The sequence below is a fragment of the Prionailurus viverrinus genome, chromosome D2, assembly GCF_022837055.1.
Source record: "Prionailurus viverrinus isolate Anna chromosome D2, UM_Priviv_1.0, whole genome shotgun sequence".
NCBI lineage: Eukaryota > Metazoa > Chordata > Mammalia > Carnivora > Felidae > Prionailurus > Prionailurus viverrinus.
In genome coordinates this window covers 18,173,764-18,317,942 of record NC_062571.1, presented here as the reverse complement: position 1 = coordinate 18,317,942, position 144,179 = coordinate 18,173,764, and positions in this window count along the sequence as shown.

Genomic DNA, 144,179 nt, shown 5'->3' with positions numbered 1-144,179 from the left:
GCCAGAGCTTCTGCGGTCCCAGCCCCAAGCCCCGCGTCACCATGGTAACAATCCTTACCTCCTGTCACTTGCGGCGTATTTTTTTTCAAAGGGCCCCTGTGCCTTATTTATCCGCTTCATCTATTGTGTACCGTCTCCTTCTTGCGTGCCCCAGCTTTGTGCCTCTCACACCTCCGTTCCGATTCCTATTCTAGCACCTTCTTGTTGCCTGTACAAGGGGCCCACACCCGTCCCGGTAAAAACTAAAGACACAGGGCAAAAGCCAGGCGCTGACGGAGTTCAGGGTCCGCCCGCCTGGGAAGGAGGGGAAGGCGGGGCCGTGGAGGAGCCCTGAGCAAGATGTGGCCTGGTCGGGGTCACCCCAGAGTGGAGCAGGTGGGGGGACCCTTAAGAATGCCACCAACACCCGCTCCAGCTCACAGAAGAGGCGGGCTGGCTCGCGCCCCCCCGCGTGTGACCGTTGCATCGGGTGGCTCAGCGGTTAGGACTGCGTTTGGTGACAGTTGACGGAAGACTCAAATGGACTGTGAATCTTCTCAAATGGAAGTTGATTCTCCTCTCACGGAGGTTCAGGGGCGGATGGGGCCAGGCCGCTGTGGGGCACCGACCTCAGGGCCGAGGCATCTCCCGCCTTCAGCGCCGCGCCTCCCACTGTGGGCTCCCATTCTTCAGGTCACCTTGTGGCCCAGGTGGGCTGCTGGACCGCCGGCGCTCTCATGCACCTTCCGGGGAGAAGGGAGAGGGAGTCAGAGCAAAGGAGTTCTGCTCCGTGGTCTGTCTCTCGAGGAACCTCCCCAGGTGTCCTTCTCAACACAATTCTATTTATGTCTCGGGTCCAAGAGCTTAGTCCCTCGGCCCTAGCACACCATGGTGCTTGTGGTCTGAGGGAGCCCTGGTGGTCTCGTCCTCGCGGATCTGACGAGGTGGGGGTTTGCAGGGGACAGTCATTCCTCTCTGCGCCAATGGGGAAGGCGGGGAGGAGGCATTTCCAAAGACCTTCTACGTTACGTGCTTCTGAGGCTTGTCCTCCCAGCGATGGGCGTCTCGACGTTTCCATCTGGAATTGGGGAGGCCGTGGAAACCACAGATCTGCTGGTGCGGAGCGCTGGGGGCGGGGAGGGGGGAGACCGGCCACTGCGGATGGTCTCCTCTGCAAAGAACCTAAATGCTGTCAGTGTCTATCAGCTATCTGTCCTTCCTGGGCAGCAGGGACCCAGGCGCGCGGCAGGGCAGCGGTGACCTGAAGAATAACCACCCTCCACGCACAGGACCAGCATCCGAAAGCCGTTGGTGCACTTCTGTTTGTTGCCGGCCGGACAGCAAATCAAAGGGTCCAGACCTGCCTGAATGTGCTAGAATTCTACGTGTCCCTTCTCGGGGGCCCCGCCTGCCTGGACACGGGCACTCAGAGCCCAGGAAGGAAGCCGCGACCTCGCGGTTGAGGTTGGTGCGTGAGGCACGAATGAAAAACAGTCCCGAGAGCTGATGGACTCTGCCCGAATCTTCCATTCGGCCGAAAGGAAGTGCCCGCGACGTAGGATGTTTGACCTGAAGGGGACTTGAAGATCCTACGGTCCACACTTTTCATCTTCAGTTAAGAAGTAGGCTGGATCAAGGGCGGCGGGCCCGGAACTGCCAGGCCCCGGCCCTCCCCTGCTCATTGATGGCCGCACACGTTGTGCGTCTCTGGGACCAGACTCCAGTTGGTTTTTGTTCTCGGCCCCCGACAGGAGGCTGACTCGTGCCTCGCCGCTTCCCTTGAGCCCTGGCTTCATCAGCAGCAGCTCCACGCGAAATCTCTCTGGGAAACAACCCCTGGAAGAAATCGGAAACTCAAGTCCTGCTGATTTGGCCGACCTGACAGTGGTACCTAAATGCTAAGTATGCATTGTTAATTTCACGCCCTCCGGGGCGGGCCACACTCTCCACGAGGCGCCAAGGCTGTCGCTTCGAAAGGAGCCTTTGAGCCGAACTTGCAGCTGTGAGGCCGCAAGCTCGGCTGCCAGGCGGGGATTTGCACGGCTCCTCGTTGCCTTGGCTCCCCTTCTTCCAGCAGGAAGGTCGGCATGCGGTTTGCACAGCCGGACGAGCGGCCAGGCGACTCCTGATGGCCCGTCTGCGGGGGTGGGGTAGGGGGATGGGGGAGTGTCGCAGGCCGCTAGGTGACTGCACACGCTGGGACCTTGCCTGGGCTTCTGGTGGGAGCAATTAATTTTGGTTCTCTCAGATTCTCTTTGTCTCGCCACATAGAGTTTTTATTCATCCACGAAAGAAGAAATCCTAGTTTGCCCCTGTGTACGATGACCCAGTGGTGCCGAAAACTGCGTCGGAAATTTCCGTGTCCTTTATTCATTTTTACGACTGAATCGCTAAATGAACATCGCCTGTCTTGCTCTAAATTTCCTTTACAAAATGTAGATTTGGGATATAGTTGATGTGGGCTCTGGGAAGATACACTTGCAAGTGGGTCTTGATGGGGAAATTCCCTGAGTGTCTTTGTATATTCACTGGGTGCCTAACTCCAGGCCAAGAACCTCTCTGCCTTCATGGGGCTGCTGCACCATCAAAGCCGTGAGCCAGAAATTGATCATTTTTAGGCAGGCAGAGCATAACTGTAGCTCATCGCAGAGAGAGGCACAAGACATCCCGGGAAGGGAAAGGGGGCTGGTCACACACGTGTCGCAAGGAATCGGGAGGTGCCCCCCCCCCCCCCGAAAAGCACGGATCAGAGTTTAACCAACAAGAATGGTAGAAGGGAGTACCGGAGAGAGAAGGAGCCAGGAGAATGTGTTAGTCTGGGTTCTTCAGAGAAACAGCACCGATAGGATGTGTGTATGTATGTGGAGGGAGAGGTAGAGACTGATTTTAAGAAATTCACTTACGTGGCGGGAGGAGATGGCGAATCTGAGATCTGCAGGGTAGGGCCAACAAGGCTGGAGACCCGAGGAAAAATTGCAGTTTGGGTCTCTCTTTAGTGACGGGGGGTGGGGACCTCAGCCTTTTTCTTAAGACCTTCAGCTGATTAGATAAGGCCCACCCACATGATGTAGAGCAATCTGCTTTAGTCAAAGTCCACGGCTTTGAAGGTAGATCTTACCCAAAAGAATACTTTAACAGGAGCATCCAGAGAATGTTTGACCAACCATCTGGGCACCATGGCCCGGCCAAGCGGACACATGAAATCAACCATTACACATTTCTCACGAAGTGAGACAGTGCGGGCATTTTGGGCGGAGTGAGTGACCCATGCAGCAGAAGGGGAGGCTGGCGTGGGGGTTGGGGAGTACCAGGCCTGTGAAGGGGGTGAGGTATGCCTCACGGGGCCATGTTTGTGAGGAAGTGGAGACAGGCGGTGTGCCGTGGATTAAGGGGTTATTGGTGCTGGTTCAGGACGGACCCAGGGGAGCAGGTGGCTTAAGGAAGAAAGTCATGAAAAGTGAAGGTGGAGGCAAGTGTCAACTTAAAGAAAGAAGCTACAATCGAAGAACGTCTTCCCGAGCAGTGCTCTGGTCTTATGTCATGCACCTACCCCGAGGGTGAGGCGTAGCCTTACGATCCTTCCCATTCTTTCCCACGTCGTCGTGGGCTTTCGGTCTGAAACTTCACGAGTGCTTCCTTTCCTAGGTCTCAGTACCAAGGATCGCCATGCTTCTCTTGAACAACTCCTTGGTTTCCTCTCTGGGCCATGGTGATTAGTAACACGGAGCACGGCTGCCTCGTTGTGTTAGGTGCTCAGATCTCCAAGCTACGTGTCCAGATCTCCCGCGAGTGGCATCGCGGCACACGTGTTTTGTGTCAGATTCCTGTCTTTATCTTATTTTCCTCTTCCTCATGTTCCCTCCCCTTTTCCTCACTTACTTGTTTTCAAGCTACTTCAAATCCTCTTTGGAACACAGTGGGATGTGCGTAGATTAACAAGCAGCTGCACCTTGACAACCGAGGGAGGGAAGGGGTATGACTTCGGAGAGTCAAAGATGATTCCAAGCCTTCATTAGAGAAAGGGAAATCTGGAGGCAGGCTGGTGTGGGGATGTCTCTGAACATGAATCCTATTTCGGGAGGGGGAGTTTCACTAGACCTTGCCAATCCCAGCTGCCAAGTGGTGTCGGCTCCCGGCAAAGCCGAGCCTTCTCTGGACTCCGGAATGATGAAAGTCGAAAATGGGTTGGTTTCCATCTGAAGCTGCCCCTTCCTAGTGAGTGGTGTCCGGAATTGATCTGCCCTCCCAGAGTCCGGGTTCTTATGTAAATACTGACCGTTAGTCTCTTTAATTTTTTTTTTCAACGTTTTATTTTTTTGGGGACAGAGACAGACAGAGCATGAACGGGGGAGGGGCAGAGAGAGAGGGAGACACAGAATCGGAAACAGGCTCCAGGCTCCGAGCCATCAGCCCAGAGCCCGATGCGGGGCTCAAACTCACGGACCGCGAGATTGTGACCTGGCTGAAGTCGGACGCTTAACTGACTGCGCCACCCAGGCGCCCCCCGTTAGTCTCTTTAAACCCAGCCACCATATATGTAATGCCTGTGGCTCTTCTGCTCTAGCTTTCTGTAGTGTCCTGGTCCCCCTGAGGAGTTTCTGTCTGCCCCTTTACGCACCGACCTGGACTTTGCTTTGGGCATCCTTCACTTTATTCCAGATGATTCTGTCTGGTTTAGGACCTGGGCGGACCACGTGTTGATCTGCGACATCAGAGCTTCCTGGGCTATGAACGCAGGTCTGGAGCCGACTGGAGTTTTCTATGTTGGCTTTGATTGGGTTTCGGGTTGCCTCCTTCTCCTGAGGTGGGCACCTGCCCGAACTGGTCTGGCCAGCCCTCGCTCCATGGTTGCTGCAGAAGGGCCCTCTCTGGTTGCCTTCTTCCAAAGGTGAGCTCCCGGCATATCTTGCAGGCAGGACCAAGCTGAATGTGCTGAGTTTGAGGTCCTAAAGGCAACCCACGCAGAGATATGTGCCAGGCAGTCAAGAAATATGAAGCTGCCAAGATTAGAGAGAGTGAATATTATTGACTTAGGAGGTATCCTCATGAAAGGACTTACCTGTAGACATGGGCAAGAAACACATCATGGGGTAAGATAGAATTAAGACATGAGCAAGTGGTGAGAAAATAGGAGATTTCTGGGAAGCCCGCATTTTCAGAAATGATTTGAAGGTGAGAAGAAAGAAGAAGATGCTGTAGAAGCCCAGGGCCACGAGGCTTTTTGTCATGCTGAACCTGGAACAATCACGAAGCCTAAATTTCCACGTTCCTCCTGGGGGAGAAAGAAGCAAAGCAGTATTTCTTCCTTTGGTAAGCCTGCGTGGACATCTCTCACAAGGGCATGTGCCCTTCCAAAGTCTCCTGATCAAAGGTGCACATGTTAATATCCTTGAAGAGTCTACAGGGGGACCTAGGACAGATTTTTGACTCATCACGCACAAAAAGGATAGCTTTGAGCTTTTAGTAGTGTCCAGCCTTCTAGGGATTCGTCGTCCAAGACCAGGATAGAATATCATTTACATATTTTCTATATTCTTTTTTTTTTAACGTTTTTACTTATTTTGAGAGAGAGAGAGAGAGAGAGAGGAGAGAGCAGGGAAGGGTCAGAGAGAGAGGGAGAGAGAGAATCCCAAGAGGCTCTGTGCTGTCAGCAAAGAGCCTGACATGGGGCTCCATCTCCTAAACCATGAGATCATGACCTGAGCTGAAATCAAGACTTGGATGCTTAACTGACTGAGCCATCCAGGTACCCCTAAATATTTTGTGTATTCTTACGTTGAGTTTACTTTGTGGACCATGGCCCAGGATATTGGGGGGAAATCTGTGGCATATGGTCATTTAAAGCAGAGATCGCGGGGCGCCTGGGTGGCGCAGTCGGTTGAGCATCCGACTTCAACCAGGTCACGATCTCGCGGTCCGTGAGTTCGAGCCCCGCGTCAGGCTCTGGGCTGATGGCTCGGAGCCTGGAGCCTGTTTCCGATTCTGTGTCTCCCTCTCTCTCTGCCCCTCCCCTGTTCATGCTCTGTCTCTGTCCCAAAAATAAATTAAAAAAACGTTGAAGAAAAAAGAAATTAAAAAAATAAATAAATAAATAAAGCAGAGATCGCATCACGAAAGTAGAAATGAGCAGTTTTTGAGTGACTACACAAGCAGAGAATTTGACAATTTAAATTCCTATCCAAAAACATATGTAGTTTTATCCACTTGAGAGTAAATTACTTTTAGAGTGACAGAATATTAGCTGTAGAAGTCTCATCTGAATATAAAGTCTGGTCTATCTCTAATACTTAGAGATGTTAAGTCACAAGGAAATTGGGTTTTGATGCTGATAAATGGTCTCTCTCGTGTTCACCGATCAAATTGCAAAACAAATTTAATTCTGAGAGTCTTAGCAATGTTTTCACACTTGAGGGTTACACCGTCAAAAATACAGGTCCAGGATGCATTTTTATTTATTTATTTTTTTAAGTTTATTTATTTTGGTAGAGAGAGAGAGAGCATGCACAAGCAAGTGAGCAAGGGAGGGGCAGAGAGAGAGGGAGAAAGAGAATCAAAGCAGGCCCCACGCTGTCAGCACAGAGCCTGACACAGGGCTCGATCCCATGAACCCCAACATCATGCCCTGAGCTGCAACCAAGAGTTAGATGCTTAACTGACTGAGCCACCCAGACACCTCAGGATGAATTTTTAGAAGTTGAAAAACCAAAAACACATTTCTCTCCACGGGCCTCCTATAGCCACATGCTTTGAATCCCAGCTCTTGGTGTTCAAGGCTCCTCCTGATCTGGCCTTGCCTTTGGCTTCCTGTCCCCCACGCAGTAAGGATTGCGTGACCCACTAACATCTGCCCCTTTAGCTCTATTGGAAGAGCTTGACTATAGAATCTTTTACTCATGAACTCACCCTGCTTCGTTCTGGTTTTTTCTAGGTCCATTGTGGCTTGTATTCAGTTTCTGTCTCCCTTCATTTTCCAGTTCATCCGTGGTCATTCTCCAGGCAGCTTCAGCTGGGCATTGGCTCTTTAGCTCTGATTTTTCTCTAACAAGACACCAACGCCTAACCCAGTTCTGCTGAGCTCCAAACCTGCTAGGCTAGTGCCCTTGATCCCTGGGAGTCTGAGGAGTCTGTGTGTGTGTGTGTGTGTGTGTGTGTGTGTGAGAGAGAGAGAGAGAGAGTAAAGGTGCAGTGTTCAGAAGTTTCCCCATTAGGAATGACCACTTCTCTCTTATCTAACCAAGGTCTACTTAGGCAAGTTGGGTAACATCTAAGAGCTTCAATACTCTTATCTCTAGGGGCGCCTGGGTGGCTCAGTCGGTTAAGCGTCCGACTTCAGCTCAGGTCATGATCTCACAGTCTGTGAGTTCGAGCCCCGCGTCGGGCTCTGTGCTGACAGCTCCGAGCCTGGAGCCTGCTTTGGAGTCTGTGTCCCCCTCTCTCTCTGCCCCTCTCCGGCTCATGCTCTGTCTCTCTCTGTCTCAAAAATAAATAAAAATATTAAAAAAAATATTCTTATCTTTAGAATAAAGATAATAATAGTTATTCCCAGATGCTGTTGTGACGATTCAAATTTAAGACAGATACATCGCATTTAATAGCAGAGTCCTTGGCACACGTAAAGCGTTCAGTAAATGGATGCTCACCTCAGTCTTCGTGCTATTATGATGATCAGATTTCACCAGTCAGATTTCGGGTGATCTCTTTCTTTCCTAATATTTGGTAGCACTTAAATCTGAACCCTCAGGCTGAGTATTCCATAAGATGTTAATTTGTATTATCCTCTTTTTTAATGTTTGTTTAATTTTTTTGGAGAGGGGGTGGGTGGAGGGACAGAGAGGGAGAGAGAGAGAAGAGGGAGAGAATCCCAAGCAGGCTCCACGCAGAGCCTGATGGGGCGCTCGATCTCACAACCATGAGATTATGACCTGAAATCAAGGGTTGGACGCCTAACCGATGGGGCCACTCAGGTACCCCTGTGTTACCCTCTTGAATCCCGAACCAGATAGTAAGGAGGTCAAGAACAAGGATGATGCATCATATTTTCCTGGTGTCTCCTATAAAATTAAGCACACAGTGATTTTTGGCGGTGGAGAAGTAGAGAAGGAAAGAAGGCAAGAACACCAAGAGAGGTCTAGGAGAAGGCGCTTTTCAATGGTGCCCAATAAGAAGGATCTTCCACCAAGAGATAAGCAAACACTGGTACATCTCTGAGAAGATTTCCAAGCTGAATTCTACTGTCGATCACTCTTACCCTAAAGCTCATAAAGAGAGCAACAAATCTCTCTGTCGAAAGATGTGATGGTCATCCTTCCACACCAAACATATCACATTTCTCCTCTCCTGTCTGCCATAGACACGGATCTCAAAGAGTCGTAAAACAGAATGTAGTACTTCCTCACAAATAGATCGGGGGCCCCAGGCTAAAAAATGTTATCAATGTTCCATATGTTGCTGTGTGCAGTCACTGGGCTGAGAAGGAGGTGGACCCTCATCCAGTCTCGATATTAACAGGATTCCAGCAAGCTCTCTCTATCTTCACAAGCCCAGCTCCACCCCTTTACTTGGATTAGTCACAGGGTTTCTGCTCTGGGAACTTCTGGAAGGGTGAATTGAGAAGCGGTGGGGGCCTCTGTTGGGGTTGAAAACCTACACAGGAGCCACCACAGCCCATGCCCTTTCAGAGAAGTCCACTTTGCTTCCTTTCCACGCCATTTGTTGACTTAAATAATATTTTGCAAGCTATTACCCAGGGAAGTGAGGGTAGGACGCCATTTCCAGGAAACTCATGGGCTCTTCCAGGTGGTGGCTCATTTCGTCCCAGAAGGGACTTCTGATTAGTGCGGTTACATGGCATTTGAAAGGCATGTCAGCAGGCTCTTGATTAGCTTAGAAAGGAAGCCAAGTGCCCTTTAACCACCGACTGGTCCTAATTCTACTCATGTGTTTAAGGTGTCTTGCAGCCAATCTGATAACCAGCCCTAGTAGATTAGTGAGTACAGCTATTCTGAATATTTCTAGGACGGCTGCCATTTTCTTGCATGAGAAGGATCTGGGCCAGCGTTTGCTGCCATGTCTTCTCTGCCGGAGCCGTGATTAGTTGTACCATTGAGTTCTAAGACTCTCTTTCGGCAATTACGGTGCCTTCTATTATGAGCTTGTTGAGAGTTGGTTTGGGTAAAATTTTGCTTATTTTCTTGCTCCACAGGAAAATCACATTCTGTCCCCTTGCCCAAAGCAACTATGCTTCTAAGCCTGTTCAGGGCATCTGGCTTTTGAGATTCATGGCGACACAGACGCAATTGGACCATGTTTCTCTCATGGGCCAATCACTCCCTTTCCCGGATCCCAGCAGTGTCACGTTAAGTGGGCAACCACTGGGCTGTGCCATCCAGCAGAACAAACCGGTCCACCCGTGAGTAAACTGCTGGGATACCTCAAGGGATTTAGAAGAATTTATCGTTGTCTCGTTCTTTTGCTTAATACATAATTTCCGTAAGGGATATATAGATATCCCTACACATACAGATACACAATCTGGCAGAACCCGCTGTAAGCGTGGTGACTGCCACAGGCACACCCACGGCTCTCCTCTGAGGGCACGTCAGTGGAGACGGCTTGGAGACAAGTGATATTTCACGGAGAAGCAATCTCTCGTCGTGTTCGGTGTATGGCAGAAATAGGAACCATGGTCTCTGTCCCAGAGACGAGGAAGTGTTCCCTTACGGAACTCAAGGGCACTTATGGGGACCTTACCTGGACACCTGGTTGCCACAGACGTAGTACGCAGACAGCCAAGCGTCTGGAACAGACCCCAGCTACATCCCATATCTTGTCTCTGATGCTTTGCCCTTTGGGGTTTGTGGAAATTCCTTTGAGAAGATGTCACTTTTTCCCGATTAGTCGGCGTATTCATACAACTCTTAAAGAAAGGGGTAAAAAAAATCCTCCCGTATTTTTATATTGTTTTCATTCGTTGAGGTTTGTCTTCATCACCCGGAGTGTGTCTTATCCACCTTTGCATGCCTCATGCCTGACGTGGCTTCCATGGGTTGTCCGACGAAAATAACTGGAGGGACTCTAATCGAGATTGAAGGCTGACACATGTCAGGAAGCACCTGACAACCAGGTAACTTTCTTTTTTCTTTTTTTTTAATGTTTATTTATTATTATTGAGAGACACAGAGACACAGAGTGCGATCAGGGGAGGGGGAGAGAGAGGGAGAGAGCAGAATCTGAAGCAGGCTCCAGGCTCTGAGCGGTCAGCCCAGAGCCCGACGCGGGGCTCGAACTCACAAACTGTGAGATCATGACCTGAGCCGAAGTCTGGCGCCTAACCAACGGAGCCACCCAGGCACCCCCAACCAGGTAACTTTCTAGTCAAAACAAGGTTGGAGTTCTATGGGGGGAAGGAAGGGCACACGGGCATGTCCTGGTGATTTGGGTCAGGTAAAGAAAGGTTTTGCTCATTTATTGGTGTGAAACATGAAGTTGAAGATTGTCCCAGGTTGCACGCGTCTCGGCGTGAAAGGATTGTTCATGCGGTCCCATCCTGGTACCACTAAGAACAGCACTTCCAAGAACTGTGTTTCACAAGCGTTGCAGTTTGTTGGTTACCGAGTACTCACAGGGTGGGAAAGGTAGGGAAAAGGGGGAGAAGGGGCTAACGTTGAAGGCAACGGTAAACCCGAGAACTTTCTGTCGTGCCAGCTGAAGTCTTTTAACAGAGTAAATGCCTAGTAGATGTTTGTGGAATGGACGAAGATATGGCCGGAAAGGTCTAGGGTCCATGTCCGACATGCCCAACGCTCTCCTCATTTGACGAGTATAAATACGGTCTGACTGCGAGAGCGCAGAAACTCCCCAGGGCTCTGGACCGAGTCAGAAGAATGAGCAGAAGCTGACAGAAATGGGACGTATCTGTAGCTTAAGGAAGTGGGCATTTAATACAGGGCATCCCGGGAGCTCTCAAGAGCGAGGGTTGAGTCCCGCCCCCCACGTAGCAGCTCCCCTTCTCCACCCCTCCCATGCCCCAGGCTTCAGAAAGGTGGGTAGAAAGCAATCCTCAAACCAGAAGTTACAACTCTGGGGAAAGAAGGAACAAACCGGGTTCCAATAAGGCGTCATGTGTACCCCGGTGAAAATTCACCCTTAACGCATCAAAAAATGGGATGTTTGGATACAACTATGTTAAGAGTGAGCAAGGTGAAAAGAACACGGTCTGGGAACTCTGCAAACTTGCCCCGCCCTCCACGCACAAGTGGGAAAGAGGGACATCACACTGCATTCAAAATACAGAAGAATCGGGGTGCCTGGGTGGCTCAGCCGGTTAAGCGCCCGACTTCGGCCCAGGTCACGATCTCACGGTTCGTGGGTTCGAGCCCCGTGTCGGGCTCTGTGCTGCCAGCTCGGAGCCTGGAGCCTGCTTCCGATTCTGTGTCTCCCTCTCGCTCTGCCCCTCCCCTGCTCACGCTGTCTCTCCCTGTCTCTCAAAAATAAATAAATATTAAAAAAAAATACAGAAGAATCCAGTCTGGAAAAAAAAAATTATAATCCCTAAGTCAGCATATTCCCCCTGAGTGTTTCAAACTACAGGTGAGCTTAGTAAGAATACACACCCATTTTTATTTTTTTATTTATTATTTTTTTATTTTTTTATTTTTTCGCACCCATTTTTAAAACAAGAGCGCAGAGAGGAAATGGAACGATATCCACAGAATTCGTGAAGAATATTGGCCCCTGTTGTTCATTTAAATATAAAGACAACAGGTGGATATTCACAAGCAAAACAAATTTAGAGTATGTGACTTTCAGGAGCTTCTTGATAAACACTTCCCAGTGATAAAATTTAACTGCTTGAGAGGTGAAAAAAAATTGGGAATTTAGACGGGGCCCCTGAGCGGCTCAGTCAGTTAAGCATCTGACTCCCGATTTCGGCTCAGGTCATGCTCTCGTGGTTCATTAGACTGAGCCCCACGTCGGGCTCCACACTGAGCACGGAGCTGGTTTGGGATTCGCTCTCTCGCTCTCTCTCTCTCTCTGCCCTTTTCTTGCTCGTGCATGCCGTCATGCTCTCTCAAACTAAATACGTAAGGGTAACAAAAATTTAGAAATAGAAAAATTTTTAGAAAATGAGAGATTGTTGGCTAGCAAACAAACACTAATGCTGACTTTGTTTAACTGTAGAACTAAGATTAAGCCACTGGGGGCGGAGGATCACAATTGCACAGCAGAACATGAATGTCCAGAGCCCCCTGAAAGTCCTAATAACGCACAAAACCAATGTTGGGAGGTGGGGACAAGAGGACACTGTGGGAAGGCTTCTGAATACCTGATATCTTGTCCCTCATAGCAAGTGATCAATATTGTCTGAGACTGAAACGTGTACTTTAAAGAAAGGAATCCAGCTTTTTAAATAATTTTTGTAGCCTTTTCTTTTAAACGTGATGAGATATTTACGGAACTGACACCTTGGGAGCAGTATTTTCTAGCCAGCTCTCCACGTATCTGTTATTCTTTTCATCAAACTGTCTTTTTATATGTAGTTGACCCTTGTTTTCATTTATTTTTATTTTTTACACATTTATTTATTTTTGAGAGACTGCGACAGAGTGTGAGCAGGGGAGGGGCAGAGAGAGAGGGAGACACAGAATCCGAAGCAGGCTCCAGACTCTGAGAGGTCCACGCAGATCCTGATGCAGGGCTCGAACTCACAAACCGTGAGATCGTGACCTGAGCTGAAGTCGATGAAGTGGGGTGCTTACCTGACTGAGCCACCCAGGCGCCCCCCACGGTTGACCCTTGAATAACATGGGTGTGAAGTGTGTAGGTCCACTTACACGTAGATTTTTTTTCAATAAATAATGTATAGAACTATAAATGTACTTTCTCTTCATTATGATTTTCTTAATAACATCTGCTTTTCTCTAGGTTGCTTTATTGTAAAACACAGTACATAGTACAGATTTTATACCGCACGGGGGTAGGGACCACTAACCCCAGTGTTGTTCAAGCGTCAACTGTATAGGCAAAAAGAGATGTTTGGGGTGATGTCACCAAATGTTAACACTCATTTTTACTGGGCACTATGATTTTGAGTCATTTCTTATTTTCTTCTTCCTGCTTCTCTTTATTGCTTGAATTTTTCATAACGAGCCCATGTTTATTTTGTAAAAACAATAAAAGTATTATGTTGGCCAAAGATCAGAGGGCCACGTCATTGACACAGTTTTTCTTGTTGGTCAGATTAAGGCCTTGGGTAGCATTTCTTCTAACCACATCTTCAATTTTGGAGACGCAAAATCATAAGCAGGACTGGCCAAGGGATTTCCAATTCCCTTTTCCTAAGCTTGTGAATTTGAAAGGTATTCCCATTCAAGACAGAAGTTAAGGGGCACCTGGGCGGCTCAGTCGGTTGAGCATCTGACTTCAGCTCGGGTCACGATCTGACAGTCTGTGAGTTCAAGCCCCGCATCGGGCTCTGCGCTTACCGCTCAGAGCCCAGAGCCTGTTTCAGATTCTGTGTCTCCCTCTCTCTCTGACCGTCCCCCGTTCATGCTCTGTCTCTCTCTGTCTCAAAAATAAATAAACGTTAAAAAAATTAAAAAAAAAAAGACAGAAGTTAAGGAGAGAGAGGTGAAGGGGAAAAAAAGGAGATAAGAGGGGGGAAGCTGACACAATTGTAAGACTGCAGAGATGCTCAAGGTGTCAGACTCAGGATGCGGCACTGGAGGAACAAGATTGAAGGCGTGACCTGGGGGACACGGTAACCGCGAGACTTCCAACACGTGACCTCATGGGACTACGACCGAGGCCCTGGGGAACGTGCGATGGAAGGTGGAGCATTAATGGCGGCGAAAGGAAAGAGGCGGACACGTACTGGGAGGAATGCCAGGTGCAGAGCCCCAGAAAGTTCAGTACACAAAGGACACCGTGCCGACTCCCACCTGCTCTGGGTGCGGCCAGAGGAAGATGGGGTGCTCGAGGCTACTGACAGACAGTAGGCAAAATGGCAGTCCCTCCAAGCCAGATGCACGCAGCCATCTTAGATACAAAGGATGACAATGTAGACGCCACTAAAACCTGACACGTCTGGGGAATTAAGACCCTTGCATTGAGTCACAATGAAATCACTGGACACCAGACTGAAACTTTAATGGCCCCAGATTTATTCTGCAAGACAACATGCGGGGAAGAGAGGTGCATTTTAACCACCTTAGTTGGTGTTCCAAGTAATGCATGTAAAGTTCCAATTCTGGTCTGTTCGCCTGGGGGAGAAATGTGAATGTCGACCATAGAACAGCAGCCACTACAATGGAAGTGATCCCGGGGCTAATCTTAAGATTTGCTGCGATACAAAGGGTTGGGGGTGGGGTGGGGGGGAAGGCAAAGAAAGACCTTAATCAATTGGAGTTTAACCTTTGGTTCAATGCTTTGTGTCTTGTGGTCAGAACTGCAAGGGCTGAGGCTGCTTTATTTCGAAAGTTGTGTTGATAACTTATCAAAAACAGTTCTATCTGGGAGATCATTCGGGTGAGAGAATACTCCAGAGTAATTTCTCTTCTACTTAGCATTTAGATAGCACCAGAGAGCTGTACGGGGTTATTAATACACATCTTGTACTCTGAAAGCAATTTGCAATCTTTCTGGACAGCACCCTTATCCACAGGGTCTGAGTGGGAGTGGCCAAGGAGTCAGGCAGCTTGAACCTCCTACTTTAAAACCATCTATTTGTTCTTCTTGCTGAGGGGGGGGCCTTGTCTCCCAAATCAGCTTCCTCAGCAGCACTGTCCCCATCCATGAGGGACACCTCTGTCTTTGTCTGTGAATCCTCTGTGAGACAGGCTACTTCTTGGACAGAAACGCAGACAGAAGAAGGGGGAAACCCAAAGATACTCATGATGTGGCTCTGGACAAGATAGGGGATTGTGTTTTACTCCCCTCTGGCACCGACCTTCTTCCTGTTGAGACCACCCCTCACCCTTGCTCTGACCAAGAGACTCAGGGACTTCATGCTCCCCCCATGTTTTTCCAGACTCCCTCACATAGTAACCCTACCCTTCCCAGACAGCACCAGTTTCTTCTCCTGGGGATGGCTGATGGGTCCCTTTTCTCTCTTCCTGGAATTGGGGCCAAACCTCTAGAGCTAGAGATGAGCGGTGTTTGGTTCCCCATATTCCTGAGAGAGCTTCCAGGGGCTGCCAGCAACCCAGGTCTGTGGCAGAACTGGCTTTCCCTCACTCCAGCCCTCTCTCTCCAGGCCATAGGAGAGGCAGAGGCAGGAGAGACAGGGAAAAGACCCTGTGGCTGTGCCCTGTGCAGAATGTGGTGTTCAGTTTAAGAGATGATTCCCTTCCTTTCACTGAGCCAATTGAGGGGGCCTCTGAGAGAATTGCTCCTCAACGTTGGAGCTTCCTGTCAGAAGGGGAGACAGCAGGGTGGTTTCAACTCAGTCTATGGAGGCGCTCTAATAAAGAAAATATGACATGTCCTAAGGTGCAGTGGTTTGTAGTGTCCCTTGTCCCCAAGCACAGGGCTGAAGGCAAGCTCCCCAGGAACAGATTCCTAGCTGGGGAGGAAGACGGCGGGAGTGGGAGCAAGCCATCAGGGAGCAGGCTAGTTCAGAATTTGATGTGGGCAGGATATGTCTCCCCTGGATTGAGTGGAAACCATACAACACAGCACAGCTTGGGCTATCTTGCTATGTACTCTATACCTAGGGGCTGTTGGCTGGGTCAGGGACCCCACTCCCAGACACTCGAATATGGAGGGTCGGGAGTGGGTACTTCAGGGGATAGAATAAGTCAAGAGAGGACTGACAGTGTTCTTCAAGAAGTTCACAGCAAGGGCGCCTGGCTGGCTCAGTAGGTTAAACATCCGACTCTTGATTTCGGCTCAGGTCGCGATCTCACTGACTGTGGGATCAAGCCCCACATCGAGCTCTGGGCTGCTGGCATGGAGCCTGCTTGGGATTCCCTCTCTCCCCCACTCTGCCCCTCCCCCTTTCTCTCAAATATAAATAAATAAACATTCAAAGAAAAAAAAAGACATTCACATCAGTGGATACTGCCACACTGAGCGCCCAGGGCCAGTCAGCGTAAGCCCCAGAAAGCGGGGCTGTCCCAGAAAGGTGGTTAGAGACACTTATCTTTCCTTCATCCTTCACTGTACAACCTGAGTGGTGTTGGAATATGGATGAGAAAACCATGTGAATCGTATAACCTTTTTACTTCTTTAACCCACCACTTCTGGATCTGAAATTCAGTCATAGGACTATAAATTTTGTTTGGCTTGTTTAGATTCTGATGCGACGTTAAGTAATCTCACGTAACATCTGCTAAGTTTTAATATCTAAAATGTACACGTGAAAGTAAATCTTATGTTGATATTTTAAAAGCACTTTTCCTTTATTTGATATCTCATTGCAGAGTAATACAAATCTTCCATAGAAAACCTAGAAAGCAAGGGTAGGCTTTATTTTTTTTTTAAATGTGACTGTGGGAAGAACACTTAACAGATCTATCCTCCTAAACAGGCAAGTTCTTGTTTCTTAACAGAGTAAAATAGCAACCATTTATTTAGCTCACAATTCTGTGGGTTGGTGATTTGGGGCTGGGCTTTGCTAGGCAGTTCTCTTATTTATTTATTTATTTATTTATTTATCTATTGAGAAAATATTGGCATAATACACAATCTTATAGTTTGACATCTGTTTGCACTCCAAAGTCATCACCATCAAAATTCTAGTTGCCATCCATCACCATACAATTGACTCCTTGACCCATTTTCCTTCCCTATGCCCCTCTTCCCCTCTGGTAACCATCAGTCTGTTCTCTGCATCAACGAGTTTGTTGTTGTATTGCTTTGTTTGTTCATTCATTTTGGTTTTTTTTTTAGATTCCACATATGAGTGGAACCATATGGTGTTTGTTCTCATCTGACTTATTTCACTTAGCATAATGCCCTCAGGCTCCACCCATGTCGCAAATGGCAAGATCTCATTCTTTTTTTATGGCTGAGTAATATTTTGTTGTATGTATATATCACATCTTCCTTATCCATTCATCCGTCAATGGACACTTTGGTTGCTTCCATATATTGGCTACTATAATTAATGCTGCAATGAACGTGGATGGGGTGCATGTATCTTTTTGGTTTAGTGTTTGGTTTTCTCCAGCTAAACATCCAGAAGCAGAATAGTTAGATCATAAGGGGGTTCTATGCTTAATTTTTTGTGGAATCTCCATACTGTTTTCCACGGTGGCTGCACCAATTTATATTCCCACCAAGACTGCACGAGGGTTCCTATTTCTCCACATCCTCACCAACACTTGTTATTTCTTGACTTTTTGATAATAGCTCTTCTAACAGGTATCTCCCTGATGATTAGTGACACTGAGCATTTTTTCTCAAAGATGCTCAGACCTTTTGTGGTCTGTGGGCCATCTGTGTGTCTTCTGTGGAAAAATATTGACTCAGATGCTCTGCCCATTTTTAAAATGGGGTTCCATCCGAAAAGTTTGAACAACGTGCTGCAGGAGGAGGGGGCAACTGAGGGTGTGGGAAGCCTCACGGAGAGGGTGATACCTGAGTTGAATTGGGGCAGGGGGGCAGCCGACAGAGGGAATGGCCGTGCATGGGGTGTGGGGGTATGAGCAGCTCAGGGAGGGGGGCGGTGCCAGGATTTGGGGAAGGGAGGGAAGGAAGAAGTTTTTGCTCTAATTAGCTGTAACAGAAGGGACAGACATGGGCTTTGTAGTCAGGCTGGTTAAGGCTTGATTGTTCAGCGCTTGGTCTGTGCAAGCTGGATGGACTCAGGCAAGTTCTCCTTGCTGAGCTTTCATTGCCCATCCGTTAAAAAAAAGGGGGTCAGACCTGATTCTCCAGGCTGTGCTAAGGATCAAGTGAGGAAATCAGGCTGAGAGCACCTAATATGCCGGAGTTCCCGGGGAGCAATGGTTTCCTCCTCCTACCCTGCTCGAGAACCTGACTCTCCCAGGAGACGCACCCTGCTGAGTGCCCGCCTCCACACTCCCTCTTCAGAGGGCAACACCGTGTCACTTCTCTGCCACCCGTCTGGAGCCTGTGAAAGCGGAGAGTCCGGATGAGTGTGTCGGGGCCCGGGTGAGGTCTAAAGTTTGGAACACCACCAAGTCTGTGTTTACGTTCAGGGTGAGCCCCTCCTGCAAAGCTGCCCCACGCAGTCCCGTGAGCTCAGGACACCTGCTATAGCTCCAATGCCTGTGGTGGGAAATCTGGCAGGAGAGGCTTGACAGACAAGCTCCAGGGGCGCTTGGGTGGCTCCGTGGGTTACGTGTCCGACTTTGGCTCTCGTCCTGATCTCACGGTTCGTGAGTTCGAGCCCCACGTCAGGCTCTGTGCTGGAAGCACCAGGGAGCCTGGAGCCTGCTTCGGATTCTGTGTCTCCTTCTCTCTCTGTCCCTCCCCTGCTCACTCTCTCTCTCAAGAAAAACAAATGAACATTTAATTTTTAAAAAATATTTACTTTTGAGAAGAGACAGAGAGCATGCGAGCAGGGAAGGGTCAGAGAGAGAGGGAGACACAGAATCTGAAATAGGCTCCAGGCTCCAAGTTGTCAGCACAGAGCCTGACACGGGCTCGAACCCACACACGGTGAGATCATGGCCTGAGCCAAAGTTGGATGCCCAACCGACTGAGCCACCCAGGTACCCAAAATAGGTAAATATTAAAAAAAAAACAAACAGAACAAGCCTAACAGAACCCTTCTGTCAGAGTGTCGTGGTTGAATCGTGTCCTCTCCCCCCAATTCATATGCTGCAATCCTAGCCCCCAGTACCTCAGAATAGAATTGTGTTGGGAGCTAGGGTCTTTAAAGAGGTGATTAAGTTAAAATGAGGTCATTAGGGTGGGCCCTCATTTAATAGGACTGGTGTTCTTCTAAGAAAAGGTGATTAGACACGGACACACAGCCGGACGGCCACACGAGCACACAGGGAGAAGACGGCCATCGACACGCCAAGGAGAGAGGCCTCAGGAGGAGCCAACCCTGCTGACGCCTTGCTCTCCGACCTCCAGCTCCCAGAACCAGGAGGCGATAAATGTCTGTCGTTGAAGCCTCCCTCCCCGTGTGTGGTACTTTGTTGCAGTGCCCCCCAGGAAACACATATGCAGTGTGACAATCCTCACCCCCCATGTCCACTCCTCTTGTCACCAAAGATCGAACCGAACACATTCTGCCCGTGCTCTGGAATCCATGGTGCGTCTGCAGCTCCGCACCTGCCAGCGGAGGCGGGGCCAGTGTTCTTCTGGGGGAGAGACATTCTTTCCTGCTCACTCAAACCCTCGCGAATGACACCTTCAACAGCCACTTCAACCCACAGCTCTCCCTTCCCCGAACCCCTGTGGTCTGGGAGCCTTAGTATTTTCTCCCCGCTTCATGCGCGTTTATCTTGTGGCCTCCATGAGAAGATGGTCCTTGTGTCGTTGGAGGAGGCGGCCGCACGGTTGGGCTCTGAAGTCACATGTCAACTAACGGAAGACAAAGGTGCGAGCTGCAAAAGAAAATGGGTCTGTTTGTTTGGGGTCTCGGGGATCGCAATCCGGGAGACACAGATTCCAAGGCACTCAAAAGTGTGCTTCCGGAGAGACAAAGGAGGTTAGCGTTTCTAGAGAGGAGAGAGGGAATTTACATAAGTTGTTTTGAACCCAATGTGATTGGTGCTGGTGTAGCTACAGTTACGCTAATCTATATGTGATTGGTTGCTAGGGCTGGTGTTAGGCAGAAAGTTAATTTGTGTCCATTTTATCATATAGCAGGTGCTTTGGCTTTTAGCTGAGTTCAGCAGAAATTCCCAGGGTTCCAGACAGGAAACATGTGAATGCCCCACCTCCTCAATGTTCTCCCAGCTCCATTTTAAATAACCCTCCCGGCAATGCCAACTCCATTTTATCCTCTCCCTTGTCACGCACAAAGCTGGTTTGAACCTCACCTCCAACTTCCTGGCTATACCACCTTGAACTTTGGTCTCCTCCTCTGCAGTGCTCCAGGGAAGCCATTCTTACTTAGCCGGCCCTACCGAATGGGCCAACCAGATGAACCCAACCCTGGAATCCATGGCTCCTTTCCTAGCCCACGGTGGGATACGCCATTATTCCACACTGCAACATCCAGCGCCATGACCGGAAACACGCGTGGGCTGCCTGGCCCTGCGGTTCTGCCTCTGCTGGTCTGGACTCCCTTCTGGCCTCGGTAGTGGGTGCCCAGTCCACCGCCATTTGCGATCTCGTTCAAGAGCTTGACCCACTAAGGCTGTGCCTTCACACTGTGCAGTTACCCGGTTTCTGTCCAGCCACCGGGTCCCACAAGAGGACAGAGACAATGAGGCCTTCGTCTTACTTATGCATACCTGAAGGCATCATGTTTGGACTGCAGTAGAGTAACAGCCTCTCTATGGTTGAGGACTCTGACTTCCATGTTTTGACAAACACCATTTTTATGGGGTTAAGGCAGGACGACTCTGCCTCTGCGACTCTCAGGAAGCACTGATCGCCAAGACGTGGCTACAAATGACAAACCAAGGGGCAAACACATTGCCTGTAGGGGGCCATTGAACCCCAAACCTTATTGCTTTGCCACATAGGAGTATGGGTTTAAATAAGGTGGGTAGGTATAATTATGTCAGAGGTCATTGACGCAAACAGATTAAAAATACAGGGAAAGCATATTGGTTAAAGTAATAATAATAATAACACCTCTGGGCTTTCAAAGGGGTCAATTACAGCTACTTTTATTTGAATTCAGAAATCTTTCCTTAACCACAGCTAAATCTTTTCTCAATCTAGGACAATCTCCTGCTGCAGGAAGTTCAAAGGGCAGCTTTTTCGTGGTCGATGAAGGAGCATCACCGTGATGTCTGGTATCTAGAGGGAACAGCCCTCTGGGACGAGCCACCTAGATTGACTTCACCTACAGGCGTCAAGTCAACCAAGAGCCGGCAACTTTGGTGATGTGACATTTAAAAAAGATTTCTTCTCAGCCTTTCTCACTGCCATAATTTACTGTTGAATTCAGGGGCAGGAGCCTAATCCCTTTGGGAAATGTGCTGTGATGGCAGTGTGGGGTCGTTTCAAAGGCATGTGCAGTCTGTCCTTATACCCAGGTGCGAACTGCAATGTAACTACAAAAAGCCAAACCTGAATCTTAGCCGTGATCTTCACTGAGGAGTACAGGATAATAAAACTCACACTGTGAAATGCATAAGCAGGGTTTGACTCCACAAAAGGGCCTCTCCTGTAGCCCCACCAGCTCCTATGGGCTTCATGGTCCCGCTCACTGCGGGGTAAAAAAATTTCGACAGCAGCATCTAGATGACGTTTGTGGGGCTCGAACCGGAAAACAGCTCTGGGGACCCTCCTTAAGAAAAAGAGCAAAAAACGATCTTAACTTCACAAAATTTCCCGAAACACATGAGCATGTGAGCACTTTCTGGGGCCCCGCCCTGGGGTGTTGGAAAGGGGCTGAGGTTCTCATGCTCTTGGGAGTGCCGGTGGCCACGTGTTCCCAGACAAATCCCAGGGTCACCTTTAGCCCTTGGGCCTTGGGCCTTCTTCCTTCCCCGGGTGTCTGAGGTCTCACACCTTCATTCTTTCTCCGAGATTTAGTGTCAGATACAAAGATAAGCTATTTACTCCGGGCCTCAGTTTACTCTTCTATGAAGTGAAGGCTTAGGATGTTATCTTTATTTATTTATTTTTTTTTAATTTCTTAAGGTTTATTCATTTTTCAGAGAGAGAGTGTGAGTGGGGAGGGGCAGAGAGAGAGAGAGAGAGGGAGGCACAGAATCCAAAGCAGGCTCCAGGCCCTGAGTTGTCAGCACAGAGCCCGACGCGGGGCTCGAACTCACCAACTGCGAAATCATGACCTGAGCTGAAGTCGGACGCCCAACCGACTGAGCCACCCAGGCGCCCCCCCGCCCCCCGCCAACGTAAATTTTAGATATCCAACCAGAGGCGATTGGTAAAAGGAAAGTATCATTATTCAGTGGAATACACCAAACTCATTTAAAATGATATCCATAGATTTCCATAACATATTGCTATGTGAATAATGCAGGCTATGGAACCATATTTGTAGTAGGATTCTATTTTTGCAAAATAACATACTTTACACACACACACATACACACACACACACACAACCAGAAGCATGTATTACGACTGTTAACCGGTGATTATCTCAGTATGGTGAAGAAAGGGCCATTTTCTTATACCACTTGCCTGCCATTTGCTCCAAGACCTTGGCACAGGCAACGCCCCAGGGCACACCTTGGCCCACTCCTTGCCTGAGCCCACCCTTGCTTTGAGCTTATAATCAAATTTTCATCATCAAGTAGGTGTGCTCTTGCAAGATGCTTTCAGGCTCACGCCAGTGAATTTAGAAACAGCAGGTGCTTCCAAGCATTTACTGCAGTGACTCTAGAAGAAAGATTACTTTCTCCATTTTGTGGCTCTGATGATTCTTCAGGAAATTGAACTGAAAGTTTAATATCAAGTGGTTTTGTGAACGGCATTTTTATTGGGACTTGAGCCTTTGATTTCTGAGATGTGAAGCACGCCGTGCCACTCAGTAGGGAGCTTTCTTGGACCATTAAAGACGTGATATATGGTTCAAACGGGAGCTTGTGCGGGGACCACGCACACAGGTGATCCTCATTGTCCACTGGCCCCAGTCGCAACATCCCATGTGTAGGTGGCCCCACACAGCGTACGGAGCAGCTTCCCGAGGAACCGTCGGCTTCATCTGTGAAATTCCATTTCCGAAGAGCAACCTATAGAGCAGCTAAAAAATAGTTGTGAAATAAACCTTAGGAATAGTGATCGAAGTTATTTCCAATGCTTATGTTCTGCTACTCTGTTTCACTACCAATAATAATGTTAGGTAAAAGCTGAGCTTTTGTGTTTCAGTTCGTAGTTTGCAAACTACCTTGTAAAAACGGTTCGGTTGATGGATGATTCATATGACCATACAACTCACCCATTTAAAGCGTACAATTCAGGAGTCTTCCCCATATTCTCAGAGGCTGCGCCCATACCCACGATCTAATTTTAGGGCATTTTTTTTCACCCCACAGAAGAAACCCCATACGTATTAGCGGTCACTTCCCATTGCCCATCCCCAACCTTCATCCCCAGACTTAGGTCAGCACTAATCTTCTTTCTGTCGCTGGAGATTTGCCTATCCTGGACATTGCGTATAAACGGTCCCATGCACCATAAGGCCTTTTGTGACTGGCTTCTTTCGTGCAGCACATGTTTTTGAGGTGCTCCGTGCTGGTAGCCTGTATCCGATCTCCACTCCCTTTTATTGCTGAATAATACTCCATTGAATGAATATACCCCATTTGACTTGTCCACTCATCAGCTGATGAACATTTGAGTTGTTTCAATTTTTGGCTATTACGGATAATGCTGCTGTCAACATTCATGTACAAGTCTTTTGCGGATATATGTTTTCATTTCTCTCGGATATATACCTAGGAGCGGGATTGCTGGGTCATACGGTAACTGTGTGCTTCGTGTTTTGAGCAACTGCCAAAATGTTTCTCAAAGCGACTGCCCCATTTAACAGTCTCGTCAGCAATGTATGGATATTCCGGTCTCTCCACGTCTTCACCCAACACTTAGTATTGTCTTTTTAAAAAAAAAAAAAAATACAGCCACTGTTTCGTTTCCCACGTAACAACCAATTCTCTAGTTTTCCGACTTCAACTGGGAGTCCTACAACTCAACCCAGTTCTGACACCGTCTACCTGGAATTAGCATAGACTGAGCAGGTTTAAGGGCTCAGTCCAACAAGATGACCTCCATTTCAGACAGGAAGGGTATTAGTAGTTCTAACTCTCTAATCATGTGGTTGGTTCCTCTGGGCACCAGCCCCCATCCCGAGGCTATTTGGGGGTCTTCAAAGAGTCATCTCATCAAGCAAAAACACAGGTGTGGTCCCAAGCAGCTCGTTATGAATCACAAAAGAAACTCCCATCACTCAGGAAATTCCAAAGATTTTAGGCACCCTGTGCCAAGAACTGGGGACAAAGACCAACTATATATTTTTAATTTTACCAGCCATCCTCCTGGGTGTAAAATGATATCTATTGAGCTGTCCGTTTGTAGTTCCCTAATGACTAATGATGTTGAGTATCATTTCATATGCATGTTGGTCATTTGCATATCTCTTTTTGGAGAACTATCCATTCAGATTCTTTTTTTAATTGGGATATTTGTCTTTTTACTATTGATTTGTAATCGTTCTTTATATATTCTAGACATGCGTGCTTTATAGACTTGCAAATACTTTCTCCCAGTCTGTGTGTTGTCTTTTCATTTTCTTGACGGTTATTCTTTGCAGTACAGATTTTTAGTCTTCATAAAGTCCAATTTATCTATTGTTTCCTTTCTGTGTTTGTGCTTTTGGCATCATATCTAAGAAACTATTGCCTAACCCAAAGCCGCAAAGATTTACTCCTTTATTTTTCATCTAAGAGTTTTATGGCTTTAGCTGTTACGTTTAGGGTCGATAATCCATTTTGAGTTAGTTTCTGTGTATTGTGTGAGAAAGAGGGACAGCTTCATTCTTTTGCATGTGGATACATAGCTGTGCCTATACAGTGGAAAGTTTATTCTTTGCCATTGAATGGTCTTGGCACCCTTATCAAAACTCAATTGACCATAAATGTAAGAGTTTAGTTTCTAGACTCTCAATTTTATTCCTTTGATGTATATGATTATGTTAGTACCGCAGTCTTGGTGGTTGTAGCTTTATCGTCAAATTTGAAGGCAGATAGTGCGAGTCTCCTTGCTTAGCTCTTTTTTTCACTATTGTTTTTGCTCTTCTGGATCTCTTGCACTTCCACATACATGTCATTTTCCACAAAAAATCTAGATGGTTTTGAATCTGTAGATCAACCTTTCCGATCCATGGCCATGGCATGCCCTCTCATCTATTTAGATCATTTCTTCTAATGGTTTGTTTTCAGTGTACAAACCATTAGATTTATCCCTATTTTTTTTTCTTTTTCATGTAATTATAAATGATATTGTTTTCTTAATTTTATTTTTGAGTTACCTGTTACTAGTGTGTAGAAATACAATAGATTTCTGTATATTGATCCTGTGTCCTGAACTTGTTAATTAGCGCTAATAGTTTTTTAAAGTGGATCCTTTAGGATTGCAAGTGCTTTTACGTACATGATTTCGTTTAATCACTAGAGGAGGCTGTGACCTATGTAGGACAGACATTAGTCTCCCAATTTTACAGATGAGGGAACTGAGGCTTGGAGTGGCAAATAACTTGCCCCAGATCCCACTGTTAACAAATGGCAGAGCCTTGACTGATTCTCAGGCCAGAGTCAGAGGACAGGACAGATTGACCACAGAGTCAATTTTCTCACCATCCCAAAACTCTAGAAGAAAAACTGATAGCCTGCAAGAAAAAAGAGGTTGGGAAAATTGACAATAGCTGGTAAGAAGTGTCAACAACTTTTTTTCTGGACAGAAAATATGGCAGTTACTGACTTAAGGGAAAAGAAGGATCCTTAGCTTGAGTATCTAAGGCACAGTTTAAGAAATTAGCATATTTAGGGGCACCTGGGTGGCTCAGTTGGTTAAGCATCTGACTCTTGACTTTGGCGCCGGACACGATCTCATCGTTCGTGAGTTCGAGCCCCACGTCAGGCTCTGTGCTGACAGCTTGGAGCCTGGAGCCTGCTTCAGATTCTGTGTCTCCCTCTCTTTCTGCCCCCCCCCTTTAAGATAAACAAATATTAAAAAAAATTTTAGGAAATGAGGGTGAGGTATGGCGTGGGGATTCAATGATATTTGCACATGTGTACTTAAATCCTCACAGCTCCTCTCCCATCTGCAGTCTAGTGTCTCTCCTTCCACCTGGGGAATAGATAGTTGGTTTATACTCCAGGAAAGCTGACTGGGGACACCAGATAGAGTGTGGAGTGGCAGGGTGATATGGAGGAAACAGATAAATGGTAGAACCTCATTCAGGTCATTCTTGAATGCTGGAGCCAGACTTGCATTCTGCTACCCCTACAATCTCCAGGCAGGAGAATGGAGGAAAAGACCTCTCTCAAGATAGATGGTTGCTGACACTTGGGGTCCCCTCCACTGCAAACGTGAATTGTCACCAGCCATCTCGCATAGAGTGCCCAAGCCCTTGCACACGTATATAAATTGTGGTCAGCTTTTTGTTGTCTGGATTAATATGAATCAGTATTTGAGGGAAGTCTTCAATATCAAAGAGAGAGATCAAAGAAAATAAATAGGAAAAAGGAGCCCAGAGGAAACGCAGATAATGCAGGAGGCAGAAAACTAAAAACAAAACAAAACCTCTTAATGTCTTCAGGGAGTACGAAAGATCTCTTGGAAATTAAAACCAGGACAGGAAATACAGAAAACAAATGTAAAAGCTTCATTAGCAAGATTGGATGATAAAGTTGAGACAAAATTCCAGGGAACTGGAATTGACCAACAAAACAAAACCATGGCGAAGAGAAAAAGAGATTAGAAACACAATCTAGGAGTTTCAATGTCTGATGAAGAGAAACTATTGAGGAAGAGAGAACAGAGAAGTTGGTGAAGAGGAAATTATCAAAACCATGATATATGGGACTGAGAGAGAGAAGCTTTAAGTTGAAAGGGGACACAAAGTGCCCATAATAATGAATTTCTAAAAAAGTGTCACGTCATCATTCAGAATTACCAGGAGCAAAGAGAAAATTCTAAAAATTCCAGGTATGATGTGTGTGTGTGTGTGTGTGTGTGTGTGTGTGTGTGAGTGTGCATGTGTGTGATATATAAAGGGTTTTAAATCAGAATAGCATTGAGCTTCTTAATAGCAAAACTGAAAGATAGAAGATAATGATACAATGCCTTTAATATTCTGAGGGACAATGACTTTCAGCCACAATTCTATCCTCAGGCAAACTATTAATCAAGAGCAAGGGTAAGAGAAAGACATTTTCAGAAAACCAAAAACTCAAATATTTCACCTCCAATGTACTTTCCTTAGGAAGATATGCTTCAGCAAAAGAAGGAAATTAATCAAGAAAGAGGAAGATAGCACATAGAGAACAGATGATTCAACACAGGGAAGGGCCAAGGGATATCTCAGGCTAATATTCAGCCTCCAGACTGGCTCAGGGGATTGGATCTCTCTAGGAGGAATTCACCAGCAGGAGCCAAAACTGGAATCTCTGTATTTGAGTGTATATCAATAATGCTATTGATTTTGAATTCCTTGGCGGGGGACAAGTAACCATTGGAACATAGAAAATTTGACAAATGAAAAAAAAAAAAAACCACAAAGCAATGATTAACTCCAGGAAAAAGAAAAGATCATAGAAGAAAGGAGGTGAGATCATAACAAACTTTTTGGCTCAATAAAGAATCATATTTCATAGTCATAGTATTGTAAACACTGCTTACTGATTCAATCAATAATTGTGATATTACTGTTGGGAGATGTGTAGAAGTTGGGGTGGAAGGTGGAACAGGAGGGCTACATCCTTCTCTCCCACAGCAGGAAGCCTGCAGTGTCAAAATGGACAAATTAGGATTTAGCACTCTCTGCATATTATTTAGAAATGATGAGGTTAGAAGCAAGGGGAGAAGCTAGATGATTTGAGGACCCCCCCCTCTGCACAGAGTCCTGGGAGATGATGTAGGGCAGGACACTGATACTTTTTATAATTAGCCTTTTGGTACCATTTGACTTTTAAAACCATGTGCATATATTTACACTGAAGAAGGAGAGGGGATAGGGATTGATTTTAGGTCCCATGTCTTTCCATTGTAACACAAAATTAAACCAGCTCCCTCTTTGATGTGCAACTTTCTAAGCTTCTTCTATCAGAGTTTCTAGAGATCTGTGCCCTCTCCCCCATCAGCCATCCCCTCTGCAGGCGACATTTGACTCTTGAAATCTCGATTTCCTTCCCTCAAATCCCTGCAGGAAGCCCAACTCTAGGTTTTGTGGTTCCCATGGGCAAACTCCATTGGAACATCAAGGCTGATTTGGGCTTGTACTTTCCTAGAAGGTGTCTGCTTTCCTGATAATGAAGTTTTTCTCGCACCCCCCTTTGGCTCTCCTTGGAGAAGAGAGTTATGGCTAAGAAGTCTGAAATCAACTATTTAACACACACTCTCTCTCTCTCTCTCTCTCTCAGTGAGCCTTTATGTTTCTGCTTATGTAGCTGTGAAGAGAAGACTCCTTGCAGGACCCTGTGCACATGAGCTGGCCTCACCCTAGACTCCTGGTCTGCCAGCAAGTGATGCAGGCTGGCTGGAGGGACTGGAGGGACCAGAGGAGGTCTTAGTGGCCTATTAAATGTCTGGTTTGTTGGGCTTCAGGAAAGCCGGGTTGGATTCAGAATCAGCCTGGTGGCTTTGCCTAGATTGCTCTTCTCCAGGACAAGAGGCCTGAGCTGAGCCCCAGTGGTCACAGAGCAAAGTTGCTTTGTGTCAGGCAAAACAAACCTGCCCCATCCCCAGTCCAGCCACCTTGCCAATGCTCACATTTGAGGACTGACATCTGGGCACAGCTAGGGTTGCTTTTATTTCCTTTCTTCATGATGGCTTCCTGAAGACAGACTGACCTCTTTAGATGGTCACCCATGGCGTCTGGGCTTCTGTCTATTGAGTGGGAGTAATTTAGCTCCTCCCTCTTGGAGATTCGGAATAAAGCCTACAATGCCTCTAAGCGGTAGTTTTCTCAATGTGGTTTTTTTTTTTTAATTTTTAAACGTTTATTTATTTTTGAGACAGAGAGAGACAGAGCGCGAATGGGGGAGGGGCAGAGAGAGGGAGATACAGAATCTGAAACAGGCTCCAGGCTCTGAGCCGTCAGCACAGAGCCCGACGCGGGGCTCGAACTCACGGACCGCGAGATCGTGACCTGAGCCGAAGTCGGACGCTTAACCGACTGAGCCACCCAGGCGCCCCTCAATGTGTTTTCTTTTTTTTTTTTTCATTTTTTTTTTCAACGTTTATTTATTTTTGGGACAGAGAGAGACAGAGCATGAACGGGGGAGGGGCAGAGAGAGAGGGAGACACAGAATCGGAAACAGGCTCCAGGCTCCGAGCCATCAGCCCAGAGCCTGACGCAGGGCTCGAACTCACGGACCGCGAGATCGTGACCTGGCTGACGTCGGACGCTTAACCGACTGCGCCACCCAGGCGCCCCTCAATGTGTTTTCTTTTTAAGTGAAGCACGACTAGACATTTTTTTCTAAGAAACAGAATGGAACTTCCCTGTTACCTCCAAGAGCCCCTACCTTGCATCCATATCCATTCTTCCCTTGAAATGTACCAACTCAAATCATAAGAAACTCCTTTCCAACCTCGGGCAAAGACCAACTACATAATCATAAATGGACATTGAATAAGAAATTCTCTTATGACACAATCGAGAGGTGTCTTTATATTTGTGTTCTACTGTCCTTTAAAATTTATTCAGTGGCGGAATAAAAACTTTGGATGTCCCATGAATTTGCTGCTACTGCTTGAATAACAAAAAAAGTCCTGTGGTCACTCTAAGTCACAAACGCAGTCTCAGCTTAGAAATTAGACCAGTCAGTCCCAGGTAATGATAAAAAAGCTTCAACTTCCGTCAAACTGTTAGCTACTCCCTCTCTCCTCCAACAAGGTCCTGCAATGAACTAGCAGTTGAGAGTGAAAAGGGGGTTGGGGCAGAAGTTAGGACAAACCTTCTCTACTCTTCCAGCCCCTCCTGGGCCCCTGGAAGAAACGGGCCTGTTGCACAGGCGGCCCACACAGAGGTGGTAGGTGGGCGAGGAGGCTTCTCTTCTCTACCCCTTCCCCACCCCCACCATAGGCTCTGTTTGCCCCTTGCCCATCCCTTCCCTCTCCCGACTTCCTCCATTTGCCTCTGCTGTCCCCCCTCTGCCCCCGCCCGTCCTCACTGCTGGCTAATCCACCGGTAGGGGCCAGTCCCCACAGACAGCATGTCACATAGGTCCTCTGCACCATTTCCCATCTTCCCTCGTCACCCGGTAGGCTCAGCCCTAAACACTTCTCTAGACCAGGCGTCTGACACATCCTGCCCCAGGCCCAAATGTTTGCCGCCAGCCAGGCTTGGCATCAGAGGCACAGACTCAAGGCAAAGCCTTCTGGTTCTCTGGCACTGAGGCGGCCCCTCTTCAAAGCCCCGATTGGCGGCTCTGTGCTGGAGAGAGAGGTTTTGCAGGTGCTCGGTGCTCAGCCGCCTCCCTTCGGGCTCCCGTCAGCTGGGTAATAGACACAAGGAGAACAGCTTCCTGGGCACTTTTTGATTCAGGCTGGCTCTGAGGGCTCAGCTTGGGCCTGAAGCCAGCACGGGGCTTACTGCGATCTCTGGCCTCCTATAGAGAAAGGGAGGTGGACACTTGCCCAGCCAGTCACTAAGCCAATCAAGGCTGCTCCCCAAAAAAGCAGAGCAGAGAGCGCAGAGAGAGAGAGAGAGAGAGAGAGGAAGGCTTTTAGGCTCTGCCTGCCTCGATGGGCACCTGACTCCTACCTTCCACCAGACAAGCTGTTCTTCCCACCAGGGGAAGGAGTCCATAAGGGAGAGACCCTGAGAGGGATGGGAAATGTTACTCTCCAGGGGCTCGCTTCTCAGCACCGGGCAACTGGAGCTCTCCCTGAACTTCAGCCTCTGTCACAGGATCCGGGCACGCCTCTGGGACGTCACCTTCTGGACTGAGCTCCTGCAACCCTGACCCCCGCCCCTCTGGCTCCCAACTGTCTCTTCATCACCTGGACCCCAACTGGAGTTTATCGCCCTGACCGGTTGCTTAAGCACAAGCCACTTCCGGTTTGGAGAGACTGTGGTGTCTCTCAGCCCCGGCAGCACCTGAGCTGCCTGGAAGTCTGTTCTGGAGGCCGCCTCCATGTGGGTCCCCGGCTCCTGGGAGACCTCCCTTGAACCGGCTCTTCAGGGCTGCCGATTACCCATCGTTGCCCTGCTTCCGTCCAGCTAACCACGCCATGGAGGAGTCTGGCCAAGCTATGACAGTTCTCCTGCTCTCTTACCTCCTTTTCTCACTTCTTTGTCTTCATTGCTTCCTTTTTTAACCTCCTATGTCTGCCAGGATCACCCACAGTCCCTCTGGGCTGGAAGAGAGAGGGAGGAAAGGGGTGGGGGTAGGTCTGTGGAAGAGGTAGGCAGCTGATCTGAATCCAGCAGGTTATCACTGAGCACCTGCCGTGGGTGAGACATTGCACAAGCTCTCGTGGGAGATGCAAAGGAGACCCTGCTTTAAGCAGATCATGCTCTAAAAACATGTAGGATGCACGTGACCCCACGAACAGCACTCTCTCTGACACCTGGCGTCCAGCTCATGATGTCTATACCTTCACTACATACTAAAAAGCAGGATTAACCCAGGGTCCTCCTATTTTACCAGGGTCCTCTCAGAGTCAGGGATTCCTGAGCATGGGTCCGCTGCCCATCCCAGCCACAGCAGCGGTGTGGATCAGTCCTATCCACACTGCATGCTGAGTCTCCGGTTCAGTTTTGAAGTCGGCCAGCTGCCCATTTTCTAACGCAGGATGCCCGGGGCTCAGGTTGTCTTTGACATTTACTGTCCTTGTTCCCACGTGGCTCTACCCACGGCCAGACATTCCCCTCCGAAAGTCCTGCAAAGCTGAGCATTTGCCCTCCGGGCAGCAGCCACAGGGCACCTTCTCTGCTGTCGTTTCGCGTTGGAGGGACCAGCAGAGCATCATTTCTGCAGCGACAAAGCACAAGAGAGGCGATTTCAACCCTTGAAATTTTCCTCGCTGGCTCAGCTGCGATGTTATTGACTTCAAGAATGGCATGGTCATTGCTATTTATTTGGTATGAATAATAATAACGGTGGTAAGGAGGGCATGCATCCGCCCTCTAGACAGTTTCCTTTGGCAGCCAGAGGGGGAAGCAGGAAAATGGACAGAATGAGATAATGGGTACAGAGGTGCTTTGTAAGCTGTAAATCAGTATATACATCGAGGGTTATTGTAGCAAAGGGTATTCTATATCTTTTCTTGTTTACCTTTTCTCTCTTGGCTCGGGGAAGATGAATTTTTATTGTATGAATGATCTCAAAGCTTGTCAGATGCAACAACTCTCACCAGGTGGCTGGCAGGGTAGGAAATAAACGCAAGATGTAGCGTATATCAGGCACTCAATAATAGCGTGTGTTGCGGGAATAAATGGAGAAAACAGGTGCTTCCTGAGAAGCACAGGCAAGGGCTTGAAAGCCTTATAACCCTCGCCCTCGCCAGGCAAATACCCCCCGGACGAATCCCGGCCGGGCGGAAGATGCCGTGGGACCAGCCTCCTGGTCGCTGACCTGGGTGCCAGACCTCTTCACCGGCCCGGACCTGAGCTTCAGAGACTGGACCCCAATCGTTCTGGTGCTCGCCGCCCCTCTGGCCCTCGTCCCTGGGCTTCTGGGCGAGAACTAAGTTTTTCAGTACAAAGATTTCAATTTAGCTCTCCGAAATCTCATAAAGATAACTGGTTTTAGAAACGAACAACTCCTCAAAGGAGAGTTTGCAACCCCAAGGTGGCTTACGGCGTTATTATTACCTGCTGGCGTTTACTGAGCTCGTCGCATTGGGCACCCGAACATGCTGTGTCGCATAAATCTTCCCAATGCCTCCAAAGGTGGGGGCGCTATTTTATACTTTTTCACTGTCTTTGGCTACTTGCCACAATTTCAACACCGGGAAAACTAAAGCTGGTCGCCATGCCCCAAATCCCACAGCCCGAGAGCGACAGAGCCCGCGATGAACTTGGGCCCTGGAGCCCAAGGGGGTGCCCTGCGGCCTTCCATGTGGCAGAAGGCTTTGCCCCGCACACGTCACGCTGTCCCTGGGGCAAGGCGCTCGGCTCTGGGCTATATACGTTCAGGGAATCGGAGATCAGGAGAGTGAGGGAGAACCGAAGTCGGGGAGTTCCCGTAGAGGCATCGGCTTCACCCGGAGCAGGTTTCTCCATTGTTGGCATTTTTGACATCTCGGGCTGGACTCCTCTTTGTTATGGGGCCGGTCCTCTGCATTGCAGGGTGTTTAAGCAGCATCCCGGGACTCTGCTCGGTACAGGCAAGCAGCATACTCTTCCCCAGCTGTGATGATAAAAAAAAAAAAAAAAAGATCTCCAGACATGTCGGGTGTCCTCTGGGGGGTGCTGAGAACCACTGAGTTAGAGAAAGGAAGGCTCCGGAGAATACACCGTCACTGAACCTTAAAAGGCTAGAGCTTCAAGTGGGGCACCTGGGTGGCTCCGTTTAAGAGGCGGACTCTTGATTTCAGCTCAGCTCGCGATCTCACAGTTCAGTTCATGAGTCCGAGCCACCCTCGCTCTGCACTGACAGTGTGGAGCCTGCTTGGGTTTCTCTCTCTCCTCTCTCTCTCTCTGCCCCTCCCCCCGATCTTTCTCTCTCTCTCTCAAAATAAATACATAAAATAAACTTAAAAAAAAAAAACAAAACTAAAAAGCTATCCCAAGGTATGTGACCGCGACAAGGACCCTAAGAAGTCACGTGGGCTCAGAAGCGGTGGGTCTTCTGCACATCGGTGCATGGAAGTAGCCGGAAGGAAGAGGGAAGCCTGCAAGGACAGTCACCATGGCGGCAGACCTGGGACATTTAATTAGCTGAACAATTTGTGTCCAGTTTGGGCTATCAGATAATGAGGGGATTCGTCTTAGTGTTTCTTTTTGTCTCCGGCTATTTGGATAGATTTGGGCAAGCCTATTTTCTTATTTGCCCTTTTTATTCAATGCACATTTATTCCGTATGTATTGTGTCTGTCATTATGTTGAATGGGATGATTTCTTTCCATCCCCAGGGCCTGGTACACAATCGATGCTCCATAAGAGTTTGTTGAACATAACCTTGAATTGATTAAGGGGGAAAATTGCCTGTGAAAACGAGGTCTTCTTGGAAATGGGTTCCTTATGGCCCTCTGGCCCGCGCAGGCACTATTTATCAGTGGGCGGACCGCTCTCTGGTGACATGAGACGCTCTACTCATCTGCGTACTGATGGATCCATAATGAAAAATGCATTGTAGATGGGTTTTTGTTGACTACCTCATTCACTTCCCTACATTTCGCGTTTCCTCCTCACAGTGCTTCCTGGTGGGGCAGAGGTTAGTGGAAACAGATCCCGAGGAAGGTTTGCCAAATTGGCTATGGGAATGGGGGCGGGGATGGGAGCAGGGACAATACAATGTGGGGCTTTTCTGAGGTCGGGAGGGAATGATGGGAGCAGAGTGTGGCCTTGGGAATGGGCCCTCCCGTGAGACCACGCTGAAAGAGGCTCCAGAAGGAAGCCAGGAGCCCAGAGAGCAGAAGTAAAATCACGTTAGCAGGGCTGGGTGAGGGACAAATCAGAATCTATTTGTACTGCCCGTGTTACCTAACATATTAATATATTTTTCCTAGTTATAAAAATTATGCACGATCACTGTAGGGAAAAATAGAAAAGAAAGCAAACACTAGTGATAACGGCTGCTAACATATGACCGCGTTTCTTTGTGGCCTTTTTTCTTTTGATTTTTTAAAATGTTTATTTATTTTTGACAGAGAGAGACAGAGCGCGAGCGGGGAAGGGGCAGAGAGAGAGGGAGGCACAGAATCCGAAGCGGGCTCCAGGCTCCGAGCTGTCAGCACAGAGCCCGACTTTGGGACTCGAACTCATGAACCGCGAGATCATGGCCTGAGCCGAAGTCAGACGCTTAACCGACTGAGCCACCCAGGCGCCCCTTTGTGGCCTTTTCGGTACAAGTATGACTTCACATAGTATTGTGAACGTTTTCCCATGTCATCACTTCATGCGGCTGCAAAACATTGTGTTTGGTATTTTATCATGGCCTATTTAACCTTGTGCTTATTTTCCAGGTTTTCTCAATTAAAAAGAATACTATACTTTGAAAAAACCATCTTGCGAAAGGTCAATATGAGGTCACGGAGATTCTGGCTCTAAATAGGGTGTGCTTCTAGGATTTGAGGACAAGAGGGCAATGAATGACATCATCAGCTGCAGAAAATCCCCTACCGTCACAGATGTTTTAAGAGCGTCCCTGTCGAGGCCCGAGGTGTTTCCTACCAGGGGGCCTCAGCGGGGCACAGAGGGCAGGGTTCCACTTTGCTGCACGCAAATAGGCTTCCAGAAGGTGTGCAACAAAGGGCTTTGCTTCCAAGCTGCCACGGTGGAGATTTGTTAAATCTTATCAACATTCGGGAGGGCGATTGGGTAACTGAGTCGGGGAAGTGTCAGAGGGTGATAAATGGTGAATGCACTTCTGGTGCTGTGTTGGAAGAGGACGCCCTCATTGGCTGACAGGAGCGATCTTGGCCCCTTGGCAGATCTCTCGCTGTACTGGTTTGGGTGTAAAAAGCCTATTTGGTCTTTGTCCCTGGTTCCTGGCACAGAGCTCCTAAAACCCTTAGAGTTCTCCGACTGATAAGAATATCTTTTGTTACTTAGGACAAGCCCCTTTCAAGGACACCTGAGTTTATGCTAATGAGGTGAGTCTTGGCCCAGGTTGTGGAGACCCTACATAGCTTCCAGATGGGGGCTGGTCCCAGAAGAACCAACCACGTGATTACCGGGTTAGACTAATCTGCACTCAGCCCAATCCCAGTTCCTGGGAGACAGGCTGGACGTGGAGTTTGGTCACTTGGCCAGTGATTTGATCAATCATACCTACCTGGTGGAATTTTAATAGAAACACTGAACCAATGAAGCTAAAAGAGCTTCCTGGTTGGTGAATACATTGATGTGCTGGGAGGGTGGCACAGTGCCTGCCACCCCCCAACCTTACCCTGGCTCGATGTGGGGCTCGAACTCACAGACTGAGAGATCATGACCTGAGCCGAAGTCGGACACTCAACCGACTGAGCCACCCAGGCACCCCAGGATTCTGCATTCTTAACAAGATCCACTAATGGTTACTAATGGTTACGGTCTATGGACCACAAAGAACCATGACCTTTAAGCAAATGAGAAAATTGGATGTTTCCCCATACTTGCAGTCTCCATATACATGCAATAACCATACTTATGATCTTCTATAACCTAATCGATTTTACTGACTCTAAATAAAGTTGTAGCCATCAAACTTTTGAGTGTGACTTAATGGCTATGCGTTTGCAATTTTTTTTCATGTAAAGAAATTATAGGGGCGCCTGGGTGGCTCAGTCAGTTGAGCATCCGACTTCAGCTCAGGTCGTGATCTCACGGTTTGTGAGTTTGAGCCCCGCGTCCGGCTCTGTGCTGACAGCTCAGAGCCTGAAGCCTGCTTCGGATTCTGTGTCTCCCTCTCTCTCTGCCCCTCCCCGTCATCTCTCTCTCTCAAAAATACATAAACATCAAAAAAAATTTTTTAAAGAACTTTATAAAGTGGACAACATTTTTTGTCAGACCGTTCCTTTCTTTTCTTTTCTTTTTTTAATTGGAGGATGTGACTTGAACTCCTAGGAGGAGGCTATGTTGCCAAAGGTGTTTCCTGCCCGGTGCCCCAAATCTCAAGGACTGGAGTATCCTCTTACTGGGACCACCTTTATGGGCCTCACCTTCCCTGTTCAGGACATCCGAACGAGGGGTCAGGAGAGTACCTTTCAAACAAAATGCAGAGTGCTTTTGGGGGCTGTACCTCTTGTAAATGGTACAAAGCCTCCTGTCTGTCCATTTTGCATTTAGAAGGACTTCACAGGGCATCGGCTGGCTCTAATCCCTGTTTTCCCTGAAGGAAGGAGATCATTGGAAGCAGGTGAAGGCAGAATTATAACGAGCCCAAGTCAGATTGCTGCTGGGATTTAATGCATGAGGAGCTTTTGTTTTCCTCTTCAAATCTTCTTGAATTCCTCCCAGATACTTGAGGCTTCTGCTTCTGATCCACCAGCTTCCCGAAGCAGGTGCCAAATGGTTTGCTGGGATAGCCTATTATCAGAGCAAAACAAACACCTTCTGCCTCTAGCCTGGTTGTTTCGGTGCGTTATCAGGAGTTTATGAGATTGATTGGGCTTCAGAGAGACGCATTTCGCTCCATTCCTCGCCTACTTAGCCCGTATTCTATAAATCAAATGACTCGTTTTCTCCCGAGAGCCTTCAAGATTGCTAACTGGCTACCCTTCTGGGGGGTCAGTTGGGGGTAATTTTCTTTATTTTATAAAAGATGACAGCGTGGGATGACTTCCCTGAAGAAATGAGAATAACCCGGTCTTCTATCACCGGTGGCAGTCAAGCCAGGGGTCTTTTCTCTGTGGACCCAATACTGGAGGCATGTCCCCTCCATACAAAGGACTAGGCGCTCAGAATAACTACAGAGTGAGTTTATGACACAGAGAGAGGGCTTGTCCTCAAGAACCCTTCACTGTCCCTGCTTCACAGTCCCCAGAGAGGCATTGAGTTTGTATTTGCTGTCCCCATTTCCTGCTATGATTATGTTTTCCAAGGCCTCTCAAATCCTCTGTGTCTCTCCTCTACCACCTTTGTCCTCACTCCTCGGCAGAGTGACGAATGGCATCTTTCCAGTGTGTTCTTCCACAAATAGAAACACAGCGATGACACCTGGAAAGAGTCCATGGGCACTCAGTGGTGTTTAGCTCTTGGCTTCTTGGATTGGGCACTGTGTTATGCCTTTCATTTAGGGAGTTATCCCATCATGTTTCACCCTTCAGAGAACGAGTCCAGGGTGCTCAGCCCATCTGGGGCTGAGGGTTCCACCTGCCAGTCTGCTCACTCCCTGGAACTTGATTTCTCAGGGGCCCCAAACAAAGGCAAGGAGGAAGACAAAAAAACCCCCCTAAGGAATGGGGGAGAAGGAGACCAGACGACCCAGAATAAGAGAGAAAAGCCAAAATTGGGAAGGGAAAAAATAGAAACTCGAGATTAAGAGGAGACTCCCAAGTGAGAACACGAACAAAGAATTCTAAATTAAATTCTACTTCTTCTACTCTAAGTATAGGCAATACGTTGCACGGACGGTCCTTTGCTTCGCATGGTTCGATACGAACGAACGTCCGTGCGTGCAGTTTAGGGAAACCAGGCCAGTCCCTCAATAACACAGTTCCTCTTCCAGCTACCACACGAATCCATTTCGAGTGACTGTATAAAGTAGCTCTTTCCCACGAACTACTAAGTAAATGACAGAAGCGCATCACGACTGGTGACCAACCATGCCACGTCTATGGAAGTCTGCGGGCGGCCGGTCACCATGCATCCGTTATTCACCTCTTCCATTTATACACAGCAGAAGGGCGGCCACACTGCCTCCTCGTCACCCAACGATAAACCCATGCGCCATTTTACCAAAAGGGGTAGTTGAAAGAGGGAATTGGCTAACAAATAGGAAAGCAGAGCAGCAAAAAGTAACCACGCCGGAAATGAAGTTGAAGACTGCAGTGGAAAATTAGAAGATCTGGGCATGACGGCAGCAGGCTGACATTAGAAGGGCAGGCATCAGGTCTGTGACATACAACCACACGGGAAAAGCCCAGTGAATGTCAAGAACAAGGAAGCGACACCAGCGGAAACTTCACGTTGAAGGAACTCTCAGAGAGATTTCGCGACCTTGAAAGCACAAAGGATAACCTTTTGGAAGCCGATCCAAACTTAGAAAGGAAGATGACACTTTGCCAAGGCATCAAAAAGATGCTCTCTCGGCTCAGTAAGTACATGACTCACGGTGTCCCATAGAAATGGTGTAATACGTGGCTGTTCAAACTCCTCTCCCTAAGTTGGTTACAAAGAAATAAAACACTGTGTCAGCGTTTCTAATGTTTTAAGTTACAGTGTGCTAAATAAATACTAGGTTTTTTTTTTTTACCAGCTTTTCATTTCCCCCAGGCGAGCTTTTAATGTTTTGACAAGCTTTTTTTTTTTTTAAAGTTACTAAACAATCATGACACTCTCGTTGGTCATTAAGCTCATTTGCAGTTTTGGCTGCAATGACCAGTTTCAGGGAGCATGGCCATTTGTTGTTCAGGCCAGCTTTGCCGCTCAAAGTGGGGACTGCCTGTATAGACTTGGATCCCAGGTTATATATATATATATATATGTGTGTGTGTGTATATATATATGTATATATATATATGTATATGTATATATATATATGTATATGTATATATATATGTATATATATATATATATACACATATATATATATAGGAAGCAAAGCTAATCATCACAATTGTAATTTTTAAATTATAAGTAATACGATCCTGGGTTTTACAGGGGAAAAAGCATGTGCGAGTCTGTGTGTGTGTGTGTGTGTGTGTGTGAGAGAGAAGCTGGCAGGTGGCTTCCCCATCTGCCGAGGGCTGGATGACGTTAGCATGAGTCCCTTAATCCTCTCTCCGAGATGGCTGCCCATTCCTGGGGTGCAGACTGGAGCAGGCTCTTAACATCCTTCAGATCTTTGCTTCTGAGGCTCTGTCTTTGTCAAGGGCTGCCTCAGCCACTGTTTACTGACGGGGCCCCGGAGCCCTTCTGTCATTACCACAACACAGCAGTCGTTCGCACCAGGTTTTTGGAATTCAACAAACTTGACAGAGGATTTGGAGGGGTCGTGAAGAAGTCACACAGTGTGCAGGCTTGGGACCCTTCTGCTACTCCTTCTCTTTGTTTCACTGTCCCTCTCCCTGCTCCTCTCTGGGAGCCGTGCCTTCCCTGCCCTGGGATATTTATGGCAGCTGCCCCTTGGTCTCCCAGGGGTGGGCTGGGCGGGCTGGGACTGTCCTAACTGCTATCTACTTCAAGTACCTATCCCAGGATCTTTCCTCGCAGGGCCAATTAGGTACCAGCCGGTTACTAAAGTTTTATATATATACACACATATATGGTGTACATGGAAAGAAGGGAATTATATACACAAAAGTGTTAACCCGCACTGGCTACGTCTGGGTGGTGGGGATTACAAATGATTTCTTATTTTCTTCCTTTTTCTTTTCTCCAGTGAATGCGGGTGATACAATGTGTACAATGTAAATATATTCTATTTTAATGGAAATAAAATTATTAAAACAGGCCGAGAGTAAGCCTTGACAAAGGCGAGGACGCGAGGGGCTCAGAGGAGGAAGGAATGTGTTTGGCAGGGGGCAGAGAGATCCGGGGGCAAGCTCAGGAGACAGAGAGGAGCGGGGGGAGGGGGAACGCAGAATGGGGGCATCGGGAGGGAGACGAGGGCACAAAGAAACGGGGAAAGAATCAGATCACCCCTTTAAGGTAACATAATTTCGCTCCATTGTGCCCCTGCGTTATGGGGCGGGCTAACAATTACAATGGTAATTATAACAATTTTAGGCTCTTCTTCTGCACACGGTAGTTTCATTATCCTCCAACATAATGTTCCTAACACCCTGCTACTACAAAAGAGGAAATCGAATTGATGCAGTCTTGAATTTAGCTGTATTTTATACTTGGCTCTGACACCATGCCGTTTTCAAATTGCCCGCATACATTAACGGGAGAAATTTCCTTGCCCCGCCCTGCTGCAGTCCGTTCAATACTGTCGTCGTTTTATAAAGGACCAATCAGTGGCGACCGAAAGGAGCGATGTGTGTTCCCAAGGACACAGTAGACCTGCCCAGTGTCCCATCACACCCCATCTCACTCTGGAGCTTTTCTTTTCCTTGTGGCGGAGCTCAGTGGGACCTGAAACACAGAAGCGGTTGTCGCTAGGGTCGGGCATGACTCCAGGATCTGGGATTCAGAAATGGCAGAGGTTTGTTGAAGGGAAGGCAGCCAGCAATGGAGTATGGTGACGGCGGAGGACTGATGGGCGGGTTAGGCTACACCTCTCCAGCCCCACAATGAGCTAAAGGGCAGAGTAGACGGTGAGCAGCAGGGGTGACAGGAGAGCCTTGGGACCCCTTGGGGGCTCTGCTCAGAGCCGTTCCACATTTCGTCTTCCCATTTGTCCTTCCCATTCAAAGCTATGGACCAAAACACACAATAAATCTTCCCTTCCTTGGTACCCTCTTTTCTTTCCTCATTACATTCTTTAGAAGAGGGATCCACACTTACTGACTTGCTGGCCTCCCCTGTCACTCACCCCTCAAACTGTTCCAGTCTGGATTCAGCCCCCACCACACGGTTCACTAGTGAAATTGCTCTCACCGAAGTCAGTGCTGATGTTCTGTTTTCAAACTTTCTTCCCACCTCGTCTCCTTGAGGTCGCTGACGTTACTTTATCTTCTCCCTTCAAACCTCTTCTCCTTCAGCTCTCCCTAGCTCTTGATTTAATGGCTGTCCCAACCCCAGGTTGCCTGAGCTATAAACTCTGGCGATGCCTTCAACTCCTTTTTTTTTGGCCAATATTAGAAATATCTATAGCATCCATCGTCTTTGCTCACCCCCGGTGCTACTTCCTTGGTTTAACCTCACACATCCTTCCTCTGAGCTTCTATCCTCTGATTAAGCCACTATTTTTAGCTATGAATTATTATTGATTTCCAAGGTAATTGCATTGCGGTCAGGAACTGTGGTTTTGGATGACGATTCTTTGAACTTTGTTCGGTGATGTTTTATGGTCTAGTATGTGATCCGTTCTTATGAATGTTCCATATCTACATGGAAAAGCCTGTGTATTCGTGAGTTGTTGGGTGCCGCGTTCCATGGGTCTCCAGCAGATCAAACTTGTTCAGATATTCTACACATCCTTATTGATTTTCTGTCCACGGACAGAGGTATGTTAAAGCGTCCTACCCTGATGGTGTATTTGTCAACCTTTCTTTGTAGTTCTATCAATTTTTACCCTGTGTATTTTCCAACGATGTTAGGAAGGACATATGAGTCTGAATCTACTAAAGCTTCTAGTGAACTACATTTTTTATCTCTTTATCTTTGATAATACTTTTCTCCTGAAAGTCTAATATAAATGTCATTATGCCAGCTTTCTTTTGGTTGATAGTTACCTGACAGATCTTTCTCCATTTTTTTTTCGCTTTCCTCCTTTCTGTAAGAGGTCGTAAATAGGAGGAGTGTGCCTGGGTTCAAGCCACCACTCTGATGCTCAAGTTCCGTGACCACGGGCAAGCTGTTTGACTTCTTTGTGACTTCGTTTTCTTAAAACAGCGCCTGTCCCATTGGGCTCCTGTGAGGAGTAAATCCATTAATATCTCAAGGGCACTCAGGACAGTGCTTGGCACACAGTACTCCCTGTTTTATCTTTCCTGTCTGCCCATCTCCCCGCCCCCCCCCCCCCCAATCCCTCACCTTTCTTGCCTTCTGTTGGATTGGTTGTATTTCCCCCCCTTTAACAGTTTGGAAGTCGTACATTTTAGTTCTATTATTTTAGTGGTTATCCTAGATATTTTCACGTCTATATTCAACCTAACAGACTCCTCTAGGACACTAAAAGGAAACTATAAAACACATAACACCCTGTAACATCAATCATACCCCTCCAGGATTATGCTATGTTTTTGTCCGGGATTGGGTTCCAGCTTGAGTTTTTTTTTTTTTTTTTCCAACGTTTATTTATTTTTGGGACAGAGAGAGACAGAGCATGAACGGGGGAGGGGCAGAGAGAGAGGGAGACACAGAATCCGAAACAGGCTCCAGGCTCTGAGCCATCAGCCCAGAGCCCGACGCGGGGCTCGAACTCACGGACCGAGAGATCGTGACCTGGCTGAAGTCGGACGCTTAACCGACTGCGCCACCCAGGCGCCCCATTGAGCTTTTTTTTTTAACTTCACAGATTAAGCACCATTGCTATTGGTTTATACAGTTAATAATTATTTGGATTCCTCCCCCCCACATCTGTCATTCCTTTTTGTACGTGAGAGCTTTTGGGGGGATTATTTCTCCTACTTCTAAACTATACATATCCTTTTTAGGAATTTCCTTTAATGAGAATCTGTTCCGTCAGCTCTGGTTTGTCTGAAAATGTTTTTACTTTGCCTTTCTTCTTGAAAGACCGGCAGGAGTCAATGCTCCCTGAGTATTTATGTTTCTCTTTCTTCTGCCCTCCCCACCCCCAAATCCATTCTCCTTTGCAATTGGGTGGGGCTCTGTGACCTGTTCTGGCCAATGGACTCTGAAGAGAGGTCACATGCGTCGTTTCTGGGCTGAGGCATTGAGAATGTCCGGCATGACTCTGTTTTTTTTTTTTCCTCCCCTTCTTTGATGGGTCTGCAAGCCATGTGCTGAGATGGTGGAGCCACAAGATATAGGAAGCCTTGGTTCATGAGTCCTTGGATAGTGGGAAGTTGCCTCAGAGGGTCACTTGGTTCATAGGATATTTGGGGTAAGCTTGAAACAAACCTTAGTGTAGTAAGACACTGACATTCACCTTCATTTGTTACTAGCTTATTTAGTCTTGTAAAACAGATATTTTCTCTTAGGGGCATTGAAAGTATTGTTCTTTCATTTTCTAGATACCATTACTGTTGATTCCATTGAATTATTACTCTCTTGTCAGTAATATATCTTCCTGTCCAGCAACTTTCAATATCTTTGGAGCAGTAGGAGGGCATGTTTTAGGGTTTTGTGGTCTGTCTGGGTGTGCATTTCTTTTTATTTATTCTGTTTGAGAACCCTTGGTGTCACTGAATCTGAGGAATCTGAGGATTGGTATCTTTCATCAGTTCGGGAAAAGTTTTGGTCATTATTTCCAAAAATAGTGGTTTTTCTCCACTATTTCTGTGATGTCCTTTTGATATTCTAAAAAGGTGTATTTTGGATCTTCTTTACCCTTATTTATCTTGATACTTCCTTTTCATATTTTTCATCTTTGTTTCTCTCTCTCTCTCTCTGTTTTTTTTTTTTTTAGTGTGATATTTCGGGATTTTTTTAATCTTTATTTTTGGGAGAGAGAGAGAGTGAGTGGGAGGGGCAGAGAAAGAGGATCTGAAGTGGGCTCTGTGCTGACAGCAGTGAGCCTGATGTGGGCTCAAACTCACGAACTGCAAGATCATGACCTGAGCCAAAGTTGGACACTCAACTATGTTTATTGCAGCATTATTTACAATAGCCAATCTATGGAAGCGGCCCAAGTGTCCATTGACGGATGAATGGATAAAGAACATGTGGTACATATACAAACCTTGCCATTTGCAAAAACACGGATAGATCTATAGAGTATAATGCTAAGTAAAATAAGTCAGTCAACTAATAAGACCCTCAGCTAATGGCCCCTTAGTGTGATATTTCTTAATATTTATCTTCCAGTTCACTAATTCTCTCTTTGGCTGTATCTGATCCGCTATTTAACTCATTCACTGAGTTTGTAATATCAATTCTATTTTTCCTTTCTACAAGTTCTGTTTGGTCCTTTCAGGATCTGCCTAATGATTTTCTAGCCTTTTGTTCTGTGGTTCTGTAGTTTTCTGATATTCCCTTTTATTTCTTTACATGTAATCACCTTAGTTTTCTGCACCTGATGATCGTCCTACTTGTTTTTGCAGCGCTTATTATATAGCTTGTGGCTTCTGCTGATTCTCTTGCAGTAGCTTGTTTCCTCATATATTTAGTGGCTTAAATGTTTTTTCTCCCCAAATTATTTTAAATTCTAAATTTAAAAGATTGCTTAAAGAATTAGCACTGGTTTATGAAATAAATGAGATAACGTATGTGAAAGTTCTCTATAAAGTGTATATCACTATATAAACCCAAGGTGTACTTCTAAAAGTATTATTTAAAACCATGCAATCCGGGATGCCTGGTGAGTCAGTCAGTTAGGCATCTGACTCCTGATTTTGGCTCAGGTCAGGATCTTGAGGTTCATGGGATAGAGCCCCATGTCAGCATGAAACCCACTTGGGATTCTCTCTCTCTCTCCCTCTGTCTCTGCCCCTCCCACCCTCGAAATAAATAAATAAATATTAAAAAAATAAAAATAACAAATAAAAAATGTGATCATACCTGTCTTGCCTTAATCCAATGTAATTAAGTTTTCATTAGAAATGGAGTAGGGTTGGGGCGCCTGGGTGGCTCAGTCAGTTAAGTGTCTGACTTCAGCTCGGCTCACGATCTCAAGGTCTGTGAGTGCCAGCCCCGCGTCAGGCTCCGTGCTGACAGCTCAGAGCCTGGAGCCTGCTTCGGATTCTCTGTCTCCCTCTTTCTCTGCCCCTACACCACTCGTGCTCTGCCTCTCTCTCTCTCTTTCTCTCAAAAATAAATAAACATTAAAAAAAAAGAAATGGAGTAGGGTAGAAACTTCAACTGTAGACTTCCATGCAACTCACTGAACTGAAAACTTTGTTCATCTTTAGTGTCTAGGTCTTTGATTTTATTTATTTATTTATGTATGTATTTATTTATTTATGTATTATGAGTATGAGCTTTTCCATTTTGTTGTTTTGATTAGTCACTCTTAGTAAATAGAACCTCATTGCATTCTTTTGTTATTGAAGTATAATTAGCATACAGTGTTATATTCTAAACTAAAAGGCAAACCAACGGAATGGGAGAAGATACTGCAAATGACACTTCCAATGAGGGGTTGGGATCCAAAATGGAAAATAACTGATACAACTCAGCATCCCCCAGACAAATAACCCAATTAAAACATGAGCAGAAGGCATGAACAGACATTTCTCCAAAGGAGACATACAGATGGTCAACAGACACATGAAAAGATGCTCAACATCACTCATCATCAGGGAAATGCAAATCAAAACCACAATGAGATATCACCCACCACCTGTCGGAGTGGCGAAAATCATAAACACAGGAAAAAAACAAGTGTTGGTGAGGATGTGGAGAAAAAGGAACCCTCTTGAACTGCTGATGGGAATGCAAACTGGTTCAGGCACAGTGGAAAACAGGATGGAGATTCCTCAAAAAGTTAAGAATAGAACTGCCCTATGATCCAGTAATGGCTCTATTGTGCAATTTACCCAAAAAATACAAAAGCACTGTTTCAAAGGGGTACATGCATCCCTATGTTTATTGTAGTATCATTTACAATAGCCAAATTATGGGAGTGGTCCAAGTGTCCATTGATAGACGAGCGGATAAAGAAGATGTGGTGTATATACAATGCAATATTACTCAGCCATAAAAAAAAGAGTGAAACTTTGCCATTTGCAACAACATGTATAGATCCAGAGAGCGTAATACTAAGTGAAAGAAGTCAGTCAGAGACAGACAAATACCATACGATTTCACTCAGATGTGGAATTTAAGACCCAGAACAAATGAACAAAGGAAAAAAGAGAGAGAGAGAAACCAAGAATCAGACTCTTAACTGTAGAGAACAAATTGATGATCATCAGAGGGGAGGTGGGGGGGGATGGGTAAACAGGTGAAGGAGATTCAGATGAGCACTGAATTATGTAGAGAATTGCTGTATCACTATACTGTATACCCAAAACTAATATAACCCTCCATTTTGACCACACTGGAATTAAAATTAAAAATTTAATAGAAAACATACAGTGTTATGTTAGTTTCAGGTGCACAATATGATGATTCAACAATTTTACACACTGCTCGTCACAGCAAGCGTATTCTCAATCACCTTTCTTCATTTCACCCATCCCTCACCCCCCTCCCCTCTGGCAGCCATCAGTCTGTTCTCTGTATTTAAGAGTCTGTTTTTTGTTTGTTCATTTGTTTGTTGGTTTTCATTTAGTGACTTGTGACTGCGAGCTCAAGTCCCTTGAACCTCTTAGACGTGTGTTCTCCAGGAAGAACGTGTACTTCCTTCTGCCAGGATCTGGGGGAAGGATCGGTCCGGGATCACTTTAAGTAGGTATTTTTCTTGTGAGCTTTGAGGCCATTCGTACAATGGAAACTTAGACTCCAAACCTGTGAGTGTGGGCTAGGAGCTAGGAATTTTGGGGAGATACATATTTTATGTTTTTCTACTTATCTCAGAACCAAAGGCAGACCATTATCTCTTCCACATTCCTCTGCAGGATGGGTTTTTTTTCCCCCAGTTCACCTGCGAGAGCCCTCACCCTCAGAAATGAGGGCCCCTGACCTGACCTCCCAGTGAGATCAGACATCTGGCTGTGTCCCCTTTCCCTCTACACATAAGCTGTTGACTCTCCTCTTGGTCACCAGGGATAAAGAAATACAGATTCCGATGCTCCCAGATGTGTGTTTCCCAGATGTGTGTTTATGTCATACTCTCAGCCACGTGTTCAAAATGATGTTTTAAATATTTCCCCCATCATCTTTAGGTGTTTTGTACAGAAGATACTTTAGAAAATGGAAGTTTCCAAACACAGTCTATGTGTTGGGCTCACTCCAGGCTATGGGGATCCAGGAAACAAAATAAGACAGCAATCCCTGCTCTCATGGAACTTGCCTGCTAATGCAGAAAGGCTAGAAAAATCAAGCGCATACAGGAGATCGAAGAATGCCAGGAATGGGGATTGATTTGAAAGAGGTTGGTTAGGGGCGCCTGGGTGGCTCAGTTGATTGAGCGTCTGACTCTTGATTTTGGCTAGGGCTGTGATCTCACAGTTTGTGGGTTTGAGCCCCCACTGGGGAGGAATGACAGGGAGGAGCCTGCTTAGGATTCTCTCTCTCTCTCTCTCTCTGCCCCTTCCTCGATCGCACTCTCTCTTTCTCTCAAAATAAATAAAATAAATAAATTTTAAAAAAAGAAAGAGGCTGGTTACAGGAGGCCTTGCTGAGAATGTCAACTGAGCAAACACCTGAGGAGGTGAAAGCCTCTCCAGGCACAGGGAACCCGACAATCTACTCCTTAAAAACTCTGGTTGGTAACATTGAAACTCATTAGCGTGAGCCTCTACCTGAAGTTAGAGACTTTTCCAGGAAAAGATGTCCTAGACGTTGTGAAAGGCTGTCTCTGCCCTGGGAGGTCCCCACAGAGAGGCTCTCGGCATCCTGTATCATGTATTTCCTCGGTCCCCAGGCGTGACAGCAAGTACTAAGCTCCCCAGTGTCACCGCTTCCTTTTCCTGCCCTGCTGTCTCCCTGCTCCTCGCACACAGATTTTCTTTCCTTATCCACAGGTTCTTCCGCCACGTGAGCCAGAGCCTCGTGGTGAGTGTTTAAAGAATCAAATCCATCATGAATATGATAGGAAGGAAAACAGGGACCTTCACCCTGATGGATGATGAGTGGGCGGAATTTCTTAAGGTGCTTCACTGAAAAACACAGCCTTGCCCCCTGCACGGAACCCCCTAGCTTCCCCTAAACACGTCTTCAAATAGAGTTGACTACGTTCATACCTTCCTCCCCATAAGAGGAGCCCCCTGCTCCCCTCAGGAGCTCTCTGTGAGGATTGAAGAAACAGCTTGTACTAGCGGCCTTGGGGCTCAGGGGCAGCGAAGCCACCCAGCCCTCTGTGGACAGGCCCGGGTCAGGCTCACCCCAGTGCCTGCGGTTCCCTTCCTTCAGACCAGCCCCCTTCTTCCCTTGGCTCAGTTGGGTGCTGCGTTGCCAGCGGAAAGAAACAGCTATGCTGCTTCAGAGTCTCTTCAGGGAGAGACCAGGAAGATTTTCTTCACCCACCTTTCTCAAGTCTTGTCGAACTGACAAGAAGCATCAGCCAAGCGACGCGTGTCCTTCCGTCCCAAGGGTTCCAGTGGTCGTGTGTCGATGGGGAACAGGGGAAGAAAGGGCGGCCCCTTCTTTGCCTTCATCGCCCATGTCACCCTAGCCAACTATTCCACCCCAACGTGCTTGGGCCTGGGGGTCCGGCCTACCATGCGGTCAAAGTTTATGTGTAGAACTTTGGGTTCACTTTAAAGTTCATGGGACGTTTGCGTTCCACTCGAGAGACACCTGTGTGTTTTGCTTTACTAACAGCTTTTCCCCTCAAACGTGTCAGGTGGAAATGACGCTCCAGATGGCCTGTCCAGCTCACCACCTCCTGACTCCTGGGGGACGTGTGTCCCGTCTGAGAAGCACAGGTGGTGGAGAACCCAGGTCTAAGAGTCAGGGGGCCTGGAGCCTACCTCCGACTCTGCCTCACTTGGCAGAGCCCCCGGCCTCAGGCCTTACTTTGCCCATCCATCAAATGGGAACACTGGGCCAGGTGGTCTCCCCCATCCCCTCTAGCTTGAGGATCCCAGCCCCTCCCACCCTGTGCCGCATCGGGCTGCATCCTCGTTGGGGAAGAACCTTCCCTCGGAAGCAAACATTTTCTGTCTGTTTTCAGCTCAGCAACAGCATTTTTAGTGAAGTCAGTGGGAAATAGGTTTCGTTGCTTCTCCATGGAGACCAGGAAAAATAATACTCTCTTCCTGTTTTTAAAAAGTCTCCGGTTCTGGCCACCCCGGCCGACGCATCGAGTGACACGACCCCAGGCTTCACGTTAGGCTGGACCACCAGCCTCTTTGGGATCGAAAGGCACGAGGCCACAACCTGGGTGGCGATCCCCTTCTTCTGAAACGTAGCGAGTCAATTACTCATGCTCTGCTAACCTCTTGCCCCTTGGGAGGCAGCAGCGAGACTCGAGGATTTGTTATCGGAGGATTTGTTATTCCAACTCCCCAGGTTGGAAGAGGCTTGGCAGGGCTTGGTAGGCCGGAGCGCGTCCCTCGGCTCCCTGGCGGGGAGACCCTCTCACTTAGCACAGGAATGAAAGTCGCATCATCGAATCCCCTTGATATAATGAGATCCCATCGGCGGGAGCCCGAGCAAACTGTTAAGTGCTGTGTGAGCACAAAGCAGCAACACCTGCCAGGTGTCACCTTAGCAGGACTGAGCCACTAATCGTGGCAAGTGGAGCTGCAGGTAAGTTTGAGCTGGGCGGTGAAATTCCACATAAAGAATATCATGAAGCCGGGTACCACGTCGGAGCGCTGGCGAAAAAGACTGCACGTGAATACAGTCTTTCGGTTAACGTGTGAGTCACGGGCAATCCTTGTCTGCCCGTGTGCGTGTGAGCCTGGACTTATGTGGTTTTCATGGGTATGGGTTTCTGATTGGGTGAGCCAGGGTACGTGCCCTGATCTCGCCATACGTCCTGGTTATAAGGGGAGTCTGGGATCCTTCAGGGTAAAGGAGCAGCAGAATTCAGCAGCAGGACGGGAGGCAGTGGTCAAGGAGTTGGAGGAACAGCTGGACGGCACAGGTGTCCTTGGCCAAAGCAGTGGGACAGAGCAAGGCTGGGTATCAGAGCGTGAGGTTAACCCGTCAACAGTGGTCCAGGTAAGCTTACTACCAGGGCACCGTGCTGTGGGGGGGCCATGAGAGGCCACTGTCCTCCTTCCTTCCAGGCTGTCTCTGGCTTCGGTGGTTTGGGGCTCCGGGAAGGGCCAGCAGTGAACAAGACGGGCCCTGTGGGGTACTGGGCATGGGACCAAAGGTATCCCAAGGGCGGTACCCAGTGGCAACTCTGGAAAATGGGTCAATAGACAAGGTCAATGGAAGGGTATGTCTGGGTTTAGTGGCAAAGGCCAGGGCTGAAGCAACAGAACAGGAAGGGGAGAACCCAGCGTGGGAGGAACGAATGTTCGGGTTGTGGAGAGACTCCCTATGATCTGGAGTGAAGCCAGCGGACGGAAGCTTCCATGAGAGCTTTGGGTCTGGGTGGAGAGGAAGCCATTGGGGCTATTGAGCTCTTTTCGATACTTCCAAAGGGAGGCAGATCATGAGTCACTGCAGGGTGAATCCAGAGCCCTGGGGTTTCCAGAAAGCCTCACTCTGGAGCCCGGGAACGTGGGATGCAGGAACTGGCCTCCTGCAAGAGGGGTTGAAGAGCTGGGCTGGGCACCCAGCCCCAGTCCAGCCATGAATGGTGACTGGGGTGGATGCGAGGCCACAGTCGCAGAGAGTTTGGGCTTCCAGAGAGGGCAACCGGGAAATCCAGAACGAAGTCAAGGAGTGTTACGGACTGAATGTTTATGTGCCCATCCTTACCACCCACCGCCCCAGATTCACAGGCTGAAGTACAAATCCCCCAAGTGACGGTCCAGCACTGTTTACCTACCAGCTTCCCTCCCTCCCCTCAGAACTTTGGCCGGGCTAGGCCGTCCATCCACCCCAGTGCTGCTGTCCCCGTCAAGGGGACACCTCCTTCCTATCTTGGCTCAAGTGTTCCTCCCACAAGCCAACCTCTTCGGCCCTCAGAGAGCCTCTTATCTTGAGGCCCTGTACTTCTCCTCACGGCCCCTAACATGGCGGTCGCCAAATAACAAGCTGGGTGCCTGACATGTGACTTTCCACGAGAGTGTGGGTCAGCCCCACCCAGGCATCTGCCATCCACTGCTGTGTCCGAGGACTCACGCCCTGCACGTACTGGTGAGTCCTCACTCGGCCAAATCAATGAACAAACGAGCATTGCCGATACATGGAAGAGTACTACTCAGCAACGAGTAGGAACATACTTCTGACACGCACCACAACGGGGATGGGGGAAAGAAGCCGGACGCAAGAGTTCTCATGATACGAATTCATTCAGAGAAATTCTAGAAATCTCAAATGAACCTCTAGTGACAGAGTCAGATCGGTGGCCGCCTGAGGTAGGGGGATAAAGACAGCGGACGATGCCAGGGCAGGAGGGAACGTTTGGCAATGATACAGTTCGGTCTGTGCCTTCGCTCCTCAAAGTAAGCAAAGGGGTGTCAAAGCTCATCAGATTATATCCTTCCAGCGAATACAGCGCATTGTGTGTAAATTCCACCGAATAGAGTTGGCTCCTTTTTAGGTGGAAAGATGTTACCAAATCTCCTGATTAATGCCAACGATACGCTCGCTGCCTCTGTCGTGACTAGACCCGGAACTACACCCAGACCAGCTACACTGGTCCAACAATGGCCGCCATTATACGGCACCTCGACTTGGTGCCATGGGTTGAGACTGGCCCCTCCCGGGATTGTAGTCCTCCTCTACTTGCAACCCTCATCCACCCTCTGCCCTGGCATCTCTGTTTGGGTAGGTCATGCCCAGCCTCGGGGCCAGAGCCGACCGGACCAAGATGGACCCAGAAAGAACCAGACGGGTCCTCTTCTGTGCGAATTTGTTCCGGGAGATGCAGATCCTGCTGTGTGTCTCAGGGTGGGCTGGCGAGGCCAGGTCTCTGTGGGGCGGTTGGAAGCCCGCGGAAGCCAAAACACAGAGACAGCATGGGGAGGTGAGAAGAGGAGTGGGCGCCAGGCCCCGGAGCTCTGTGAGGAGAGGGCAGTGGTTCCCAAGCTTCCTTCTGTGAATTAGCATCCGCCTCGGCAAGAGTGGTCTAGGAGGTTGTAAACGGGTAAAGTGCCAACCACGACGGGGGTGTGTTCCCGAAAGAGTTCACCTCGTAGGGTGCCCTCTAGCCCAGTTTAAATGAAACAGTATATGTCAAGTGCACGGTATCCCATAGATACCCATTATACTTATGCCAAAAAATTTTTAAAAGGTGCAGCTGAGGCTTAGGTGCAGCGCCCAGGAGAGCCGCACGGATTCTGGCAAGAATTGAGGTGATTTAGTAGTAAATCACAAGTAGTTCGTCTTGATGCGAAAGCCAAAAGGTAATTGTCCGATTAAGGGACTGCCCCATGTGTTGACAGAAGGAAACATCTTGCTGCCATTTCACTCTTCTAGGGATGTGTTGTGAAGGCTCGCTTTAAGTGACTAAATCACGTAACGGACAGTATCTTCAAAGTGGTGTCCCAAAGGATTCCGGCCACGGTCGGACGTCCGCTTCTCATAGCAACTCTTGGATAAAGGGCTAAGCTCCACAGGGAAACCTTCTTTTCTTAGAAGGACATAAGCACAAATTGAAAGGTAAACGTACAGGGGCCCCTGGGGGGGCTCAGGCGGTTGAGTGTCCAACTGTTGATTTTGGCTCCGGTCACGAGCCCAGATTGGGGGATTGAGCCCCTCGTTGGTCTGTGCGCTGGGTGTGGAGCCTGCTTGGGATTGGACCGGCTGCCACTCATCCTTCCCCAAGACAGGGGTCCCCTCGCTCAGCCTGAGCAAAGCCTGCATGCTCCGGCTCATCCGTGGTGGCCTGGAGAAGGGCACTTTGATTGGGCTAGTTAGTTCAGAGCCCAGGGAGCAGAGAGCAGCTGTCAGGTCATGGTAACCCCCCCAGCACAGCAGCTCTTCTGGGTCAAAGGCAGGCCTGGCCCGCCCTTGGCCCCTGGGCTTACTTGGCCTCTCACTGCACCTGCCAGTGACTACTGTCCTGCGGGGCCGTAATACAGATGTGGTGCTGGGACCCCATTCCTAGGGAGTTTGATTGAATTGGCCTGAGGAGGAAGAGACTTACTACCAGGAGATTTCAATGTGCGGCCAGGGTTGAGAACCGTGCAAGGGATGAAGGCGTCACCACCTCCCCCATCCCCCTGGAGGTGCCCGGTCTTCCCACCAACAATTCGAGAGCTGGATAGTGGGGAAGAAATACTGTAAAGTTAGAATTAATTTTGTCTTTTTTTTTTTCCCGGGAGAGACAATAACTGTGCTTTTGGTGACAAGTTCTTTTCTTCTTTAGACTTAAGTATTATATTTATAACATCAATCTATCCATTCACTCACTCGCTTACCCACCCATTCACCCATCCACCCATCCACAGAGCCTTCCATTCACCTACGCACCCACCTGTTTATTTGTCCACCCACCCATCCACCTACCTACTCACCCATTCACCCACCCAACCTTCCTTCCTTTCTTCCTTCCCCCCTTCCTTCTTCCTCCTTTCCTTCCTCCCTCCCTTCCTTCTTCCTGTTTTCCTTTCCTTTCCTCCTTCTTTCCTTCTTCCTTCCTTCCTTCCTCCCTCCCTCCCTTTCTTCTTCTTCTTCTTCTTCTTCTTCTTCTTCTTCTTCCTCCTTCCTTCCTTGTCCCTTCCTTCCTTCCTTTCTTCCTTCCCCCTTCCTTCCTTCTCCCCTTCCTTCTTCCTCCTTTCCTTCCTCCCTTCTTCCTTCCTTCCTCCCTCCCTTCCTTCTTCCTCTTTTCCTTTCCTTTCCTCCTTCTTTTCTCCTTCCTTCCTTCCTCCCTCCCTCCCTTTCTTCTTCTTCTTCTTCTTCTTCTTCTTCTTCTTTCTCCTTCCTTCCTTGTCCCTTCCTTCCTTCCTTTCTTCCTTCCCCCTTCCTTCCTTCCCCCCTTCCTTCCTCCTCCTTTCCTTCCTCCCTTCTTCCTTCCTTCCTCCCTCCCTTCCTTCTTCCTCTTTTCCTTTCCTTTCCTCCTTCTTTTCTCCTTCCTTCCTTCTTCCCTCCCTCCTTCCCTTTCTTCTTCTTCTTCTTCCTTCCTCCTTCCTTCCTTGTCCCTTCCTTCCTTCCTTCTTTCCTTCCCTTCCATGTCACCCATATAAACTGCATTCAAAACTGTGCCTGGGGTGAAGGAAGAAGAGAAGACTGGGCAGAACCTGGGACAGGGGTCTAGAGGTCTTGTATTTCTCTTCGTTCTACATCTTCCAGCCAGTTGGCTTATTTTTTATTTATTTATTTATTTTATTTTTGAGAGAGACAGAGACAGAGAGAAAGGGGTGAAGGGCAGAGGGAGAGGAAAAGAGAGAATCTCAAGAATCTCAGCATAGAGTCCTATGCAGGGGTTGAGCTTGCGACCATGAGATCATGACCCAAGCCGAAATCAAGAGTCAGACGCTTAACCAACCAACTGAGCCACCCAGGTGCCCTAGACAAGTCCTTTAATAAAGCTGGGGCACAGGCCACCTAATAAATGAGAGCATTGGATTAAAAGTCTCAAAGGACCTATATTTTCAGAGGTTTATGGATATATAAATCTCATACCCGGCCATCAAAAAATTTGCAATGTGACGGGGCACCTGGGTGGTTCAGCCAGTTAGCATCAGACTCTTGCTTTCAGCTCAGGTCATGATCTCACGGTTCATGGGACCCAGCCCCGCGTCGGGCTCTGCGCTGACAACGTGGAGCCTGCTTGGGATTCTCTTCTCTGCTCGCTCTCTCTCTCTCTCTTACTCTCTCATAATAAATAAATAAACATTAAAAAAATTGCTTTTCAGTTTGCAGGGTGGTTGGAGATACAAGGCACATAAACATATCAAAAAGTAGAACATGAAGGACCACACGCACCTCCCTTAAGATAGAGACTCAGGGCAGAGTCCCTGCTGGCATGGTGACTCCTCTCCTCCACGTTCTGGAAGTGCTTTCATGCACAAGGTCCCTGATCCCACAGAGAGGGCACAGCAGAGGGCATGATTTGAGCTGTTTATGCAGCGGTGGTTATAAGCTTGCGATGTTAATAAAAACTCCCCCCCCCCCCAAAATAACAAAATTAAAATAAAAATAAAAACTCTCCCAAATCTGGAAATAAGGCCAGGGGATGATTGTGTGTGTTCCCAGTGTCACCTGAAAGTTTTGTTTCCTAGGCTGACCCAAAGATTTTCTACATTTCTAGGAGGATGGGCTATTGCTCGACTTTGACATTTACTGTGAACTAAGGGCTCAGATTCTGCAACGTCCCACGTTACACTGTACGTGTTTGTCCCGCAGAGATGCCAGCGATCCCCGTCCAGTGAGATGAGAGAGAACCAGGATTTGTTGCTCGAGGACATTAACCAGATTTGTCTCAAACATTAAAAATCTGTTTTAGTGTGTCTTTCCCAATGGACTATATAAATCCCAGTGCTTCAGATGCCATTTGAATCAGCATTTCTGGCTTTCGGCTCTCACCTTAACTGATGAGCCGAATAACATTGTGGGGGCCTGTTCGTTCTATCTCGCTTGACAGCCATGTTTTTAACCTCTTTCAAGATTTCTCTTGGATAGCACTGATTCATCCCGTCTCCCCACCAGTCCTCTGCTGAGGTGAGTGTGCAGGGGAAGGACCCAGCTGAGGGATGCGGAGGGACCCTGCAAGCTGTTATGTCTGGGCTGAGCCCACAGAGGGCTCCGCAGCCAATGACCTCACAGCTGAGCCACCAGTGCCCTCCATGATTCCCGCTCCAGCGCGCCAAAGGGCCCTGTTTGTGCAGGAAACCTGGTGGGAGAAAGTAACTCAGATTCAGCACACCTGGTCTCTCTTAGAAGCATGGCTTAGTGCTGAAAATCAAGCAAAGATAGGGACCTGGAAGACTTAGGCTATCTGCGACAAGCTGGGCTCCTCCCTTGTTCTTCAACCTGAGTCGCCCTCAGCCCCCCAAAGACTCTGAGGGCTTATCACCAGGAGGCAGGGGAAGCCCTGGGAATGTCCATTCCTGTCCAACCTGGTTCTCAGGAGGTTGAAAGGCACATCCTGAAAGGGGCCAGGGTGGGCATTTTGAGTTCATTTAGCTTAGTTCTTTTTTTTTTTAATTTTTTTTAAACATCTATTCGTTTTTTGAGAGAGAGAGAGAGAGAGAGAGAGAGCAAGTGAGCATGAGTTCTGGGAGGGTCAGAGAGAGAGGGGAGACAGAATCCAAAGCAGGCTTCAGGCTCTGAGCTGTCAGCATAGAGCCTGACACGGGGCTCGAACTCATAGTCCGCGAGATCATGACCCAAGCTGAAGTCGGACGCTTAACCAACTGAGCCACCCAGGCACCCCCCTCCCCCATCATTTAACTTAGTTCTTAATGGAGTCTCAACCGGAAGTCCAAAGCCCACGATAGGGCAATTAAAGGCTTCCCTCCACTGACTGACTTATCCATTGATTTCGCCGCGAGGCAACAAAAGCAGTTAGTTCGAGACGGTGGAAGTCAAACTTGATGGGGGTGAATTGGCTAGCAAGAGGTTTTACTGGGTTTGGGTCACTTGTCCTGGTAAATCTACTCCTGAGAAGCTTTGCTAAGGAAACTACCAGGGGTGAGGACAACGACTTTTGTATCAAGGTAGCCACTGAAGTGTTAATTATTACAAAAATTGGGATCAGTGACAGAGAACTACTTAAATAAGGGGGACAGGGCCTTAAAGTGAAGTGACATGGGCTATTCCCATTTTAAAAAAATTTAATAACAAGAGACATACCCTCCTAAAAAAAGCCCATCGGAAATATCTATATATGAGACGACCCCAGTCTCCTAAAAGGAGTTTCAATGTGCACAGAAGAATGAATGGAAAAGAGCTGTAAGAGGCTGAATCTGCACGGCCAGAAGGCAGGGGATCTTCGCTTTCTCGTGTCCTCTCTGAGTCTCTAGCAGGAGCGCATGTTCAATTTAGAACAAAAACGAACACTCTGGATAAAAGGTCTTTGTTTTAAAGTCTCGAATAGCTCACGAATGCTCGGTTTTGAAATATCACCTGCAGCAGGCCCTCCCTCCATGTCTGCTGCCTGTTGTGTTCAGCGTGCGTCAGGCAGAAGTGGGGCTAGTTGGCGGAATTCTTATAAAGCCAGCCTGGCCGTGTCTGGCGACCCTCTGTCAGGGTGTGTTGGCCACTGGTGGTGACTTAAATCCCTAGCGGCGAGCAGTGATGTCACATGTATATGGACATGTACGTATACAGAGGGACAGTAAAGCCCGAGTGCCCTCCTCTAAGCTTCTGTCCGTCCCCGTGTCTCATCAGTGTCCCCAGGCAGTGCTTTCCCTCAGCTCTTGGTCCGTTCCCATCTCCGCCTACACTAAGGCATGATTGTGTTTCCAGATATTTCCTTTGGTCCACCGATCTGCCCTGGGCTGCCGTCCCTTACCACTCAGGCCCAAGGCAGAAATCTGCAGAGAAGGCGATCTGACTTCACCATGCCCAACAATTTGTACTGCACAAGCAAACGAAACAGCTCACTCGAGTCCGCGGTATCTGGGCTAGGGTTTCTTTATGGCTTTCCCCAAGATCAGTGGTTGGAGACTTCCCCAGTCAGGTTGTTTTCTAGAACCAAGGAACAAGTCGCATCTAAAATCTTTTGTTTGTTTGTTTGTTTATTTATTTGTGAGAGACAGAGGCAGAGTGCGAGTGGGGGAGGGACAGAGAGAGAGGGAGACACAGAATCCGAAGCGGGCTCCAGGCTCTGAGCTGTCAGTTCGGAGCCCGACACGGGGCTCGAACCTACGAACTGCAAGGTCATGACCTCAGCCGAAGTCAGACGTGCAACCGACTGAGCCACCCAGGCGTCCCGGAACGATCTGCATCTAAAATGCATTCGGGTCTCTGTAACAGAGGAGCCAGAGCCAAAGAAAAGATCGAAAGAATATAACGCTACTTAAGCAGTTACTGGGCACCAGGCTAAATACTTCATAAAATTACTTCATTGTATCAGGTAATGAAGGAACATGGTCTTCATTTCCCAGGCGAGCTGAGGTTCGGTAACTTGCCCAAAGTTCTACATTAGCAGGTGGCAGAGCAGCATTTTACCTTCCCTTCCTCCCCTGGCCAGCTCTGGGGCTGCCTCTGGGGCGGGAGACCATTTACCTTCGCCACCAGGAGCTCCCCAAGCACAGTCGAGCTCTTCCGAGGTTAGCAACAGCCATGAAGATCCCGAAGAGAAAAGAGTGTTCCCCTCACAACGCTCATCTCTGTGTCTCTGCCTGGGCTTCTGGAAAGACGTGAGGTCTTTTGGGACCCAAGGGAGCAGGGAGAGGAAGGTGCATGGACAGGAGAGAGGGAATGCCACCCACGGATATGCTGTCCCCCTGGCCACAGCGTGGCTAATGCTGTGACCTCTGGGACCACCCACGGAAGCTCCAGAAATGCCTCAGAACTGCCTGCTGGGGATTGTAACGCCCTGTGTGTCTGTGTGTGTTGAGGGGGTTCCCTGGGCCATTTCACTCAGCCTGAAGCAGACCTGATCGGGCTGCCGGGACAGGGCCATGGGAACCTGAGGACAGATGGTTGGAGAAAGTGGTGGGGCCTGGAAGATTCTGAGTGGCATCTACAGCTGGTGGGCAAAGCCTACTTGCCTAGGTACAAGGCCCTGCTGTGGAATCTCTCTTTTCTGGAACGTGTATACTCACTCCCTTTGGAGAAAACCGTCTTCCTAACTCCCAGGGATAGGGTCTCACTCTCTGTCACCAGCAGGCCGGTCACCTCCTCCATCACCCAAAGCCGGGTTGTTTGGCCTCAGTTAACGCCCCGTGTGGGATATCGGGAGCAGTCTGGGACGGATACGCAGCGGGGGTCACTCTAGGCCCCAGGCCTTGGTTCTTGATTTATGTGACAGCATATTCAACTCCCCCCAAACACACAGTTAATTCCTTCCCACTAACAGCAGCAAAGGCTGTGGAGAGATGACCCTGCCCGCCTCACCCCTTCACACCGGCTTCACCAGACCCAGCGCCCTGCTTCTCAGTCTAAAATGTCCGCTTCCGCTTAACGGCCACTTGCTCACGCAGGTGAATCTTCCAGAACGAGGGCACCGCAGCTCCTAAATAACGCTCCAGGCCCTACCTCTCTCACCTGCCAGCCGCTCCGAGAAGCTTCTGCGGGCTGCGTCCGCGATTCGACCCGCTGGCATTTTAGCCGGAACTTCTGATCCACTTACAACGTGGAACGCTTTCTTCTGGATTGAGCGATGGAACCCAGCTATGAGGTAAACTTGGCATCAATCTCAATTTTCGTATCTGTGGGATTCGATCTGAGGCTCTGGTTATGCCAGCACCATCCATGGGGCCCCGGTGACACTTGCTCCTTCGTGTCACCGTCAGCTGTGAGTCCAGGGCAGCCTCCCCCAGGGCGGGCGAGGTGGTGCGGGAGGTGGGGGGTGGGGGTGGGGTGCAGGTTGTCACAAATTCCGGAAGCTCCCGGAGACGACTGGGATTCCTCACCCCTGCCTTCCCCTCCCCGGTGGGGTGGTCTCCCCCTCAGAGGCGCCAAGTGGGGTGAGGCAGACCACCCTCGGCAGACCACGGTCCCGCCGGTCACACACTGGGCGCTGGGTTGACTACGAGAAGGTGACCAGAACGTTTCCAGCCGGGCCTTCCTCCTCCCTCTGGAAGCTGGAACAAGGAAGCGGTTCCTTCTTCCTCTTCAAATGCATAACGGTAATCGGTAATCGCTGACGCCCATTGGCTGCTTACGTGTGACAGCTCTGTTCTGAGACTTCTCAGGCGTGACCCCTGTCATGGCTTCCGGTTGACAGGCGAGCGATCGGAAGGCTGGACCAGGCCCAGGGGCTTGGCTGCGGGATCCAGCAAAGAAAGGGCAGAGTGGGAGCCCCAGAGCCCAGCCCCAAGGCCATTTCCCTCCCACCCTCAAGAGCTGTCCTCAGAAAGCCTTCTTGGGGCCCCAGTCGTTTGCTCTAAGACAGGACAGTGCTGTTGAGGGGCTGGGCCTCTCGGGGCTAAGCTGGGCCTGGCTGAGAGCAGCAGGTAGAGCCGGGGGCAGCCGAGAGCGGACTGAGACCGTGAGGAGGAGACAAGGAAAGGTGTGAGCACCGGAGGGCAGGGCTTCTCATCCCCTGCTTTTCAATTTTCACTTTTCGTGGTGATGAAATACACATCACGTACGCGTTACCGCCTAGCCCGTATGGAAGAGTCTCAGTCCGGTGACATGAAGCACATTCAGCTTCCTTTGTAAGGCTGAATAATATCCCATTGTGCGGACGGGTGACATTTCATTCAGCCATGCCTCCACTGGGGAGCACAGGGGTCGCCTCTCCTCTAGCCAGCGTGAAGAGGGCTGCTGCGAACACAGGTATACAAATATCTCCTTTCGATTCTTTTGGGCGTATGCCCAGAAGTGGAATTGCGGGATTGTAAGGTAATCGTATGTTTAATTTTTTTGAGGAACCTCCATGCTGTTTTCTGTAGCGGCCGCACCGTTTTATGTTCCTGCCAACAGTGCGCTCGGGTTCCAATTTCTCCACGTCCGGGACTTGTTATTTACTGTGTTGTTTTCTTTTCTATAGAAGCCATCATAATGGGTACAAGTTTGTGTCTCATAATTTTTAAGCCCCTTAATACAGTACATGGCTTACGTTTGCACGGCAACTTATATTTTCGTATAATATTTTCTTTCTTTTTTGTATTAAAAAAATTTTTTTTAACTTTTATTTATTTTTAAGAGACAGAGACAGAGCAGGAGCAGGAGAGGGGCAGGGAGAGAGAGGGAGATGCTGAACTGGAAGCAGGCTCCAGGCTCAGCTCTCAGCACAGAGCCTGAAGTGGGGCTTGAACTCACGAAATGTGAGATCATGACCCGAGCCGAAGTCAGACGCTTAACCGACTGAGCCACCCAGGGGCCCCTCTTTTTTTTTTTTTTTTTTTTCATTTTAGAGAGAGAGCATGAGCAGGGGAGAGGGGCAGAGGAAGAGACAGAGAGAATCTTTTTTTTAATCTTTATTTATTTAGAGAGAGAAAGAAAGAGAGAGAGACAGAGAGTGAGTGCAGGTGGGGGAGGGACAGAGACAGACAGAATCCCAAGCAGGCTATGAGCTGTCAGCACAGAGCCCAATGCGGGGCTCAAACCCACGAACTTCAAGATCATGACCTGAGCTGAAGTTGGACCTTTAACTGACTGAGCCACCAGGCACCCTGAGAGAGAGAGAGAGAGAGAGAGAGAGAGAGAGGAGAGAGAGAGAAAGAGAGAGAGACAGAGAGAGAGAGAGAGAGAGAATCTTAAGCAGACTCCACACCCAGTGCGGAGCGCATTATGGGGCTCGATCCCACGACCCTGGGATCATGACCTAAGCCAAAATCAAGAGTTGGACGTTCAACCAACTGAGCCACCCAGGCGGCCACCGGCTTATATTTTCAAATGACAAATTAATTGCCTCCAGTTTCCACTACTCTACATATGAAGTTGTGAGGAAGATGTGAATTCTCACCTCACTGACGAGGAAACCAGGCTCAGAGAGATGAAATGATCTGTCCAACAGGGCAAGACTTGTAAGTGGCAATAGCGAGATGAGCACCCAGTGCTCCGGCCATCTGGCAGGGCCGGGAGGAAGGACCTCCACCGTGCCAGGGGGGGTTCGGCCCCGGGGAACCGGGAGTAGTGTCCTCCCCTTCCCAGTGGGGAAACAGAAAAGGAGGTTGAGAGGTGTTGGTTTGCAAACTGGTCCCTGAGCACGAAGGGCGAGGAAAGACCAAAGACACAGCCGGCGTTCCAGATGGGCAGGTGGCGGGATTAATGCCCAAGGGGACTTCCTTACGAGGCCTGTCTTGGGCGCCACGAGACAAGTAGGTCTCCGCACCTGCCTGCCAGAGACTTAAAGGTTTATATAGAAGTCTCAATGGGGTTCAGTCACCGATACTGTCCAGATGGTCTTAACAACACCTTGCTCTCTCAAGGCTGCGTCCTTGGAACAGCTCCCACCGTGGGAACGGATAAGCAGAGAGGGTCATTCCAAGGATCAGAGAGGGGGTGAGGAGGCTCTGACCGCCTAGGTCCAGCTCTCTCGCATCAAGGGGTCATCGTGTCCCCTCAATGACCTCTTCCAACAAGAGGGGTTCCGTGTATCCCATGAGGCCGCGCAGCCTGGGAGGGTAGAGTCCGCCCACTCCTTTCCAGCCCTGCCCCTGGAGCACATCCCGCTTTCCTCCCCAGCTCGGATCTGTCTCCGGTTTGACTCTTGAAAATCAAGGCGGATAAAGGAAACCAAGGGGCACTAACTGGACAGCAGTACCAAACGGTCAGGGTGGGGCATACCTGGGTCAGGCATATCTGGCTTCTATTAGCTTCTATTAGCCATCTGCCTCGGAGACAAGGAGTCGAACTTCTGAGTCTTGTTTCCCCCATGTTCGGGCCAGGGATGGCAATCGCTAGCCTCACAGGTTGTCCAGAGAATTCATTATATGGCGCCCAGCACAGGCCTGGCTCGTGGCCAGGGCCCAGCAAACATGACTTCCCTCCCCCTCCCCTAAGGGGCCGAGCGGCCCCTGGCCGCATCTGCCCCGAACCCCAGAGAAGCAGCCGTCCTGTTTCCTGTGATCCCGGCCAGGAAAGGAGGAGAAGGGAGCACAGCGCGCGGGCTCCTGAGAGGGGTGATTCAGGGGGGCGGGCAGCAATGCTCTTGAGTGTCGCTGGGCACGCCACCATCAGTCAGCCTCAAGCAAGTGCGGGGACCCTATAAATCGCTGCAGGAGTGACATTGCAGAGGGTTCTACCTTGCACACTCTGCAAAGGACGCCGGATGGCCCGGGAAAGTTTATTTATACTCCAGGCAGGCATAGAATTTATATTATTGGAAATAGAGGTTTTATGTGTTTGTACATATCTATCCGGGTCTGGGCCTATAAATAAAACTTACAGTTACCTGCCGGGGGTCCAATCCCCCAGCTCAGTCGGCATCCAATCTGTATGGCGGTTGTTAACAGGGTCCGGGAACCAACCGCGGGCCCCTCTGAAATATCATTCTTGTCGGTGCCAGGCCTTTAGAGCAGAGTGAGATCTCTTTACCATGGAATTATGGCGTTCATATTAGCACGCCCGCTAAGAAATTCTTATGCTGGCAGTGTGCACTTCCCTGAAGTGTTTCCTGGAAATTAGATTTCGGGAGAACAAAATAGCAGAGGGCTCAGAGGCTGCAGGAGGCGGGGATCCCTCTTTGTTCCTCATTCGCCCAGTAATTAATTTCTTCCCCGGCGCAATTTGAAGGAAAAGATTGTGTTCATTAATTTATCGTCCACCTGTTCCCGAGGATTATTTTGATCGCTTTTTAACAGGAGACTCTGCATCCAGTAGGGAGATTTAACAGCGGCCCCAGAGCTGGCATCTGAGTGCATCGAACTGTGTTAACACTGAGCGGTTTTCACCAAACAAAAACAAGTAGGCTCGGGTGACTTTCACAGCAAGGACTTGAGTGACGAGCGCCTCTCGGTGCAGAATCCCAAAGGCATTCCGCCTGCCTCGCCCTGCGTCGTGCATTGTAGGAAGCTATTGCTACGTGTTCCCGTCTCCCACGCCTCCCTTACCCCGCTCTCCCACCCAAGGCACCCGGGTCATAAACGTCTACAACGTATCTGCAGAGAAACCGGGTCGAAATTAAGCACAAGTACAGAAAGCCCACAAATACTTTCTGTGGCAAATCTGATTACGTGTAACAAATGTGGAGGATTTGAAACTACCAAATGAAATCTCACCCATCGCCTCAAATTCAACTGTTTGTTATTTTTTATTTAGACACGGAATTACAGCTTGATAGCATTCAGCAAATTATATTTAACCCTCATTTAGATTCAATCTGAATCAATTTAATGAAATGTGAATACTCTTCTAGATTTACGGAGAGAATAAAGGGAAATTTAAACCAGAAAGAGAGGCAATTGATGTTTTTTCTGTACCCAGTAGACGGAATATCAAACTCTTGTGCCGTTACTAGGGCTGTTTTCCTCAGCGATAATGGAGGGGGAAAAAGCACAGAATTCCAGGAAAACACAGTTTGGGATTCAGGAGATCCGTCCATCTAGCCATTGAGTTATTTATCCGACAAATATCTATGGAGCCGAGTATTGGGCCAGCCCCTGGAGATCAAGGGTAAGCAGACCGTACTCCCTCTTCCTGCAGCTTAGTCTGACGGGAGAAGCTGATATTAATTGAGTTATCATGGCAGATTTGAGGCTATAACTCCGCTCCAGGCTGCGTGAGGGAGGTTTGCCCTAACCTGTCAATAAGATACTCAGCAGAGTCCAGGAGAAGGAATGATGTTACTGGAGGAAAAGGGATGGGGAAGAGTGCTTCGGGAAGAAAACAAGCATGTGCAAAGTTCCTGTGGCCAGAGGGGACGTGGAAACATGAAAAGCTTACAGAAAGTCAGTGTGACCGAGGTGAAGGGCAAAGACGAATACAGCGTATGAACAGCCCGCAGAGGCGAGGGAGGTGGGTGGGATCGGACCGAGTAGGGACCTATAAGCTCAGGTCCCTGATTGGGTCACGCTTTGATTAGGTCAACTGGCTAATTAGATTCTGACCTCAGGCCTCTTGTAATGTGAAGCAAGGTTCTCTGGACTTGAACTCTGGCTCTGTGAGGCAGTGTTTGAGAGAATTGGGGCAGGTCCTTTTAACCCGTCTGGGCCTCAGTGTCCTCATCTGCGAAATGGGGTAACAATACTCCTCTTCAGAAGGCTGGTGTTGAGGGTCAAATGGGTTTATGCATCTAAGGGACTTCGAACACTGCTTAGAAGACACTACATAGTGATACTGCTTTTGGTTGTCTTTTGTTGTTGTCTTTAACACAGGTGGCTCTTACTAGATAAACTCTGAGTGCTTTTCAACCCCGAGCCTTCAGGTTTCCCCAAATCTTTTCTGAGATGTTCATGGTAACCCTCACTTTTGAGAAATGCCGGGAGCAACAGTTTGACTTGCCGAGTACGGGGCTGTGTTCTCCCCACACGGGCCTCGGGGAGGCCCCAGCATGGGATAGACTGACCCGGGGGAAGCATGTGCAGGGAGAGGGCTGGCGGGCCGCCTCGGTTCAGGAGGAAGTGATGTTGAAGTGGAGAGATTCAGGGTGGGGGCGGGGCAGATGCTGGTGAAGACTCCCATGGGACAAGGGCACAGGGCCGGACCACTGGATCCGGGGACCCTGCCGCGCACGGCGCCTGGGGACTTGGGAGAAGGAGCCTGAGTTCCACGTGAAGGAGATCATCCCAATCCAGTGATGTCACTGGGACCAGACCCCTACCGCCATCTGTCAGGTAGTGCTCATTGGCCATTGACCGGCCCCATCAGGGTGCCCACTGCAGACAACCCCTGAGAGAGCAGCTTTGGGGGTGGGGGCAGGGGGGACGTGAATGCGGATCGTGCCGTCAAGCAGCGGCCGTGGGTTGAGGCGGAGGCCGAGGCGGAGGCTCATCCTCGTGGCTGAGAAGTAGGAGCCCGTGGAAAGGCGGGGAAGAGAACAAGAGAGCCAAAGAGATGAATAGTGCCCGGTGAGGACCCGAGAGCCCGCCGACCACTGTGGGCAGCCCCAGCCCCTCCTCACACCCCCGTGCCTTGCTCGCCAGAGCTCTGAAGCTTTGGTGTGCACCTGCTCTCATGACTTCTGCCTTGAAGCAAACCCCCGACCAACAGGACTAGAAAATGGAAACATGGCTTATGAGCCAGCACGCTGGGAAAGGAGGTGCAGGTGTGGTCCCATAAGTCTGACCATCAGCAAACAGTTATTGAATATGACAATGCTGTTGTATGTTACTTTTTTCATGTTTATTATTTTATTATGATTTTTGAGAGAGAGAGAGAGAGAGAGAGAGAGAGAGAGAATGTGAGTGGGGGAGGGGTAGAGACACACACACACACACACACACACACACAGAATCCAAAGCAGGCTCCAGGCTCTGAGCTGTCAGCACAGAGCGCAACGCGGGGCTCGACCTCTGAACGGCGAGATCATGACCTGAGCCGAAGTCAGACGCTTAACCGACTGAACCACCCAGGGGCCCCAGCAATGCTGGTTTTTTTTTTTTTTTTAAGATTATTTATTTAGAGAGAGAGAGAGAGTGTGTGTGTGTGTGCGTGCAGGGCTGGGAGGAGGGGCAGGGAGAGAGGGAGAGAGAGAGAGAGACAGAATCCCAAGCAGGCTCTGCACTAGCAACACGGAGCCCCATGTGGGGCTCGAACTCCCAAACAGTGAGATCATGACGTGAGCTGAAATCAGGAGTCGGAGGCTTACCTGACTGAGCCACCCAGGCGCCCCCGCAAGGCTGTTTTTTATTGCGACACCCTGGAAGGTTGACGTGAAAATAAAACACCAGAGGGAATCCAGATTCCTGGGCTCCTGCCTCGCGCTACCGCAGTGGAATCTACGCTTCCCCTCTGCTTGTCGGTGATTCTTAGACCACCTACCATTTGGGACCCAGTGATCACGTGATGTAAGACACTGGTGGTGGAACAAGAAGGGCCCTGGCCCCCAACTGGGGAAACCGTCTGGCACAGAGAGAGAACGAACCACCCCGTAGGCTCGGAAAACCGGGGAGGGCGTGGCAGCGATAACGGTTATTTGTGATTTGCTCTAAGGGCCACTGCCGGTGGACAGCAGGTGCCTGTGGCGGGGCACGGCGCCCAGGGGACCAAGTGGCGGAGGGGTCCACAAGCATGGCTTTCGGACCGGGAAGGAATTCAGGGAACAGAAAGGGGAGTACATTAGGGCAGAGGTGGGAATGAGAGCGGCTTGTTCAAGGAATAGAAAAATAGCTCAGCCTGGCCGGTTAGAGGGTTTGCGCAGGCTCATGAAAGTGGGGACAAGGTCGGGAAGTGATCTCGGGCTACGTTGTGACAGGCTTTGAAGCCCAGAGGAAGGAGCCGCTGCATTCATTTCTGCAGGCCCTGGTGCGTTCACTCTGGGCTGGTGCAGGGCTGGGTGTCGGGGACATAAGTCCAGATAAGGCAGGCTCTTCCCTCCCTGAGCCCGCAGTCCAGTGGTGGAGACGGACATTTGCATGAGCAAGCAGGGCTCTGAGCGAGCGTGCAGGAGCAGAGGAGCCTGGGAGACCAGGGTGCAAGACTGAGTCATTGACCCTCTGCTGACCTGGGGGGCCTCCCAGGCAGGGGAAAATTCCTTGCCTGAGAGTTTCCAAATGGAAAGTTCTATGCAGTTGTAACTTGCGGGCAATGGGTTGGGTCCACCGCGGGGGGGTTCTGGGCAAAAGAGGGATATGATGAAAGTAGCATTTCAGAAATAGTAAAGGGGGCGCCTGGATTCCGCGGCCGAGCGTCCCACGTCGGCTCCGGTCATGATTTCATGGTTTGTGGGTTCGAGCCCCGCGTCGGGCCCTGTGCTGACAGCTCGGAGCCTGGCGCCCGCTTCGGATTCTGTGCCTCCCTCTCTCTCTGCCCCTCCCCTGCTTGTGCTCTCTAAATAAATAAATAAATAAGCATAAAAAAAATTTTTTTTAATAAAAATAGTAGGGGCGCCTGGGTGGCTCAGTCGGTTATATCCAACTTTGGCTCAGGTCATGATCTCAGGGTTCATGGGTTCAAGCCCCGCGTCAGGCTCTGTGCTGACAGCTCGGAGCCTGGAGCCCACTCCGGATTCTGTGTCTCCCCCTCTCTCTCTGCCCCTTCCCTGCTTGTGCTCTGTCTCTGTCTCTCTCTGTCTCTCTCAAATAAATACATAAACAAACATTTAAAAAATAAAAATAGTAAAAACTGGCCACGAGACGTTAAAGGGAACATAGCCTGGTTCCCAGCTCCCCCTTAGTGATCCACAATCTCTCTATTGTGCGCAGATTATCCAAGATCTCCTCCCCTGTGAGGGTACATCTCTCACCCTCTATCTTTCCCTTTATCCCCTTGCAGGCTAAAGCACTTGAAAACAAGGCATCTGTTCTCGAGGGCCAACCGGGCAGCCTCCCAGAGCAAGTCCCTTCCCTGGCTGGGGTCCGCAGGGGGCGGGGGGGAGCAGACGGGGTGGGGGGGGAAAGAGCTGGAAAACCATCCATGAAGCTGCTTCACCTGCGGGGGAAGGTGCAGAGTGTGGGAGGAAAGTCAGGTTCACTCGCCTGGCCTCAGCCTTTCTTATTGATCACGTCTAGCTTAATTACTTTTCTAGGCATTCAGGAAACCAGAAAAATGGCTCATGGTTTACTGATGTCAAAGCCTAGGACTTCAAGGGTTGGCTTCAAGGACAAAGAGAAGCAACTTGGGTGGATTTTTTTTTTTTTTTCCCCCACCATGGCAACACGACCTTGGCTATGTTACTTAGACTCTCAGGAAATAATCACATCTGTCCCCTTTCATTGCCATGCACAAAAAATAAGGCATCAAGGGTATATGAAGGCGCTGACGCTTCTCTATTCTCCAAGGGTTGGTAAGTCAGGCGTCATGGCTTTGTGGGGTCCCAGGTGGAGAGCCCAGTGTAGGAGCGGGGGAGGGAGGTGGGTTTTGACTGTCCGCTAAATCGAAGTGGGAATGAAGTTTCGATTATCTGCTGCTCTGGAAGGTGTCATCATTTTACCCCAAGAAGAGCCCGAGTGGACGTCACAAACCTTTAAGGCACCGCTGCCCAACTGACTAATGGCCACCAGAGACCTGGTTCTGACCAAGAGTCTCCTAAAGGCCCAGGTTCTATGCCTCGTTTTGCCCACAGGGAGAATGGGTTTGTGATGCCCCAGCCATATAGTTTCGGAGACTTCGGGTCAGACCTAGAACGGCAGTGTGAGGACAGAGTAGAGGCTCCCTGTGCCCACACGGAATCCCCCACCTCACCTGGGCTCCTCGCACCCAGTGACCTGCCAGCCTGAGAGCTGGAGGCAGACTCGGCTTCCCCACCAAGCCCAGGCTCCCAGAGAGCACACGGGGCTCGGCAGTGGGAGCCAGGAGCCCTGGGTTCCGGTCTGGGCGCTGACACTTCTCAGTCCCGGAATAAATTCGATGACCCCTCAGACCTTGCCATCTGGCTAATGCTGACCAACCTTCCAAGCCTCCCAGAGAAGTCTGTTTCTTGGCCCCCCCACGGCCAGTGACCTATCGTAGCACCTTCCCGGTGTAGGGAGACCCACCGCGCTGGGTCTCTTACCTTCCTGGCCCCCTGGTGACCTCCGACGGGGCATGGGGCACTCCCTTCACCTTTATAACCCCAGCATCTCTGTTGGTGACAGAACAGACTTCAAGTCCTTCCCCTTGTTGCTGCAATCCAAACTACGCACTGAGTTCTTGAAACAGCAAGAGCTTGACAAGGTAAGCGACCTAGATGGTAGCAATGCAGTGAGACAGGGACAGGCGAGGCACGGCCAACAAGCACTTGGCAAAGGCCATTGTCCTGTGCTGGGCGCTGCGGCCCGAGCCTTGTAGAAAGGCACTGGTCTCCTACTGGGCTGCCGTGACCAAGTGCCACAGGCTGGGGGCGCTGAAACAACAGAGCATTATTGTCTGGAGGTCCTGGAGGCTGAACGTCCAAGATCAAGGTGTTGGCCGGGTTCCATCCTTGGAGGGCTGTGGGGGAAGCGTCCGTCCCAGGCCTTGTACGCGGCTTGATCTTCACACGGCCTCCTTCCCATGTGTATGTCTGGTTCCAAATTCACCTTTTTGTAAGGATGCCAGACCTATTGGCATTGGGCTCACCCTAATGACCCCGTCTTGATGACCTCTGTAAAGACCTTGTCTCCAAATGCTATGGTCTGAATATTTGGGCCCCCCCACCCCGTATGTTGAAATCCCACCCTCTGAAAGTGACGGTATTAAGAGGTGGGGCCTTTGGGAAGTGCTCAGGTCATGAGGATGGGCTCTCATGATGGGATTGATGCTCTTATCGAAGAGAACCCACAGCTCCCTCACCCCTCTGCCATGGGAGGACACAGTGAGAAGGCGCTGGTTAGGAGCCAAGAGGAGGGTCCCCACCGGTAGGTGACCACACTGACACCCTGATTGTGGACCTCCAGCCTCCAGGACTGTGAAGAATAAATTTCCATTGTTCATAAGCCACCCAGTCTGTGCAAATTTGTTATGTAGCCCGAGCTGACTAAGACACCGGATAAGGTCACATTCTGAGGCGGTAGGGCTTCAACATAGGAACTGGGGGGCGGGGGGGGGGCGCAATTCAAGCCACAACAGAGGGTTCTATGAGAAGGGTTACATATCAAGCCAATGTCAGCCCTTAACGCCACTCAGAGATTAGCCAAGTCTCCTCGGAGGTTGGAGCGAATCATTTCCAGGAAGGGCAAAAGAAAGGCCTGCCCAAAGATTGGGCCCTGGTAGAACCCTGTGGGGTACAGGTGGCTCCGAGGAGCCAGGGGACAGCACAAGATCTCTGGTGGAAAGGGGCCTGGGTAGGAAGGGGATGCTGGAATCATCCCATGAGGCCTGCCCTCCCCTGGCCAAGCTCCAGGCAGGATGGACGGGAGCTTGTCCCCGTGGAGTCACACATCCCGGAAGGCTTGGGTTGATGGATGCTCGGTGGTCGTTTCATCCAGGAGTCCCCGGGCCTGGCTGTACGTGTAGGATCACCTCAGAAGATTTGTTTAAATGTCACGGCCCAGGTTCCACGCCAAGCCAATCAGACTGGAATGTCTGGCTGGGCATCTGTAGCTTTCTGAATCTCCCTGCTCTGCTCCTGTTCCTCAGTTGAGAGCAGAGACTTGGCTTGGGCGAGTGCCGGGCACAACACACACACGTCACACACGTATACGTACACGACACACGTGCGTGCACATGGGCACGCGCATGCAACTTCCTCCCGTTGGGCCACGCGTGGAGTTTGTGTAGAAGACAGAGCTTGACCAACTGAGTAACGGTGGGTTTCCAGTCTCGGTTCTGTCACCGCTTGTGTCCTTCCGTGATGCCCTTGACAGCCCCGGGCTTCCATTTCCTCCTGGGGGGAGAGGACGGGGCTCAACCCAGTGGACTAGAGAGGGGGTACGGTCCTTGCAGCCCCGGGCTTCTGAGGCTGCACGTCGGAGAGTGCAATGCATGTGCTGGCAGTCCTTTGCCTGAAGCCGACTCACATCCGCCTTCCAGACCGTTCCAGAACCTTCCAGACCCTCCCGTGCCTCCCCGGAGCCCATTTCCAGTGCTCCAACGGGCAGGTGCACAAGGCAAAGACTTCCTGGGAGGCCTGTGGTTTTCTTGAAGGGCGGGGTGTCCCTAAAGCCTATTTCTTGGCTTGGACCACAGATTCAACTGAAAGCCACCAGCTAGAACCGGTGATGGAGTGGGAAGGCTTCCCGGCATCGGGTGGGGTCACCCTCCCTGGGCCCCAAGAAACCAGATCGAGTGGTGCTCTTGTGTTGGCTCCCCTCAGGAAACTAGATCCTTGGGGGGAGCCGGAGGCCGAGCTCTGACTTGACGGCAATACCCCCTTTCACCTAACGCCACGCGGAGAGTCCGGCTCTCCCGCGTGAATTCAGCTATCGAGAGCGTTCTCCGCTAGCTGCTCACTTCTGTGAACGTTTACCAGCCCTGCCTGCCAGCCGTCCCCACGCGCGTATTTCCCTCGGACGGCAGGAACTGTTCTCCAAGCCAGCGTCGCGCGGACGGAATGCCGCGGTCGGGACGCCTTCTCGTAGGACAGATGTGCAAATGCCACACGGTTTCAGCGACGAGAACTTCCTGGGGACACACGGGAGGCAAAGTGCTGCCCAAGCGGATGCGTTCGTCGTGTTACCCGAGGGATGGGACGGTCTACTCCGGGGAGCCTGGAGCAAGGTGGTTTTGTATCCCTTGACCTTGTTCCTCACCACCCTGGCAGATATGGAACGCATGCCCTCACTGTTCTAGAACCACCAAATGCCGGTTATGCCTCCCTGTCATTCTTTAAGCACACCGTGCGAGGCAACGAGGGGAGGGAGTGTGAATCAGCGTGGTCTGCTCGTGGAGCTCGGTCTAGTGACAGCAGCAGGGCGAGTGGGTCGCGTGACGTAAGGGGAAGTGAAAACGGCCATGGGACAACTGTCTGGAAGTGGTGACAGCCCGGAGGAGCGGGGCCGTGACGTCGCACGCAGGAATCGGGAAGGTGGAGCACAGCACCCCCGTGGGGGCTGGCCGTGACCTTCTGGGGGTGCGAGGAATGCCGCGTCTCACCTTTGGAGGCCGTGGGCTGCGCGGAAGGTCTGCTCCCCGGGCGAGTAGGGCAGGCCAGGCCCCGGCAGGAAGTGACCCGTGCCAAGGGACTCCTAGGCCCCACCACGTGCGCTCTCCTCAGTGGCACGGCCTCCCCCCCCCCCCAGGCGTCCAGGGAGCCCATGTGTCTCAGGGTCCACTCTCCTCGCCATCAGAATCCGTGCTGACTGGAGCTGAGAAGTGCCGGCCAGCTAAGGTGGGTGGGAGCAGTTGCTCCTCAGACAGCCACTTCTGGAAGGTTTGCTTCTAGAAAGATCCGAGGCACTCAGGAAGCAGGATGGACACCGCAGTCCTCGCCTGGCTCCCCGGGAGTTGCCCTGCGTACAAACAGCAGTTCCACCTCGGGCGTGTGACGCTCCAGGTCTCTCCCAGGTGACCGAGGGAAACGCTGAGGAAACTCCCGTGTTCCTGGCGCCCACTCTGACTTGGGTTCTTTCGTGAACATCATCTCTTCAGTCAGCGATTCGTTGACTTGTTCTTTCACTTGCTCACGTACTTGTTCGCTCGTCCGCTTAGTACATTTTGGCTGACAGCTGCTCTGTGCGTGAGGCACTGTTGTCAGCGTTCTACCCCGAGACTCTTGCGTGGAACATCTCGTCCCTTCTACACCCGCTAACGTCTCCTCGGCATCCGCAGCCCACTTGCTCCAGGTGGCCACCGCCTCCAGAGAGCGTTGAATAACCAAACAAAACTTCCCCCTCTCACTGGGCTGATATCCTGGCGGGGAGAGGCAGCCAATAAGTAATAAATGAGAAAAATGGAGAGCGCCTGGTTTGCTCTTGAAGGAACCAGTGTGCCCGGAGGGGAGATGAGGCCAAGAGGCCACAGGTCCGTCAGGTCACTGTTAAGAACATAGGCGCGTACTTGCAGTGAGCTGGGACCCACTGGAGGGCATCACATCTCAGCAGGATGGCTCCCCTGCTGCGTTCAGACGAGACCGGGTGCTGTGGGGAGAGTGGGTGGGCAAGGGCAGGAGTGGGGAGACCACTTAGCAGGCTCCTGCCACGACCCAGGTGAGAGATGGGGGCTGGCTTGCTTCGAAAGGCGGTGGTCAGATCCTGGATGTACGTGGAAGGGGGAGCCGACTGCATTTGCACTCGGACCCGATGTGGGGAGGGACAGCGAGACCCAGGACCCCAGATGTGGAGAGTGAGTTCATAGCTTTCGCCTGAGCATCTGCAAGTGTCCAGTTGTCGTCAGCTGAGAAAGGGACGCCTACCCGAGTTGCTACTTTGGGGAGGGAATGTCAGGATCGTGGTTGCGTGAGGTCCGACGTGACCAGCAGCTACCCAAAGGGAGACGGGGGAGCAGGCAGTTTGATCGATGGGTCTGGAGGTCAGGGAAGAGGTCTGGGCAGGAGATGAGTAAATAGTCAGCAGCATGGGGACAGTACCAGAAACCATGATCCCATAGGAGGTCATCTAGTGAGTGAGGCTTGAGAGAAAGGTCTGGGTCCGGGGCTCTGCGACACCTCGGGTCTGGGGAAGGGGTTGAACCAGCAAAAACAGTCTGAGCAAGAAGGGCGAGAGAAAGAGAAGGACATCCGAGCCTGTGACATCGTTGGAGCCGCGCGAAGGGGGCGCCTTAAGAAACACCACATGCCGCTAAGTGTCCGAGAGAGGCATGGTCTGAGCGCTGACCTAGAGCCTTGGCAATGTGGGCCATTGCAACCTTGGAGTGGTGAGGACAGAGGCCTGGTTGGGGTGAGTTCAAGAGCGTGGGACGCCGTGGACGTTGACACCTCTTTGGGGTAGTTTGAAGGGGCAAAATGGAGCAGGAGCTGGAGGAGGAAGTGGGATCGGGAACGGGTTCCCGGGATGAAGCGAAATCACAGTGACTTTGCAGGGCCCGCTCTGCTGGTGTCCTGGTCGATGAGGAAGGACTCTGTGATGGGCTTTAAGACAAGATCTCGGGCCCGCCAGAGAGGAGGAGGTGGGACCCCAACCCAGGTCTGCCCCGCTCAGCTTTGTTCTGTCCACTGTATCTTGCCGGATTTTTTTTAATTTTTTTTTTAACGTTTTTATTTATTTTTGAGACAGAGAGAGACAGAGCATGAACGGGGGAGGGTCAGAGAGACAGGGAGACACAGAATCTGAAACAGGCTCCAGGCTCTGAGCTGTCAGCACAGAGCCTGACGCGGGGCTTGAACTCACAGACCGCGAGATCATGACCTGAGCCGAAGTCGGCCGCTTAACCCACTGAGCCACCCAGGCACCCCCTGCCGGATTTTTAAAAAAATCTTATTGTAGACCCAGAAATTCCACTCCGAGGCACACAATCTAGAGAAATGCACGTTTACGTGCACGAAGAAATATCTAAAAGAGTGTTCACTGTGACAGTCTTCATCTCAGAGCCCTAAACTGAAAACAATTCGAATCTCCATCAGTAGTAAAATGGATAAAGAGATTGTGATATATTCTTTTTGTTTAATTTTTTTTTTTTTTTTTTTTTTTTTAAGAGAGACAGAGCACGAACGGGGGAGGGGCAGAGAGAGAGGGAGACACAGAATTGGAAGCAGGCTCCAGGCTCTGAGCCATCAGCCTAGAGTCCGACGCGGGGCTCGAACTCACGGACCGTGAGATCGTGACCTGAGCTGAAGTCGGACGCTTAACCGACTGAGCCACCCAGGCGCCCCTGTTTAATTTTTTTTAAATGTTTATTTATTTTTGAGAGAGAGACAGAGCATGAGTGGGGGAGGAGCAGAGAGAGAGGGAGACACAGAATCCGAAGCAGGCTCCGGGTTCTGAGCTGTCAGCACAGAGCTCGACGCGGGGCTCGAACCCACGAACCGTGAGATCGTGACCTGAGCTGAAGTCGGACGCTTAACCGACTGAGCCGCCCAGGCGCCCCTATGATGTTTTTAATGTCATAGACTTTTTAGTTAAAAATAAGAGGAAAAAAAAAACCCTTCTTGTAACCAGAATCCCTGGAGCTATCTCCGAAGCTCTTTCTGCCTTAAAAGACCCCTCTCTTCTACATCTGTTGAAAGTTCTCCTCCTCTGGAAAGTTCCTCTGGACCGGCACTTTGGTGCCAGGTGCTCACATCCATCAAGCCCTGCAGAGCTGCTGTGGGTCCCAGCCCACCTGTGTGTACCCCATGTGTGTGTATCCTACGTGTGCCCAAGTCATTTTCTGCACAGCTGAGCCTAGATGGGGAGCTCCTGGAAGACAGAAAATAGCTTACTACATCTCCCCGAGATATACACCACAATCTCCGTCCCTTCTCTTCCCTCCTACACACACACACACACACACACACACACACACACCTCCTTCACACACTATACACAGATGTTTAAAGCGTGTCTTGGGCTTTAAAACAGAAATCTGCATTCAGAACCTCTCCCTCCATGAGAAAAGGCCAAGAAAAGCGGTTTAAGACCCACACACAGGATTGGGGGGCGGGGAGGGGGGGGTCGTTGGTTGTCTCGCACTTCTCATTGGATTCTTGGAGTACAAAGTCGAGAATGGAAAAGGCAGCCCTTTGCGAGCATATGCTTTGTGCCCTTTCTAGTTCAAGATCAGATGAATCGTTGATCTTGCTTTTTGCCTCTTTCTCTCTTGTAATTTTTCGCTTTTGAGCAATAAACAATGAGGGGTTTGCCCTGACAGCAACTTCTCGCGTTTTTATTAGTCAGAAGTTGTTCTGAGGTCAGAACAGCGTAAACCGTAAAGTCCAGTCTACAAAAGAGAGCGTACTCCCATTTCGCGGGCGGCAAGTCTGGGGAGTGGGGAAGGTGATGGGTGATCTTGCTGGTGACTTGAGGTTAGGGGATGTACCCTGATGTCAAACAAAAAGCCAGATGTGGGCCGGAAAACTGCCGGCACAGAGGTCCCTCACACTTCTCCTAGATTCATTCAAACGCTTCAGGCTTTTAAGGGAGGGAAGCAAAAATCCGTGGAGATCGATCCTTGCTCTTTTCCCAGCCTCGCTTCTTCCCTAGGACTTCTGTTTCCCACTTGCAATTCTTCCTACGTCCGTGTGATTAACTTTCTAGCCAATTTAATATTTCAGCTGAAATTATCGGGAACGTAATTTGGTTTCAATTTTAAAAGGCTACACGTAGACCTGATCCTTTCTAGAAGGTACTTGTAATGTGAAATTAAGGACAAGACTCCGGCTTTAAGGCAACTGTTAAAGGAATAAGTAATGGAAAGTTGCCTTTCACATCTCACTCATTTTAGACACATTCTAATTAACTCCGCCGGAAAAAATAATTGGCTTAGATCGGGTCGATCTGATTGAGGATCTAAATAACCTCGCTTGAGTGGTATTTATATTTCAGCTTCTGGTCTTGGGTGAAGTTAATATGTGGATTGAATGCTAATTGCACGCTACGTGGGGACAGAAATAACACCAAGGCCCATCGAGTGATCTCTATTTGCTCCCTAATCTTGTAAATAGGTGCATAGAGAGTCTTTCAAAAGTTCCTTTAATGTGAGTGGTTTCTCAAAGTTCCTTTTAAGTTGGTTGTTTGGAGCTCGCATTATTTCCCTAAAGAAGTAATATGCTTAGTGCTTAACTTCACTGGTCATAGCAATAATAATGGCAAAATCCATCTAAGCTCTAATGCAGCTAAAATAAAGTATTTAAAGAACCAGCCAGAGCCACTGGTCCCGGGTGGCAGATGCCATCTAGTTTAGGAGAGAGGAAGACAATAAGAGGATGCCTCTTATCCCAGGTCCTGGGGCAGACACCACCCCGTCCGTGTCCAGAGAGAGACGCATCCAGAGCGATGACCAGGGCAGGTGCTCACCTGGACAGGTTGGCAAGTCCAGAAGCAGATGGCCATCAGCTTTGGACGGATGACCCAGCTCAGCAGACTCCCATGGTTGCCAGGGGTTGAGAGAGGCTCATATCAGAAGAGTCAGCAAAGGGATTGAGATGAAACCCAGGCAGGAAGACTGGTAGTTGAGTTGGCATCTAAGAACTGACTCTGAACCTGGGAAAAGTCTGAGGCCAACTCTAACAAATAAAAGAGAATCAAAACCCCACGGTGGGTTTCAGATTGAGGGTCAGAGAGGGCTGAGGATGTGGTTGGGTGGAGAGTGGGTAGAGGGGACAGGGTAGAAGGAACAGGGGCAGGAAACGAGATGGTTTCATTACAACCCTTCCTTCCCCATGTGAAACTTTTCCTTTCCTACTCTTTCAGGGAACCATGTCTGAAGCAGCATTTTGAAATCAAAGGCACTTGTCTCTGGCCATCTGCACTTCTCGCCCTCCTCTCCATAGACTCTGGGTGACAGGACCCTCATCTGAGACACCCTCAGCTCCTTGCTGCAACATCTGACTCATGTCTGCCCACACTCGTACTCAGACGACCTCTCTCCGCCCTCCCTTCCCTGCTGGCCAAGGTTCCAGGCTCTCACTGCGAATGAAACTACCACGCTTGAGGAAAGGACTTACATACACTGCGAAAGAAACCCTTCCAGAAGGGTCTGCATCCCGGAAGGAGGCTTGTTAGCGAAGAGGAATCTCCAAAAGGTGGGTTCCAGGCCATGCAAAGTGAAGGCAGTGGAGGAGAGGGTGCGGAGAGGGGAGAAGAGGAAGGTTTTTAGGCAGGGAGGATTGACCTGCCCAAGAGTCTGTCCGTAGCCGTGCCCCTCTGAGTGGGTGCTGTTGCTCAAGTTTTCCTTCCTCCAATTCTGAGCCACGGGTTTCCGAAAAGCTCTGGATTTTCACTGGATATTCTACTTCTATAACAAGGACTAGATTATACTGGAGAAGGGGTGACAGGGACATGATAATGGTAACCCCCTAAAATCTACTGAGTACCTTCTCAGTACTCCTAGATGCCAGGAATTGTTCTAAGTATTATATATATATATATACTGAATATTTTTCTTTATGTTACTAAAGACCTCAGAGAAGACACCCTGTTGCCCCGTGGTTGGATATTTATTTAAGGGCTTTTTTTTTAATTTATTTTTTATTTTTTAACATTTATTTATTTTTGAGACAGAGACAGAGCATGAATGGGGGAGGGGCAGAGAGAGAGGGAGACGCAGAATCGGAAGCAGGCTCCAGGCTCTGAGCCATCAGCCCAGAGCGCGACGCGGGGCTCGAACTCGCGGACCGCGAGATCGTGACCTGAGCTGAAGTCGGACGCTTAACCGACTGAGCCACCCAGGCGCCCCTAAGGGCTTTTTTTTTTTAAGAGAGGGAGAGAGAGTTTGAGTGGAGGAGAAGCGTAGTGGGAGAGAGAGAGAGAGAGAGAGAGAGAGAGAGCAAGAGAATCCCAAGTAGGCTCCACGCCCCTGGGATCATGACCCAAGCAGACATCAAGAGTTGAACGCTCAACCGACTGAGCCATGAAGGCGCCCCAAGGGCTCCTTTTTTATGACTACATATTTTTATTTTGTTTTATCGATGCATCAGTCCCCCATTGTTGGTATTTAGGTTATTTCCAATTTTCATTGTCTATTTATAAGAATGCTTCTTCCATTTAACCAGTTAACATTTAACCTGCTATGTAGAAATTTTGTCATCCAGTTCCTAGTTTGCCTTTTAACTTTATCGTGGGTTTGCATTGAGGAGTTTGTTTTTAATGTATTTTTTCTTTTTAGCTTTGGTCCCCCGTCACCATTTCCCCTGCCCGCCATCTCCCACCTCTGGCGACCGCCATTCTGTGCTTTATATCTGCGAACTGGGTTTTGCCTTTCTCTGTCGGACTCGTTTCATTTAGTATAACGCCCTTGAGGTCCATTCAAGCCATCACAAATGGCAAGATTTGTTTTTAATGGCTGAAGAGTATTCCATTGTGTATTCCATTGACCCTTAAATAACGATGATTTGAACACAGAGCCACTTATACATGGATTTTTTTACAGTATGGTAGTATAGACATATCATCTCTTTCTTATGAGTTTGTAATAGCATTTTTCTTTTCTCTGGCTTCCTTTATTTTAACAATATAGTATATAATACATATAACATACAAAATATGTGTCAGTCAACTGTTATTGGTAAGGCTTCTGGTCAACAGGAGGCTATTTGTGGTTACGTTTTGGGGGAGTCAAGAGTTATACACAGATTTATGACTACACAGGGGGCTGGTGTCCCTAACCCCTGCATTGTTCAAGGGTCAAATGTGTATATCACAATGTCTACAATCATCTATCGTGGACACTTAGGTTGCTTCTGTAGCTTGGCTATTGCTTAAATAATGCTGCCGTGAGCATGGCAGAGGGGTGGGGATGCAGATATCTTTTCAAGTTAGCATTGTCATTTTCTTTGAACAAAGACCCAGGAGTGTAATTGCTGGATCATATGGTATTTCTATTGTGAATTTTTTGAGAAACCACCATCATGTTTTCTCTAGTGGCCATGCCTATTTGCATTTCCACCAAGAGAGCACCAAAGTTCTTTTTTCTCCACCTCCTTGCTAACCCTTGTTATTTCTTATCTTTTTGATCATGCCCATTCTAACATGTGCGAGGTGATAACCTCATTGAGGTTTTTTATATGCATTTCCAGGATGATTAATAGTGTCGAGTACCTTTCAAGTACCTCTTGGCCATCTGTTATGTGTTCTTTGGAAAAATATCTATTCAGATCTTCTGCCCATTTTTACTTTATTGTTTTTATCTTCTATATAGATAGAGAGCATGCACACATGCGAACATGGGAGAGGGGCAGAGGGAGAGAGTGAGAATCTTAAGCAGACTCTCAACCCCATGACCCTGAGACCATGACCTGAGCCCAAATCAAGAGTTGGTCGCTCAGCCAACTGAGCCACTCAGGCACCTCTCTGCCCATTTTAAAATCAGATTGTGTGGGTTTTTTTGTTTTTGTTTTTTAACTTTTTTTTTTTTTGGCTATTGAGTTGTATCGGTTCTTTATACATTTTGGATATTAGCTCCATATAGTTGAGAAAACTATGATTTGCAAATATTTTCTCAGTCATAGGTTACCTTTGTGTTTTGTTAATGGTTTCCTTCGCTGTGCCAAAGCTTTTTAGTTTGATATGGTGCCATTTGTTTACTTTTGCTTTGGTTTTTTTTGCTTTTGGTATCAGATTTAAAAAGTCATGTGAATAAGCTTGGCACCTATGTTTTCTTCTGGGAAGTTTATGGTTTCAGGTATTTGTCATTATTTTAAGTAAATTTTTGTGTGTGGTGTGAGATAGCAGTTGAGTTACATTTTTTTTTTTTTTTTTTTGCACAGGGCTGTCCAATTTTCCCAAGGCCCTTTATTGAAGAGACTGTCTTTTCCCCGTTGTATATTCTTAGCTCCTCTGTTGCAAATTAACTGACCATATACGCAAGGGTTTATTTCCGAGCTCTCTATTCTGTTCCACCGATCTATGTGTCTGTTTGTTTTCATGCCAATACCATACTGTCTTGATGACTACGTCTCTGAAACATAGTTTGAAGTCAAGGAGCACGATGCTTCTAGCCTGGTTTTTCTTTCTCACGATTTCTTTGGCTCTTTGGAGTCTTTTATGCTCCCACAGCCATTTTAGGATTGTTTGGTCTTTGTTTTTGTGAAAAATCCCATTGGCGCCTTGATGGGGCTTGCGCTGAATCTGTACGTTTTGGTAGGTAGTATGGACATTTTAACACGCTTCATTCTTCCAGTCCATGAGCACAGAATATCTTTTCATTTGCTTGTGTTGTCCTGGGTTTCTTTCATTAATGTCTTGTCCTTTTCAACATATAGGTCTTTCACCTTCTTAGTTAAATTTATTCCTAGCTTTTTTATTCTTTCTGAGCCAATTGTCAACGGGATTGTTTTCTCCACTTCTCTTTCCTATACTTCAGCGTATAGAACTGCAACCGATCTTAGGGCATTGATTTTGTATCCTGCAACGTTACCGAACTTGCTTATCGGTTCTAACAGTTTTCTGATGAACTGTCCAGGGTTTTCTGTATAATAGCATTTCATCTGTGAAGAGCGACAGGAGTTTTTATTGTGAATGCTGCATTTTGTCAGAGGCTGTTTCTGCACCTATGGAGACGATCATGTGATTTTGATCCTCTGCTTTTGCTAACGTGGTGTATCACACGGCCTGATTTAGGGGATGTTGAACCATCCCTGCAATAAATCCCACGTGATCATAGAAGCGATCCTTTCAGTGGATTGTAAAATTAAGCGGGGTAGTATTTTGCTGAGGATTTTTGCAGCTATTTTCATCAGGGATGTTGGCCTGTAATTTTCTTTTCTGTGGCATCATTGTTTGGTTTTCATATCAGGGTACTGCTGGCATCATAAAATGAATTTGGAAGGTTTTCCTCCTGTTCTATTTTTTGGAAGAGTTTGAGATGGATAAGTATTAATTTTCTTTGAACGTTTGGTAGAATTCACCGGTGAAGCCATCTGGCCCTGGACTTTTGTTTGTTGGCAGGTTTTTGATTACTGATGACTGATCTCCTTACTGGTAATTGGTCTGTTCAGATCTTTGTTTAAATGTTTATTTATTTTTGACACAGAAAGAGAGACAGAGCATGAGCAGGGAAGGGGCAGAGAGAGAGGGAGACGCAGAATCGGAAGCAGGCTCCAGGCTTTGAGCTGTCAGCACAGAGCCCAACGCGGGGCTTGAACTCACAGACTGTGAGATCGTGACCTGAGCCAAAGTCGGACGCTCAACCGACTGAGCCACCCAGGCGCCCCTTTTTTTGTGTATTTCTATTGTATCAGTTGTAAATCTCTTTCGTTTCCTATTTTATTTTAAATATTTTAATGCCTTGCATCTTTTAAGCCTCAGCAGCCCATCTTTCCTCATATCGCAGCAAGGAATCCTGTGGCAAAGGAGGCAATTTGGACACGACCATGTTCCTAAAGCATGGCAGGGCCAGGAGTGGAACGCAGCAGAGCTGTGTCAGGATTTGACCCAAAGCCTGTGCCTCTGAGTATGTCTGTCTGATGTCTATACAACTAGAGCAAGGCAGCTCGCGGCACGGTGCTCGGCGGCTGGCAGCTTTTCCAGGCAGACTCGTCTGTGTTTTCCAGCCAAGGTGGACTAGAAGTTGCACTAAGGAAATGAGGATGAAATAGAAGGGGGTATCAGTAAAGGGAAAAACAGGGAGAGGAGCAGGTGGCAGAAACGAGTCAGCTCAGACCTTAAGTTGCCGGGTTAATGAAGTCAAGCCAAAGTGAGTTAAGTCAATGAGGTTGGGCAGAAAGGTGAAAAGAGTGGGTCAGGGAGTAGTGAGGAAAAAAGACAAGATTTCTACCTGAACAGAGCTTGGAAGATGAACTGGGGAAAGCCTGGGGAAAGACATGCGGATGGGATTAAGGTCATAACTTGTCTAGCATCAGGATCGGAGTGTAGGTGAGGTGTGATGGAATGAAGAGCTTAGGAGGGCAGGAGAATGGAGAGGGGGCAGGACTGAGTGGCACACACCTTTCTGGAAAGGTAAGTTTTCTTCAAAGAGAAGAATCATACGTTCGTAGCGGCCGAGCTTGCGAAAGACCGGTCGTTATCGCGCGAGCCGTCGTTCCTACAGTATAACTGCGCTGCGACCCTGCCGTGTGCCTGGCACCGCCGAAGATTCTTTACATGCTTTATTTGAATTCTCAAAACCCTTCAAGATGGATGCCGATACTTCCAATTTACCAGTAGAGGGAATTAAGGCCCAGAATGGTGAGGTCACCTGCCCAAGGACATGGGGTTAGGAAATCACAGAGTGGGACTCTGAAGTCAAGGCTAGCTTGCTGCATTAGTCAAGGCGCAGGGCAAGGTGCTGTAACAAAGACGCCCAAAGAACAGTGCATTATGCGAGGCGGAAACTTCTTTCTTTCTCATGTAATAGACTGCAAGTCAGGCACCCAGGAAAGTGGGGTGGCTGTGCTCTGTAATGTCGTTTCAGAGACATTCTATCAAACGTTCAAAGAAAATTAATACTTATCCTTCTCAAACTGTAGTGGTTGTTACTGCAGATCATTGTGCGAACATGAACGGACCCATCACCGCTGGAGGCTCAACCCAGAGCCCGTATCTGACTTGCACAGGCAGGGCCTGAGCCAGGAAGGGTAGAGATGGGGAAGACTGATGGGTGCCCACCATCCCGGACTGTACTGCTCTCGATTCTCAGAGTTGTCCTTTCCAACATGTTCTTCTGTCTCTCTAGGACCTAGGAACCATTGACTGTTCAAGCCCACAAAAGAAACGTAAACTCAAAATGCCAGAGCTGAGATGTGACGGGACTGAATATCGCCTGGTCCAGCTTCTAGTCCCCAGAGGAAGCACAAGGAGAGTCTGCTCCCTGGGATCACACAGAGGATAGTCAGCAGGTGGTCTGCCCATGCTCCGTCTACCCACAATCCACCCTCCCAGGAATAGGAATGAGGAAGCCCCACACCCTCTGAGCTCAGGATATCCGTGATCCACATTAAACCAATCCTGGCCTTCCCACTCTCCTCCGTTACCCATGCCGTGGAGAGGGGGTAAAGGCAGCCTTCTCAGCACTTCAGTCCAGACTGTGGCGGGTCCTGTTTTCATTCTTAGGTGGACGTGTGGCCCATTTTTTCTCTCCAGTGCCTCGGAACACCCCACAGCGACGTGGAGTCACTTGCCTTAAAATATCCTGGACGATGGGAAAGGACAATTCTTTTCCAGGCGTAGGCTGGGTGGGTTTAGATGTGGGATGGCCTTGGCCTTGGGTGGCTGACAGCAGAGCATGGGGACATGTCTGTCCTCACCCTCCCAGCCATTGACTAGCCCATGTTCAAGCTTAGGATTGAACTCATCTCTTGACTCAGATCAAAACCTTCAAGTCACTGCTTTTAATGTAATCCGGTTCCCAACTTCAGGCTCAGTGATGTGCTCAGGCTTCCCTTCGATGTTTGTGTGCCTTCTGTGTAGACCTGGGCTCTCTCCAAGAAGTCAGGGGGAGCTAGGGAGGAGGGAACCAGCCCTCCTTAGTCCCTAGAACCATGGCCAGCCCTTGGGTGGTGCAACCCTTCTCCTCTGCGTCTCCTCTGCCTGGAATGCTCATCACTTCCTCTGAGTTGAGAACGACGACTAACATTAACACCGTGCTTACTAAGTACATCTAGCCCTGTAGTGCTCACGTGCTGTTATTGTAGTGCTGTCCGTCTGTCCGTCTGTCTAGGAGGGAGAACACTGTACGAGCACTTGGCATCGTTCAGTTCTCAATCCTTATAGCACACTAGGAGCTGGTTCCATTATGATTCCCACTTTACAGATGAGAAAACTGAGGCACCTGCCAGATGGTTATTGTCAGATCGTACAGATCCACTTGCACACTTTACTCCCGCCGTGTCGGATCCAGGTCTATATGGATGACGTCGACAGGCTTCCAAATTCTGTGGTTTTCGGTTGTGTTTAGCCAGTGAGGAGAATGAAGGGGCGGGGTGGAGAGAGTGAGATTGTACACTTGCCCCCCCCCGGCTCTCTCCCTGCGAGGTGGCCGGGGCCGCGTGTGTCTCCCAGCCTGAGGACGCTGCCGCTTTCAGGGCTCTCTCTTCTCCTGGACTCCCTCTTCTCATTCCTTCTGGCCTCAGGTGGTGGCAGTTCCTGGGTTCCTGCACAAGCCCCCAGGGGCTCCGGAGACTCTGCCCTGAGGAACAGATCCCTTTGTAACCAGCCCCCTCCAATTATTTACTTTCCCTCTCTCTGAACTCCATTTAATTAAATCACAAAACAACACAAAAGAAGCTGTATTCCTGGCGAGTGGATGCGGTCTTCCTTCGAAAAGTGCTGAGCACACCAAAAGCTTGCAAGCTTCTTGTGTTTGCCGTTTGGTCAAGCTTGCTTGCTTTTTTACGAGCAGCCAGCGATTGAACGCCAACCGCGGGAAATTAAAGATTCGTCTTGGTTTAAAAAAAAGGTGGTTAGCCACCTGCACCAAATGCAAGTTTACGCCAGGTCCGAGAATTTTGTAAGTGAAGACCCCCATCTAGAAGAAGTTTCACCCTTTAGTTTCCCAGGGAGCTGGGCAGGGAGAGTTCGAGCAAACAGAGTGAGGCAGGCTACACAGGACTGAAGGGGGTGCGGCGACAGGGTTGGGGAGATTTTTGCAAACACAGCCATCCCCAAACAGGATAGCTCCCAAGTAACCCGGCTCCCCATCCCCACCCCAACACCAAGACAAGGGAAGGCTGAGGGATACTAGGTTTGATAGCATTTATTTAACGTGAAAAGGATCAGACAGTCTCAGTAGACCACAGGTTGACAGAGGTGGTGGTTCTTCGAGACAAAAAGCGTGAAAACTGTGAATTTTCACCCAAAGTTGCATAGCTTGGGCAAAGCCAGGACTCATACTAGGACCTGCCTGCTGTAGAACCCGTGTTCGTTTCTTTATACTATAGCTTCTGAAACCCGAGGAATTGATAAAAACATACAGATTCTCAGACCCCAGTCCTGACTTACTGAATCAGAAAATTCAGAGGGAGTAGCTTAGGAATCGATACTTTTAGAAGAGCACCACAGTGATACGGTCTAAATAATCCAGGGATCCGGGGAGTGTGTGGGCGAAACGAGAGTGGTTGAGTTAATCATGACCGCAGCTGAGTGATGCGCTCATGGGGGTTGATTTTCCTTTTCTCTTTGCTTTTGTGCGTGTTTTAATTATTCCACAATGAACCCTTAAGAAAAGAGAAAACAGAGGGGCGCCTGGGTGGCGCAGTCGGTTAAGGGTCCGACTTCAGCCAGGTCACGATCTCGCGGTCCGGGAGTTCAAGCCCCGCGTCAGGCTCTGGGCTGATGGCTCAGAGCCTGGAGCCTGTTTCCGATTCTGTGTCTCCCTCTCTCTCTGCCCCTCCCCCGTTCATGCTCTGTCTCTCTCTGTCCCAAAAATAAATAAACGTTGAAAAAAAAAATTAAAAAAAAAAAAAGAGAAAACAGAAAGAATTAGCAAGAAATCTATAAATCAACCAGATTTATAGATAAATGTATAAATACATTTATAAATAAATCTATAAATTTATAGATTTATAGATCAAATGAGACTCCCTTGTTTGATATTCCACGCTGGGGGGCCTTGCCAATTTATGAACGGGTACGGAGGGAGGGACTGAAGTCAAATGTGTCATCTAAAAAGGACACAAGTCTTATCTGCTCCCCAGTCGGTAGAGCTGTCAACGATTAAACATCACGGAATGCGGACTCAAAGGGCCAAATGACACTTGCAAGGTCCAGTCTCCCCCCCCCCCCCGGGGGGGTCCTGACATCATTGCCATAAACCACGCCCAGCAAGAAGGTAGTCAGTTTGGGGTAGGATTTGCTCTTTTCCCGGCCTTGCAAAAATAACCAGAGAAAGGAAACTTCCAAGACCCAGGCAAATTGGGTGTTTTCTCTGGCTCAGCAAAATCAGCCCCATCCACGGGACCGCAGTTAAGAGAGTCGGTGCTGTAGTATCGCCGGGGACAAGCCGGCCTGGGATGGGCAAGTGGCCCACAGAGCCTCTGCCCTGCATGCCTGGCACCTGGGGAAGATGTGCGCGTGTCTGCCCTCCCACACCGTCTCCAGTGGGGGCGGGCAGCCGCGACAGGGTGCTTAAGCGTGCTAACTCCGGGTCGCTCAGACCTAGGACCTCAGCCCGCGTCGGTCACTGCTGTGGGTGAGTTGCCAGACCTTTGGGAGCCCCGGTTTTCTCATCTGCAAAATGACAATAACAATAGGGCAAGTTCCATGGCTTGTGAGGAGGTGACCCCCGTGCGGCACGTTAGCAGCGAGCCCCAGGCCCGAGGAGGGTGAATTTTTCCTCTTGCTGAGCCCCAGTTGTCTGTTCTTCCTGCCTCCCTGGAGCAGAAGCTGTGGGTGCTCTGCCTGCACCCTCCGCTTTAGGGGTGCTCCAGCCGACTTCCAGCTGTGTCTCATGGCCCGAGGCCTTTCTCTGCAGCCACAGAAGGTCACTTGGGCCCCAGGTGAGGCACGACAGGACCAGTCCTCAAACCCTGCACGGAAATACCACAGCCCCCTCCCACCTGCCATAGTCTTATTTACTGGGTCTCTCAGGCAGCTCGCTCATAGGGACCACAGACCTCACCTGTTTCTCCTCCTGCCTGATCGGTGGTTGTCACCGTGCGCCATCAACAGCCACTTTGCGGAGAGCTGTGGCGCCGGTGCAGTGAACACCTCCCCAAGCGCGAGAGCCTAAGAGGGACCCGCTGTGGCCCTGGAGGCCAAAGCTTCCCCGCCGCCACCCATGGGGGTGGCTGGCCGATAACACACCCTTTATTTGTCCCCCCACCTCCCAGATAAACCACTTGCACTCAAACCCTTGCTTTGGGATCAGATCTGGGGAGTCCAAACGAAGACACTTGGTATTACTAGGTCCGGACAGCAGATCCTGTGTCTTGGGTCATTTATTTGTTAGTAGATGGCGACGAGGACCCGGGTCTTGGCGGGGGGGGGGGGGGGGGGGGTGATACCCCCTGGCATGCTGAAGACCCCCTTCTGTGAATACCCGGGACGCGTGCTGGTTATTTGGCACCTGCAGCCGTGTCCCCAGGGGGGAGGTGACCTTCTGTGCCCTGTGATGCTGCAGCTGGGACTCTCAACATTCCATTTCCACGCCGCCTGGGTGGCATTAGGCTCTGGGGCGCCGTGGGACGCTGGAGGGAAACAGGGGGCTGGACGAGGAAGAGGGGACTTGCTGCTTCCCATCGCTGCCAGGGTCGCTCAGCGATGATTCTTCATTCTGGAGATGAAGTCGGTTCCAAGAGCTACAGGTGGTTCCAGTTGATGGTTTGTCCCGTAACCCGTTTCATGACCCCCCCTCAGTAGGGGTGCCCCCTGCCCAGACAAAACCCTTCCCCATGATCCCCCCGTCTTGGGGTCTTCGTCGCTTCCTGCAATTACTACCTCGGCGACACCACAGTGAGGGTGGCCAACAGGTCCGGTTTGCCTGGGGCTACGGGGTTTCCCAGAAACCCAGAGGACAGCAAGACAATGGCAGACCCAAGTCAGAAAACCATTGACGAGGGCACCAGATTGGAAGCCAGAAGCCCTCTGTGGTAGCACATAAAAGGACTGTCGCCGGCCGGGGCCGGATGGCACATCCCGCTGTACACGTGGCTTTGGACCTGATAAAACGCTTGGTGAGGTGTGACGTTACGACCCCAGCAAGTAGCCGGTGCCAAAGTCAAGGCGCCGTAAAGAAGAGCGGGACCCGGCAGCCCAGAATGGGTCGTCTGGCTACGTGTGCTCCAGACCCCTCAATCCTCAGGTTACCTGGCCCTCTTGGTGCTTTCGTAGCCTCCCCTTGTCCCAAGGTGACATGGAGGTCTCACCCGAAGCCGGTGCTTTGTAAGATGATACTTGCCCTCACGGCTTCCTCGGCCAGGGGTGGTAAACTTTCTCTGTAAAGGGACAGACAGCAAATATCTTAGGCTTTGCAGGCCTCGCAACCCCTCTCATGACTACTCAACTCGTGCACTGCATCCAGAAAGCACGGGTGTCCGGGTGGCTCAGTCGGTTAAGCGTGATCTCGGCTCCGGTCAAGATCTCACAGTTTGTGGGTTCGAGCCATGCTTCGTTGACGCCCCTCCCCCACCCGTGTGGACAAGCCCTTGCGCGCGCGCTCTCAAAATAAATAAATCAACGTAAACACAAAACAAAACAAAAAAGCCGCCTCGCCAATATGTAGATGAATGGGTATGGCTGGAGTCCTAACAACACTTTATTTGCAAAAACAGGCCGTGTTTGACCTGTGGACCACAGTTTGCCCGTCCCTGTGGAAGACCAATAATTAGCCCTAGCACATCTCCGCACGGCAGACGCGAAAAATGCCTCCCGTCTTCAGAAAGGGCCCCGGAACCCAGCTAACATGCACCCTCGTGATTCAGGGGGTCCCATCTGGGAATGAATCTTGAGATAACTGACGTGAAAGAAAACAGAAGGCTGGAGAAGGGAGACTTCACTGACATGTGGGCACTCTCCCATGACTCAGGATTTAGCACCCTGGCAAGGACCCTTAGCGCCCCCCTAATCTGCTACTGACATAGTGCCCCGCAGCGTGGTGATAAAGGATGGCCTCAACCAAATGAGACATTAATGCCAGAACGGCCTTGGGAGCAGAAGGGGGAGAATGCTCAGTGAGGCAGGCATACAAAAATAGATTCTGTAAAATCAGAGAGTCTGCCTCGCCTTCTCTGTCTGCCCCTCCCCTGCTCATGGGCTCGCTCGCTCTCTCTCCCTCGAAGAGAAACTTTTTTTTTTTTTTTAAAGAAAAGCACAGCACGGTTGGCAGGGCTAACCCATCAGAGGTGACGTGGACAAATGACCGTAATAGCAGAAGAGTTCCAGTGGCAACCTGGACCCTTATCTGCAAGAGTCAGGGGGGCGTGACTAACAGACCGTGGTGTTCTTAGTGGTGAGATTGCGGCATGTTGCTTGAACTGTGTAACCAAAGACGAAGGGCAGGTGAGGGAAAGACTGATGTCAGCTGCTGCAATGGAAAACCATGATGCGTTGCCCGGTTTCCAGACCCGAGCCTGTTGTCAGACCCAGAGCGACTTGCCGAAGGGGAGCCTGGGTGTCCTTGAGGAATGCCCTTGCAGCATCACGGCAAAGCATATAGTGATTATCTCCTTCATCTGTCACTGAAAAAACTTATGGCGATTTCTCCTGAGGAAAAGGAATGACTCAGATCTTTAAAGAGCTGTGGCTAGAAGATCTGGGCTAAAACTTAAAATGCCATCCCAACCCTCCCCCTGATGTGGAGAACTTCTAGCTCCAAATCCGTCTCATAGTGAGTTCAACGGATTCACACCCCACCTCGTGTTCATTTGTCTGTTCCCTGCATGTGTCGCTGGAAAGGACGCACGTGAGAGCTGGAAGGACACTGTTGCGGAGTAAGAGCCACAGTGGTAAGAAAAACCCAAGTGGAAACTCTCGAAACTTCCTCATGCTGGCGAAGATAGGAAATCAGAAGAAATGTCTCATTCTGGGTTAGAAGGTCGCCTAAAAACTTAACGATGGCAAACAAACAAACACCAAAAAAACTTAAAGAAGGCAGCGGGCAGGGCCCCTGGGTGGCTGAGTTGGCTAAGCGTCTGACTTCAGCTCAGGCCATGATCTCACCGTTCCCCAATTTGAGCCCCACGTCAGGCTCTGTGCTGACAGCTCAGAGTCTGGAACCTGTTTCAGATTCTGTCTCTCTCTCTCTCTGCCCCTCTCCCACTCTTTCTCTCTCTCTCTCTGTAAAAAATAAATAAGCATTAAAAAAAAATTTAAAGTAAATAAATAAACGTTAAATAAATAAATGAAATTGGGTTTGTAAATTTAATATATATTTTTTCCTCTGTGAGGTACTTCAATTGTCCGATAGATAAACCAAGCCTTTCCAGGGTCTTTAGTCAATTTTCATAAGTCTAATTAATTGTAATTTATAAACAAGATGACTCTAGGTCCTTTTAAGTGTTCTTACACTCTATATAAATTTAGTAAATCTAGAATGTATTATGCTAAGCAAAATAAATTAGTCAGGGAAAGACAAATATGATTTCACTCATAGGTGGAATTTGAGGAACAAAACAGATGAACATAGGGGAAGGGAGGGAAGAATAAAGTAAGACAAAAACAGAGAGGGAGACAAACCAGAAGAGACTCTTAAATACTGAGCTGAGAACAAACTGAGGGTTGGGGGAGGGGAGGTGGGTGGGGGGGATGGGCTACATGTGTGATGGGCATTAAGGAGGGCACTTGTTGGGATGAGCACTGGGTGTCATATGTAAGTGATGAATCACTAAATTCTATTCCTGAAACCAATACTACATTACATGTGAAGTAATTTGAATTTACATTTTAAAAAATCACAAATTTATTTTATTTTATTTTTTTAATGTTTATTTATTTTTGGGAGAGAAAGGGGGGAGCAGAGAGAGAAGGAGACACAGAATCCCAAGCAGACTCCAGGCTCTGAGCTGTCAGCACAGAGCCCAACATGGGACTCGAACCCATGAACTGTGAGATCATGACCTGAGCTAAATAAAGTCTGATTCTTAACCGACTGAGCCGCCCAGGTGCCCCCCAAAAATCACAAATGTAGATCACTTAATTTTAATATGGAATCACAACACTGGCCTATTACTTGCATAAGCCAAAATCTCTTAAGTACTGTAGGAACTTAAATACTAAATATGAGTTGAATACTTACGTCAAGAATTGTGAAGAGTCTGAAATTTAGCCTACTTCCAAAATAATCAGTTTGGTGGCTGCTGGCAAAGGATAGGAGCCTTCTGAGTCAGAGACAAAGGACTTAGTTACTCATAGCAATAGTAGAATCTCAGCATTTATACCGGTTTCTGAGTCCCAGTCCCCAAGGGTGGTGTGAAACAGGCCAAGTGACACCTGCATCCACAATGGATTATGGGAGAGGAGCCCTGAGCTTAGGGCGCCCAGATCTTTTCTAATGGACAGTAAGTCTGCTTCATTTTTGCTGTGGAGGATGGCGCTCTCTTTATTGTACTGGACAGTAAATAAACCTGCCCTTTGCTCTGGAGGAACTCTGTCTCTGTTTTCCAAAGCTGTTCACCACATATCCTTGAAAAGATAGTGCAGAAGAAAGGCAGTCATGCATCTGCTCACAAGATGTGCAGAAACAGGAGAAACCCATGGAAAATGCTCTCTCAACACCTTACCCACAAAATAGTCTCACTGTAGGTTGATTCTCTTAAGCATTTCTAAGTTTAAATCTAGATCTTTCTGTGATTGAAAGATGTTTCCCTGCTAGGGGATCAATCCAGACAACTTTTGGGTTATTTTCTCATACAATTTTTGTGGTTGCCTCCCAGTTAACTGGGGAATTTTTAATGACCAGTAGATCTCTGGCTGGAATATGGCTTGGGTGCTTGTTGGTGACCTTGACTGCCAAGTGAATCCTGGCTTCAGAGTCATTGTGTCAATAGTCTCCAAACAGGGTGGTCTCCACATGTATTTCACCTATACTTGTGTTACATGACCTCATTCTGCTGACTTGTGACACAGCGGTCAGCCCTCCAGCCAATTGTTGCTCCCTCTGGTTGGATTTCGCGTATCTATTTACATCTTTATTCTTGTCATGCTATTCTTGTCTTTTACTTTTTTAAAAATGTTTATTTATTTATTTTGCTAGAAGAGAGGCAGAGAGCGAGGGAGAGAGAATCCCAAGCAGGCTCCTTGCTCAGCACAGAGCCCAACACGGGGCTTGATCTCAGGGACAGTGAAATCATGACCTGAGCAGAAATCAAGAGTCGGATGCTTGACCGACTGAGCCACCGAGGTGTCCCTATTCCTATCTTTTAGACCACAGACCTCAGAGATATGCTTGACTCCACTGTCTTCACATTTAAGAAGAGCATTTTGTTTAGTTCTTTGACAGGCTAGGAAAGGGTATCTTCTCATCTGATCCTCTCTTTCCTGTTCTGGAAAGTGCCAAAGTGTGCCACTTGGGCAAAGGGAAAGAGGAAACCCTTCCTGTGGAGGTCCCTCAGAGATGTAACAGTTAAGGCAGCAGCCCCTTGCTGTGGCCAGGAGTTGAAGATTTCACCCTTTTCAGAAGAGGTCCCGCCCCCTGGCTGAAGCTCCCCCTTCAACTGCTCTGTCAGTGAAAGTCCTGCTCCTCCCCAGGAGGACCACTTGCCAGGGGGGCTGAGTCCTGAGTGCTCACCTGTATGGCACAGAGGGCAGCAACTAGGGAGAGAGGAGGGCTCTGGCGACACCTTGAGCCAGCCCATAAATTCCCCCTTCCTTCCACCGACAGATCATTAATCTCCTGGAACAGAAGCTGAGTACTAATTGGTCTAATAATGGGAAATGGGTCAGAGAGAAGGGCCTCCATGGTGGAATGGAGATGAGTTTTTTAGGTACATAGTTTTGATAGGCATGTGAGAAGGAATTACAGCCCTACGGCAACCTCTGGTTTGCCCAGCTTGAGATAACTAAAGTTTCTCTCCATTTCAAATTCTAAATTAATTATAGCCTGAGTGCGCTATTGCATTCAGCCCTCATCGTCCATTCAGTTTGAAGGCCATTACCAGCCGCCGAGCCTCCCAGCTCCTACAACCGGCGGCGGTCTGTCCATACTCTGCACTCCCAGAGTAAAACTTGAGCTGGTGTCTCATTTCCCTCTCCTAATAGCAAAGTAAAGCCCAAAGAAAAGGGGCCCTGTTGGTGGCAGGATAGCGTCCTGGCATAGCTTATGGATAGATGGCACCTGGCAGGGTCTCACATCGCCGGGGGAGCAGCAGGAGAAGGGGCAGCCCAAGCTGGGTTCTTTATGGGGGGGGGCACTCCATCTGAGCCTGGGCACCAGGGCATGTCCACTAACCCTGAGAAGTTTGCTTGTTTTCACAGTTATTTTTTGGCCGGAACGCACGGCAGCCAAGATGCTCTTACTTGTGCTTTGTGATGTTGTGATAAGGGCTCCAGGATTCCCAGAGACTGATCCCACTGACGAGGAGCCAGGAGACCCGAGTTCTAGTCCCGTCTCCGCCACTCGCTGCCACCATCACTGAATAAGTCCCTCGATGTGTTAGTTATCTAACTCATAAGCAAGTGTAATTGTACCTGCCACGCCATATCCCAGGCTTATTGCTGGGCTTGGTTATTTCATCACATGAAATAATGGAATACCAGATGTGAATGTGCTCTGCGAAGCACTGTGTTCCTCATTCTAAATGAGAGTCCAAGGGACCCACTTCAATTCTCAGCACAGGACAGCTCTTCTGATCACTCAGAGACTGAGAACAAGCTCCCCAGGTTCCTGGTTTGAATCTCTATCCAAGAGATAGAAAGCTCAGCCACCGTGTTCCACCTGGAAGGATCTTGGGATGTGGCTCTCAGCTGGAAAAAAGTGGGGGGACCTGTCTGCCTGACTGCGGGAACTTAGGGGAGCCACCTAAGTGGCCGGGTTTACCGAGGGCTAGGGTGCAGAGAGAAAGGAGGCAGGAAGAAGAGAGGGCAGCGAAGGACAGAGAGATATAGTGTGGGCTCTGTCCTCAAGCCAGATCCGGAATCCCAGCACTTCCTTCCCCCTGCTACCTCGCACACCTGTCACCTGAAGGGGCTCCTCCACAGGTCTCCCTGCTTCTGCCTGACGGCCTTCAACACGGAAGTCAGATTCCGCCACAGCACCCAAAGCCCTCAGCAGCTCTGGATTCCCCTCAGAGCAAGAGCCCAGTCTCCAGGGAAGCCCACGAAGCTCCCCCTTCTCAGCCCCTGCTTCTGGTCGCTCCCAGTCACCCTCGCCATGTGGGCTTCTGGCCTGTTTCAGACTGCTGTTTTGCACCAACCATAGTTCTGCTTGGACCCCTCTTTCCTGGATTTCCCCAGTAATTCCCAGTGACTTTTCTCACCTCACTTGAGTCTGTGCCCATTTACGTTTTTCACCATGAGACTTAGAACCACCACAGGCCACCCAGCGCCCTCCCGAACTCTTCGTCCCTCTTAGCCTGGGTTGTCCTTCCGGTGGTCCTTCTCACCTTCAATACCACGTAACTTATTTCGTACGCTTTCTGTTTATTCCGCCTCCTCCCTCCCCCGACCAGAATGTAAACCCCAGGAGCGCAGAGGTTTTTGTCTGCTTCCTTTCACCGACGTATCCCAGGGGCCTAGAACACCGCCTGGCCCATGTCAAGTATTCAATAAATATTTGTAAGAAGATGAGTAATTCCGTGGGAGGAAAGGGAGGAGACCGTCTCAAGAAAGAGAAAGAATTCAACAATGTCAACACTTCCAAATGCTTCAGAGAGGTCAAGGCGAGAGCCGGAATTCTTGGCAAACACACTCCCGTCTGTTTGGACTGGAAACAGAGTACCAGGCAGGATTACAAGATGAATGAATGGGACTTAAGCACAGGAAAAATAAGTGTCAACAACGCCTTCAAGAAATGCAGGGCAGGGGGCGGAGGGGGGGAAGGCTGTAAATCATTTCGATGCTAACTTGAGGGCCCCACATCAAGAAAAAGAAATGCTTTCTGTCGTTTTAAACCGTTTTCTGGTTCTGAAATTAATGTGCGCCCATTTTAGAAGGATTTGGAAATTGTCAAAGACCCAAAGACGGAGATGAACGTCTCGCCCCATCCCACCACCCAGAGAAAACCCCAGCTGACCGTTCCCTATGCTTGTTCTCTAGGTCCAGGTATTTATGACAGTTCTGTTGCTTGTTAGAGTGCTTCCTCAAAACTCAGGGGCGTCTGGGTGGCTCAGTCGGTCAAGCGTCCAACTTTAGCTCAGGTCATGATCTCACGGTTCGTGAGTTCGAGCCTGGCGCGGAGCTCCGCGCTGACAGCTCGGAGTCTGCCTCAGCCCCTTTGTCCCCACCTCTCTCTGCCCCTCCCCCACTCACGTGCACGCATGCTCTCTCTCTCTCTCTCTCTAAAAAATAAACATAACAAAACTTTTTAAATCACACAGCTAGGCGTGATATGGCTACTTTGTATTTGCATGTCCGTTTTGTAGCTTTGTATTCATTTCATGTTGTAGCAGGAAGTTTTCTTCATACCTTCATAGGTTTTTGTATGATGTAAATTTGGGGGGGCGCAAATGACTTTGTTCAATAACATATATAGCCAATTCTCTCCTTGGACCTTTATGTTTTACCCATTTCTTTATTATCATAAGCCACACTTAGAGCATGATGTTTCTTTTCCTTTCCTTTCCTTTCCTTCCCTTCCTCTCCTCTCCTCTCTTCTCCTCTCCTTTCCTTTCTTATTTTTTTCTTTTTGGAAAGAGAAAGAGAAAATCCAGAGAGGAGAAGTTGAAGAAATAAAAGAAAATGGAAATAACTCGTGGCAAAATGTCTTGAGGAATCTGGACAAGATGAAAGGCAAGGCGAGGGAGCACATAAGACTGGACCTTGAGGGGTCAGCCTGTCACCGCCCACAGCCCCTGTCAGTACCAGCATCACTGCAGTGGGCACACGAGAGTGTGCCACACTGTGTACAACACGAGCCCATGGCATCCCCCGTGGTCCAGGCTCCAGAAGACCCTGAAAGGCTAGCGGGGAGCACAGAGCCCCAGCCTCACCAAGGCAGGTTCGGGCCTCGGCCCCTGTGTTCCTACCACGTTACCCAGCTGAGTCTGACGCTCGCCAGAGTTTGAAAACCCGTCAAGCCTCTTCGGACTTCCGGTCAACGTGAAATATGGGGCACAGAAAAATGAGTTAGATGACAGGCTGAGGAATCAGACGCATCCAGAAAGCGTAGCATCCATCACAGAGGACATCCTAAATGGTCTCTTCCACCGGGCAGTGCCCGGGCAAGGGTTGGGGAGGGCGGCTTAAGACTTAACAACATTTCAGATATACAAGAACCAAACGCAAAGTTTGAATTCTGTCTTGTTCGAATTCTGTCTCAAGCAAAGCAATTTGGGGAGGGCCAACGCGGGGAATTTGAATGCGGAGGGGTATAAGACATTACTAAGGAATCACTGTTCATTTGGCTTGCTGTCCTATGGTATTATCACTGGGCCAGAAAATGCCTTTATATTTTAGAGTCACGTGCCAAAGTTTTGAAAGTAAATGTGACATGTGCCTCTTCGTAATATTTCAGCAAGGCAAAAGTGAGCAAACAAATGTGGACGGTGTTAACGGATAGATCTGGGTCACAGACACAGGGGGACTCGTTTTAATATCGTAGCTGGTTTTCTGTATATTTGAAAAATTGTCACAATAAAACGCTAACGAGACACGTGGGAGATCAGCTGTAGCAAGTTGGAGAGACCATCATTCCTCAGAAACTGGCCTGTACGGAGAGAGAGGTGATAGAGATTTTTCGGGTGGAGGAAGTTTGAGGAAACTCAAGTTGAGTAGCCCAGCTATCACGTAGGCAGAGAGGGAGAAGTGCAGTGACGAGGCAGGGGGATTGCCTTGAAGGGAAGGGAATCACGACTGAATCACCTCACGGAGCTTGCCGGATGCCTGGAGAAGTCCTTGGGGATGCGGGATTCTGAGGGGGCTGAGGCTGATCAGGCTTGTGTGTCTGCCTGTGTGTGTGGCTGAGGGTGTGCAGAGGGGGGTGTTGGTGAGTAGTTTCAATACCTCTCATACTGAAAAAAGCTGAGTTTTATGCCTTTCAAATCTCGCTGGCCCACACTTTCCGAGGGCGGAGAGACCCAACGTTGATCTAGCAAAGATTTAGCGAGCACTTTATTCTAGGCTACACCTCGGCCCCATCAACCTTTGTGGGTTTTCTGGTCAGCAGGAGGGGCAGGCTTAGAACTGTCCATCACAACGCATTTCTTACTATCAAAGTTATATCGCGGTGGATTTCTATTCATAATTTTTAAGAAGTTATGTCTTCTTTTTTAATGCTTACTTATTTTGAGAGAGAGAGCGCGCGTGCGCGAGCCAGTGGAGGAAGGGCAGAGAGCGGGGAGAGAGAGAATCCCTAGCAGGCTCTGTGCTCTCAGCACAGAGCCCGACCTGGGGGTTGATCTCACAAACGGTGATATCATGACCTGAGCCCAAATCAAACGTCTGACGCTTAACCGATGGAGCCATCCAGGCATCCAGAGTTGTATCCATATTTATCTTAAACGTTTTTAGGGCAAAGCCTTCTCTGAAACCCGATAAAAGTTATTTCTTTTTTTCTCCTGAGAAAAGATGTACAGATGCCCATATGTGGGAATCTGCGTAAGAGTTCAAGAAAGGGGCTCCTGGGTGGATCAGTCGGTTAAGTTGGCCAACTCTCGATTTTGGCTCAGGTCACTCTGCTGTGATTGAGCCCCGAGTTGGGCTCAGCACTGATAGTGCAGAGCCTGCTTGGGATTTTCTCTCTGCCTCTCTCTCCTCCCCGCTCTCTCTCTCGCTCTCTCTCTCTCTCTCTCAAAATAAATAAATACACATTAAAAAAAAAAGTGCAGGAAATTCACAAACTCCCAGAAGCCAACTGGTGAATCTTTGGGGCTCTCTGGGGTAAAGGTTTTCACAGACATGTTGTGGGAAGAGACAAGGAGGTAATAGGCTTGTCCTGGAGACTGAGGAAGCCTCTAGAAGTGCCAGCTGAGCCAGGCCTTGGAGAGCAGCCAGGACTTATATCCTTGACCCAGCTGGGGACCTGGGCCTGTGGACGGGAACCCAGAAAAGGAGGCCTAGGGAATGAGAGCCGGTGAGTCTAACTGGCCTCCGTGCCTGCATTCACCCCTTCACTGACAGCCTCAGTCAGTCTGGGGGTGCGCGGGGCTCACATGATGCAGGTAAGTGATGTGAGGAGGGGTTGGCTCTGGAGACCATCGGAGTCCCTGATGGAAGTGCATGTTTGCCATAATCTGGCCAGATCTCCTGGCAGAGAGAAGACGGGCTTCGGACACGGAGGGAGAGGTGTCTCTCCGTGGGAGGGGTGCCTGCTGTTTAAGCACATCTGTTTTGATTTGGCTCCCAGGGTGTGGATTCATTTAACAGATGCAGCCTTTCAGTGGGTTCAGCTTTTTATATCCCCATCAGGCACCGATTTAGGGAGGCTCGGCTGATTCTCTGCGCTTGTTTGGCTTTGAGGAATGGAAAATGTGGTTCTTTCAACATCCCTCCCTTCAAGCAGGTGGCTGGAGGGGGGCGGGGCGCGGGATGGCCACAGCCTCATGAATAGCTGCTGGTCTTTTCCCATCTTTGTTCCTCTTCCTCATTACTCCGCTGACAGGCTCAGGCCCCCGGGGAGGAGTGAGAATGTTGGAACATTTCAGTGGCTCTGCTTCGGGCCCATCAGCATCCAATAAGCCAGTGACTCCATCTGGCTGTACTTCAGCCGCCATAGGATGGGCTGCTGGCAACGGGACTGCGGGGCAGACCCGTTCGTGTGAAAGATTGAAAGCGACAACTGTCAGATATTTCTTTCTCTTTTCAGCAAGCAAATCTCGCATGCGTGTGTGCATGTGCGTGCACTCAGGGAAGTACATACGCTCCTTAAGGTTGGACTTCTGATCTTCCTATTTTAAACAAAAAGGTCCAGGAAATTTCTGATTGTTGGTATTGATAAACGATTACAGAGATCATGCCCATACACCTGCCACACTTTACAATTTTTAAAAATTTTTCAAAATTTATTTGTTTTTTAATTTACATCCAAGTTAGTTAGCATAGAGGGCAACAGTGATTTCAGGAGTAGATTCCTTAGTGCCCTTTACCCATTTGGCCCATCCCCCTTCCCACCACCCCTCCAGTAACCCTCTGTTTGTTCTCCATATTTAAGAGTCTCTTATGTTTTGTCCCCCTCCCTGTTTTTTATATTATTTTTGCTTCCCTTCCTTATGTTCATCTGTTCTGTGTCTTAAAATCCTCATATGAGTGAAGTCATATGATATTTGTCTTTCTCTCACTAATTTTGCTTAGCATAATACCTTCCAGTTCCATCCACATAGTCGCAAATGGCAAGATTTCATTCTTTTTGATTGCCGAGTAATACTCCATTGTGTGTGTGTGTGTGTGTGTGTGTGTGTGTGTGTATCTCACATTTGCTTCATCCATTCATCCATCAATGGACATTTGGGCTCTTCCCATACTTTGGTTATTGTTGATAGTGCTGCTATAAACATTGGGGTGCATGTGTCCCTTCGAAACAGCACATTTGAATCCCTTGGATAAACACCTAGTAGTGCAATTGCTGGGACGTAGGGTAGTTCTATTTTTAATGATTTCAGGAAACTCCATACTGTTTTCCACAGTGGCTGCACCAGTTGGCATTCACACCAGCAGTGCAAAAGAGATCCTCTTTCTCCGCATTTTCATCAATATCTGTTGTTGCCTCAGTTGTTAACGTTAGCCATTCTGACAGGTGTGAGGTGGTAAGTCATTGTGGTTTTGATTTGTATCTCCCTGATAATGAGTGATGTTGAGCATTTTTTCATGTGTCGGTTGGCCATCTGGATGTCTTCTTTGGAAAAGTGTCTATTCATGTCTTTTGCCCATTTCTTCACTGGATTATTTGTTTTTTGGGTGTTGAGCTTGATAAGTTCTTTACAGATTTTGAATACTAACTAACCCTTTATCTGATATGTCATTGCAAATATCTTCTCCCATTCCGTTGGTTGCCTTTTAGTTTTGCTGATTGTTTCCTTCACTGTGCAGAAGCCTTTTATTTTGGTGAGGTCCCAGTAGTTCATTCTTGCTTTTGTTTCCCTTGCCTCCGGAGACGTGTTGAGTAAGAAGTTTCTGTGGCTGAGGTCAAAGAGGTTGTTGCCTGTTTTCTCCTCGAGGATTTTGATGGCTTCCTGTCTTACATTTAGGTCTTTCATCCATTTTGAGTTTATTTTTGTGTAGGGTGTAAGAAAGTGGTCCACGTTCATTTTTCTGCGTGTTGCTGTCCAGTTTTCCCAGCACCATTTGCTGAAGAGAATGTCCTTACTCCACTGGATAGTCTTTCCTGCTTTGTTAAAGATTAGTCGGCCATATGTTTGTGGGTTGCACTTTATAATTTTTAAAGTACGTTCCCAACTATGACTTTATAATGGTCCTGAGAAGCAGGCACAACCACCAGCATTGTAATAATCCTGTTTTGCAGATGAGCAAACTGAAATCCTCGGATATAATTTACCATTACCACACTACCAAGAAACAGTACATACCATTCCAGAACTCTCCTTTTGCAATCTAAGTCACATATTTTGCGGAAAGTTTCATCGTTGGCTACCTGCAGTTCAGATACTTGGTCTTCAAAGTTGGAAAGTCACTACACAAACTCCTTGATTTTTCACTTGGTCTGGAAATAAAAGAGAGTGACATTTTAAGCTGTATCCTCTGGTTAATCAAGGAAAGAATATTAATAGTCAATTTTTTGAGCTTTTACTATATGACAGACACTAATCTAGAATCATTGTGTTAATTAACATACTCATTTAGCCCTTGTAGCAACCCTGTTATGTATGTTTTACAAATGATGAAAGAGACGTCTAAAGAAGCTATTTAATGTCCACAAACACACATTCAGTAAGAGTCTAGACTTGAACCAGGCAGTGTGAGCTTAGAGTCCACGAGTGCTCAGTAGTTGGGGTCATCAGATAAACGAGTAATAATTCAGAAGAATAAGAATGAGAGTAATCTATTCTACTCAGGCCCTGGAGACTGGGTCAAAGCATTTGCAGAGATAGACTTTTATCTCCAATGGTGACACAGGGAAACTTGGAGAAACTTTTCCACTGGGAACCATCACAAATGCTGGAAAAATGGGTATGCATGATTTGAAGGCAATGGAGAGCTACCAGAGCAGTGAAAAATTACTTGGTTAACATCCAAATGCAAAGAACGCAGAGAAATGAGCAAGGGATTCAAGACCCCTTTTGCACAGGGAACATTTGTAGTTCCAGGAGAGGAGGCTCAATTGACCAGGGGCTAGGAGGACAAATTCAAGCTTCGGCTCACCAAAAGAAGTAGCCATAGTAAATCCCTTAGGATTTGAGTGTGGTTGCATCCTACAAATAAGGGTGAACTAGAAGCAGATCAGTTCTTCTAGACTCTCAAGCCCAACTTTGGATTATCCCAACCTAGGCTTGAATTAAATTCATCTGAGATTGATGGTGCCCTTAACTAACTGCCAGAAACAGACATGAGCCTCCTTAGAAAAAGATAACATCCAGAGCCTCAAATTGCTTCCAAAATTTTTCATAAAAATTTCAGACATATAAGTTAAAAAGTAACATGAATTCAAATAGAGGGGCCAACACAATTTTTTTTAAAACCAAGAGAAACTACAGATAATAGCAGCAGACCCACAGGTGTTCCAGATAATGAAGTTACCTAACATGAATTTTATTTTATTTCATTTTATTTTATTTTATTTTATTTCATTTTAATTTTTTAAATAAAAACTTAATTTTTTAGAGAAGTTTTAGGTCTACAACAAAATCGAGAGGCCTCCCCCCATCATCTGCATCTCCCGCCAGAGGGTACATTTGTCTAACATGAATTTTAAACTAACTATTTTTAATATGTTCAAGAAAAGACAAGATTGGGAATTTGGCAGAGAGCTGAAAGCTATTTAAAAACTAACTATATGGAACATTCTAGAATAGAAAAATACAATAACTGAAACTAAATACCAAGAGGGTGGATTTAGAGATACATTAGAACTTAAGAGAGGATTAGTGAACTTGAATAAAGCTTAGAAGAAAATATTCAGAATATTTTCCTGGAAACACAGAAGAAAGAACAATTCAGAAAAAGGATAGGAGACATCGTGGATACAGTGAAGATGACTAAAAAAATGTGTGATTGAAGTTCTAGAAGAGGAGAGAGAGAATGACGCTGAAGCAATAATAAAGCTAACAGATGATTTTCTCAAAGGAAACACAGAATCCAGAAGAACAATGAGGCGTTATCATCCAAGTGCTGGAAGAAAATAACTACCAGCCTAGATCCTTATACCCAGCAAAAAAATTCATCATGAATAAAAGTAAAATAAGCACATTTTCAGATAATCAAAAACTAGAGGATTTGTCATCAGCAGACCTGAACTAAAAAACAAAAAACAAACAAAAAAAAAAACCTGTTGTTCAGGTATTAAAAAAAAAAAAAAAAAATGAAACCACATGGAAACCCAGACCCAGGAATGAAAGCAGAAAAACATAAAGGGCAACTCTGTAGGTAAATCTAAATAAATATTGACCATAAAAATTAGTGTGAGATTTTTTTTAATATTGAAAATTAAAATATATAAACCAATAGCATGTGATTTAGGAGGTAGGTAAATTAAGTTAAGGTATTCTAAGGGGGCCTGGATGGCTCAGCTGGTTAAGCATCCAACTCTTCACTTCAGCTCAGGTCATGATCTTGTTGGGCATGGACCCTGCTTGAGATTCTCTCTCCCTCCCCCTCTGTCCCTAGTATAAATCAAGACTGCACATTATAATTTATAAGATAAAAACATTTTGAAGTAAACTAATAAAATACAGAAATGTGATCTTTAAAAAATCTATCCAAAGGAAAAGACAGAAAGAAAATGGAACAAAAATAGAAATGCAAAATACGCGTGGGGCTCTGTGCTGACAGCTCAGAGCCCGGAGGCGGCTTCCGATTCTGTGTCTCCCTCTCTCTGGCCCTCCCCTATTGATGCTCTGTCTCTCTCTGTCTCAAAAATAAATAAACATTAAAAAAAAATTTTTGTTTTAAAGGGGCGCCTGGGTAGCTCAGTCGGTTAAGCATCCGACTTCAGCTCAGGTCATCATCTCACGGTCGGTGAGTTTGAGCCCCGTGTCGGGCTCTGTGCTGACAGCTCGGAGCCCAGAGCCAGCTTCAGATTCCGTGTCTCCCTCTCTTTGACCCTCCCCCATTCATGATCTGTCTCTCTCTGTCTCAAAAATAAATAAACATTTAAAAAAATTGGAAATGCAAAATAAAAACCAATTTGCTAATAGATTTATATTAGATGTAAATAGTTTTAATATTCTAATTAAAAGACAAGGATGTTGAAGACTAGATTAAAAAACCAAACCAAACATGTTGTGTACGAATGGAAATTTAAATATACACATATTTAAATGCACACATATACATATATGTATATTTAAATATACACACATTTACATATATTTAAATATACATATATACATATATACATATATATAGAAAAGTTGAAAGTAAAAGAATGAAAAATACATATTTGATTTCAAATATAGGTATATATATTTATATATAATATATATCCCAACAGAAAAACTGATGTAGCTATATTAATACCAGACAAATTATATTTTAAAGCATAAGATAAGATATAAAGGGGGTCACTTCACAATAATAAAAGAGTTAATTCACTAGGAAGATGTAACAATTTAAAATTGAATATGACAAATAGCCTCAAAATATATAAAGCAAAATTTCCCCGAACTACAAGGAGATAGACAACTTCACAATCATAATGGAAGATTTTTCAGTCAGCTCGCTCAGTGATTGGTAGAACAAATGAACAAAAAGATTAGTAAAAACATAGAATTGGCCAAAACAAGAAATAAACAACCTAATTATTATTTGTATATGTGTATATATATACAAATATGTATATATATGTATATATATACATACAAATATGTATATATACATGTATGTATATATACATATATACATACATATACATAATATGTGTATATATACATACAAATATGTATATATATGTATATATATACATATATGTGTATATGTGTATATATGTAATATAATTCACTCACAAATAACTGTACAATATAATATTTTTCAAAATTTACCATGTGCTAGATTATACGGAAGTGTCAACAAATTTAAAAGGCTTTAAATCATACAAAGTATATTCTCTGATTACAAATTAATTAAGCTAGAAATAAATAACAAAAAGATAAAAAGAAAATTTCCATTAGTTTGGAAAAGTATAAATATACTTCTAAGTAACCCATGGGTCAAAGAAGAAATTGCAATGGAAATAGGTGAATTGAATGATATTCATATTAATAAAATAGAGAAATATTCAATTAATTAAAATACTCAAATTAATAAAATAGAGAAAATATATAAAATAGAGCTGACCAATAAATAAATAAATAAATAAATAAATAAAAATAGAGTTCACCAAAGCTGAGGGTTGGTTCTTTCAAAACTCTACTAAAACTGAACAAGTTAAAAAACAGAGAAACTCAAGGAATATCGGGAATGTAAAAAGGTAGAAAAATACTAAGCCTAAGTCGTTAAAGACTGTCCCCTCAAATAACAGAATATTATTGAAAGCTGAAGGCCAAAATTTGAGAATTTAGAGGAAATGAGAAAATTAATAGGAAAACAAAATTTACTAAAGATGAAGTAGAAAATTTGAATGTTCTCTATATACTAAAGAAATTGATTTTGTAAATGAAAGTCTTCCCGTCGGAGAGCTATTTTCAGTTTCATATGTAGAAAGCCATAGGAGAATGTCACTCCTACTATAGCAATGAGAAAACCCAGGTAATCTGGAAAACTACAACTTTCTTGAGCCCATCAGAGACTCAGCTTTCCAGGCAATCAGGTCGAACGAATTTGAAGTGATGAGCCCCTTTAAGGAGAGATGGTCAAACAAACTGCTTTACCTTTGGCAGGTGGTCACCATTAAAGTGAGTCAGGAGAAAGCAGATTTCATTTTAGCAAATTCATAGAGGCCATGTGTGGACTATAATGTTGATCCAAAATCACTTGGAGCTCTACACCTAGGAGGAGTCTGCACTCACTCTCACGCTTTTATCCATGGGCCTCCACTGAGTCCACAGAAGGAATACTGGGACCGGGGAGAAGACCAGAGACAGCTCCCCTTAGTGCCACAATCATACCAGAAGTAGTCAGTGGCCACTGAGAGACTCACACAAAACCGTGTCGTCTTCTCAGACTCTTTTCTCATAAGAAGAAAGAGCCTTAAGTCATCGGGGAACTCCCATACCCAGAGTCCAGGCAGAGACTCACTGCGTATAAGGGAGGAATAGAAACACAACCTATCACTGGAAGAAAAGCAGAAAGCTCACACACCACTCAGTCTCAGCCACACCACAGCTTCAAGGGACAGCTTGGGATGGAGTGCATAGCGGCAACAATGAGAAACCTCCACTCTCCAGACCAGGTGCACAGGACCTGCCAAAGACAGGAGCTGGATGAGGAGACCTAAGAATCCCTCTTGCCTTCACCATGAGCCTCACACGAAGTTACAAGAAATGGCAGTCTACTTCTAGGGAAGAAACAAGAGAAATCGTCTTCTGTGGTGCAGGCATACTGGGACCACTGAAAGCTAAGAAAAAAGCAGAAACATTGAGAAAAGTCCACTAGCATCACAGACACTGAAAAATGAAAAAAGAACCCTCAGCTGCCCCTGAAGGAAATTAAAGTCTGTGGTGCCCTAAAGTGACTAGAACAACAACTGAGCTAAACAATGGACTAGACAAATACACACACGCACACACAATGATGAACTGACAGGAAAAGAGCTGTGTCCACTTCCGTGCATAAATATAATTTATTTTCATCTCTACTGTTTTTCTAAATACAATATTCATCATTGCATGAAAAATCAGAAAACATACAAAAGCCAAGCAAACAAAACCCCATTGTTAAGAGGTAAACCAATCAATAGAAGTAGACTAAGAAATGACCTAAGACTTTATAATAACTATGATTGATAAGTAATCTACTGGAAAAAGTGGACAACATGCATGAGCAATGGAGAATTTTAACAGAGAGGTGAAAATGATTTTTACAAATAGTCAAATGGAAGTACTAGGAATAAAAAAAAAGAGCATGACATCAAAGATGAATTCCTTTCACAGGTTGAAAAGGGAACTGGAAATTGTTGAGGAAAGAATAAGTGAACCTGAAGACAGGTCAGCAGAAATGGTTAAACCAGGAAAAAGAGTGGGGCACCTGGGTGGCTTAGTTAGTTGAGTGCCCAACTCTTGATTTTGGCTCAGGTAGTGATCCTGGTGTTGTGGGATCAAGTCCCACATCAGGGTCTGCAGTGAGCATGGAGCCTACTTGGGATTCTCTCTATCCTGTGTGCTCTCTCTCTTTCTCTCTCAAAACAAAAACAAAACAAAAACCAAGACACAGAGAAAAATATGAAACAAAACAAAACAAAACAAAACAAGTCCAGAACATCAAGAGCTGTGGGACAATATCAAATGGAATTTAAATATATTATTGGAGTTCTCAGAGAGAAGAAAGAGGAAGAGACATAAATAGCTGAAGAGAAAATGACTGAGAACTTTAGATTTTAACTTAAAAACAGTAATAAAAAAGCAAAGCACGTATACAAGAAATTCAGACTCCCAAATAGGAACACACACACACACACACACACACACACGTCGATTTCTGAAAACCAAAGATAAAGAGTAATCTTAAAAGCAGCTAGAGGAAAAATAACTTTAAATACAGTGGAACAAAGGTATGAATATCAAGCATACTTTTTGGCAGAAAGAAGGCAAATCAGAAGATAGTGGTGTCACATCCTTATAGTACTGAAAGAAAAAGCAAAAGGTCAACTCAGAACTCTGTATCCAGTGAAAAAAAATTTTCAAATATGAAGGCAAAACAAGTTGTTTTTTTTCAGACGACAAAAGCTGAGAGAATTCATTGCCAGGAGACTCACCCAACAAGAGATATTAAAGGAAGTTTGAGACAGCAAAACAATACTAGGTGGAAATGAAGAGCTTTATCATACAAAGAGATGTAGAGCTGTAAAAATATTAAAATTAAGGGGCTCCTGGTTGGCTCAGTCGGTTAAGCGTCTGACTTCGGCTCAGGTCATGATCTCACAGTTCGTGGGTTTGAGCCCCGTGTTGGGCTCTGTGCTGACAGCTCAGAGCCTGGGGCCTGCTTCAGATTCTGTCTCTCCTCTCTCTGTTCCTCCCCCACTCATACTCTGTCTCTCTCTCCCCTTCAAAAATAAATAAAAACACTAAAAAAATTAAAAAAAAATAGTAACACTAAAGATAAATATAAACAATTGTTCTTTTTTTTTTTTAATTTTTTTTTCAACGTTTATTTTTTATTTTTGGGACAGAGAGAGACAGAGCATGAACGGGGGAGGGGCAGAGAGAGAGGGAGACACAGAATCGGAAGCAGGCTCCAGGCTCCAAGCCATCAGCCCAGAGCCCGACGCGGGGCTCGAACTCACGGACTGCGAGATCGTGACCTGGCTGAAGTCGGACGCTCAACCGACTGCGCCACCCAGGCGCCCCCAATTGTTCTTTTTTTAAAAAAAATGTTTAATGTTTATTTTTTGAGAGAGAGAGAGAGAGAGAGACAGAGTGTGAGCAGGGGAGGGGCAGAGAGAGAGGGAGACACAGAATCCGAAGCAGGCTCCAGGATCCGAGCTGTCACCACAGAGCCCGACACGGGGCTCGAACCCACAAGCTGTGAGATCATGACCCGAGCCAAAGTCCGACGTTTAACTGACTGAGCCACCCAGGAGCCTCTAAAACAATTGTTCTTATTTTGTATTATTGGTTTGTAAGAAAATTGACTCTCTAACCAAAAGAATAGGGATGAATTTTGGAGCTTAAAGTGTATGTAGAAGTAAAACGTATGACAAAAATAGCTCAAAGGATGGGAGGGAGAAAATGGAAATCCAGTGTCGCAAAGTTATTTCACTATACCTAACGTGGCCTTATATTGTTGAAAGCAGACTCTGACAATTAATGAGTATGTGGGAATCTGTAGACTAAGAATGAAATAAATTATCAAAGAAGAATAACTAATAAGCCAAGAGTGGACACAAAATGGAATTATACAATATAAATTTCATACAAAAAAAAAGGGCAGGAAAGCAAGGAAAAAGGGGACAAAAGATAGATGAGGCGATATGAATGATATAGTTGATTTAAATCCAACCATATCAGTCATTGCATTAAATGTAGACTAAATACAACAAAATTAAAGGCAGAAATGGTCTACTTGGGTGAAAAAGCAAGACCCAGCGACACTCTCTACGAGAAACCAATTAAAAATAAATAAATTTGGGGCGCCTGGGTGGCTCAGTCGGTTAAGCGGCCAACTGGCTCGGGTCATGATCTCGCGGTCCGCGAGTTCGAGCCCCACGTCGGGCTCTGGGCTGATGGCTCAGAGCCTGGAGCCTGCTTCCGATTCTGTGTCTCCCTCTCTCTGACCCTCCCCCGTTCATACTCTGTCTCTCTCTCCATCTCAAAAATAAATAAACGTTAAAAAATAAATAAATAAATAAATAAATAAATAAATAAATAAATTTGTACGTTAAAAGTAAAAAGATGCAAAAAAGGTGTGCGAGGCAAACACTAATCAAAAAATTGGAAGGGACTACTAATTGGAAGGGGCTATGAATATCAGACAAATTGGATCTCAGAACAATAAACATAAGCACAGATAAGGATATTACATAATGAAAGAGGAAACAGTTGATCAAAAAGACATAATCCTAACTGTGTATGCATGTAATACAGTTTTTCAATGTATGAAGGAGAATCTGATAGAAGTGAAAATCATATTTGGAGACTTTAACACTCCTCTTTACATAATTAAAAGAACAAATAAGCATAAGTGACATTTATAGAATGTTCAGCCCGACAACGGCAGAGCACACATTCTCTTCAAATGTATGGATGAATTATTTTCAAGCGTGTGGATTCTTTTCAAATGTATGCATGCAACATTCACCACGATGGATTATGTTCTGTGCCATGAAACAAATCCCCAAAATTTTTTAAACGTGGAAATTTAATAAGTATCTTCTTTGGCGCCAAGACTAAACAAGACATCAGTAACAGAAATGTATCTGAGAACCCCCGAATATTTTGAAATGAAACAACGTAGTACTACTAAACAACACAGGAGTCAAAGGAGATCTCAGGGGGAATAAGAAAAATTTGAATAGAATGAAAATAAAAACCAAACAGATCAAAACTTATGGGAGCCAGCTAAAGCCTTGCTAAAGGGGAAATATACAACATTATATTAGAAACGGTAAAAGGGGACATTTGGGTGGTTCAGTTAGTTGATCATCTGACTCCTGATTTCAGCTTAGGTCATGATCCCAGAGCTGTGGGATCAAGCCCCACATAGGGCTCCAAGCTCAATGTGGAGCCTGCTTAAAATCCTCTCTCTCTCTCTCTCTCTCTCCCCCTCTACTCTTCTCCCAGCTCGTGCATGCTCTCTCAAAGAAAACAAAAAGGGAAAAAATCATAGGAAAACGTTTCGATCAAATCAAAAAGATTTCAAATCAAGTTTCTACCTTAAGAAATTGGGAAAAGGAGAGCAAATTACTCAAGTATGCAGAAGGAAGGAAATAATAAAAGCAATGACAGAAATAAGGGAATTTGAAAACAAAAGAACAATAGTGAAAATTAATGAAACTAAAACTTGATTCTTTGGAAAAAATAATATTGCTAAATCTCTGGGCAGATTGATCAGGAGGAAAAGATATGTATAGTGAAGACACAAATTACCAATATCAGGAATGAAAGAGAACATAACTACAGATCCAGCAGATAGCACATGGTTAATAAGGGGGAAATGGAAAGCTGTGGGCAATGGGTCTGTAGTTTCAATTATGCAAGTGGAGTAAGTTCTAGAGATGTGCTGTACAAGGTTGTGTATATGGTTAACAACACTGTATTACACACTTACAATTTGTCAAGAGGGTAAATCTCATGTTGTGTTCTTATCCCAATAAGAAAATATATAAATATTATGTAAAACTGTATGAACATAAATTCAACAACTTAGATGAAATGAACAAATTCCTTTGTAAACACCAGATGACCAGAACTCAACCAAGAAAAAGTAAACATCCTGAATAGCCCTATAGCTAGTAAAGAAAATGCATTCATATTTAAAACTTTCCATTATGAAAGTTCCACATCCAAACTGCTGCACTGGTAAATTCTACCAATTAAGACAGAAATAATACCAATTCCACATAAAGTCTTCTAGAAAAAAGGTAAAGAAGAACAGGGAATGCTCCCCAATTTATTCTATGAGGCCAGCATAACCTTGATCCCAGAACCAGATAAAGATAGTATGAGAAAAGAAAACTACAGAGTAATCATTTTTGCATGATGAAAATGCATGCAAAAGTATCAGATGTTAACAAATTGAATTATACAGTATATTACAAAAGACTATGTTAGTTTTATTCTAAGAATGCTTGATTGGCTCAACATTTAAAAATCAATCATTACAGGGGCACCTGGGTGGCCCTGATCGGTTGGCACATGATCAGTTTAATAGATGCAGAAAATGCATTTGACAAAATTTAACTTACATCATGATAAAAACTCTCAATAAAGCCAGGAACAGAACAGAACGTCTTCAACCTGACAAAGGGCATCTAGAAGAAATCTGCAGCTAACCTCATATTTAATGATGAAAGACTGAGTGCTTTACTCCTAAGATTGAACAAGAAAAGGATGTCCGCTGTCATCGATTATATACAAGAGGCCTTTGCCACTGCAACAAGCCAAGGAAGTGAAACAAAAGGTGTCAGAAAGGGAGATATAAACCTATCTTTAATCACAGATGAAAGACTCCTCAAAGAAAATTGCAAAGAATCTACAAAAAAACTAGAATTAATAAGTGTATTAGCAAGATTATAAGAGTAAAATAATCAATAGAGAAATCAATTTTTTATGTGTAGACTAACAATGAGCCATTGGAAATTGAAATTATAGAATACCATTTATAATAACATTAAAATATATAATATTTAGGGATAAGTGCAACAGGACATGTGCAAAACTTGGATCTGTAAGTTACAAAACGTTGCTGATGGAAATGAAAGAAGATCTAAACAAATGTGTACCATATTAATGGATAAGAAAACAATAGTATTAGGATGTCAGTTCTCCTCGAATTGATCTACAGATTCAATGAAAAGTCAATCAAATTCCCAACTGGCCTTTTTTTTTTTCTTCTTTTGCAGGTGTTTGTAAAAATTATTTGATATACAGAAGTCTTGAAAAAGAACAAAGAGTCTGCAATATCTAATTTCAAAATTTACTGTGAAGCTATAGTAATCAAGAGTGTGGTTTTAGCAAAAGGGTTAGACATACAGAAATAGTGTGTGAAAATAGATCCACACTTGTATATACAATTGAATTTGACAGAGTGACAAAGTAACTCAATGGAGAAATGATAGGCTTTTGCACATACTTTAAGATGCAACTGAACACTTAAAATAGATACAAAAATTAACTCAAAATCATACTAACTGGAAAAGCTAAAACTATAAAATTTCTAGAAGAAACTATAGGAACACCTTTGTCACTTGAGTTAAGCAAAGCATTTTTAGATAAGGGATAAAAGAAGTTATAAGTTATAAGCAATAAAAGTTAACTACCTCAAAATTAAAAGTTTTTACTGTTTAAAGAATGAGCCATTGACTAGAAGAAAATATTTCTATAACACATATGTGGTAAAAGATTGTACCCAAAATGACTCTCCCAATTCAGTTATCTCTTTTTTTTTAATGTTTATTTATTTTTGAGAGACAGAGAGAGAGAGGCTAGCAGAGGAGTAGAGTGAGGGAGACAGAAGATCCAAAGCAGGCTCTGATTGACAGCAGAGAGCCTGATGCAGGGCTCGAACCCACGAACCATGAGATCATGACCTGAGCCAAAATCAGACGCTCAACCGACTGAGCCACCCAGGCGCCCCACTCCCAATTCAATTCTAAGAAGGCAACCCCATAAACACTGAGCAAAAGATTTTAATAGACACTTCAATAGAGAAGTTATGTGTGTGGACAATAAGCACGGGAAAATGTGTTCAGGGTTACTTTTCATTAGAAAAGGTGTATATTAAAGTCCCCTGAATTAAAATGGCTGCTTTTTTCACTTACAATATCAAATATTGGTGAAGATGCTGGTGATAATGCAAAATGGTGGGAGAGCCACTCTGGAAAAGTTTGGTCGTCCCTTGTCACGTTAAACGTGCATTTGCCATATGATTCAACAGTCCCCTCTCCAGGAGTTACCCTCCTAGCTCTTTACTCCTAGGTGTGTCCCCATAAAGACCCGCAAGTGAATATTTTCAGGCACCTTTTCATAATAGCCCACCCAGGGTCTATATATCGCTGAATGGATAACCAAATTGTGGTCCTTCATTTACTTGACTGTAGCAACACTTGAGCAATAAAAGGAACAAAGTCCTGGAATACAGCAGCTAGATGACTCTCCCAGGAGTTATGCTCAATGCAAGAAGCCAGATGGTCTCACGGAAGAACTCAATGGTCTCATGGCTACGGCATTCCAGAAAAAGCAAAATGGTGGGGACAGAAGACTGAGCAACGGTTGCCTAGGACAGGGATTGAGGGTTAAGGGAACTTTCTGGCATGGCAGGAGTGTTCTACGCGCTGAGTCTGGTGGTGTTTTCACAAATGTATACAGTTGTGAAAACTCCCTGAGGTGTATACTTCAAAACAATGAATTTTACTCTTTGTAAATTATACCTCAAGAAAAAAACACATTACTTAAATAAAAACTTAAATAAAAATTAAATTTAAAAAATGTCTTCTTTCTTTATATATTAAATAGTATTTATTGTCAAATTGGTTTCCATACAACACCCAGTGCTCATCCCAACAGGTGCCCTCCTCAATACCCATCACCCATCCTCCCCTCCTTCCGACTCCCCATCAACCCTCAGTTTGTTCTCAGTATTTAAGAGTCTCTTAGGGTTTTTTTCATGAGAAAATTACAGTCCCAGATGGCTTCACGGTCAAGTTATACCAAGTATGTAAGTAAAAATGATGTCTATCTCAAAAGAATAAAAATTCTTGCAAAAAATATAAAAGGAGAGAACTTCTTAATATGCTTTATAAGGCCAGTGTGACCTTGATTCTGAAACCCACAAAAACAGTATAAAAAAAGGGGCGCCTGGGTGGCGCAGTCGGTTAAGCGTCCGACTTCAGCCAGGTCATGATCTCACGGTCCGTGAGTTTGAGCCCCGCATCGGGCTCTGGGCTGATGGCTCAGAGCCTGGAGCCTGTTTCCGGTTCTGTGTCTCCCTCTCTCTCTGCCCCTCCCCCGTTCATGCTCTGTCTCTCTCTGTCCCAAAAATAAATAAAAAACGTTGAAAAAAAAAATTAAAAAAAAAACAGTATAAAAAAGGAAACTTATATAGACCAATCTTATGAATTGCCCAACAATTCTAAATAAAATATTAGCAAACCAAATCCATCAAAATATTTAAAAATATGGCATTACTAAACTGGGTTATTCCAAGAATACAAGGCAAGCTTTACATTTGTAAATTGATCAGTGTAATTCATTGCATAGAATAAAGAAGAAAAATTGTACAGTGACCTCAACAGAGACATAAAATGCACTTGATAACATCCTATATCCATTTATAATTTTAAAAGCTTCTTAGGAAAACCAACAAAAGAAGGCAAATTTAATAATCTGTCAAGATTTTTTTTAAGTTTATTTATTTATTGTGAGAGAGATAGAGAGACAGAGTTTATTTATTTATTGTGCGAGTAAGGAGACGCAGAGAGAGAGAGGGAGAGAATCCCAAGCAGGCTCCACATTGCCAGCACAGAGCTCGACTGGGGCTCAAACCCATGGAGCTGTGAGAAGCCAAGGGTGGGACACTTAACCTACTGAGCCACCCCAGTGCCCTAAGATATATGTTTCGAAACCTACAGCAAACATTATACTTAACAGTGAAATATTAAAAGCTTTCCTTTTGAGGTCAGGATAAGGATGTCTGTTATCACCACCACTATTTAACATTTTATTTGTGGTTCAAGCCAATCCAATAAAGCAATGAAAACAAATATAAGGTGTTAAAGATCGGAAGGCAGAAATTACAAGTGTCTTTTTTTTCAAATACCATAATTATGTATACAGAAAGAAATTAAAACTATAGATAATAATCTATAGTTTTTCTTCTTCTGCAATAAATTGCTAAATACAAGGTCGATACAGAAAATACAATAATAATTGCATTCCTATAGAGCAGCAATAAACATAAAATAAATTTTAAAATAGATACCTATATCCAATAGCATATTAAATCAAACAGAAGCAAATCTAATACAAGATAATTCAAGGCAATAAAACAATACTGAGAGACACTAAGGAAGACCTAAATAAATGTAGGAACGTATTATGATTCTGGATTGAAATACATCCAGAGAAAGAAAGAGACGAGGGGAATGGAGAAAACCTGGTAAAGATTATCCTCAAATTGGTTGATAGATGGCGTAAAATCTTGACAAGAATCCCCACAGATTTGGGTGGCTGTGTATTTGTGTGGAAATTGACAAGCTGACTCTAAAATTCACAGGGAAATGCAATTGCCAAGACATTCTCTCTTTTTTTAATGTTTATTTATTTTTGAGAGAGACAGAACTTGAAGTGGGGGAGGGGCAGAGAGAGAGGGAGACACAGAATCTGAAGAGGCTCCAGGCTCCGAGCTGTCAGCACAGAGCCTGATGCGGGGCTCAAACTCACGAACCGCGAGATCATGACCTGAGCCGAAGTTGGACGCTTAACCGACTGAGCCACCCAGGTACCCCGCCAAGGCATTCTTAAAAAGCACAATATGCAAGACTTACTCTGCAAGGTGTTAAGACTGATTGGAAAGCTAGACTGAGCGGCATTCGTGCAAGAAGAGACAAACCAATAGAGCAGAACAGAGTCTAGAAACAGACCCAGGAATACATGTGTTTAGAAGTAGCATTGCAGAACAATAGGAAGTAACAGATTGTTAATAAATGGTGCGGCATCAGTTAGGGATTCGGATGAGGAAAAAACAAAACGAGACCTTTCCTACTGCCTCACACCATATACAGAAATAAATTCCTAGTGGGCTATAGATTTAAATGTGGAAGGTGAAACAATAAAGCTTCATGAACATACGCAGGAGAATTTCTTTGTGAGCCTGAAATGGGTAAGGACTTTTTTTTAAACAAGGCGCAGAAACCCGCGGACCATAAGGAAAAGGTTGGCAGGTGACACTACAATAGAATTAAGTGGGGGCTGGCCATCAACTTAAGTGTGAGTATAGTGTGAGGAATTGTATTTTTTTTAATGTTTATTTATTTGGAGAGAGAGAAGAGAGAGCAAGAGGACGATTGAGGGAGAGGCAGAGAGAGAGGCTCTGCACTGTCAGCACAGAGCCCCACATGGAGCTCGATCTCATGAACTGTGAGTTCATGACCTGAGCCCAAATCGAGAGTCAGGCACTCAACCAACTGAGCCACCCAGGTGCGCCATAATGTGAGGAATTGTTAATATAATCTGTACCATCCTTACGTAGGCAAAGTAAAGATGAAGACTCTTGACTCTTTTTTTGTTGTTTTTGGCAGTGTCTGTATTTTGGAGCCCACAAGGACACTCAAAGTTAAGTAAAAAAAACCTTCCCAGACTTGAAGGACCAAAAAGGAATGAAAGGAGGTAAGGATTTTAAGACATGTATGTCATGTGGGTAACTCTACTTTCCATGGCTTTCTGTGATCAAACTGAACTGTCTGCCTTTCCATACACCCTCTCCTCATCAAACTTGCTCAAGTTCTCTGCCCCATGGTAGCAGGCCATCGGTCTCCTAAGATGGCAAACATTTTAATGAGCAACCTGAAAAGAAGTTTGTGATCCAGAAGGGGAAAGTTGTCGGTTACAAGTGAAGACACCAGGGCAAGCTCTTGGTGTCCCACTTTGGTCACACCCCATGGAGCTCAAGTGCCAAGTCATTGAAGTCGTATAGTACAAGTGACATGTTGACTCGAGCCAAGAGTTAGATCAATGGAGTCATTACGTAAGCAACATTTTGAACACAAGAGAGGATGCAGAGACGTTAACAGTGAAGATCTGGAATTTTCTCTAAGAGCTAACTTCAGAGAACATGAATGGAATATTGATGCTACCTTGACAGATAAAATTTCCAGATGATTTACCCCCCCAGCACATAAGTTTTTTTCTTCTCCTCCTTTCTCACTATCTCTATCTTCCCTTTCTCTCTCTTTTACATTCTCTCTCTCATTTTCTCCCTATCTTTCTATTTCTTGATCCCCAATTCTTCCCCAATTCTGTATTTCTAGCTCTTTCTCTTTAGAGTAATCATTTTCTAACTCTTTTGATTCTTTCTCTTTGTCTACTTACCTTTCTTCTTTTAGCTTTCCTTCACTTCTTCTCTCTTACTAGCGCTTTCTTTGTGGCTGTCTGCTTTTTTTCCCCTTACCCCCCTTCTCCTGTTTTACAGGGCAATAGGCAGGTCATATCAAAGCTGCCATCCACTTTGGTCTCACTCTGCTCACCTCTGCAGACGCATGAGCCTATAAAACCTCCCACAATTCCCTTTGGATCCTTTCTGAAAGACATGGCAATGGGTAGATGGAGATGGGTGGGCAGGGTGACATCAGTTTCCAGGAGAACTGGCATCATCCAGCAAACAACAGAGATTTTATTGTCAGACTGTAAACCGCCCCTGGTATTTTGTGGCTGGTAAATTTTGTGCATAAGAGTGATGAGCTCATGCAGGTTTATTGACTTTTGAACTACCGCATCCCTATGACACATGCTCCAAACAGAATGTGTGAGACGAGGCAAGAGGGAAAGAATGAAAGCTTTTGACGTGGCTTTAAAGCCCTGGCCAGGGCAAGCTGGCAGCCGTGTAGATCTATTTGTCTACCTGTCAAGTTCCAAATCATAATCCAAGTTGCTTCACTGTACTCTTTTCCCACACATTCATCCACCTTTCTCTTGTCGACAGAAAAATAAACAGCACAGAATCCAATCACGGTGTGGTTCATTAAAACATTTTTAAAAATCACTGAAGCAATTAGCCAAGAAGAGAACTTTTGAGTTAATGGCATGCCTGGACGATTTATAAGTTGGCCAAGTCTTGATTAAATTAATTAATCAGGAGTTAACTGTTTTAGCTGCCAGCCCTGGCGTGGATAATTGCTGCTGTCTTGTGAAATCGTTGACAGCTCGCTCTGAGAGTCAGATAGTATGTACCACCTTGCTCAGAGACCCGCCCTGCCCATTAGAATAAGGTGCTCTCAAAAATGGTACAGGGGGCGCCCGGGTGGCTGAGTCAGTGAAGCGTCCAGCTCTTCATTTTGGTTCAGGTCATGATCCCCGGGTTATGGGATTGAGCCCTGAGTTGGGCTCAGCAGAGCCTGCTTGGGATTCTCTCTCTCTCCTTCTCTCTGTGCCCCTCTCCCACTTGCGCTCGCCCTCTCCTGCACTCTCTCTGCCTCTCTCTCTCTCAAAATAAATATACAGACATTAAAAGAAATGGGTATGGAAAGCATCCATGTTAGGGCAGAGTAAGCCATGAGAATAGTAAGGTATCACCAGGATAGGATGAGGCTTAGGATAGATAAGTAGGGTCCACAGAGCAGAAATGGTAGGATACAGGAAAGGCAGAACAAGGAAGGAAAGAAGGAAAAACTAACAACAATGAGGGCTGCCATTTTTATGAGCGCTGTGCACCTGGTGTTTTCCAGATGTCCCCTCAATCGCAGATCTCAGAGGGCCCAAAGAGTGACGATTACTATTTCTATTCTCCAGAAGAGGAAACCTATTTCCCTAGCAGTTAAGGGGGGCACGTATCCCATGCCAGGTACTTCGTGTGTCTTATCTCTTTGAATCACCACCACCACCTTTGAAGATTTTACAGATGGGCAAATGGAATAACTTGGGAGTTGTTGAAGAATTCGCCTAGCATCAGAGAGCTGGACAATGACAGAGCCTGGCTGAACACATCTGCTCATCACCACACACAGTCCGCCTTGCGTTCCTGGGAATGTAGAGTGGAGACCAGTGGGGAGAAAGCCTCACCAACCTCACAGTCTACAAGCACCAGCCCTGATTCGTAGCCACAAAATTGTTGCTCAAAACCAGGCTTTATCATTGGCTTACAGCAGTGGCAAATTTTGATGCAGATAAACCTAAGTTTAAATTCTGCTTCTAGAATTTTCTGCCTCTCTGGCTTTGTCACTCAAATTCCCCAAACTTCAGTTTCCTCCAGAGGGTGGCTTGCAGACCGTGGTAGGAATTAAGAGGTGGGATAGAGTGTCTGGCCCATAGTAGGTTCTCAACCAAGGGCTCGTTTTATTACTCTAACTAGCGTCACAGGATGAATTGTGTGTATCCTCCAAATTTCTTATTTTGAAGTCCTAACACCCAGTACTTCAGAGTGTGATTGTATTTGGAGATCGGGTCTTTAAAGGTAAGCTAAAATGAGGCTCTTACGATGGACCCTGATCCTATCTGGCTGGTGCTTTTATAAGAAGGGATTAAGGCACAGACACACACAGATGGAAGACAACGTGAAGACACAGGGAGAAAATGGCGGTCTACGTGCCATGGGGAGGGCTCTGAAGGACCCTTACCTGCCAACATGTTAGTCTTGGACTTCCAGCCTCCAGAAGCGTGAGGAATAAATGTCTATATTGAAGCCCCCCTCCCCCCCCCCCCCGCCCCGGTCTGTAAAGCTTTGTCATAGCAGTCGGAGCCAACTAAGACACCGAGCAAAACAGAATCTGGGAAGACACCCACTTTCCTCAGTACCTTTTCAGTTATTACTTCTGTCATAGAAGCCTCCAGAGAGGGCTAGTCTCACCCCACATAAGAGCAGCTCTCCCGGCCCTTGGTTACTCCCTGGCTGGCCCCCTTGTTGATTGACTTCTTCCCCAGCACACAGGCTCCATGAAGGAGAACCTTGTTGGTATTTCCAGAGCTACTCGAATGGCCCAAGGAAGGCATTTACCAAATGAATGGACTAATTAGTTCATTAGCTAATTAATCTCTTCCAAGTATTCAGACAAATAAATGTAAACCATGATCCTACCTCTCAGAGAGGGTGTTGAGGATGTGGCTTCTATTAGTGAAGCCACTTTCTGGTTCCTAGAAGTAAAATACCTGTCACCCGGTATTTTCTGGAATGTCCCCAAATACAAGAGCTGTCATGTCTGTGAAATGCGTCTTCTCTCCAGACACTATTGGGCTCTGAACTTCCTGTTCCAATTTGTCTCCTTCTAAGAATGATCCCCATGAGACCAAAGTATGACCATGAATGACATTTTCACGTCACCCCCTGCCCCCGGGAGGATCCACAGGCCACCTTGGTTGTCCCGTAAGGGCTGGTGAACAGCATTCATTCAGAATGCAAACCTCTTAAAGGAAAATATAGGAGACTGCTCCTGAGAATATAAGAAATAAGATTTTTAAATATATATTTTGTCTTAATCTATTAAGAAGTGAGGTAATATAATTCAGAATTTCTCCTTATTTTAAGAAAAATATAGGTGGTCCATAAGGAAAGAAGAAACATTTTAAATGTATTATAAGATCTTATAAATAGGAATTTTTCCTTCTTTTTTTTTTTAAGTTTATTTATTTATTTTGAGAGAGCCAGAGACAACATGTGTAGGGGAGAGGCAGAGAGGGAGTGAGAATCCCAAGCAGACTCTGCCAGCGCAGAGCCCAATGTGGGGCTCGAACTCACAAAACGGAGAGATCATGACCTGAGCCAAAACTGCGTTGGGCGCTTAACCGACTGAGCCACCCACGTGTCTCTTTTCTTTTAAGAAAAATATGGGAGGTGGGGCACCTGGATGGCTCAGTCAGTTGAGTGTCCGACTTCGGCTCAGGTCATGATCTCACGGTTCGTGAGTTCGAGCCCCGCGTCGGGCTCTGTGCTGAAAGCTCAGATCCTGGAGGCTGCTTCAGATTCTGCGTGCCTCTGCCTCTCTCCCTCTCTCTCTCAAAAATAAGTCAACATCAAAAATTTTATTATAAAAAAAAGAAAAATATAGGAGGTTGTCCATAAGGATGCAAGAGATATTTTAAAGTATACTATGAGATCATATAAGTCATGGCAGAGAGGAGATTGTTCTATTTAACTCAGTTCTAGGGTGATACATATTCCTTCCCAGGGGGTCGGGGTTATTAGCACTTACTAGAAGAGATAATCAAGTACGAAAAAAGTATTTACCCTTATATACTCGCCACCTACCTCAGCACCCAGCTCACTGGAAGGCTCCCTACAAGGTCTGCCGAGTTGAATGAAATACAGCAAATGTGAAAGCTGCCCGGATAGAAGAAGTTTTCTGGAACCCTTTCAAGGTGAAAGAGTAAAGGAAGTGGTCGTGGGGGGCAAAATACTGGCAAATGGAAAGGAGACCAAAAGGAAACACCGCCCCCCCCCCCCCCCCAGACTCCAGCCAGTGGTAAATATTTCATTTGGCTCGCATGGTATAGCCTGAGGATTTTAAGGCCTCCTTTATCTGGTGCTTTATTGTGCTTTAGTGGAATCTTACAGCTCATACCCTAAATTACGTGTATGGGAAATTTCATAGATGTTAGATTTCATTTGCCGCGTGATTTGGCTCTGATAAAAAAGGAAAATAGAGAAGTAAGAGAACAAGAACTTTATTAGCTGCAGTGGTAAATGAATAATACATTTATAGGGCCGTGCCCCGCCCCTCCCCCCCCCCCCCCCCCCCGCCCAGGTGTTATTATAGATGCTATACGACATCTATAAAAATACGTGCTACAAAGACCAAAAAAGCGATCTAATGAGGCCACCTTCCTTCATAAAACTGTAAAGATAGGTGCGGTGCTGCAGGAGAGGACAGGATCATTTGCAAATATGGGTAAAAATGGCTGTAGCTGATAGATTTTTTCCCCCCTGGTGTGTGTGTGTGTGTGTGTGTGTGTGTGGTGTACAGTGTATATGTGTGTGCATATCTGAACGTCCATGAGTGTGGATATTTGTATGACGGGAGAGACCAGGGTCGGGGGAGGGTCTTGTGCGTGCTCAGATTTTCAGATCTTCCAAGTGTGATCATCGAGGAGCTGGGGGAGAGAGAATCAGAGTGCCGTGGGGAAGGACGCCCTGCCCCTGACAGAGGCCACCCCGGAGCCTTCGAGTCTGGTTGCAGGGGGACACACGTACCCATGCGAGGCTCCCGCTGTCCTTGCCTGACAAGAGCCATTTTTGACTTGACTAGCGGATGTCAATGGGATTCCAAATTGTGATTACTTTTCAGAAAAAGCAACATGAAAATATGTGTCAATATGTGTCGAGAGCCTTAAAAACGTTACATCCATTCTAGTCATTTCCCTCCTAGGTAATCTAAAGTAGGAAAATCAACCCAAAACATAAGCCACTATTTCTATAGGAGATTTTGACCAGAAAATCAGTTATTTTTTTTTCAACATTTTTTTTTAAATTTATTTTTGGGACAGAGAGAGACAGAGCATGAACGGGGGAGGGGCAGAGAGAGAGGGAGACACAGAATCGGAAACAGGCTCCAGGCTCCCGGCCATCAGCCCAGAGCCTGACGCGGGGCTCGAACTCCCGGACCGCGAGATCGTGACCTGGCTGAAGTCGGACGCTTAACCGACTGCGCCACCCAGGCGCCCCCAGAAAATCAGTTATTAAATAGAAAAGGTATGAGCAACTTAAATTTCCCATATGAGAACAATGAGAGTACAGCCACTGTATGAAACATCGTGGGTCCCCAAAAAGGGTATTTATAAAGAACTTTAACAAACGTGAAATTTTCAACGAGGCAGTTTGATTTATTTAAGAAGGATGATTTTTAAAACTGTCATAGGATGACAAGTATAGAAAAATGCAAAGAAAAAATCTAAAAGGAAAGAGCCAAAATGTGAGCAGTGATGGTCTCTGATTGATGAGATACTAACATTTATTTTCCTGCTTTTTCAAATCTTCCCATACATTCCTCATTTACCACAATGAGCTTGGGTAATTTTGCAATCTGACAAAAATGAAAATGAAGTGGGCAAGCATTCACGGACAGCTTGTTCTCAAAGAGAGTTCCTCTTTGGCTTTATGCAAAAGATCTATGTCATCAGGATTGGAACTTTCTCCAATGGGGAGATTGCAATTTTCTGTTCATTCCCTTATCTCCAGTGCCTTAAAAAAACACCCAGAAGGTGTACGCAACAAAAATCATGCATCTCAATAAATCATCACAAAGCAAGCAGCAATCTAATCTACTCCAGGTCAAGAAAATGAACAGCACAGCACCCCAGAATCACCCCTGCCCTTTCCCGATCATTGAATTCTCTTTCCAGATCTAACCTTTTCTCCCAACTTCCTTTTTCTTAATGATTTTTTTACATCCCGACTTGTAACACCGTTTTTATATCTCCTATTTATTACACTGTCTGAATAGTATCATGCGTGCTTACTCTCTTGGACACGACTTCTTCTCCTCAGCGCTGTGCTTGTGAGATCTCTCCATGTTGCATGTAGCTGTGGCTTGTTTAGTTTTACTGCTACACTCGGAAAACATTTTGTGATAGCAATATTCATCCATTCTGTTGTCTATTGGTTTACTCTACTGATGTGCATTTGGCTGTTTCCAGTTTTTGGCTTTTGTAAATATAATGCTGCTGGGATCATTTTTGTGCAATCTCTTGCTATACCTATGCATTTGTATTGGTATAGAACTAGGAGTGGAAATTCCAGGTTAAAGGCTATGCGCGTATTTAACTTCTATAGATAATGATGATTTGTTTTCCAAAATTGTACCAATTTATACTCTCACTAACAGTAGATAGGGATGCCTGATGGTCCACATCCTCATCAACATTTAGTGTTATCTCTTTTTAATTTTAGCAATTCTGGAGGGTGATTGGAAGTATATTATTGTACATTTCAATTGCATTTCCTTGATTACCATTGAGGTTGAAGATATGTTTATCGACCATTTGGATATCCGCTCTTGTGATTTACCCATTCAAGTCATTTTTTTTTTTTTGCATTGGGTTATATGTCCTTTTGTTATTAATGTACAGAAATCGTTCGTGTCTATGGACATGAGCCCCTTATTGGTTGTGTAAGTGCTGAAATATCTTTTCACATTCTGTAACTTGCATTTTGTGTCTTTTTATGGTGTCTTCTAACGAACAGAAGTTCTTAAATGTAATGGAATCCAATTTATCAATCTCTTCCTTTATAACTAGTGTTTTTAGTGTCTTCTTTAAGTACGCTTTTCTTACTGAACTCGTGAAAATATCCTCATAGGTTTCCTAAAAGCTTTTATTTTTTTTGTCTTTCATGTTTAAAGCTACCATCAAAATGGAATTAATTTTTATTTATGTTTTACGGAAGTGTCATTTTTCTAAACAGATATTGAATGGTCTTGGCGTCATTTATTTTTAGTTTTTAGGGTTTTTTTTTTAAGTTTTTATTTAAATTCCTGTTAGTTAACAAATAGTGTAATACTAATTTCAGGTGTACAATTTAGTGAGTCAACACTTACATACGACACTCCTTGCTCCTCACAGGTGCCCTCCTTAATCCCTATCACCTATGTCACACGTCCCCCCCGATTCCCCTCCCCTCTGGTAACCATCAGATTGTTCTCTATAGTGAAGAGTCTGTTTCTTGCTTTGTCTCTCTTTTTTTCCCCATTTTGCTCATTTGGTTCATGTCCTAAATTCCACATATGAGTGATATCATATGGCATTTGTCTTTCTCTGCCTGACTTATTTCAGTTGGCATAATGCTCCATCTATGTCATTGCAAATGGCAAGATTCAGCCTTTTTTATGGCCGAATAATATTCCATTGTGTATATACACCACTTCTTTATCCATTCATCAGTCCCATTTATTAAAGACACCGCCCTGTTCCATTCCTCTGAGGTGCAAAAATTGTCATACATCAAGGTTCCATACGTAAGTTGGTTGGTTTCTGGGTTCTCTTTCCATTGGACACTCTCTTAATTACCATAGCTTTATAATAAGGCTTGACTTTGTTTTTTTGTTTGTTTGTTTGTTTTTTTCAACAAATATTTATTTATTATTATTTTTTTTAATATATGAAATTTATTGTCAAATTGGTTTCCATACCACACCCAGTGCTCATCCCAAAAGGTGCCCTCCTCAATACCCATCACCCACCCTCCCCTCCCTCCCACCCCCCATCAACCCTCAGTTTGTTCTCAGTTTTTAACAGTCTCTTATGCTTTGGCTCTCTCCCACTCTAACCTCTTTTTTTTTTTTTCCTTCCCCTCCCCCATGGGTTTCTGTTAAGTTTCTCAGGATCCACATAAGAGTGAAACCATATGGTATCTGTCTTTCTCTGTATGGCTTATTTCACTTAGCATCACACTCTCCAGTTCCATCCACGTTGCTACAAAAGGCCAGATTTCATTCTTTCTCATTGCCACGTAGTATTCCATTGTGTATATAAACCACAATTTCTTTATCCATTCATCAGTTGATGGACATTTAGGCTCTTTCCATCATTTGGCTATTGTTGAGAGTGCTGCTATAAACATTGGGGTACAAGTGCCCCTATGCATCAGTACTCCTGTATCCCTTGGATAAATTCCTAGCAGTGCTATTGCTGGGTCATAGGGTAGGTCTATTTTTAATTTTCTGAGGAACCTCCACACTGCTTTCCAGAGCGGCTGCACCAATTTGCATTCCCACCAACAGTGCAAGAGGGTTCCCGTTTCTCCACATCCTCTCCAGTATCTATAATCTCTTGATTTGTTCATTTTGGCCACTCTGACTGGCGTGAGGTGATATCTGAGTGTGGTTTTGATTTGTATTTCCCTGATGAGGAGCGACGTTGAACATCTTTTCATGTGCCTGTTGGCCATCCGGATGTCTTCTTTAGAGAAGTGTCTATTCATGTTTTCTGCCCATCTCTTCACTGGGTTATTTGTTTTTCGGGTGTGGAGTTTGGTGAGCTCTTTATAGATTTTGGATACTAGCCCTTTGTCCGATATGTCATTTGCAAATATCTTTTCCCATTCCGTTGGTTGCCTTTTAGTTTTGTTGGTTGTTTCCTTTGCTGTGCAGAAGCTTTTTATCTTCATAAGGTCCCAGTAATTCACTTTGCTTTTAATTCCCTTGCCTTTGGGGATGTGTCGAGTAAGAGATGGCTACGGCTGAGGTCAGAGAGGTCTTTTCCTGCTTTCTCCTCTAAGGTTTTGATGGTTTCCTGTCTCACATTCAGGTCCTTTATCCTTTTTGAGTTTATTTTTGTGAATGGTGTGAGACAGTGGTCTAGTTTCAACCTTCTGCATGTTGCCGTCCAGTTCTCCCAGCACCATTTGTTAAAGAGACTGTCTTTTTTCCATTGGATGTTCTTTCCTGCTTTGTCAAAGATGAGTTGGAATAAGGCTTGACTTTGATAGAACAAGTCCATCTACCTTATTCTTGGCTCTTTGAGCATTTATATACATATTAGATTAATCATAACAAGTTCTGGGGTGGGAGTACATAACTGTTGAGATTTTGATTGGTATTGCATTGACTCTACTAATCTATCTGGGGAGGATTTACATCTTTACAATGTTAATTTTTCCAATCCATTGACTTTGTATTGTGTTTATTTCGTTAATTTCTTTTAATAACATCTCATAGTTTTCTTCATAGAAAATTTACACAACTTTTCTTAGATCTATTCCCGTGTGTTTCATACTTTTGGCCTTATTTTTGAATGGTTTCTTTTCATAAATTTCACTTTCTTTTTGTTCGTGACATATGAAAGTAGTAGATTTTGTTTATTGACCATGTATCCAGAAAAACTCACTTATTAAACTCGCTTACTCGTTCAAATGATTTATTTATAATTTAAAATTCTTATGTAGGGACGACTGGGTGGCTCAGTCGGTTAAGCGTCCGACTTCAGCTCAGGTCACGATCTCGCGGTCCGTGAGTTCGAGCCCCGCGTCGGCCTCTGGGCTGATGGCTCAGAGCCTGGAGCCTGCTTCGGATTCTGTGTCTCCCTCTCTCTCTGCCCCTTCCCCATTCATGCTCTGTCTCTCTCTGTCTCAAAAATAAATAAACGTTAAAAAAATACAAAATAAAATAAAATAAAATAAAATAAAATAAAATAAAATAAAATTCATATCATGTGTCAAACTCACAGACCATGAGATCATGACCTGAGGCGAAGTCAGATGCTTAACCGACTGAGCCACCCAGGCGCCCCTGAAGAAAAATTTTTTCTCTAACCTTAACTGGCTAAGAGGTTTTGTCATGAGCAAGTGTTGAATTTTAACAAATATTTTTCATTTATTGAGAAGAGCACATAAGTTGTCGCTTTTGTTGTTTCAATTTTGCCAACTTTATCGATGGATTTTCAAAGGGTTAAACAGACCATGCATTCTTATAATAAACCCATTTGGGTCATAATGTGTTATCCTTCTCCGATATATGGATTTAGTTTGCTATTATTCTTGTTAAGGGTTTTACATCAAGACCATACAAGACTCCTAAAATGTGTTGGGAAGTAATCCCTTATTTTGTATTAACTAAGAGAAGTTATGTTAGATTGAGAATTTGTGAAAGAGTCGGATAGAACTCACTAACTTAGCCATGTGGGCTTGAAATTTTCTTCCAGATGCCCCTCATATGCACCCATTCAGTCACTAGTCTCTCCCTGAGGGTAATGACTCCCGATTTCTAGCACCATCCGTGAGTTTTGGCTTTTTAATCTTTACGTAAATGGAATCAAATAGTGTACATGTAGTCTTTTGTGTCTAGGTACTTTTGTTCAACATTTTGTTCGTGAAACTCATTCATATGTTTGGGATTACACGTAGTTCACATATTGTCATTGTTGTTTAGGATTCCATTGAGTGAATATATCATGATTGGCTTATTCATTCTACTTCTGGTATGCATTTGAGTAGTTTTCAGTTTGACGCTATTCCACAAAGTGCTCCACTGAGCATTCCCTTCTCTTCAATTTTTTTTTTCTTTTGGAAGAGTTTGAAAAAATATTAGCTGTAATTCTTCTTTAAGTGTTTGGTAGGATTCACCAGGGAAACCATCTGGTCCTGGGCTTTTCTTTTTTGGAAAGTTTTTGGTTCTTGATTCAACCTCCTTATTCATTTTCGGTCCATTCAGATTTCCTATTTCTTCATGATTCAGTCTTAGTAGATTGTATGTTTCTAGGAATTTTTCCATTTCTTCCAGGTTTTTTTAAATCTTTATTTATTTTTGAGAGAGAGACAGAGAGAGACAGAGAGAGAGCAGGAGAGGAACAGAGAGAGAGGGAGACACAGAATTGGAAGCAGGCTCTAGGCTCTGAGCTGTCAGCATAGAGCCCAAAATGGGGCTCAAAATCATGAACCGTGAGTTCATGACCTGAGCCAAAGTTGGACGTTCAACCACTTAACCAACTAAGCCCCCCAGGAACCCCTCTTCCAGGTTTTTTAATGTTTTGGTGAGTAATTATTCATAGGAGTCTCTTATGGATCCTTTTGTATTTCTGTGGTATCAACTATGACTCTTCTTTCATTTTTCTGGTTTTATTAATTTGAGGCTTTCTCTCTTTTTTTAGTCTAGCTAAAGTTTTGTCAATTTTGTTGACTTCTTCTAAAATATAGCTCTTAGTTTGATCTTTTCAAATTTCTTGTCTCTAGTTTACTTATTGCTGATCTAATCTTTATCATTTCCTTCTTCTCACTGACTTTGGGCTGAGTTTGTTTTTGTTTTTCTGTTCCTTGAGGTGTAGAGTTGTTTATTCAAAATCTTTGTGTGTGTGGGTGTGTGTGTGTGTGTTAATGTAAGCATTTACTGCAATAAACTTTCCTGTTAGAACTGCTTTTGTGGCATTTCATAAATTTTGGTAGACCATGTTTGCATTTTCATCTGTTTCAAGATATTTTTGATTTCCCATTCAATTCCCTTTGACCCAGGACTGTGTTGTTTAATTTCCACATATTAGTACATTTTCCAGTTTTCCTCCTCTTATCGATTTCTAGTTGCATGCCTTTGTGATCAAGAAGGATACTTGGTATGATTTCCATCTTCTTAGATTTCCAGATTTGTTTTGTGAACTAACACAGGATCTATCCTGGAGGATATTTTGGGTGTGCTTGAGAAAAATGTGTATTCTGCTGCTGTTGGATGCACTGTTATTTACGTGCCTGTTAGATCCATTTGGTCTAAAGTATACTTCAAGTCCAATGTTCCTCATTGATTTTCCGTCTGGATGATCTATCCACTGTTGACAGTGCAGTATTGAAGTTTCTTACTGTTATCATAGTGTTGTCTATTTCTCCCTTCAGACCTGTTAGTATTTGCTTAATATATATAGACACTCCAATAATTAGTGCGTGTGTATTTACAACTGTTATATCCTCTTAGTGAATTAACCACTTTGTCATTATATAATCACCTTCTCTCTCTCTCTCTCTCTCTCTCTCGTCACAGTTTTTGACCAAAGTCTATTTTGTATAGCGCCCCCTGCTCTCTTTTGGTTCCGTTTGCATGGAATATCTTTTTCCATCCCTTCGTTTTGAGTCTATTTGCCTCCTTCAAGCTGAAATGAATCTCTTGGAGGCAGCATATAGTTGGACCCTGGGGTTTTTCTGTTCATTTTTTCAGCCAGCCACTCTCCTTCTTTTGATTGAAGAATTTAATCTATTTACATTTAAAGTAAATTGATTGATAGGTAAGAAGTTACTAATTCTATCTTACTGCGTTCTGGATGTTTTGTAGTTCTTTTTTTCCTTTCTTCCTCTTTTGTTGTCTTCCTTTGTGAATGTGTGGTTTTCTGGAACGGTACACTTTTCTTTCCTTCTCTATATCTTTTGTGTATCTACTATAGACTATTGCTCTGTGGCTACCGCGAGACTTACATAAAATATCTTGTATATATAACAGTCCATTTTAACCTGATGACATTTTTAACTTTCATCACTTCCTGTTTCACTCTGCTTCCCAACATTTTCCTTTTTCGTGCCCTAATTTTCATGTTTTTATGTTGTGTGTCCATTAACAATTATTGTAGCTACTTTAATACTTTTGTCCTTTAACCATTATATTAAAGTTGAGTGTTTAACACACCACCCCATCCCAGTATTAGAGTGCTCTGAATTTGACTATACACTTAACTGCAGTGGCGTGTTTTGTATTTTCATACGTTTTTATGTTAAGAATTCACATCCTATCGGGGCGCCTGCGTGGCTCAATCAGTTAAGCGTCTGACTTCGGCTCAGGTCATGATCTCACGGTTCGTGGGTTCGAGCCCCGCATCGGCCTCTGTGCTGACAGCTCAGAGCCTGGAGCCTGCTTCGGATTCTGTGTCTCCCTCTGTCTCTGCCCCTCCCCCACTCACACTCTGTCTCCCTCTGTCTCAAAAATAAATAAAAAAAAAAGAATTAACATCCTGTCATTTCAGCCTGTGGAACTCCTTCTAGCATTCCTTGTAAGGCACGTCTAGTGGTGATGAGCTCCCTCAGGTTTCATTTATCTGGGAACATCTTTACCTCCTTTATTTCTGAAAAAAAAAAAATTATTAGGTAAAATATTCTTGGTCGGCAGTTGAATATATGAGCTCGGTCAGTCCTGGCCTGTAAGGGTTGCTGCTAAGAAATCCACTGATAGCCCTATGGGAGTTCCTTTGCAGGTGAGGATATTTTTCCTTTTTCTGCCCTTAAAATTCTCTCTTTGTCTTTGATTTTAAACAGTTGTATTATGCTGTATCCTGAAGAAGATCATTTTGAGTTGAAAATTTGGGGAAACCTATAAGCTTCATGAACTTGGATGTCCAAATCTCTCCATGGATTTGGGGAGTGCTTAGCCACTATTTCTTTAAATAAGTTTTCTGCCCCCCTTCTCCTTCTCTTCCCTGTAACTCCCATGAAGTGTATATTTAGTTTCTTTTAGTTCTGTCCCACGGTCCATGTGGGGGATACGTGGATAACTTCACATGACCTGCCTTCATATATTCTTTTGCTTGATCAAGTCTGCGGTTGATGTTCTCTATTCAACTGTTCATTTCATTCATTGTGTCTTCCACGCCAGAATTTCTGTTTGGTTCTTTTTTTATGATTTCTATCTCTCTGTCAAACTTCTCATTTAGCTCATGCATGGAAAGAGGCAGTCATCTCCTCCAGTCTTTATTGACGGGCCTCTTCAGTGCATCCAATGCCGGTGGTGGTGGTGTTTTCTCTAAAAGTGTGCTGGGACGGTGTGGAACTCTCAGACTTCCACAAATGCACCCTTGTCTGTGGATGACTGTCTGTGGCTGTTCTCTCAGGGGAAGACAATAAAAAACTCTTGCCATTTTGACAGCAGCCTGACGATTCCAGTGGCTTCGGGTCTTTGAGTGCTGCTTTTGCACGCTTCTCTGTTCTACTTTTGGACATCTAGTGGGATTTTTCTCTCTAGTCTCTGTGTGACCCTTCTATCCTGGTTTCCCGGGTTATTCCTCGGGAATTGTTATTATGTATCACTCTCTTGAGCCTTTCCCCATGTTTAATAAAGTATTCTTATTAATTATATTAAAATGAGGCAGGACATATTTGACAAGTCTCTATACTTCAGCTTCTGCCGTGGACTTTAATAATGTGAGAGGTTCATGTGAAATTAAAAGAATTCTCACTTTATTGGGTGATTAAATCTGAAACAGGAATAGAAACAACCTATCTAGTTTCTTGATCCTTTTCCAAATGGGATTCAATAAACTCCCTCCCATTGCAAGGGGGGGGCTTTTGGTGGCCAAAAGGAAAAAAAAAAGTGTGCTCAGTACCAAGGAGCTAAGGACAGCTAACGGTTCAGCTAACTCTTCTCTAGAGGTGATGGCAGGGGTAATTGATGTCTCTATTCTAGTTGGTTGGTTATTTGGTGTATCAACTAGCTGGGCCGTTTCCCATGCCATGGCCTGTCAGGCCTCTGCCAGCGGGTTCAGTGGGAAGGGAGAAATTATTCATCAGACATATGTGATGCCTGTGTGGGACACAGACTGAACGGCCCTGCCTTGAAGCAAAAAGAGCATAATCTAATGCCTTTGCTACTGTGGTTTTGTCTCATTGCGTGGTTTAAGTTTAGAACTGCTCATTTTATTTTATTTTTTTGGTAGCGCTTTTTTATTTTCTCATGAACCTTTTTTGTCGGGAATGAGCTAAGACAATACAAAGTATATGTTTAGTAAAAAATTAAGTAGCAGGGTACCTGGGTGGCTCAGTCGGTTGAGCGCCCAACTCTTGGTTTCAGCTCAGGTCAGGATCTCGCGGTTTGTGAGTTTCAGCCCTACGTCGGGCTCCGTGCTGACAGTGCAGAGCTGGCCTGGGATGCACTCACTCTCTTTCTCTCTCTCTCTCTCTCTTTCTCAAAATAAATAAATAAACTTAAAAAAAAATTGAGAAGCAAATTTCTAGTTCTCAAGCCAGTTGATGATAAACATATAACTTATACAAAATGTTTTTCAGTATCTAATATCCACCATAGCTGCTGTATCACCAGCCACATGGAACTCAGGAGACTAAACCAGCTGCTAAAACATTGGGATATACTTTGAAAGTTAATTATTACTTTAAGAAGACTGCGTTCCAACATTGCAGTTTTGATATGGACAGGAGCAGAAGTGATTTTACATATCACTCTAGGAAGCAAGACTTTCATTTAGATCAAATAGCTAGGCTTCTAAATGAATCTTACTTATTCACAATTCTAAATCTTTTTGCTCATATTTAAAAAGTAAAATAAAAAAATAAAAAATAAAAAGTAAAATGATATGGTTTCTGTTGCTTTGGCAGAAAAGAACCGTTGCAAACAGGTAAGTGATACCAGTATTATAACAGTGTCATCAGATTCTCCAAACAGAAAATAATTGAAACAAATCTCAGTGATGATTTTTTTTCATACACTTCAGAGCATCAAAGCTGAGCTTTGAGAAGCTCACTTGGTCAATGATGAAACATTTGACATTTTTGTAAACACCGTTGTAAATTCAGTGAAAAAGTTCGACATTAAAAAGAAAATCATTTATTTGTGAGGTGATACACAGGTACAAATTTTGATGAAGCATAGCGTTTTCCTAGAAAACTATCTTTGTACTAATTAGGGAGCCCAAAGAAACCGTACCGGGCCCTAGTTGTGGCTCACACATATTTCATAATTATATTTATAAAAGCTATGGTATTCTAATCAAATAAAAGAGACGGTTTTCAAAATTTTAAAATAATATTATATAGAGTAACTAAATTGCAAGTTTCAACCGTACAAAACTAATGTGGACAAAAAATTTCTTCAGTGGGGGACGCCTGGCTGGCTCAGTTGATATATCATGTGATTCTTGATCTTGGGGCTGTGAGTTCAAGCCCCACGTTGGGTGGAGAGATTACTTAAAAGTAAAATATATTTTAAAAAATCCTTGAGCGGAGCAGTATGAATTTTCTGTACTGGCTATAACGAATCAGATATTATAAATATTTAAACCTTTGAAGAATTCATTTGTAAATTCATCTGAGTGCTCAGCAATGATATTAAAGTCTTTTGTAAATCTTCTAAATTTGAAGTGAGTTTTGTTTTGTTTTTTTTCAAAATCTCTTGGAAATCTTTATTCCCAGAAATCAATGCATGGAATGCCAGAAGCTTCTTTTAGAGCTTCTGATACTTTCAGAGAATTGCATTTATTCAAAACAAGACTTGCAAATAAGAAGACAAATTTATCTCTCCAGAAGCAAAAGAGGCCCTAAATAAATTAAAAGATAACAGCTCAAGGAGTGTACAAGAGTTAGTTTTGAAATTGCATATTTGAGCTGTGGAATATTTGGAGTCTTGATGGAGCTCTTATTTTTAACGAGATAAGTTTTATTTTCCTGGAATGGAATGAAATTGAGAAAGGCTGTGATTTTTGTAGCATCAGAGTTTGGCAAAACTTAAAAGAAATTGGCAAATTTGGTACTCTGAAAAATGGCTGAAAAGCGCCTATGTGACGATTTGGGCGACACATTTGCATATTCAAGGCAGAAGTGATTGGAATTGAGAATATCCAGTAGGGAGCAGAGCATGACCTGAGTTTCCAGTGTACCTTTGCACCCGTAGAAAGAGTCTTTTCCTAAATAAAAATGTTATAGTCTTCAGAAAAGTATCAAAGGTGCCAATAATTTCAAGTTGACTTACCTTCAGACGCGAGCTTTGAGACTCAAGAGTTCTGTGAAAAAACATTTGAGAGGGTAAGACCACGCTGAAAGAAAGACCAAAACAAAACAAACAAACAAACAAACAAAAAACCACGCTTACTCGTCAGAAAAGAGTGAAACAGAATGAGGGCTACATATGGTCAAGAAACTGACGAAAGTATGTGACTATGTGCCATGAACCACAAGTCTGCTTATGTTATTTTTAATGTTCAGATCAATATCAAGAAGCGCCTCCCAAATTTTGCTTCCATATACACGGATATGTATCATTTTTACCTTTTAGGAAGAAGTTTCTTGCAAAGGAGTTTTTAAAATCGAACCGTATTGTAGATCCATCACGGTAAAAAACCGGGATTTTCAGTCAGTAATTTCAATCATGGTAACTTACTCTCAAAGTCGTACGGAGTGGGGGCGCCTGCGTGGCTCAGTGGGTTCGGCAACAGGCTCTTGATTTCAACTCAGGTCATGATTTCACTGTTGGTGGGTTTGAGCCCCATGGCACCCATTCATTCATGCATTCATTCATTCATTCATTCGACAAATCACTCTCCGTGTTCTGGGTGCGTAAGGCACTTAGAAGGATGAGACAGGCCCCTACCCTTGAGAAACTCACTCCGTGGGCATGTTTCCGGGGAAACAATGGGTTTTTCCCAGCGCCCTGAAATATACAGTCCTCTGCCTCCAGGGAAGTTAGTCCAGTGGACCGCGGGACAAGTGAGGCTAAAGAATACTGCACCTGTCCCCCAGATCGCTTACCTACAGAGAAAAAAAGAAAAACAAAATGACAGATAGACCCTCAACCTTACTTTTAGTCCCTCTAGGGCACCGAAGCGGGATAACTGCAAAATCTCACTGGCCCAGTCCCTGTAGGCCTGGGGGTGTGGCCCCATGGGCAGGCACTATCTCCTCTGTCAATCTCCTTACCTGTCCCCAGGCATGGCAGTCAGGAAGAGCCTTTGTCCCTCCACGCCGAAAATCCGCACCCACTCTTTCATGGAGCCCGGATGCTGAGAGGCCAAAGTCCTGGCCTCTCGGTCATTCTGTCCAGCTCTGCCCCGGGCTGGGATTTTTCTCTCGCCACCCTGGGGTTAGAACCCCCAGAGCTCCAGGCTTGTGCGGCAGACACAAGAACACACACTCAACCTCGCTCCAAGGTGCGTGGACCCTCTGCTTTACCCAGACCCCAGATAATGCCCGTCCTCCCTCTTCTCCGCCTGAACCAGATGGCCCCGTGAGGCTGACACTTCTGCTCCCTGGCTGGACTGAACTCCGCTCCTGCCTGGGACCCCGAGACGTGGGTCTCTTTTCTCCACGCACCAATAGTCTGGGTTGCGGTTTGCAAGCTCTCTTTGATTCCTGTGCCCCTTGTTTTTTTAAAAACTGGTGCTCTGGGGCGCCTGGGTGGCTCAGTGGGTTAAGCATCCGACCTTGGCTCCGGTCACGATCTCACAGTTCGTGGGTTCGAGTCCCGCATTGAGCTCTGTGCGGACAGGTCGGAGCCTGCTTCCGATTCTGTGTCTCCCTCTCTCTGCCCCTCCCCCGCTCACACTCTGTCTCTCTCTCGCTCTCTCTCAAAAGTAAGTAAAAAAATGTTAAATGAATAAATAAATAAATAAATAAATAATAGGGATGCTGGTCAATATCATAATGGGAAAACACGTAAAACAAATAAACAAAAAAAAAAACGTGAATTAACTGCATAAAATTCTGCGTTAAGAGTTTGAAAAGAAAGAAAGAAAAAAGAAATGGTAGAGAACATGGGCCAAACAGGCCTAACACCAGGAGGCAGGAAAGTCCTGCAGGAAGGTGTGTGATAGACGGGTAGGGCGATCCCCACAGAGGGGGACAGCGGGGCTCTCCTTTCCCAGCTTGGGGAGGTGGGGCCCAAGGCACCTACGATGGTCTTTGCCTCTAGGAGTGAAAGTGGTGGTCGCCAACACGTTTCAGACGTATATTTGCCCCGCCTTCAGTAAGGCGAGGTGTGCGCGTGACCCTGTTGGCCTCTTTTGCGTAACTCCCCGGGCACCAAAGTAACCTTGGCCCCCCCATGGCAGGAGCCCCCGTTCTCATGCGCGAACTCTCCCACCGTGAAGTTCACAGGGAGCTCTGCCAAGTGCACTGACTCAGCAACCCTGGCATCAACCCCAGGTTGGCCCCAGAGGGCCTCGGGACCTCAGGAAATGGGTCTTGTTTTAGTTTCTTTCTTCTCCCTCCCATACATCTTTTCTGACCGTGTACATGTCTGCCCGGAAGAGATTTCAAGTGACTTCGGAAGGTGAACCTTTGAAAATTTGTATATATCGCGCACTTAAATATCATGAACTGGATTCTCGGCCCTGAGCGGATTTCACATCCAGTCTTCAGGACAGCACGGTAAAGAAGCTTATAAGGATTATTACTCCCCTTCTATAGATGTGGACCAAAAGGCACAGAGAGGTTAAGCGACTTGGCCAAGATCACACAGCTAGTGAGCGGCAGAGCCAGAATATGAAGGAGGTGGTCTGGGCCCAGGGTCCTTGCTTCTAAACCCTAAGCCATGCTGCCATATATGTGGAAAGATTGGTATCACTGGATAAAGTAAACGGGTTAGAAAAATTTTCAAGAGCTCGTAATACATGAGCAAACCGAAGCCAAAATAGAAATAGCACGCGACACAATTCCTATCACAGGGTGCTGAAAGGGGTCTATGGAACGCCCAGGGCATTGTCCTCCAGCTGCGGTGATACACAGGCTCTTGGGCACCAATGTTAATTTTTTTTTTTTAATGTTTATTATTTGAGAGAGAGAGAGAGAGAGAGAGAGCAAGCAGGGGAGGGGCAGAGAGAGAGGGAGACACAGAATCGGAAGCAGGCTCCGGGCTCCGAGCTGCCAGCCCAGAGCCCGACGCGGGGCTCGAACTCCCGGACCGCGAGATCATGACCCGAGCTGAAGTCAGCCGCCCAACCGGCTGAGCCACCCAGGCGCCCCATCTTGGGCGCCAATGTAAGAACGCCCCTGGGGCATGTCAGCAAAAATGGTGGAAAAGGGAAGAGCATGTGGAAAGTGAACTACTGTTTCCCAAGGAAAAGGACAAAGATAAAACAGGTCCTAGCAGACGTGGCCCTGGAAACAGCTGTGGACAGCTTGATAAAGAGCTGGGGTGGGGAGGCAGGTACAGGACAAAACATAGGCTGGAGAAGAAGGAATAGAAAAAAAGAAAAAGAGGGCCACCTGCGTGGCCAGTAGGTTGAGTGTGTGACCCTTGATTTCAGCTCAGGTTGCCATCAGGTCGTGGGGCTCTGTGCTGACAGTGCGGAGCCTGCTTGGGATCCTCTCTCTCTCTCCCTCTCTCTCTCTCTCTCTGCTCCTCCCCTGCTCATTCTCTCTCTCTCTCTCCAAATAAATAAATAAATAAACTAAAAAAAAAAAAGAAGAAGAAAAGAAAAGAATGATTCAACTTCAGTATGCATGAGAAATGAGTATAACCTCTCTAAAAAGATTTCTTTTTATCTGGGAGTTTGTTTATAATCACATACAGCCTCGGAGCAGGGCTATGATCAGAGTCTGTAAGAATCACGGCGCTATGCAAAAGCCCCTCTAGCTGTTCAGAAAATGCTGGCATCACTGTCCATCCTGGGCACAGGTGCTGGGGCAGGAGGCTGTGCCCTTCATGAGCTCCCCGGGGAGACGGCTATCCGGGTGCTGGTAGAGTCATGGGAGGTATGGCGGCGGCGGGGGGGTGGGGGAGGACTGGGAACCTTCACAAGAACACATTTCTTTCCCAGTTGTCCCCAGCGAGTGACTTTCCTCCCTAGGCTCTAGCCGCTACAGTGCGGGAGCCCCCTATTCGTTTCCAGAAGGAAACTAAAATCAAGAGCATTTCTTCATTCCCACTCACCAGGGGCAGTGCCGGGCCGTTCTGGAAGGGCTGAGTGAGGGCATCCGTTTCCTGCCAAGTTCACAGTTGTGAACAGGTGGGGCTTTTTCTTCCCGGGGTTTTTCCTCCCCTGCCCCCTGCCAACTTCCATTTATCCCTTTTTATCCTTTGTCAGATGATCGCGGAGTTTGGGGACCGAGGTTTTTCACACGTATGTTTAAATCAATATGTGGCTTTCTGCTCTAAACAATTTCCAACAATAGATTTTTTTTTCTTTGGGCGAGAGAGAAAAATGTGATTTATTACGAGAGCTTGAGATCTTAGTTCAGCATTGAAAAGTGGTGCTGAGGAGGATGTCGTATTGGAGAGCAGGAAAGGCCCATGCGGGCAGAACGGCTGAGAGAGAGAGAGAGAGAGAAAGTGGGAGAATGAGAGAGAATTTGAGAGAGAGAGAGGCGGCACCCGGGTGGCTCAGTTGGTTGAGCGTCCAACTCTTGGTTTCCGCTCAGGTCACGATCTCAGGATTCGTGGGTTCGAGCCCCGTGTTGGGCTCCGTGCTGACAGTGCAGGGCCTGCTTGGGATTCCCTCTCTCTCTCTCTCTCTCTCAATCTCTCAAAATAAATAAATAAATAACCTTAAAAAGAGAAAGAAAGAAAAGAAAGACCAGAACCAGGAACAAATGCTGACTTAGATATTTGATATCTAAATGCTGACTTTGATATTTTGTGCCTCGACCCCCCCCCCCCCACCATTCCCACCCTGAGATGTCAGTGCAGTAATGACATGCACTGAGGATTTCCTCCCCATGCTTCACCTCGGCATACTTTTGATTTTCCATAAATTCAGATGTAAAGTGTGACTCAGGCTCCCGATCCTGGCGACATCATTGAACAACCTGACTAGGGCTGTGTATATACATGCAGCCATGCCTGACAGTTCAGTGAGAAAGGCACACGGGTGCTTCAATGGCACTGACCTTTTGGTTATATGACAAAGTTAATTATTGTTACAGACAATCCAATGATACATATTGACACAGTCTGGCATGAACTCTATTGTCTGGGGTAGGTAGAACTTCAAGTAAGTTCCTTAACTTTTCTCAGCTCCATTTTCTTTTTTTCTTGCTAAACCTGGAGGAGCGAACGGAACGTATCCGACACACTCAGAAAAGTGGGCAAGACCTCCCGTGTAGCGTTTTTGGATAATAGCAAAACATCGTGAATAACCTAAATTTGAACCAAAAGGATGAAATAAGGTATAGTGCATTCAGATGCAATATAAAGATAAAGATACCCGGGTTTCGATGCTGCTCTATTTTTGTTTTGTGACAAGCATCTATTTTTTAATAACTTAAGAAACCCCGTAAGTATATTTACATTTTAGAAATAAAATAACACTCGGGGCGCCTGGGTGGCTCTGTCGGTCACACGCCGAGTTCGGCTCAGGTCGTGATCTCACGGTTCCTGAGTTCGAGCCCCGCGTCGGGCTCTGTGCCGACAGCTCGGAGCCTGGAGCCTGCTTCGGATTCTGTGTCTCCCTCTCTCTGCTCCTTCCCCACTCATACTCTGTCTCTCTCAAATAAGTAAACATTAACGATGTTTAAAGAACGCTCATTTGTCGGTGTGAAGAGAGTGCCCGTCAAGGCCTTATCACAGGGGTTTCGTCAATTATACCGATGAATGTGTTTTCACTCCTATGTGGAGTTTGAGAAACTGAACAGAAGACCATAGGGGAAGGGAAGGAAAAATACGTTACCAACAGAGAGGGAGGCACACCATAAGAGGCCCTTAAATACCGAGAACGAACCGAGGGTTGATGGGGGTGGGGAAAACGGGGGATGGGCATTGAGGGGGGCACTTGCTGGGATGTGCACCGGGTGTCGTATGTGAGTGATGACTCGATGGGAACCTGCCCCTTGAAGCCAAGATGACGCCGCATGTTAGCTAACTTGGGAATACATTGAAAAGTAATAAATAAAAATATGGCTGCAAAAACAAATAAATAAACAAACAAATAAATAAATAAATGTGTTCAATGAGAAAAGACAAAGAGAACAACTTTACCAGTTACCCTTACCACTATCAAATATCAACGTCTCCTTCCTTCGCGGTTCGCTCCCTGAATTTCTTTATGTCTTTTGCAGGTGTTCCTATCCTGGTGAAGCTTTGCCTGAAGTCCCTCTCTGCATTGCTGTCCTCTTTCACCACACGTGCACGCACACACACGCACACACACACACACACACACACACACACAGATACTCCACACCTCTTCCTTGTTTGAGATGGAAGGGACTTTACGGCCTCACACACATTATTTGCTTTCTTTTGCCTTGTGTGCTGTCCCTCCCTTTTGCTAGAACGCTAGGTCTAACAGGTCAGGGGACTTGAGTAAACTTTGCTCACGGCTGTATTCCTAGCACCTAGAATTGGCCTGGCGCGGAGAAGGCCCTCAACAAATATTTGCCAAGTGAACAAATGAATAACAATGTTTGCCTTAGAATATCATTGCAACTACGGAATAAGATCACCCACGTGGGGTGTGCGGGCCGCCTAACAGCAGTAGACCATAGTAACTCTTAAAAGCATGGCTCTGACATCGGACTACCCAGATGTGAACATGAACTTCCTGGTTGCAAGCTGAGTTACCCTGGGCAGGTGCCTCAATCCCTCCAAGTCTCAGGTTTCTCTTCTATAAAAATGAGATTAAAAAGTCAAAGAAGGACTTCTGTTTCTAGCCAAGACGGATGACAGAAACCATATTTACTCTCCCCAAAGAGGACGGAATATATGAAGCAATGGAGTTTAAGACACTGGCCGTGAGGCTGTAAAGACCAGCGGTCCCTGAGAGACAGGAAACGAATAAATGAGGGGAGCCCTACAATTGTTCCCACTTACAGCTGTGAAAGTGTCCAGGCTGTGACACATAGAGATGGAACCCCGACAGAGGCTGGGGGACCTTCTGAATTGAGGACAATGGAGTTGAGAGCAGGGAAGACCGAGGTGACCAGAGTCACAAGACAGATTACCAACCAGGAGAGAGCCCTGCACAGAGGGAGAATTCTGGAGTCCTGCACTAAGGGTCTCCCTAAGTATTCGGCAGAGTACTGATGATGCACAGTATATAGTAAAAAGATTACAAATCTACAAAGAAGCAGGAAGGGTTGCCTGGGTGGCTCAGTCGGTGAAGCGTCCGACTTCAGCCCAGGTCACAGTCTTACAGTCCGTGAGTTCGAGCCCCGCATCAGGCTCTGTGCTGACAGCTCAGAGCCTGGAGCCTGCTTCCGATTCTGTGTCTCCCTCTCTGCCTGTTCCTCCCCCGCTGGCACTCTGTCTCTCTCTCTCTCTCTCAAAAATAAATAAAGATGAAAAAAATGTAAAAAAAAAAAAAAAGAAAGCAAAATAAAGCTTTCAGAAACACAAAAGCTGAAAGAATTTATCACCAGCACACCGGCGCTACAAAAAAAATATTAAAGGAGTCATTCAGGCAGAAAGAAATAATACCAGATGGAAATATGGATATGCACCAAGGCGTGAATGGTCCGTAGGTGGGTCAGCACATAAGGACCTAAAAACGACTTAAATATCCTTAAAATAGAACTGTTTGCTGAAAAACAATGATGACAACATAGCACGGGGTCTAAAACACCTGACAGAATGAATCGTATGACAACGAGAGCACAAAGATGGGGAGGGGGACAACTGGAAGGGTGTCGTTGTGCGATACTTAGAGGTCAAGTGACTACTGTCCCCGGAAGTGGAATTGTGGGAAGTTCGAGACGGACACTTTGAACTCTACATTCACCACTAAGAATAACACAAAGAGCAATGGCTAATGAGCCAAAAAGGAACTGAAAAGGGAATAATAAAAACTCAATGACTTCAAAAGAAGGCAGGAAAAGAGAAAAGGAGGAGCAAAGAGCGCATGAGTCAAATAGAAAACAAACAGCAATATCGTAAATTTAAAGCTAACCGTACAAATAACTAAATGTAATGTAAACGTTCTAACCACCCCAATGAGAAGGTAAAGCTTGTCAGATTGACCCAATGGCACGTGGCCTACAAGAAACTCACTTCAAATGTTAATACACAATTTGGTTAAAAAGATGGAAAGAGATACACAGCGCTAACGCTGATCAAAAGAAAGCTAGATTCCCTATATTACTATCACACAAAGTGGACTTCAAAAGAAATAATATCATCAGGGATAGAAAGGTTATTTTGTAATGATAAAGGAATCAATTCCTCTAGAGGACATGAAAACACTGAATATACAGGCATCTAATAAAAAGAGCTTTAAAAGATGTGAATTTAAAAAGTACATGGAGGGGGCGCCTGGGTGGCTCAGTCGGTTAAGCGTATGCCTTCGACTCGAGTCGTGATCTCCCGTTCGTGAGTTCGAGCCCCATTTGGGGCTCTCTGCTGTCAGCCCCTCAGATCCTCTGCCCCCCTCTCTCTCTGCCCCTGCCCCATCCACACACACACTCTCTCTCCTAAAAATACATACATAAAACTGTTTTTAAAAGTACAAGGAGAAATAGAGAAATCCCATGGTAGGGATTTTAATATCCGTCCCATTTTTGATAATTAATACAACAAGTTGAGAGACAATTAGTAAGGATGTGGAAGATTTAAACAACACTATCAACCAGTTTGACCTAATTGACATTTTCTATAGCCCTCCAGCCAAGAGCAGCAGAATATACATTCGTTTCAAATGTACACAGAACATTTACCAAAACAGCTCATATTCTGGGCCGTGAAACAATTCTCAATACCTCTAAAAGGATTTTCATACACAGTGTGTCCTCTGACCAAAGTGGAATTAAAACATAAATCAATTCCTGAACGATCACTAGCAAATCTCCAGCTATTTGGAAACTAAGTAACGTACTTCTAAATAACTCAGGGGTCAAAGAAGAAATCATAAGGGAAATTAGAAAGTATCTGAGCTGAATACAGTTGAAAACACGGTGTATCAAAATGTGTGGGATGTTGCTAAACAGTGCCGAGAAGAGATTTTATTGCACTAATCTAAAACATTAGAGGAGAGGAATGGTCTCAAATCAATGCCCTCTGATTTTACATCAAGAAACCAGAAAAATGAAGAGCTAGTTAAATCCACAGTAGGTAGAAGAGAAGAAATAATACACAGTCGAGTGGAACTCGATGGAATAGAAAACAGCCAAGCGAGAGAGAAACATCAAGGAAACCAAAAGCTGCTTCTTGAAGAAGATCAATAAAATTGATACGGCTCAAGCCAGGGTAATCAGGAAAAATGAAAGCGAAGACATAAATTACCAATCTCAAGGAAGAGAAAGGTGACAGATTCTATAGGTATTAAAAGGAAAAAAAGAATAATAAGGGGTATATTATTAGAGTCACTATTGTCCTTACTGGAGCAGAGGGCCTCCATGATTCCAAGGTGTCTGTCATCCCATCCATATATGTGGAGAGAAAAAAAAATATATATATATATATATATGTGTGTGTGTGTGTGTGTGTGTGGCAATCAAATCGGCACAGGCATTTACTTGGGATGAGGCTGGAGAGAAATTCTGGTTGGATGTGCATTTACCATAAACCTCTTGACACTAAAGCTACACAGCCCACACTTGCCCCAACCTCTTCCGAAACTCTGGATGTAATTTTATTATCCTCTGTAAGTGCATTCTTTCTCTTATAGAGAACCCATGAACTTTGAATCTACCCCTCTCTGGCTATTCCTACTACGTTGTTTTCTTTTTTTTTTTATTAACATTTATTTATTTATTTATTTATTTATTGAGAGATAGAGAGAGACAGAGCATGAGCAGGGGAGGTGCAGAGAGAGGGAGACACAGAGTCGGAAGCAGGCTCCAGGCTCTGAGCTGTCAGCACAGAGCCCGGTGCGGGGCTTGAACCCACAAACCGTGAGATCATGACGCGAGCCGAAGTCGGTCGCTCAACCAACTGAGCCACCCAGGCGCCCCCTACGTTGTTTTCTGGAAAGCATCTTTCCCACATACCTTTCCTTCTTTTTCGCTTTCCCTTTCTGATATTTAGGCAAAAGGTTGTGGGTTTGAACTTGGGCACGGAGTGGGCATTCGTATATGCACCTGTATGTGTGTGCATTTGCGTGTGTAGGAACACTAGACGGTTTGGGGTTTGGGGGAAGTTGTGGACATTTTCAAGACTTCACGCTGTTGCTCTGAATGCATTTTCTTCCAACTCAGGAGAGTCCAGCGTCCGGCACAGAGCTCTCAGTCCATTTCCCCAGAGCAGCCCAAACTTATTTCAGTCATGCTGAAAATGGCTCTAAACATAATTAGGGCACTTTTTCCCCCCAGCTCCCAGAACATTTTTCTCTCTCCAGATAATGTCTTGGAAATGGCCCAGAAGCCTGGAGGAGTCATAAAGGGAACAGGATCCTTGGCACGGTCACATTCCAAAGATGCCTGCATAGGTTTATCACATCAAATGAAAAAAAGAAAGCCTGGCGTCTGTCCGCAGCCCCCTCCCCGCAGCCCTTCCGGGGAAGGTGCCAGCAAAGCTGGAAAGAGCCCTGGACTAACCACAGGGCACCAGTGCCCTCTCCCCAGGCAAGCCCAGGGTCCAGTCAGCACATTCATTTGGGGGCCACATTTTAAATAACTTCTCCCACAGCCAAAGTCAGCTGGCATTCTTGGTCCGCCGAAATGCACTTCCTGCCAGGGTATCTTTTAGCAAAATGAAGTGTGCTCTGAGAGCTGATTAGGGGTGTTTCAAAATGGTAAATTAAAGCGTACTGCTGTTTGAAGGGCCCTCTCCAGCCCGCTATTGCCAGGGTAATGGAAGCGTTCAGCCTACAAGTCCAGGATTAACTCTGCTCCTACTCTAGCTCACCGCTCACCTTTACAAAGTCTTTGCTCTGCTGGGCGGGGGACCGATAAGAGAAAAACAG